The sequence below is a fragment of the Schistocerca nitens genome, chromosome 10 (assembly GCF_023898315.1).
Source record: "Schistocerca nitens isolate TAMUIC-IGC-003100 chromosome 10, iqSchNite1.1, whole genome shotgun sequence".
NCBI lineage: Eukaryota > Metazoa > Arthropoda > Insecta > Orthoptera > Acrididae > Schistocerca > Schistocerca nitens.
The window spans coordinates 32,162,882-32,274,777 of NC_064623.1; the positions used below are offsets into that span (position 1 = coordinate 32,162,882).

The window sequence follows — 111,896 nt, forward strand, 5'->3', positions numbered from 1 at the left end:
ATCGTCAGCGTAATGGCCGACCAAATGCTGCTAGGGAAAAAGAGCTCCCCGCATCTCGAACTTCTGAAAAAAAACTTTGTTAATTTTAATTAATGATTACTATCATGAGAGGTGCCCACTAAGTCAATAATACACACTTTCTAATAACAATTTCTATTATATTTTGCAAAAGTACAGAAAAACTTACATTAATTATTATCCAGGACTACAATGGCGGTCTACCTCTGACGAAACAAAAAAGGAGAGAGTTCAGTCAAAGCATTGTCTCTGATCTTCATGGCCTATGTTACACAGAGATTATACAAAAAACTGTGTTTTGTTAATTATATCGATATTTGTGTTTTGATAGTTATAACTTACGTTCTCTACTGTTGATATACATCGCGCAGACGTACTTAGTCTTTAGACAATTTATGGTTCACATGTCACATAGCAAAAACTTCTTTTCCCTTCTCCAAATGTCCATTTATGTGACGCACCGTCACAACTGCCGGAAGAGTCTTTGCTCTCTAAGGGGATTCATGAGTTTTTGAAAATTACAGTGTGCCTCTTATCCGATGGTGTCCCACTAAACAGAAAGGCACCTCAGTGGCAGCTTCCAGCTGCTGGCACCTCCTGGAGACAGTACAATGGAAGTATATCCTCCAGCACCGTCCTACCAGGCCAAAACAGCCCCATCAGATACCACTTGTAGAAGATCGTCTGTCAGTTCATCCTGAAGACAATCAAAGTGGGCTGTCCTCTCGTGTCTAGCCGTTCTGCTAGGCTGAAGTGACCTCACCAGAGGCCACCTCCAGCTGGTTGGGCTCCGGTTCCTCTTCCAGGTGGTCAAATGGGGCCGCATCCGTGCAGTACAGCCTATTGGCCCACAAGCTGAGCGCCACCAGTTCCAGTAGGGTCAGCACGTTCACTCCCACTGTGGACAAAAGGGCAAAAATCCCACACTGACACAAGCTCGTATCACAAATGGCTCAACAGGCTGGAATTTAAATGCACCACAGATGCTTGCCACTAGAAGTGAGATGTATAAAAGATCGAAACACTATCATGAGATTTGTTCAAGCCAGGGAAAGCACTGAGCAATGTCATTTGTGCAAAGTATTTGACATCTGCACAAAGATGAGTGTACATTGTAGAGTGAGAAGGTTAATATGCAATACATCCAAGAATTCGTAATGAGTCATTACAGGATGGGGATGGAATGTTACGAAACTCATTGACTTATTGAAGGCTGTAAGGCGGAAATGTGTAAATTTAAAAAAAAAAATCGATATTGCTTGATAATTAATAATTAACTAAGTAGTACCGTATTTTGTAACATGCAAGTTACTTGAAAAGCTCAAATTTTTGCTCTGTTTGCCACATCTACTCAGAAAAAGTACAATAAAGAATGTGCACTGCCTGAACAAAAGTAATTAAGCAGCCAGAACACGTGTTGGGATGTCAATCCAACTTCACATAGGTACATACCATCGATATGTGTGTAAATGATAAGAATTTCAATTCTCTGTGCCATGTAGAATGGCCTCCAGAGTGTCATAATGTTGAAACTTCCTGGCAGATTAAAACTGTGTGCCCGACCGAGCCTCGAACTCGGGACCTTTGCCTTTCGCAGGCAAGTGCTCTACCATCTCAGCTACCGAAGCACGACTCACGCCCGGTCCTCACAGCTTTACTTCTGCCAGTATCTCGTCTCCTACCTTCCAAACTTTACAGAAGCTCTCCTGTGAACCTTGCAGAACTAGCACTCCGGAAAGAAAGGATACTGCAGAGACATGGTTTAGCCACAGCCTGGGGGATGTTTCCAGAATGAGATTTTCACTCTGCAGCGGAGTCGTGAGTCGTGCTACGGTAGATGGTAGAGCATTTGCCCGCGAAAGGCAAAGGTCCCGAGTTCGAGTCTCGGTCGGGCACGAAGTTGTAATCTGCCAGGAAGTTTCATATCAGCGCTCACTCCGCTGCAGAGTGAAAATCTCATTCTGGTGTCATAATGTTGTTCATGTTTGGTGTTGTGACCAGGCCTGGAGGGTATGTAAGGGGCGTGAACAACGTCAGATGCTGAATGACCACTGTGGAGGACACTTGCAAAAAATGATTCAAATGGTTCTGAGCACTATGGGACTTAACATCTGTGGTCATCAGTCCCCTAGAACTTAGAACTACTTAAACCTAACTAACCTAAGGACATCACACACATCCATGCCCGAGGCAGGATTCGAACCTGCAACCGTAGCAGTCGCGCGGTTCCAGACTGCGCGCCTAGAACCGCTAGACCACCGCGGCCGGCAGGACACATGTAAATACTCTTGTGAGACAGCATTGTCAGCACCCGATACAGTTTGAAAGGGACCTCATTCTGGGTCTCCATTTGGTCGGGTGGTCGAATCAAGCAATATTCAGATTTAATTTTATCCATATTTTGCAGCTCCAAACGTGATTGTACTCAATACACTCGAGGTAGGAATTAAAAAAATTTTTCGTTTTTTATTCAGTACACGATGCATTTCGGACCCTGTGGATCCATATTCAGGTGTAACTCGTCTTAATACGTGCTTTATTTGTTCTTTTGAATGAGATGAAATGCTTATTCCTGTCACGAAAAGGTTTGATGTTAGCTTATGAATTTCGTAAGTCAGACGCAGAAAGTATGTGAGAAATAGTGGAAAAGATGAATAGTGTAAACTTATAAAATAATTCAAGAAAAGCGTTTTTAACGTTTCAGCAACAGCAATACTTTTTTTTCCTCCATCGTTTTGAAACATATCACTTCATTCAAGAGAGACATTCGCATGCCCCAGTTGTCCTGCCTGTTAGACATTGCACAACATATGTTGGAAACGAAACATGTCATCAACACTCTAGAGGACAATTTGGAAGTATAACATAATGAAGCCAATGGTAGGACACTAAATCTATAGAACAACTGGAGATATACCTCCACAAATCAAAATACCAGACTCGATGTTAAATGAACAAACAGATTTCGCAAGCCACAGCTATTTCAGTAATTTTAAAGATCTGTTCTAAAGTTATTTCCTGCATATGTCAATTGTTTCTTGAATATGTCAATTGTTCAATAATTATATCATTAGTACTATGAAAAATTCATCTTTGACTATACTATGTACAAAACTTGTGTGAAATGTTTACAAACATGTGTTTGCGAATGTGCCACTTGAATGAAGTGATATGTTTGAAAACGGCGGAGGAAAAAAAATTATGCTGCTGCTAAAACGTTAAAACGCTTTTCTTGGATTATTTGGTAAGTTTACGCTTTTCATCTTTTCCACTATTTCGCACATATTTTCCTTGTCTGACTTACGAAATTCGTAACCTAACATCAAACCTTTTCGTGACAGGAATAAGCATTTCATCTCATTCAAGAGAACACGTATGTCCCATACATCCTCCAAAACCACTGGACCAATTTCAACCAAACTTACCGTCTAGAAAGGATCGCTGTGTGGGTAAGATCAAGCTACCTCTCAAAGGTGTGGGAGTGGAGGAGAAAAATCAGTGTAGCCCACGATGAGTGAACTCCCATATTTTAGTATTGGCGAATCAGAGCCCTTAGTGAAATGCAACAATCTTTACACGTAATTTCAAAGGTTATGGAAACTTTTTCTCTCTGGCAACCCCCATAAAATGTTGAAAGATGAGAAGTTTATCTATTACTACAATTTAGCTGTTCATGCAGCAAAACTGGTGCATGAAGCATGACGTTTTAATTTATTAGACCCTACATTTTTACTACTTGTTGTTTTCGCAACACATTTGGCAGACAATATTTACATATACTACTGAAAGTACCAGCAAAATTAAATCGTTGTAAGACAGATCGCTCAGGAGATATCCGCCATGAACACTGAGATGCATGAGAAACTACCGCATCATGCAAGACTTTTAATTTATTACATTTATACAAATAACTACATCCACAAAACATTCCGCAGACGGTAGTCACAAATACCACTGGATGTACGTGCAATTGTACCATTCTACATCATATAGTCAGGAAATACGACGTCATAAACATGGAGCTGCCTGAAAATGAAACTACACTGTGAAACATTAAAATTGCTACACCACGAAGATGACGTGCTGCAGACGCGAAATTTAAACGATAGGAAGAAGATGCTGTGATATGCAAATGATTAGCTTTTCAGAGCATTCACACAAGGTTGACGCCAGTGGCGACACCTACAAGGTGCTGACATGGGGAAAGTCCAACCGATTTCTCATACACAAACAGCAGTTGACCGGCGTTGGCTGGTGAAACGTTGTTGTGATGCCTCGTGTAAGGAGGAGAAATGCGTACCATGACGTTTCCGACTTGGATAAAGGTCGGATTGTAGCCTATCGCGATTGCGGTTTATCGAATCGCGACATTACTGCTCGCGTTCGTCGAGATCCAATGACTGTTAGCAGAATATGGAATCGGTGGGTTCAGGAGGGTAATACGGAACGCCGTGCTGGATCCCAATGGCCTCGTATCACTAGCAGTCGAGATGGTAGGCATCTTATCCGCATGGCTGTAACGCATCGCGCAGCCGCGTCTCGATCCCTGAGTCAACGGGGACGTTTGCAAGACAACAACCATCTGCACGAAGAGTTCGACGACGTTTGCACCAGCATGGACTATCAGCTCGCAGACCACGGCTGCGGTTACCCATGACGCTGCATCACAGACAGGAGCGCCTGCGATGGTCTACTCGACGACGAACATGGGTGCACGAATGGCAAAACGTCGTTTTTTTTTCTAATGAATCCAGGTTCCTTTTATAGCATCATGATGGTAGCATCCGTGTTTGCCGATATCGCGGTGAACGCACATTGGAAGCGTTTATTCGTCATCGCCATACTGGCGTATCACCCTGCGTGATGGTATGGGGTGCCATTTGTTACACGTCTCGGTCACCTCTTGTTCGCACTGACGGCACTTTGAACAGTGGACGTTACATTTCAGATGTGTTACGACCCGTTGCTCTACCCTTCATTCGATCCCTGTGAAACCCTACATTTCAGTAGGATAATGCACGACCGCATGTTGCAGGTCCAGCACGGGCCTTTCTGGATACTGAAAATGTTCGACTGCTGCCCTGACCAGCACGTTATCCAGATGTCTCACCAACTGAAAACGTCTGGTCAATGGTGGCCGAGCAACTGTCTCGTCACAATACGCCAGTCACTACTCTTGATGAACAGTGGTATAGTGTTGAAGCTGCATGGGCAGCTGTACCTGTACACACCACCCAAACTCTGTTTGACTCAATGGCCAGGCGAATCAAGGCCTCTATTACGGCCAGAGGTGGTTGTTCTGGGTACTGATTTCTCAGGATCTATGCACCCAAATTGTATGAAAATGTAATCACATGTCAGTTCTAGTATAATATACACTCCTGGAAATGGAAAAAAGAACACATTGACACCGGTGTGTCAGACGCACCATACTTGCTCCGGACACTGCGAGAGGGCTGTACAAGCAATGATCACACGCACGGCACAGCGGACACACCAGGAACCGCGGTGTTGGCCGTCGAATGGCGCTAGCTGCGCAGCATTTGTGCACCGCCGCCGTCAGTGTCAGCCAGTTGCCGTGGCATACGGAGCTCCATCGCAGTCTTTAACACTGGTAGCATGCCGCGACAGCGTGGACGTGAACCGTATGTGCAGTTGACGGACTTTGAGCGAGGGCGTATAGTGGGCATGCGGGAGGCCGGGTGGACGTACCGCCGAATTGCTCAACACGTGGGGCGTGAGGTCTCCACAGTACATCGATGTTGTCGCCAGTGGTCGGCGGAAGGTGCACGTGCCCGTCGACCTGGGACCGGACCGCAGCGACGCACGGATGCACGCCAAGACCGTAGGATCCTACGCACCGCCACTTCCCAGCAAATTAGGGACACTGTTGCTCCTGGGGTATCGGCGAGGACCATTCGCAACCGTCTCCATGAAGCTGGGCTACGGTCCCGCACACCGTTAGGCCGTCTTCCGCTCACGCCCCAACATCGTGCAGCCCGCCTCCAGTGGTGTCGCGACAGGCGTGAATGGAGGGACGAATGGAGACGTGTCGTCTTCAGCGATGAGAGTCGCTTCTGCCTTGGTGCCAATGATGGTCGTATGCGTGTTTGGCGCCGTGCAGGTGAGCGCCACAATCAGGACTGCATACGACCGAGGCACACAGGGCCAACACCCGGCATCATGGTGTGGGGAGCGATCTCCTACACTGGCTGTACACCACTGGTGATCGTCGAGGGGACACTGAATAGTGCACGGTACATCCAAACCGTCATCGAACCCATCGTTCTACCATTCCTAGACCGGCAAGGGAACTTGCTGTTCCAACAGGACAATGCACGTCCACATGTATCCCGTGCCACCCAACGTGCTCTAGAAGGTGTAAGTCAACTACCCTGGCCAGCAAGATCTCCGGATCTGTCCCCCATTGAGCATGTTTGGGACTGGATGAAGCGTCGTCTCACGCGGTCTGCACGTCCAGCACGAACGCTGGTCCAACTGAGGCGCCAGGTGGAAATGGCATGGCAAGCCGTTCCACAGGACTACATCCAGCATCTCTACGATCGTCTCCATGGGAGAATAGCAAGCAGCCTGCATTGCTGCGAAAGGTGGATATACACTGTACTAGTGCCGACATTGTGCATGCTCTGTTGCCTGTGTCTATGTGCCTGTGGTTCTGTCAGTGTGATCATGTGATGTATCTGACCCCAGGAATGTGTCAATAAAGTTTCCTCTTCCTGGACAATGAATTCACGGTGTTCTTATTTCAATTTCCAGGAGTGTATTTGCCCAATGAATACCCGTTTATCATCTGCACTTCCTCTTGGTGTAGCAATTTTAATGGCCAGTAGTGTACCTAGGGGGTAAGAACCACCAGCCTGCTATTGGGGTCAGTGTCATAACATGTAGAGAGAAGCACTGTGGAGAGATGGACAGGCAGCGAGGGGGGAAGAAGGGATGCCCACAGATGGGGAGGGGAGGAGGGGATGGACTGAGGGAGGGGGAGGAAGAGATAGGCAGAGAGAGGGCGGAGGGCGAGGAGGAGATGAACAGTGAGGAGGAAATGGACATAGAAGGGAGAAAGGGTCAGGTGGGCAGAGATAGGTGAGAGGGGGAGATGAACAGAAAGGGGCGTGGAGAAGGTGAATAAAGGGAGGAGTTGGAGGAGATTGACAGAGAGGGGATGAAGAGGAGATGAACAGAGGAAGGGGGAAGGAGGAAGTGGACTAATAGAAAATTGGAATAAATATATACTCGAACAGCTAATAAGAATACAGAGGAAGGTATTTCTGACAAGGAAGAGCGACAAGAGACGCATTTCATATGGTCTCCATGAAAATTTTATCTCCAGCACTGACAGCAGAGCATCAGTGGACAATGTGGAGTAGTATGGTACAATATGCCTTAGACCGGTATCTGCTGAGCAAAATTGATAGGGATGGAAAAGATCCACTATGGTTCCACTACTGCCACGGAAGAAAAGAGAGCTTCGCTGCACATTTAAATGTAGCCAAAGTCTCACAAAGACAGAACGAAGCAAAAGTTAGTGCAAAGAGAGCCATGCGTGAAACGTTCAATAAATTCGAAAGTAAAATTCTGTCTACCTATCTGATAGAAAAATTCTAAGAAGTTTTGACGTTATTTTAAGTCAGTGAATGGATCGAAGCCATCCTTTCAGACACCCTGTGACTACAATGGCATCGACACGTAGGGTGACGGAGAGAGGTGTGAAATACTAAACGGCTTTTTGCAAATCTTTTTCACTGAGGAATATTGTACTGCTGTTCCTCATTTACTTCGTCGCACGAACTTCAAAATGACACAAGTGAAAATAAGTGATCAAGGGATAGAAGAGCAAATGAAATCACTCAACAGCAGAAAGCCACGCGGGGCAGCCGCTCGGTCTAGGGCGCCTTGCCACGGTTCGCGCGGCTGCCCCCGGGGAGTTTCGAGTCCTCCCTCGGGCATGTGTGTGTGTGTGTGTGTGTGTGTGTGTGTGTGTGTGTGTGTGTGTGTGTGTGTGTGTGTGTGTTGTCCTTAGCGTAATTTAGTTTAAGTTAGATTAAGTAGTGTGTAAGCCTTGGGACAGATGACGTCCTCAGCAGTTTGGTCCCACTAGAAGGAACTAACACACTTTTAGCAGCAGTGTACCTTAGGTCTTTGGAGGAGCGAAGTGTTCCTGATGACTAAAAAACACAGGTCGTTCCCGTTTTCAAGAAGGGCCCTAGAACATACGACAAAGCTAAAGGTCCATATCTCTCACGTTGGTCTGTTGTACAGTTCTGGAACATGTTTTATGCTTGGATATTATGACATTCTGGGAGACCGAAAATCTTCTCTGTTGGGTTCAATTAGGATGCCGTAACAACGATCGTGTGGAACACAGCTTGCTCTGTTCGTCCACGAGAACCTGAAAGCAGTAGGTACGGGAAGCCAAGTAGGTGCCATGCTCCCTGGATGCGGTCAGTACAGTTCCACACTGCCGTCTAATAAATAAAATACTAGCCTATCGAATATCAGACCAGCTGTATGATTGGATTGAAGAGTTTCTAGCAAACAGAACACACAGTACCATAACGGCGTGTTACATGACCTCTACTTTTCACAATAACTGTAGCGAAATGCAGACAACGTGCAGAGCATCGACACTTGGTGCAGGGAGTATCAGTTGACCCTCGACATAGATAAATGTAGCAAACTGAACATAAATATGCAGAAAGAGCCATTATTTTATGAGCATATGGTTGCAGAACAATCATCTGAAGCAGTCAAATCCACAAATTATCATGAGTGTGAATACGGAGCAATGTGAAGTGGAACGACCTCATAATACAGGGTGATTCAAAAAGAATACCACAACTTTAGGAATTTAAAACTCTGCAACGACAAAAGGCAGAGCTAAGCACTATCTGTCAGCGAATTAAGGGAGCTATAAAGTTTCATTTAGTTGTACATTTGTTCGCTTGAGGCGCTGTTGACTAGCCGTCAGCGTCAGTTGATGCTAAGATGGCGACCGCTCAACAGAAAGCTTTTTGTGTTATTGAGTACGGCAGAAGTGAATCGACGACAGTTGTTCAGCGTGCATTTCGAACGAAGTATGGTGTTAAACCTCCTGATAGGTGGTGTATTAAACGTTGGTATAAACAGTTTACAGAGAATGGGTGTTTGTTCAAAGGGAAAAGTTCTGGACGGCCGAGAACGAGTGATGAAAATGTAGCACGTATCCAGCAAGCATTTGTTCGCAGCCCAGGAAAATCGACTCGCAGAGCTAGCAGAGAGCTGCAAATTCCACAATCAACTGTATGGAGAGTCCTACGAAAAAGGTTAGTTATGAAACCTTATCGTATGAAATTGGTTCAAGCACTGTCTGCAGCTGATAAGATTAAAAGAATCGATTTCTGTGATTTTATCCTTGCTCAAATGGAAACAGATGAATCTTTCGTTTCAAAGATTGTGTTTAGTGATGAAGCAACTTTCCACACTAACGGGAAAGTCAACCGTCACAATGTCTGTATATGGGGCACTGAGAATCCGCGGGAAACAGTATGAACGTGACTCGCCTAAGGTGAACGTTTTCTGTGCCATTTCAGCAAATAAAGTTCTTGGTCCCTTTTTCTTCGAAGGTGCTACTGTAACTGGACTACAGTATCTGGAGATGTTAGAGAATTGGCTGTTCCCTCAGCTCGAACAAGAAGCACAACAATTCATATTTCAGCAGGATGGAGCGCCACCACATTGGCACTTATCTGTCTGTAACTACCTGAACGTCAACTACCCGAGGCGATGGATCGGCCGCCAGGCAGCCCGTGACAGAGCACTTCATCACTGGCCTCCAAGAAGCCCTGATCTTACCCCCTGCGATTTTTTCTTATGGGGGTATGTTAAGGATATGGTGTTTCGGCCACCTCTCCCAGCCACCATTGATGATTTGAAACGAGAAATAACAGCAGCTATCCAAACTGTTACGCCTGATATGCCACAGAGAGTGTGGAACGAGTTGGAGTATCGGATTGATATTGCTCGAGTGTCTGGAGGGGGCCATATTGAACATCTCTGAACTTGTTTTTGAGTGAAAAAAAACCTTTTTAAATACTCTTTGTAATGATGTATAACAGAAGGTTATATTATGTTTCTTTCATTAAATACACATTTTTAAAGTTGTATTCTTTTTGAATCACCCTGTACTAATCGCACTTGCACCACACTGAAATCCATTGTACGAATCTTCAGGAAATGTAGTGCACTCACAAAGGAAGTAGCTTACAAGACCTCGTTCGATTAATACTTGAATATTGCTTATAATTACAGGATCCGTGACAGGTGGGACTGATAGAGGAAACAGAGAAGATCCAAAGAAGAGCAGCACGTTTCGTTACAAGTTCTTTTAGTAAGTGCGTAAACGTCACAGAGATTCTCAGCCAACTCCATTGGCGGACGCTGCAAGAGGGCTGTTCTATATCACGTTATGGTCTGTTAAAACCGTGAGAGCATACATTCCTAGAAGGGTCAAGCAATATAATGCTTCCTGCTATGCACATCTCACGAAAAGACCGTGAGGGAAAAATTAGATATGTGAGAGCTCACACAGCTTTCGAAATATACACACATCAAAAAAAAGTTTTGGATCACCTCGGTTCCGAGAGTTCCGAACGCATTACAGAAAACTGGAATAGAGATCAACATAAACATCATTTCCGGCCTTTTTATTGCTCATGAAAACTAGACATTGCAAGTTGTGCCACCATACAGTGAGACCTTCAGAGGTGTTGGTCCAGATAGCTGTACACGCCGGTACCTCTAATACCCAGTTGCATTGATGCACGCCTGCATTCGACGTGGCATACCATTCACAAGTTCATCAAGGCACTGTTGGTCCAGATTGTCACACAGACAACGGCGATTAGGCGTACATCCCTCAGATCGGTTGGTGGGCCACGTCGTCCATAAAGAGCCCTTTTCAATCTATCTCAACATTTTCGATAGGGTACATGTCTGGAGATCATGCTGGTCATTCTAGTCGAGCGATGTCGTTAGCCTGAAGGGAGTCATTCACAAGATGTGCACGATGGGGGTGTGAATTGTCGTCCATGAAGACGAATACCTCGCAATATGCTGCCGATATGGTTGCACTATCGTTCGGAGGATGGCATTGACGTGTTATACAGCCGTTACGGCGCCTTCCACGAACATCAGCGACGTACGCGGCCCCACATAATGCCACCCCAAAACAGCAGGGGCCTCCACCTTGCTCCACTCGCTGGACAGTGTGTCTAAGGCGTTCAGTCTGACCAGTTTGCCTCCAAACACGTCTCCGACGATTGTCTGGTTGAAGGTATATCCGACACACATCGGTGAAGAGAACATGATGGCAATCCTGAGCGGCCCATTCGGCATGTTGTTGGGCCCATTCCTACCATGCTGCACGGTGCCGTGGTTTCAAAGATGGACCTCGCCATGGACGTTTGGAGTACAGTTGCCCATCATGCAGCCTATTGTGCACAGTTTGAGTCGTAACATGACGTCCTGTGGCTGCACGAAAAGCATTATTCAATATGGTGGCGTTGCTGTCAGTGTTCCTCCGAGCCAGAATCCGTAGGTAACGGTCATCCACTGTAGTAGTAGCCCTTGGGCGGCCTGAGCGAGTCATGTCATCGACACTTTCTCTCTCTCTCTGTATTTTCTCCATGTCCGAACAACATCGCTTTGGTTCACTCCGAGACGCCTGGACACTTCCCTTGTTGAGAGTCCTTCCTGGCAAAAAGTAACAATGCCGACGCGATCGAACCGCGGTACTGACCGTCTAGGCATGATTAAACTACAGAAAACACGAGCTGTGTACCTCCTTCCTGGCGGAATGACTGGAAATGGTCGGCTTTCGTACCCCGTCCTTCTAATAGGCCCTGCTCATGCAAGGTTGTTTACCTCTTTGGGCTGGTTTAGTGACATCTCTGAACAGTCAAAGGGACTGTGTCTGTGATACAGTATCAACAGTCAACGTCTATCTTCAGGAGTTCTGGAGAACTTTTCTTTTGATGTGTGTAGATCCGAACATGTGTTAAGACAGCAAGGAATGACTTCAGTCTTACCTGAGGGAATGGTAGGAGAAGACAGAGATTGGAATACGTCCGAGCTATTGTTGAGAAGATCGTGGGTAAACACACATCTGACAAATCTTGGACATGAGGCTAGTATTTTGGGAGACATTCCAGCCAAACAATGCAATATACGCGAACTATAATGTTATAGAGTATCTGATGTACTCAACTGGGTGACACGCAATGCGTCCTGACCACATGCTGGGTGCCCGATGGAGCACGTGAAACAACTATGATACACGTTTTCTCTTCTCGCATTGGTTGTCCAATGCTCACCCTTATAAAGAAGCTCTGCCTTTCAGTGCCGCCAAGACTCAGCACAATCAGGAGCACCTGCGAAGATGTCAAACGTAGCTTTGGACGAAACGTCAGGGATAGAAGGGTTCCATGGACCACGGCCATACAATGCGGAAGAATTCTCGGCAGCTGAAACATCCGGTCGTGAAAGGATTCATTGTATGTTCCTTAACAGTTGTAAAGTAGTGTACACTGAGGCAGTATGGAGTACACAAGAATATAAAAGGGCAGCGCGTTAGCGGAGTCGTCATACGTACTCAGGAGATCCATTGGAAAATGTTTGTGATGTGATTACGGCCGCACGACGGAAGTAACAGACTTTCAATGCGGAATGGTAACTGGAGCTAGGCGCATGGGACATTCCATTAGGGTTCAAAAAATGGCTCTGAGCACTATGGGACTCAACTGCTGTGGTCATCAGTCCCCTAGAACTTAGAAGTACTTAAACCTAACTAACCTAAGGACATCACACACATCCATGCCCGAGGCAGGATTCGAACCTGCGACCGTAGCGGTCGCACGGTTCCGGACTGCGCGCCTAGAACCGCGAGACCACCACGGCCGGCTTCCATTAGGGAATTCAGTATTTTGCGATCCACATTGCCTAGGGTATGCCGAGAATACCAGATTTCGGGCAATACCTCTTTCCACGGACAATGCAGTGGCGACGGCCTTCACTTAATGACCGAGTGCAACGGCATTTGAGTAGAGTTGTCAGTGCTAACATACAAGCAACAATGCGTGACGTAACTGCAGAAATGAGGGACGTACGTCGATCGTATCCGTTAGGACAGTGCAGCGGAATTTGGCGTTAATGGGCTGTGGCAGCAGACGACCGAAGTGAGTGCCTTTTTTTCTAGCAGCACTACTTCGCCTATAGCGTCTTTCCTGTGCTCGTGGCCGTATTGGTTGGATCGTAGACGACTGGAAAATTGTGGCCTGGTCAGATGAATCCCGATTTCATGATGGTAGGGTTCGAGAAGGCAGAAACTCTATGGAGCCGTGGACCCCAGTTGTTAAGAAGGCTCTGTGTAAGCTGGTGGTGGGTACATAATGATGGGGGCTGTGTTTACATTGCCAAACTGAACCGATAACTGGCTGGCTAATTGGAGAGCCGGGTCTGTGGCCGATCGGTTCTACGCGCTTCAGTCCGGAACCGCGCTGCTGCTACGATCGTAGGTTCGAATCCTGCCTTGGGCATGGATGTGTGTAATGTCCTTAGGTTAGTTAGCCTTAAGTAGTTCTATGTCCGGGGTACTGATGACCTCAGATGTTAAGTCCTATAGTGCTTAGAGCCATTTGAACCATTTGAGCTACTTGGAGGCCATTTGCAGCCATTCATGAACTTCATGTTCCCAGACAACAATGGAAATGTAACTGGGCCACAATTGTTCACGATTGGTTTGAAGAACATCCTGGATGATACAGGTGAATGATTTGGCCACCCAACGTGAATCCTAACGAACATTTACACGACAATCGAGAAGTCAGTTTCTGCACAAAATCCTGCACTGACAGCTCTGTCGCAGTTATGGACGGCTTTGGAGGCAGCATGGCTCTGTTTCTGCAGGTGACTTCCAACGCTATTTGAGTCCATGCCACATCGAGTTGCTGTGCTGTTGTTGTTGTTGTTGTTGTGGTCTTCAGTCCTGAGACTGGTTTGATGCAGCTCTCCATGCTACTCTATCCTGCGCAAGATTCTTCATCTCCCAGTACCTACTGCAACCTACATCCTTCTGAATCTGATTAGTGTTTCGATCTCTTGGTCTCCCTCTACGATTTGTAGTCTCTGCGCTGCCCTCCAATACTAAATTTGTGATCCCTTGATGCCTCAGAACATGTCCTACCAACCGGTCCCTTCTTCTAGTCACGTTGTGCCACAAATTTCTCTTCTCCCCAATTCTAGTCAATACCTCCTCATTACTTATGTGATCTACCCATCTAATCTTCAGCATTCTTCTGTAGCACCACATTTCGAAAACTTCTATTCTCTTCTTGTCCAAACTAGTTATCGTCCACGTTTCACTTCCATACATGGCTACACTCCATACAAATACTTTCAGAAACGACTTCCTAACACTTAAATCTATACTCTACGTTAACAAATTTCTATTCTTCAGAAACGCTTTCCTTGCCATTGCTACTCTACATTTGATATCCTCTCTACTTCGACCATCATCAGTTATTTTGCTCCCCAAATAGCAAAACTCTCATTTCCTGATCTAATTCCCGCAGCATCACCCGACTTAATTCGACTACATTAAATTATCCTCGTTTTGCTTTTGTTGATGTTCATCTTATACCCTCCTTTCAATACACTATCCATTCCGTTCAACTGCTTTTCCAAGTCCTTTGCTGTCTCTGACAGAATTACAATGTCATCGGCGAACCTCAAAGTTTTTATTTCTTCTCCATGGATTTTAATACATACACCGAATTTTTCTTTTGTTTCCCTCACTGCTTGCTCAATATACAGATTAAATAACATCGGGGAGAGACTACAACCCTGTCTCACTCCGTTCCCAACCACTGCTTCCCTTTCATGTCCCTAGACTCTTATAACTGCCATCTGGTTTCTGTACAAATTGTAAATAGCCTTTCGGTCCCTGTATTTTACCCCTGCCACCTTCAGAATTTGAAAGAGAGTATTCCAGTCAACATTGTCAAAAGCTTTCTCTAAGTCTACAAATGCTAGAAACGTAGGTTTCCCTTTCGTTAATCTGGCATCTAAGATAAGTCGTAGGATCAGTATTGCCTCACGTGTTCCAGTATTCCTACGGAATACAAACTGATCTTCCCCGTGGTCGGCTTCTACTAGTTTTTCCATTCGTCTGTAAAGAATTCGCGTTAGTATTTTGCAGCTGTGACTTATTAAACTGATAGTTCGGTAATTTTCACAATTGGCAACACCTGCTTTCTTTGGGATTGACTTTCGTATCTTTGGGAAACTAAAAGACTCTCTTCGAGGAAGAAGGTTTGAAGATGATGAGTCCCTTGTGCACGCTGCCAAACAGAGGCTCCAACAGGTTCGTCCAGAATTTGACCGTGCGGGTGTATAGGCGCTGGTTCCAAGATGGCGTAAGGCAGTTGATAGGGATGGAAATTATGTGGAGAAATGAAAATATTGTTCCTAAAGGATGTATCTACACAATGTAAAAGTTTCAAACATGTATAATAAAAGATGAATTAAAAAAAAATAGTCTGCATTTCTTTTGGAGTGACCCTCGTATGTCATCAAATTGAGGTCCGAAACGATACTTGGAGGTACAATCTCAGTTAATTATGACCTTTTTTGAATCTGATTTATAGTTTTCCAGATATTTCAAAAACAATTTAAAATGCTCAACCATGTGTACAGGGAACCCCATGCGCTTTTTTACAGTCGCGATAGCTGGCCGGTGTGGCCGAGCAGTCCTAGGCGCTTCAGTCTGGAACCGCGCGACCACTACGGTCGCAGGTTCGAATCCTACCTCGGACTTGGATTTGTGTGATGTCCTTAGGTTAGTTAGGTTTAAGTAATTCTAAGTTCTACGGTGTCCGCTGCTCGTGGTCTCGCGGTAGCGTTCACGCTTCCCGAACACGGGTTCCCGGGTTCGATTCCCGGAGGGGTCAGGGATTTTTCCTGCCTCGAGATGACTGGGTGTTGTTGTGTCGTCTTCATCATCATCATTCATCCCCATCACGGTCGGAGGAAGGCAATGGCAAACCACCTCCACTAGGACCTTGCCTAGTAAAGCGGTGCGGGTCTCCTGCACCGTTCCCCTACGCTCTGGAAAGAAGCATGGGACTTCATTTCCATTTTTTTCCAAGTTCTAGGGGACTGATGACCTCAGATGTTAAGTCCCATAGTGCCCAGAGCCATTTCAACCATTTGAACCACTCGCGATAACTGAACGGTCCCATTCCATGGCCTCCCCCTCCCAGAAGAAAGAGAAGGCGTTAGTGGGTACTGACTGCGGCTCCAGAAGGAGGGCGAGAAGGCTCCAGAGCAGGGGAAGAGCGCCGCGACGCTGTCCGCTGCAGCACCCTGCAGCTCAGTCGCCAGCGTGGTGAGCTCGAGGGCGAGGAACTTGTGCGAGGCGTTGCCTCCGCCAGGCAGCTGCAGGCGCTCCAGCAGCTGCACCACCATCTGCGTGCCCCAGCCCGCCACCAGCACAGACCCCACCTGCACGGGCTCCATGTACGGCCACACCCTGTCCAGCAGCCTCTGCAACACACCGTGCACCGTGGGCTGTCGGATGGATTGTTTGGGGCAGGCGACCTGGGAGCGAGGTCATCGGTCTCATCGGATTAGGGAAGGACAGGGAAGGAAGTCGGCCGTGCCCTTTAAAAGGAACCATCCCGGCATTTGAACAATACCTGAAGAAAACAAAAACAGTCTGGAAATCTTAAGGAAAGTTGACGGTTGTAAAAGGAATTGGAAAAGATAGAAAATTTGTTGGACATGTCATCATGTACAATACTTTCATCATTAACATTCTTGAAGTGCTGGGAAAGGAGAGGACGTTCTAGGATGAAGCATTTGGAAGACATCGAGAAGAGGATAGGATGTGACAGTTACACAGAAATGAAACAAACAGTCGATGACAGAAGAGAGTAGTTGCATAGACAAGGCATTAGCCTCTAGAATATGTAGTACACAATGTTGGAAGCTCCGAGAGACAGTCTGCAGACTATACAAGCTATCCACGAATGGGCTTACAAGGAGCCTATTCTTGAGTAGTTTTCATCAATCTGGGATCCGTAAGAGGTGAGACTTACGAGAGAAGTAGAGAAAATCCAACGGAGAGCGGCGCGTTTCGTCACGAGGTGCCGGCCGCTGTGGCCGTGCGATTCTAGGCGCTTCAGTCTGGAACCGCGTGACCGCTACGGTCGCAGGTACGAATCCTGCCTCGGGCATGGATGTGTGTGTGATGTCCTTAGGTTAGTTAGGTTTAAGTAGTTCTAAGTTCTAGGGGACTGATGACCGCAGTCCCGTAGTGCTCAGAGCCATGTGAACCATTTTTTCGTCACGAGGTAGTTTCGTCGACGCGAAAGTGTTACAGAGATGCTCAATAAACTCCAGTGGGAGATGATACAAGAGAGCATCACGGAGAGGTTTACTCTTGAAATTTAGAGACAATATTTTCTGGGAAGAGTCCGATGACCTGTTACCTCTTCTCGCAAAATGACCACGATGAGAAAATTCGAGAAGGTAGATGTACGAGGGGGAGTTGGAAAGTAAGTATCCCCTCTCGACTGTGGGCAGAGTTGTGTTGGGTTGGGCTGTTTTGGGGGAAGAGACCAAACTGCCAGGTCATCGGTGTCATCGGTTGAGGGAAGGACAGGATAGGAAGTCGGCCGTGCCCTTTCAAAGCAACCATCCCGCCATTTGCCTGGAGCGATTTAGGGAAATCACGGAAAACCTAAATCAGGATGGTCGGATGCGGGATTGAGCCGTCGTCCTCCCGATTGCGAGTCCAGTGTGCCAGCCACTGCGCCACCTCGCTCGGTCCCATGGGCTGTGAAAATCTTGTATAGTAGGTGTTCTGCAGTATGTAAGTACACTGGTGGACAAAATTAAAAGGTGGGTAACATTTACTCTAATGATGTGGGGAAATACTGGAGAGAAATAAATGAAAATAGGTATGGATGTGGTTTATTGTATTACAGTCATTTGTACAAAACAGCAGTTCAAACGCTAGTGGTTAGCATGAGTAACGGTTAAGAGTGCAGTGCGGTCCAGACCACAGGTTGCAAAATACACTACTGAACATTAAAATTGCTACACCAAGCAGAAATGCAGATGATAAACGGGTATTCATTGGACGAATACATTACCCTAGAACTGACATGTGATTACATTTTCACGCAATTTGGGTGCACGGATCCTGAGAAATCAGTACCCATAACAACCACCTCTGGCCATAATAACGGCCTTGATACGCGTGGGCATTGAGTCAAACAGAGCTTGGATGGTGTACACACGTACAGCTGCCCATGCAGCTTCAACACGATACCACAGTTCATCACGAGTAGTGACTGGCGTATTGTGACGAGCCAGTTGCTCGGCCACCATTGACGAGACCAGTTGGTGAGAGATCTGGAGAATGTGCTGGCCAGGGCAGCAGTCGAACATTTTATCTATCCACAAAGGCCCGTACAGGACCTGCAACATGCGGTCGTGCATTATCCTGCTGAAATGTAGGGTTTCGCAGGGATCGAATGAAGGGCAGAGCCACGGGTCGTAACACATCTGAAATGTAACGTCCACTGTTCAAAGTGCCGTCAATTCGAACAAGAGGTGACCGAGACGTGTAACCAATGGCACCCCATGTCATCACGCAGGGTGATACGCCAGTATGGTGATGACGAATACACGCTTCCAAGGTGCGTTCACCTCGATGTCTCCAAACACGGATGCGACCATCATGATGCTGTAAACAGAACCTGGATTCATCCGAGAAAATGAGGTTTTGCTATTTGTGCATCCAGGTTCGTCCTTCAGTACAGCATCGCAGGCGCTCCTGTCTGTGATGCAGCGTCAAGGGTAACCGCAGCCATGGTCTCCGAGCTGATAGTCCATGCTGCTGCAAACGTCGTCGAACTGTTCGTGCAGATGGTTGTTCTCTTGCAAACGTCCCCATCTGTTGACTTAGGGATCGAGACGTGGCTGCACGTTCCGTTACAGCCATGCGGATAAGATGCCTGTCATCTCGACTGCTAGTGATACGAGGCCGTCGGGATTCAGCACGACCAGCGCTAGCGGCAATGTCGCGATACGATAAACCACAATCGCATTTCTCCTCCTTATACGAGGCATCACGACAAAGTTTCACAAGGCGTGTATGAGAAATCGGTTGGAAACGTTCCTCAAGTCAGCACGTTGTAGGAGTCGCCACCGGCGCCAACCTTGTGTGACTGCTCTGAAAAGCTAATCATTTGCATATCACAGCATCTTCTTCCTGTCGGTTAAATTTCGTGTCTGCAGCACGTCATCCTCGTGGTGTAGCAATTTTAATGGCCAGTAGTGTACTTTCTTTATGTTAGTGGATACTTATGTGCGTGTGGTGGGAAGAGGAAGATTCATCAATTATTTATTCCACACACACACAATATTCCACTCAAATAAGGAATAACACATCCACACAGTAAGAAAAAAAGCAATCTCACAAAGAATGACATATTCACGCACAACAAAATACATACACACACTAACACACACACATAACAAATGAGAAATATCAAACCACACATGCTACACAAACAAAAGACGAGAGATAAACACACAGCGACAGCAGACAACACTGTAAATACTAACATGAAAAGTGCAACTGATGCGCTGTAATAAATGTGGAGGAAAAACGCCAGAAATCGGCCAGCTGGAATATGGATACCAAATGAATACATCTCCATGACCGCACACACGGACTAGCAACATTGGAAATCGTAACCCTAAACGATAATTTAACCTCCCGAAACTTGTGCTACAAAAGTTGTTTCTAATATGAAAAACAGGAGAAAATCATGAGAAAATCTAAAGTAGTAACATGTTTGTAACCACTACACAATGCATTTATTATATGTATAAAAACAAACATGCATTACAAACCACTGAAGATACTTCATAAATCAAGGAAGTGAAGATCAAATGGCAAAAAAAACTGCCTTTCATTTAGTTGCGAACACGGAACATACCTCCATGAATTTTGAAGCAACTAAGGAACTACGGAAAACGGGAAAAAATGACAAAAGTGTGATTACAAAAGTGAACCAGTTCCTTGATAGTTCCGACTACAAGTATCTACAAAAAGATCCGATTGTAGCTTTCAATGATCAAAGAAAAATCACCATCAAATCATGTAAAACTATTATATCTGAAACCAACAGTCGTATGCTGGATTATATGGCATATCCAAATTACATGAAGATAGTGTTCCAATACGCCCAGTAGTGTCATTCTTCTCTATTTTATGTTACCTACTAGGGAAAGAGATTAAAAGGAAAACCAGTTCTAAACCTATGGCTTTCCTTGACAAAACCCCAGCCAGTTCTAAACCAGTATCGTTCCATGTCACTAATTTGTTTACAGATGTTGCTACTGATGACTCTATAAACACATTAACATATCTTTTACACAAATCCAAAGTTAAACATGCAGAATTACATGACATAGTGGATGGTACTCAAATGTGTGTAAAACAGAATTGCTGCTAGTTTCAAATCAAATATTATAATGAGAGTGATGTCCTAGCTGTGGGTTTAGCTGTTAGTCCTATACTATCTTAAATTCTCATGGGCAGTTTTGAACAATTTTCCTACTGAAAATGCCAGTGAATTGGGAAATTATGCACTGGTTCATATATGTCGATGATGTGCTTTGTTTGTGGACCGGTACTACTACGATTTGATACATTACTACAGCATTTAAAATTGCAACATAAGAAAATTCGGTTTACAATGGAGCTGGGAGGCTGTTGTACGAATATCTTTGGCCTTAATATAGATATTAGTATAAGAAAATACATATTCAGCCCTTACAGAAAAAAGATAGCTACTGATATGGTAATCCCTGCGGGCTTCCAGCATCTACACAGCCACAAACATGCAGCCTTCCATTCAATGCTATGTCGTCTCATATCTGTTTCATTATCCAAACAAGCCTTTGAAATAGAACTACAAACCATCAAATAAATCGCTTCTGGCAATGGCTATAGCTCTGCATTGATTGATAACGTTCTAAGAAAATAGAAAATTGATAAAATTACACCAACAGCCCTCTGTAGTTACAAAGCCTGTTTCAAAATTCCATATATTGGGAACATTTCAGACAATCTTGGAAAAAAGGTGTAAAGTACAGACCTGCACTTTATTATACCGATAACCTATCAAAATTTTTGTTCAATAGTAAAGACAAATTGCAGCTCTTCACATAGAGTATTGTATATAAAATTACTTGCAAGCCTTGTGATATAAAGTGTTTGTTGGCCAGCTAGGCAGAGCTGTGGCAATTAGGCTACATGAACATCAGAGACCCTAGCGGTTAAGGAAGAAGAATTCGACCTTTGCTGATCATCTTTCAGCAGCAAACCATTTGCATGATGTAGAATGGTAAATTCTATATTCTGTCAAGAAAAGGAGATTGATGACACTACAGAAAACACTGGAAATCAACAAACTCGTGGCACAGAGCGCCAACCTCTGTTTCTTAAATTAATTTTTCGTTACTGGATTCAAACTGTAAATTCGCCTTATTTCTCATGATTTGTTCAATGTATCTCCACATAAAAGCTTTATTTGCCCCTTTTTTAGCAAATGTAATTTTGTAATGTTTTCCTGTGTAAACACACTCTTATTTTCATATTTTCTGTACAAATAATATCTGTGTTTCTGACATTCAATTGTCACCTGAATGTCACCTGAATATGACCTGAGAAGTCGAAAGCCGGTTCCTGATCAAATAAATATAATTTTTCAGAACATTAGCGAGTGTTTTTCTTTATGGTGCTCTGCAGCTTTCAAATGTTTATTAAGGACATTTTCTATACAGCATGAACAGCACTAGAAAAGTTTTATTTGTGAGTTGCACTAGAAATGTTTTATTTGCGAAGGTTTCCAGGTTTATAACCCATCACCAGTGGCATCTGATGTAGAGGAACAAACAACTCTATGTCGATTTTTCTACAAAATGATAACTGTAGATAAAGTAACAGTAATATTAGTCTTTTTACATTGTGTACCTCTATAGCAATGACATGCATGCCATTTAATACACCAGAATCTGAACTCTATCGTGCAACATAGTACACAAGTTGTCACACATGTTACTACTGTCAAATAATAGGCGGTGGCAATTCTTGATAACGTGTGACATAACTGTTACATAGTGTAAAGATGGAAGCGACATGACAAAGAGTCTAAAGTACCTGTATTTTGTTATTTTTAAGGTGATATTTATATTTTTTAATTTTTTTTCTTGGTGTTTGGTAAGTATTACCATACAGCCCACTCATATTACATTTCTGAAACATGGTAAAATAACAAACTAATATGTTTTTTAATATTCCTTTCCTGAGCGTCTAAGTATGATTGATTTAACCTCTAGTGTAATTTAAACTGATGTCGCAAATTTAAATATTGTCTTATATATATAAATATGGGGTTGCCGTGAAGGATACTTGGAAAGCCACAAGTCAGCGGGACGTGCGTTATGTTTAAGTCTTCTGTAACCACCTACATATGCATACTGTATTTTGGACAACTGTCACAGTCACAATAAGGAAAATTCGAGATACCTATTTTTGAAGATGGACTAGAAAATATCGATGACTTAACTGCATCCGAATTGCACTAGTTATTAATTTCCTTGAAAACTTTTTGTCTGGGAACCAAGGTTTACGTGGGAGAGACGCTTCCATCGATGCATACCGTTTACCCATACTATAAAATTCCTGCTGTAACTGTTGGCTTTGCAAGCTGATCTGCCCTTCATTCTACAGCATATGATGCCTGAGTGAAAGGAAATCCAAATGAAAAAAGAAACGTTTTCTTTGTCATTTCTTTGCGTCACCATGTGAAGAATTTCAGCTATATATATGTTTGTATCGTAGTTATATTTTTGGTTTTCAATAGATTGAATAACTGAAATAACTGCAATGTTGCGATGTGCTATTTTTTGACAATTCGTATATGAAGATAGAATATAAAAATGGTGTAAAATTGCGAAATAATGCAACGTATCGCGCTATACTGGACAATTTTACATGTGCTACATAGACTAGAAACCAAAATTATTCGATTAAAACACTGTTGAAATTTAGTACGTACATCTTATCCTTGTTCGTCAAATTGTTGTCCAGTTGTTTTGTCATATGATGTATATTTCAGTTTCTTCTAGAATATTTAATAATCTACCTTTCTCTGCTTTATGAAAAATGATGACGCTTTTGTTACTGTCGTCAGCAGAATGCTTGTATTCTTTTAAATGAGTAGTGAATCCTGAGGCATTGGCTTCACTAACATTAATATGTTCTCTATATCTCGTTTTGAATTTTCTCCCCGTTAGCCCAACATACAATTTATCACATTCGCTATATACTTCATACACATCTGACGTGATATATGTTTGGTTAATTTCTATATTGTGTAGAAGACATGGTGTTACATTGTTCTCTGTCATGAAGCTAATTTGCACTCTGTTTCCTCGAAACAAACGGGTTACTTTGTCGGAAGTGTGACTGCAGTATGGTAAGGCTGTAAACTTTTTTTTTTTTTTTTTTTTTTTTTTTTTGTAATTGCTCGCTCTTTTCTAATATGACTGACTTCTAATCTCACTATGCATTTCTGCTTTTTGTGTATAATTTCATAACCAGTTACGCATCTAACGCAGTGGCATGCACCAGGACCTCGCTACACCGTTTCTATGGAAGAAAATATTAAGTAAAACAAAACGCTAAGTACCTCATCCTCCGCCCACAGGACATAGCAGACTGTGTACATAATCCACATCGCTATGGGCAGCTGTAGCACCAGGATCCGTAGCTTCAAGAGTGTCTTCCTGAAACAGAGAGAGATCATTTAGGATAACACTTTCTCTGCTCTTTCCTCTTCATTCTATTATTCATATAGTTAGTGCTCAATTTGTTAGGCACACACTTCCAGGAACGTAATTTATGTGTTTATGGTTATTATATCCAGCTTGAATAACTAATTCACATTAACTTCATTTATTAAATATAAACAATGAGTAACAGATTATCGTTCTAGGTGTGACACCTGCAGGACTGAAAACAGGACAAGCCTAAACTGATGGGCAAAAACAGTGAAGCACTCAGCAGACAGGGTCGGATGTCAATGTGACTTCGTACGCCTACACGGTATCGGCGAGCATGTAAACGACTAGACTTGATTTTTTATTACAGTAAGAAGGGCCACCAGAGTACAGGGTGATTCAAAAAGAATACCACAACTTTAGGAATTTAAAACTCTGCAACGACAAAAGGCAGAGCTAAGCACTATCTGTCGGCGAATTAAGGGAGCTATAAAGTTTCATTTAGTTGTACATTTGTTCGCTTGAGGCGCTGTTGACTAGGCGTCAGCGTCAGTTGATGCTAAGATGGCGACCGCTCAACAGAAAGCTTTTTGTGTTATTGAGTACGGCAGAAGTGAATCGACGACAGTTGTTCAGCGTGCATTTCGAACGAAGTATGGTGTTAAACCTCCTGATAGGTGGTGTATTAAACGTTGGTATAAACAGTTTACAGAGAATGGGTGTTTGTGCAAAGGGAAAAGTTCTGGACGGCCGAGAACGAGTGATGAAAATGTAGCACACATCCAGCAAGCATTTGTTTTTTCTTATGGGGGTATGTTAAGGATATGGTGTTTCGGCCACCTCTCCCAGCCACCATTGATGATTTGAAACGAGAAATAACAGCAGCTATCCAAACTGTTACGCCTGATATGCTACAGAGAGTGTGAAACGAGTTGGAGTATCGGGTTGATATTGCTCGTGTGTCTGGAGGGGGCCATATTGAACATCTCTGAACTTGTTTTTGAGTGAAAAAAAACCTTTTTAAATACTCTTCGTAATGATGTATAACAGAAGGTTGTATTATGTTTCTTTCATTAAATACACATTTTTAAAGTTGTGGTATTCTTTTTGAATCACCCTGTATATTAGTGTTGTTACCAGGCCTGGTGCGTTATATAAAGGGCATGAACAATGTCAGATGTGAAAGTTATGGAGATCCGGTGTACTAGTGGAGACAGATTTATCAGCAGCTGAAGAGTCTGAAATGGCCTCACTGTCGGTCTCTATGTAGCCTGCTGGTTGGGGCATTCGGGCGTGGCCATCACGCATGGGAATATGGGGGCAGGTATACTCGCCGTCAAGGTTCTGGTCGACCTCAAGGGAGGATCGCAGTAATGTGTACCGAGCACATTGTGTCCCTTTCACATCTGCTCCTGCTATGCCAGAACAAGTAATGGACACCCGACAACATTATGTTCCGTCTCACACCATTGGTTTGAGACTAGCCAGCTGCCAGACTGGGGAGTCACTGTCCCATATGTAGGCTGCCATTACACCATGATGTACACGGCTGTGCCATGACCAGGAAGCATGGACTCGTGTCGTATTGTGTTCAGCGATGGATCATTCTTCCACATACCCCTGGATGACTGTTGCTATCGACTATGGTGACGACTTGGAGAGAGGTTCAATGTTTTGGAGAGGCTTGGTGGCCTTTTTCAAGGGGTCAAACAACAAAGAACGTGCACAAGAGCAGCCTGGATGTGTGTAGTGTAATCCAAAAGTCACAATTTTGCCTTTATTCAAACGATGTGGAGTGCCGAGTGCACTGGCAGCCAGATGAGCTATTGAACCTGCAGTGTGTGGAAGGCCTAGGTCAAGATGGATATGACAATGTGATATACGAATTGTTGCCTTTCTTCCTGCATCTTCATGATGAATATACTGTGAAGAATCTCAAGAGGACAACAACTGTGTTCATAGAGCTGGAAGTATACATTTGTGGTGTGACAAACACCATGACTCCCTGTCACACTTTAATTGATCACCTAAATCAACTTCAAATGGTTGAAATGGCTCTAAGCACTATGGGACTTAACATCTGAGGTCATCAGCCCCCTAGACTTAGAACTAGTTAAACCTAACTAACCTAAGGACAACACACACATCCATGCCCGAGGCAGGATTCGAACCTGCGACTATAGCAGCAGCGCCGTTCCGGACTGAAGCGCTTAGAACCACTCGGCCACAGCGGCCGGCGGTCACCTAACTGACGCAACCATACTCCCATAGAAAATGTCTGGTACTATTTTGAACAGCAGCTGGAACAGGCAGCATTTTTGTAATTTGGTAGCTCTATGGGATCTAATCATCGATTAGTGACTTCAGCTTGGTATGGGTTACCTGAAGATTGGGGTCTCCCTTTATTGCTGAGCTGAATCTGTCTGAAGGCCGGAGGTTGTGTTACACAGTATTAGCGAGATGTCTTCTCACTGTCACCAATTTTGTGTCTCATGTGCTTATCTGATGCATGATCTTTGAATGGTCGCCTTTCCCAGTGTATCAAATGGACGAGACATACCGGGTTAGTGGCACAGGTCTGCAGAGCCAGTGACATCCGGGTAGGCAGCAGAGGGGCCCCGTGTTGAGCTGGATCATGGCCCTGTGTAGCTGATCTGTGGAGCCCTCCTGCTCGCAGTAGGCGACCAGCAGGCAGAACATCTGATACAGGCATGTGGCGTACAGGTCCTGGATGCCAACGTCGACCAGGAAGGATGCGCGTGGGATCATCACTGACAGGTAGGCCAGTACTGCAGCTACCTGCCAGCACATATTCCTGTAGTCTAGGCAGCTGAGTTGGACAACAGCCTGACATAGAGAAATTAATGGTACATCATCAAAACATGCATAAATTGTCAGTATGTGGTGTGGTGATTACACAGTCCTGTCAACACTTACAAACAAGATGAAACCATTGTTCTGTACAATATTTATGTATGGGAGAACCCATTATGTTTCCATCAGTTATCCGTTTAACTTGCTCTTCAGACCCATGAGTGCTGTATAAACTATCCAGCAGGACAACAAACGCTCTTTATAAGAATGTATCTGGAAGAACAGATAACACTTGGAATCTGCAGCTGTGATACCTATGTAAATTAAAGGTGGAGAGGTGAGGAAGGAAAGTAAATGCAAGGAACTATTGATGTCAGTTCCGTTGGAACTTTACACAGAATCAGGGGCGATTAATGAAAATGTGTGCTGGGCCCGAATGCAGGAACTTCTGTTTACTAGGCAACTGTATTAATCACTGCACTATCTGGACACAGAATTTATTGCAAATGTTCGGACTATCTAGGCATGCTCCCCAGCCGATTCACACACCTATCTGCAGGCGCATCGACCTCCAGTGGGACTCTGTGATTAGTGAGCATGAAGGACATGCACAGCCACTGTGGATAGATGGTGCTACGGGGGAATGTGGGTCAGCTGGGGAGTGTACCAAGTTAGTCTGTGCATTTGCATTAAACGCTTTGTCCAGATTGTGCAGTGGTTAACACAATTGCTTACAAGGGAACCTCCCCATCGCACCCCCTCAGATTTAGTTATAAGTTGGCACAGTGGATAGGTCTTGAAAAACTGAACACAGATCAATCGAGAAAACAGGAAGAAGTTGTGTGGAACTATGAAAAAAATAAACAAAATATACAAACTGCGTAGTCCATGTGCAAGACAGGCAACAACAAGGAGCATGTAAGCTCAGGAGCGCCGTGGTCCCGTGGTTAGCCTGAGCAGCTGCGGATCGAGAGGTCCTTAGTTCAAGTCTTCCCTCGAGTGAAAAGTTTACTTTTTTATTTTCGCAAAGTTATGGCCTGTCCGTTCGTTCATTGCAGTCTCTGTTCACTGTAATAAGTTTAGTGTCTGTGTTTTGCGACCGCACCGCAAAACCGTGCGATTGTTATTGAAGTCGCGAGCTATATTTGCTGGATTCATATTGCCCACGGAATACATCTCACGTATTTAATGCACTCTCGTCCAAAGTAGCGAACAGTCAACTGCCAGCCAGGGAGCCTCGTTAGCAGGAATAGTCTCTCCTCCGTGCGCTGTAGTCGACTGACGTCGTGTGTTTCGATGTTTGTTTAGGTGCAGCGTCCCCATAATACAGCGCAGTTACCTCGCATCGGACGGACAGATAATAATTGTCTAAAAATAAAAAAAAATTAAACTTTTCACTCGAGGGAAGACTTGAACCAACGACCTCTCATTCCGCAGCTGGTCACGCTAAGCACGGGACCACGGCGCTCCTGAGCTCCCACTCTCCTTGATGTTGCCTATCTTGCGCATTGACTACTCAGTTTGTATATTTTGCTTATTTTTTTCATAGTTCCATACAACTTCTTCCTGTTTTCTCGATTGATTTGTGTTCAGTTTTTCAAGGCCTATCTACTGTGCCAACTTATAACTAAATCTGAGGGGGGTGCGATGGGGAGGTTCCCTTGTTAGTAAGTAGGAGATCCTGGGCTCGAATCCCAATCCAGCACACATTTTTACTCATATAAAGTCCCAATATAGCTGACATTAATAGTTCCTTCCTTTCCTTTCTCCCCCCTCCACCTTCAATTTACACAAACTCTCTTTACTTTTTTATTTTATCTTCCATCTTTCAATTTTTTTTATTTGCATTGCTTCCTGTCTTACATTTTCAGGATGTGTCGTTTTATTTTGTTTTCTTCTTTTCTTTTTTCCTACTCCTCAAAAGATACACTGGTATTTGCGATTCCTTCTGCCCCACATGTTCTTTTATTTGATATTTATTCTCACCTCTTTTTCCTCACCTTGATGCTTCATTAACTCTTATCTCCCTTTACCTTCACCTCACATTCACCTTCACACTCAGTTTTGTTCTACCTTCACCTTTGTCTCCTCTCTTCTATCTCCACTCTCATCTCTCATCCCTTCACCTAAATTTCTTCTTCAGCCTCTCCTCTCTTCTACCCTTGCTTTCTTCCACACTCATCCTCACTTTTCACCTTCACCTTCACCTCTCTTCTACCTTCAACCTTACCTCCAAACTGCGTTCTCCTTCACCTTTCTCTCTTCCACCTTCATCGTCAAAGCCCTTCCACCATGTCTCAGCTCTCTTCTACCATTACCTTCACATCTCTTCTGCATTCACTCTCACCTGTCTTCAATATTAATCTTTTCATATTCTCTCTCACCTTTCTCTTACCTTTATCCTCATCACTCACTTTCACCTCTCTTCCACCTTTATCATTACCTCCCCTTTACCTCTCTTCGAGCCTCACCTCTCTTCCACTTTCTCTTTCTCCTTCACTTGCCTTCTTAAATACTTTCAATTTCACTTGCAGCACTTTGCCAACCTTCCGCCTTCGCCTCTACCTCTTTTCTCCCTATATCTGTCACTTCCTATATTCCTTCTCTTTGCAACTCACTATTATTTCTCCACTCTCTTTTCACATCTCTCACGAAGTCACTCTCTCTCTATACATCTAAATCTACATCTCTATTTCTTTACAGCTACCTCCATATGTCTACTTCCACACTTCCACCTCCACACCTCCACATCTCCACAACTTCACGCTACCATACTTCCACACCTCCATCTCCACCTTCACCTCTACCTGCATCACTCCCTCTCCTTCTCCCTGTCCTCCTATTTATCCCTGTCCCCCTTCCTCTCTCTCTCTTCCATCTCTCTTTCTCTCTCTATTCCTCCCCTCCTGCCTCCCTCTCTCCCCTTCCCCCACTCTCTGTCTCCACCCTTACTCTCAGTCCCATTCTTTTCCTCTCTTTCCCTTTCCTTCTCTCTCTCTCTCTATTGGTTTTGAAGAACAACTTAACTTCTACTGGTGTACCACATTCCAATAATCTATCACAATGCTTTCTTTAACAAGCTTATTTTTAACAGTTTTTCCAGTCTTCGATAGGTTATCTGATTCTGTTGTGGGGATGCACGATCAGAGCTGTGGTAGACAAGAAGAGAGTATGACTGACCGGGTGGATGGTGAGTACCCAGGCAGTGTGGCTTCGTAACTGTGGGGCAGTCCTGTTCAGCACGTGCCTCAGGCTGAGCGTGTACGTCACACACACGGACACCACAGCCACTGTGGAGACTGCTATGGCCACGCTGAGCAGCGGTGTCAGGTCTGAAAGCAGATGCAACACACCATGCATTAAGAAAGATAATACTTTGTGTCAGATATCTACGTAGCTACTGGGTATTTCAAGACGAATTTTGGAATTTTATGACAATGTACGTGTATTACATACACTGTTGTTCTCATCGACTGTACTGGTGATCATGCCCAGTTTTTTTTATTGATTGATTGCACTTCCGTCTCCATTGTTAATCAAAGCTTTAGAATGAGTACAGCAGATAACGTAAGTTCTTGTTCTGTTTCGAATGAGTGAAATGATCTGATGGTGTCTGTATTATGTAAGGACTACACGCGTTAAACAGGGGCTGTACATTACAGAGAACCTCGCTCTCAAAATTCTGAGAGTCGAGGTTTCAGACAGCTATTCTAAACTGCTCGAAAAAAATTTTTGTACCCCTTGGATACCTACGATCGTTTCTGGGTTTAGTCTGGAAGTAAAAATGAAATGTAACAGCTAATTTTATGAAATTGAGAAGAAAAAACTTTAATATTAAATGAAAACACAACAATATGCAGAATAAGGGCAGTCTGTTTGAAAGTATAAATTTTTACACATCTGTGAAATTACTGTACTCTGTTAGGCAAGTTTCAATATCATTTTGCTCCACTCTGTGCGCTGTAACAAGCTAGGGTCCTGGTCGGCACGCTGTCCACAAGCTGGTCGACTTGTGGCTGTGCACGCCATTCCAGTCTTCGACGGCGACACTCTGTGAGTCATCCAAAGTGTGAGACGGATTTCCACACAGATGCGCTGCAAGTTTCAGCTGGCCTGAAGCATGCTTAATCGGGTTCACGTCAGCAAGTACCGTAAGCCGCTCCATTTGGTTCATTCCAGCCATCTACAACAATGTGCTCACGAAGTGAGTGCCATGTGGTCGTGCATTATCTTCTTGAAAGACGAACCCATCAGCATAACGTTCACCGTACACCACTAGAGGCTGCCCACAAGGAGGAGTTTTGTCCCCTCTATTGTGGAATCTAGTGGTGAACGAACTCATTGAGGAATAAAATTCCAGACAATCCTTCCACCAAGGATGAGTTTGTCATAGTAATACTTGGCAAATTTACTGACACAGTTAGAAATATGGCACAAGGAAGTTTGGAAATTGTGCAAAATTGGTGCATCAAACAGGATCCGAGGTTTAATCTTAAGAAGACTGTGGTGGTGTCATTTATGAAGAGACATATTCAACACTCAAGTTGTATTCTAAAGCTCTTCGATGAAACTCTACCTGTGAAGGGGATGATGACATATCTAGGGGTGAGAAGCTAACATGGACCCCTCACACTAAGAGTATCTGCTCCAAGGCAAAAAGTACTCTAGTGAGTACTAGAAGGGCTTATGGCAAAAACTGGGGCCTAAGCCCCAGAGGTATGCACTGGATATACACCACAGTGGTCACACCTAGGATTTCCTACAGGGGTGTAGTGTGGTGGAAGAAGTTAGAACAGCGGGTCCCAGCTAAGGAGCTTGCTAAGGTGCAGAGATTGGCCTGCTCAGCCATAACAGGCGGAATTAACAGCACAACAATCGCTGGAATGGAAGCCATGCTGGACATGCCTCCACTACACCTTTGGGTCAAGATGGAGGTAGCAGCTAGGGCACACAGATTTAAAAATGGCAAAAACTGGGTCTCATTCAAATATCGAGAATCACACATTAACATAGTGAGTGAGGTAAATATAAGAATGGCTGGGGAAAGGCCTGCCGACTATATAACTCCCAACTGCTTCGACAAGCCTTACAATATAATAATTGGGAGCAGGGAGCAGTGGGAAAAAAACAATTCGACATCGACGGAGGACACTGTTTGGTTCACTGATGGGTCGAAAACAGACCAACGCGTTGGGGCAGGGGTGTACGGGGTTCAGCCAAGATTGGAGGACATCATCTCTCTAGGAAAACTGGCCTCTGTATTCCAAGCTGAAATTACTGTAATCAGGGCATGTGTGGAGGAGAATGTGCGTAGGTGCTACAAGGACCGTAGCATCTACATCTATTCAGACTGTTAGGCAGTCCAGAAATCATTGGCAGCTCCTGAAACTAGATCTAAGATTGTTGCAGAATGCCACAGGGCTCTGGTGGAGGTAGGGGGAAGCAATAGGGTAAACCTAGTGTGGGTCCCTGGCTACTCAGGGATCTGTGGCAATAAACAAGTCCACAGATTGTCTAGGATGGGGGCAACAACTCTATTTATTGGACCGGAACCTGTCCTGACAAAGGCTATGATCAAATTAGAACTACGGAGCTGGCTTAGGAAACAGCATGTAGGATATTGGACCGAGGTCCATAAACAAAACCATGGTAAGGTAATGATGCCCAAGCCATGTTTTAAAAGAAGCTCTGTAATCCTGGGATTGAACAGGAAAGAGATCAGACTCGTGAGTAGACTGATGACCACCCATGGTAATTTCAGAAAACACCTACACACATTGGGTGTAACGGAAGAGGACCCTAAATGTGGAATCTGTGATGAGGGTGAAGAAACTGCATCACACCTAATCTTCGAATGCACGGCATTGGAGAGTAAAAGATACAGAATCTTCGGGACAACTAGACCTGAAGATTTGCGTCTAGCAAAAAACTGGTAGAGAGACCCCTTGCACTATTTAAGGGCATTGGTTGGCTTTACTACATATGCAGGGAGTGATACCGCACAATGAACAGTTTCGGTGCGGGCAGTGATGGGTTAGACCTAAGCTGTTTTAGCTTCCCTGTTCAAATCAAATCAACGTTTGCCGTATGGCTGCACAATAGGTTAATGATTCTGAACCAATACTTAACAGCCCTTAAATTAATCTCAATATCTATGACACATCCATTCATGATTCTGGCACGAAACATGACTGACCATCCTTTGTACTCAACCCGTGGGAATCCGTGATCAAAACGTGAATTGAGAACAGCCGCCTCCACATGATTCTGTGACGAATATCAGGCATGAGACAAATCCTGCACTCGTTGGTGAAGAGAACACGACGTCATTCGTCCAGGTTCCCTGCCATTTGTTCCCTAGCTCACCTCCTTCGCGCTCCACGGTGGTGAGTCTGAGCTGTTGCTCGTAATGGGCGCCAGGGGGTGAGCCTGGTGGGGGCAGTTTGTAGCGTCTCGGTCGACACAGTGACAGTCCTCCTAGCTGCCTGTAAAAATGCAACGAGTAGTTCCGCAGCACTCTCATCGGCCATAACACACTCTCTTAGCGAAAGTATCCAGACACTACTATGTAATGCAGAATTGACAACTAGATGTCCCGACAGGTGGGCTCGCCACTATAAAAGGAGGCGGGAAGGACTGTGTTGTCAGTACAGAAGCAGTAACAGCTGAATGGGTCAGTTAGGAGAGCTTAGTCAGTTCGACTGTGGAATAGTGACTGGATGTCACCTAAGTAACAGATCCATCAGGTAAATGGTTCAAATGGCTCTGAGCATTATGGGACTCAACATCTGAGGTCATCAGTTCCCTAGAACTTAGAACTACGTAAACCTAACTAACCTAACGACATCACACACATCCATACGTAAGCTGCCGTCCTTTTAAAGCTGCCCAGGTCGACTGTTGCTAATATGATTCCGAAGTAGGAACACGGAGGAACAGCCAAAACTACCGCAAGACCAGGCGACCTTACGTACTGATGAACAGGGATTGTGGAGCATGGCGGTAGGTGGATGCAAAACATCGCGTCAAATTAGCAGACGGAATCACTCGTGACTGCCACAGTTCAAATGGTTCAAATGGCTCTGAGCACTATGGGACTTAACATCTATGGTCATCAGTCCCCTAGAACTTAGAACTACTTAAACCTAACTAACCTAAGGACATCACACACATCCATACCCGAGGCAGGATTCTAACCTGTGACTGCAGCGGTCGCGCGGTTCCAGACTGTAGCGCCTAGTACTTCTCGGCCACCCAGGCCGGCTCCATCACGTAAGCTGCCGTCCTTTTAAAGCTGCCCAGCTGTTGCTAATATGATTCCGAAGTAGAAACACGGAGGAACAGCCAAAACTACCGCAAGACCAGGCGAACTTACGTACTGATGAACAGGGATTGTCGAGCATGGCGGTAGGTGGATCTAAAACATCGCATCAGATTAGCAGACGGAATCACTCGTGACTGCCACAGTCCTACCAGCAGTCCAGCTGGCACACCGACTGTGCACATGGCGTTGAAAACAATGTGGTGCAATGTGTGAGCAGCTCCTCATAAGTTACACATTTCCATAGTCGAGTGCACCCCGCACTCTGGAGAGGCGGATGCACCTCTCGTCCTTCGCCACTTACTAGCCCGGACCCATTCCAACTCAGGTGGTGGGTCAGTCACCCAGTCGTTCAGCAGTCTGGACCCAGCTAACCCGGCCCAGGCGATCTCACCATCTCCTGGGTCTGGCGGAACACGCCCCAGTTATCCACGGGCGCGGCGAAGCGCACTTGCCGACTCGCGCCGCGATCCCACGCCAACAGACGAGGCAGCCAGAATGCAGAGCACTTGCTGGTCTGTGCAGAGAGAGGGAGAGTAGCAGCAGCCGCCCAGCGCAGAGGGGTCGCACAGAGTGAGCAACACCCCCGCAGCCCAGCAGCCCCGCTGCTCACCCCTCCCCCCACTGAGGGACAGATCTTTGGTCCCTGGACGCCGCTCCCCCCTGTACCACACACCCTTCGCTTTCGCATTGGGTTGGGTACCAGCTCTCCCTTCTGACGCAAGGAAACATCCGGGCAGGCCCGAGAAATGCCGAGCTTAAGCCGTCGGCACACGGACCGTGCTGTCGAACGTTAACGTTGAGCGTGCCAAGTTCAACGTGCTGCTGAACGCTCAGGAACGATGCGACTTGTGCATATGGTACGTGGGCCCCAACGTCGTATACGCGATCGCAACGCACTCCAGCGGCAGTTTGAGGGATGTTTCTAGTTCGTAAATCACACTGTTTACTCAACGGGCGCGCATAAAATTCCCACGTTAGGTCTAGTAAAACGCACATATCCTCCATCGTACACGAAAAGGAAAGTACCATGTTCAATCAATAAGGACACAGGCTTACAAAAGTTCAATTACAAACCGTGCGGGACAAATTTGGAATACTTCTCCGCATGAGATAAACATTATTTCATCATTCCCACATTTTAGTAAAACCCCAAGGTCAGTCTTACTTGATCACTGTTCCTACCCAGTAGCAGAATCTTTGCAACATGTGAATTACGAAGCGTAAAAGAAAAACGAGCAAAACATCTTTATACAAGTAGCGCAAGCTGTCCTGTAATTAAGCAAATCGAACAAAGTCACCCTTCAAAAAAAAAGGTGGAAATTATAGGATATACTTATATTAAACTAATAATAAAGTATCAGAACTAAATAAATACGCGAATGTTAGGAAAAGAAATTTGGGAGTGTAAAGACGCGGATCACCGACTCAGCATAGACTCTTTACCGGACAGAAACGCTACCCATTACGCTTTTTTTTTCTTTTAAATCTCATTTTTGTTCGCTTTTGTTCGTTGCATCTGCTCGGGGCGAACGTCTTAAGACATCCGTTTAAGTTTGTTGTTGATCGATTAACTCAGTTTTTTTTTTTTTTTATTAAAGAGGGCTGCTAACCCTCTGACCGAACACCCTGAGCTACCGTGCCGGCATGCTAAACCAACAATAGACTGCTGTCCCTTAAAAATATTGTGTTATCCTTTGCTAAAAACGTTAATCGTAGATAATTATGTTATTAATTGAAATTTAATTATAACAAATTGTACGATGAACAATGCGTTTGGGTGGATCTTTAGTGTATCGCTGCCTTCAAACAGCCTACTCTCATAATACGCTCCTTACAATAATTCTTTTGCCATGAATATCATGTTTCTCATTATTTTATTGGAAACGAAGCACACAACTAACAACGTGTTTTCGAGTGATTCTCAATTTGCTGGTGCTCAGAAACGGCATATATACATGTAGGCTTGAAATGAATGCCAATATGGCGCCTCACAACTCTGTACTGAAGGGAGACGACATGCGTGTGACGTACGTGGCGTTGTGCCATCTCATTGGTCAACGCTCTGACGCACGCTCAGAATATCTGACATGCCAGATATGCTCTGCACGTTCGGAAAGACTCCCGAGCGTGCTATTCCACGCTATGACGTCAGAAACTCGGCACACTCAACGCTCAACGTTCGGATGCACGGTCTGTGTGCCGACGGCTTTAGTGTCTGGCACCACGGGAAGGCGGAAAGAGCCACTTGGGAAGAGGAGGCTATGTAGGACGGACCAGTTCGCCATGTGAGGCCTGTCGCGGGCACGCCTGACCAGAAGCGATATGCCCTGTTGCGAGATTCCGTGCCTCACGGAGCGCTGGCAAGTGCACCGTCAAGCGACCGAGGAACTGCAGGCTTGCACGCTCGCTCAACTCATATGACCTCACGCCGGCGGTCGAGAGGGTATAGAGAGCGATGCCACTGTAAAGTGGATAACTGGAAAAGATTTGGAGTAATGAATCACGCTATACCTTGTAGCAATCCCGTCTTGTGTACTAACGGTGAAGTACAGAGGACGTTTTGTTACCATTGAAAGGGTCCTGTAGCCACCTTTCATTAGTCCGGTAGCCCATTTTCATTGCCATTTCTCTTTCTTTTCCTTGTTTCTCTTTTCTCTTTACTCTCATAGTGGCGTGATTGAAAGAATGTGGTTGTGTGTCACGTTGCTAGACGGTGGCGTAGTCTGCGGCAGAAAGTCTGCGATGGTCGTACAGATTCAGCAGCAGTTGTACAGAATAGCCAACTCGCGTAGTGGTCAAGTAGCCAAAGAGGTTTTCGCTACTTGTGAGAAACCCACGTGCGTTAGGTTGGTGGCGGAAATCGCATCTTTGGGTTTTCCGGGCCACGCGGAGCGTGGAAGAGGCTCGAGAAGAAAAAGGGAGGCAGTCTGCCGCCGGTACGGGAAGCGTCCACAGCTGTGCTCCAGTCGAAGAAGGGTGAGTTAGACTGACCGCGTGGCGCGCTGTTACTTGGCGAGGGGAGAGCTGTTAGCTTTTGGTCTCGCTTTTCAACTCTGAAAGGTTGCTTTGCCCTGTCGCAGCAAGGAATGCAAAACTTTGGCAGATGTTTCACTTAGTAAATTTCTATAGCAGACTTGGATCCACCGGAAGAACGCCACACAAAGGTGACGATAAGAAGTGAGCACTCGCTTCTGTATGAATGTCTGTTTGCCTTCAGCTGTGCCTGTATAAGCTTTCATTTTTCTAAATATTAATAGCTTTGCCTTCTCGTAAATTTTCCTTGCTAAATGTATCTTTCGTCCGTGGGGAGCCGACCACGTGGATGAACATTAAAGTTTTGTTGGGCTACCGTCATCACTAACTCTCTGGTCTCATGCTTGTTTTAAAGAACTTTAACCGCTCATGATTGTGTGATGTGATATTGTTGCAACTTGGACACGATACCTACGAAGTGCGTCTCCACAAACCACGTGGGAACGCGGGTGTACCGCGAAACGTGTACCGCTTTACGAGTTATTGCGATCAGGCAACAGGAGTGGTATGAATGATTCACACCAATGATTTTAGGAGTAGATTATAACGGTGAATGTATCGATGCTTTTCTTTAATGTCTTAGGAATAAATGATTTTATCCACAATTTTCTCTTGTGTTCCGAGGTTACGTTTCTGCACCTAAGCCACTCACCTCGTAGCTTTCCCGTTAGCACATCCAACGCGTTTCCTTACGCACAGGTCCAGTGATTAGTTTCCTTTTTTATTTTAGAACAAGTGCTTTAGATTAAGTCTTATTTTCAGGTGTGTTCTGGGAGCTGATCTTATGCAGTGTTCATGCATTTTCTGTTTTATTTTAAATGTTTGACTGTCGTGAACAGTGAGCGGGCAATACTATTAATTACACTGTATCCGCTATGAGCGACCTCACAACGTATGCATTTTTGTGAGTTTTTGGTCTGTGATCAAATTAATTTATTTTCCGACTCGACCAAACCTTCGATTAGTTGTATGGTTAGAGTCGGTGGCGACCCTAATCTTCTCACGTTAACTTCCCAAGCAATAAGTATTTACATTCCCAATAATAACGTAATAACCCGTAGAAACAGGTTGGTTACACCATGTAGAGGTGTCTGTCGTGACTCGAATGTGATAACCTTACTGTGCTCAAGAAAACCCTGAATGTGGAAGGATATGAGCACATTTTTCAGGATTGTGTATTGTGTATAGTAAAGGAACAGTCGCGAGATGAGAACTGTGAAGCATGACAATGCATCCTGTCATGAAGCCGCTCTTGTGAGGCGACTGTTTGTGGACAACAACATTCTATGGCGAACAGGCCTTTAAGAGTCCTGACCTGAACCATAAAACATTTGGTATGAGTTTGAACATCAGCTTCGCTTTAGATCTTGGCGTCCAACGCCTCTACGTCCTCTGGTTTCAGCTCTTGAGAAAGATTGAGCTGCGTCTCCTCCACAGACATTCAGACGCCTCACTGAGTCCACAGCAGGGCTCAATCCGTCATAAAGGTGAAGTGTGATCACAGCTCGTATTAATGTCCATTATCAGGTGTCCGAATGCTATTGATCAGCTAGTGTATGTACACTATGTTATCAAAAGTATCCAGACCCCCCCCCCCCAAAAAAAAAAAAAATACGGTTTTCATATTACGTGCATTTTGCTGCCACCTACTGCCAGGTACTCCATATCAAAGACATCAGTAGTCATTAGACATCGCGAGACAGCAGGGTGCCCCACGGTACTCACGGATTTCAAACGTGGTCAGGTGATTGGGTGCCGCTTGTGTCACACGTCTGTACGCGAGGTTTCCATACTCCTAAACATCCCTAGGTGCACTGTTTCCGGTGTGAAGCGGAAACGTGAAGGGGCACGTACAGCACAAAAGCGTACAGGCCGACCTCGTCTGTTGACTGACAGACCGCCGACAGTTGAAGACGGTCGTAATGTGTAATAGGCAGACATCTATCCAGACCATCACACAGGAATTCCAAACTGCATCACGATCTATTGCAAGTACTATGACAGGCGGGAGGTGAGAAAACTTGCATTTCATGGTCGAGCGGCTGCTCAAAAGACACACACATCACGTCGGTAAATGCCAAACGATGACTCGCTTGGTGTAAGGAGCGTAAACATTGGACGATTGAACAGCGGAAAAAGGTTGTGTGGAGTGACGATTCACGGTACACAATGTGGCGATCCGATAGCAGGGTGTTGGTATGGCGAATGCCCGGTTAACGTCATCTGCCAGCGTGTGTAGTGCCAACAGTAAGCCGGCCGGGGTGGCGAGCGGCTCTAGGCGCTACAGTCTGGAACTGCGCGACCACTACGGTCGCAGGTTCGAATCCCACCTCGGGCATGGACGTGTGTGATGTCCTTAGGTTAGTTAGGTTTAAGTAGTTCTAAGTTCTAGGGGACCGATGACCTCAGAAGTTAAGTCCCATAGTGCTCAGAGCCATTTGAACAATTTTTGAACCATCAGTAAAATTCGGAGGCGATGGTGTTATGGTGTGCTCGTATTTTTCATGGAGGGGGCTTGCACCCCTTGTTGTTTTGCGTGGCACTATCACAGCACAAGCCTACATTGGTGTTTTAAGGACTTTCTTGCTTCCCACTGTTGAAGAGCAATTCGGGGATGGCGATTGAATCTTTCAACACGATCGAGCACCTCTTCATAATGCACGACCTGTGGCGGAGTGGTTACATGACAACAACATCACTGTAATGGACTGGCCGGCACAGAGTCCTGGCCCAAATCCTATAAAACACCTCTGAGATGTTTTGGAACACCGACTTCGTGCCAGGCCTCACCGACCGACATCGATACCTCTCCTCAGTGCAGCACTCCGTGAAGAATGGGCTGCCATTCCCCAAGAAACCTTCCAGCACCTGATTGCGAGAGTGGAAGCTGTCATCAAGGACAACAGTGGGCCAACACCATATTGAACTCCAGCATTACCGATGGAGGGCGCCACGAACTTGTAAGTAATTTCCAGCCAGGTGTCCGGATACTTTTGATCAGATAGTGTACATACCATTCATTAGCTACTGTTCTTGGCAGCAGACGACCAGTATGACGCAAGTCTTCCATGTCGTATGTCTCATGTCAGCAGCTGAATGTTGGAATGACATCCCAATGGTGGGCAACTTCCTCTAGAGACAACGCTTAGAAAGCTGTGTGTTAAACGACGCTTTCACTATTTTAATAGTTTTGGTTTCAGTAACTTGTGAACTGGACTTCCCCAACATTCTGTAAAGACGTCCTGTAATCGGTATCGTCATTCAGTGTAGGTTCTTTCAACTGCCTATCTCTAAGGTGTAGCAAAAATGGAGTCACCTCTAGTCATTTCAGTGCACTCCCAACCAATCGAATCGTTGGCAGTTAGATCGGCATGCTTGCGAATAATTACGGTACATTAATAATTTTTACTTATGGACCGTCTGACAGCAACTGAATAAAACACAATTTTAGTGCCATACGCGTTTCGCCTTTATTTTCTGCAAGGCATCATCAGTGGCCTGGAATATGTACATATGTTAGCTATTTTATTTACATTTTTGTCATTGTGCCTATAGGTTATAAACAGTTCTGGTGGTTGGTATTTCCTATTAAGTAGTAATGTTTTGAACTGTACTTACAGGTTGCGTGGACAATTTCCTACATATTACGCTCCTGTTGCATTTTTGGTGTTGTTCTTCTTCTTATGAACGCCAATTTGCGGTTTTTTTCCCCATTCCACAACACTATGCACTGAACGCTTGTTTTAAAGCAATGTTTTGGTTTCTGTTACCGACTGTCAAATGTTTTTGCCAAAGATCGAATGTTATTGCCAAACTTATGAGTGTAACTATTGAAGTATCTGTGGTCTGTTCGTGTATGCATTTGTGTGTGCGTTTTTGTATCTGTGTGAGTGTTTTTTGGTGTGATATATATATATATATATATATATATATATATATATATATATATATATATATATATATTGCTGTGTGAGTGTGTGTGTGTGTGTGTGTGTGTGTGTGTGTGTCTCCAGATGATGTGGGGAAGAGTTTTCTTTTTTTTTTGTTTTATGTTATCATTTCCTTTAGTAAGTGTAGTAGGGAGCCTGTGCTGATGTGTGTTTGTTCATTTATCACATGTTTGTTTTCTGCTATGGCTTTCTGGATGTGGAAGTTTTCTTGCATTTGTATAAGATGTTTGTCATGGTTGTTTATTCTCATTATTTTCATTTCTTGTTCCATGTTTGTAGGATGATGGTTGTAGTGTTTTAAATGCTCTGAAAATGTGGAATGGAAATCCATTTGTTCCGGAAGCAGCGGCATAAGCAGTTAGGCCGATGTGGTGAGAGCCTTCCGTTTATTCAAAGTGTTTTTTCGCATGCGTGGTGTTGCAGCCAGTACTTCCCTGTGGTATTCGTATCGCACAGGCTATCTGTCTACAGTTTCGCGTGTTAAACTTGTAATGAATTGGAAGGCGAGCTGATATTTAGGCGTGAGGTGTAACAATAAGAGATGGGAGCTGATAACCAGATTATACCATGGTCGTTTAATCTGAAGCACTGCGCATTCACTTCCGTTACTCTGTCCTGCAGTTCACGTCTTCCTAATGTAATGGTCCAGAGCCACAGCCCAGTACCAGCTCTGCGACATTCACAGCTCCTCTGCCTGCTGGAGTCGCTGACCCGCTGATGGAGCAGCAGTGAGGTGCTCCCACGCCGCCAAGCTACTGCGAGTCAGCAGTCTGGAACGTTGACCGACCTTCAGGAAGTTTCTGCTGTTCGACACACAGCTGTGAGACAACAGCTGGGTCTCGGTCACTGGTCCCTGTTCCAAACACTTCACTGTGCCTCAGAACCGCGGCCTTTTCCACACGGTCAATGCCGGACAGTGGTATTTAAACCCCTCGGAAACATCCTATTTTCATTGAACAGTGGGCGGTGGTACGACGTCCAGTCTGTGCTGGTCAATGCCATACCGAAGATACTGACCTCACTGCCGTTACCATACCTCGGATCTCTGTTTCTCCACAACCGAGGCACTTAGGTACCTCAGTACCCTACCGCCTTCACGGGACTACCATGTGAATTTCGAGTTGGGAGAGTTAGACGACCAACGCGTTTGTATTTAATTTTGCGTGAAGCTCAAGAAAACCTTTACAGACACACACGAAATGATGCAGGAAGCCTATCGCGATGGTCGTAATCGGTGTTACGAATGAATCACATGGTTTAAAAATGGCCGGACGGAAATGAAAGATGAGCCTCGTCCAGGACGCCCTTCGACCTCTACCGTCGACACTCGTCTCAGGAATGTCAACGAAACTGTGCGCGTGACTATCCGAGAGATTGCAGAAGAATGTAACATTTCAGCTGTATTGTGTCATGAAATCCCGACACAGAATCTTGGAATGCACTACGTTGCCGCCATATTTGTCCCACGGCTCACAAGTTAAGTAAGACAAGAAATCTGAGAAGAGCTTTTGGATCGCGCAAATGAGAACCAGATGCTCCTTAAGAGAATCCTAACTGGCGATGAGACATCAGTCTACGGTTATGATGTTGAGACCAAGCTTCAGTCTTCACAATGGGTCGGGAAAGATTCTCCAAGACGGAAAGATGCTCGTCAGGTCAGGTCAAATGTCAAAGCCATGCTGATAGTTTTCTTTGACTTTGAAGGATTAATTCATTATGAATTCGTGCTACAGTGACAAATTGTTGTTCGATGGTACTAGCGGGACGTGTTAAGACGGCTGCGAGAAAATGTGAGAGGGCCTGGAATGAGGCGAGACGATGCTTCATCCTCCATACTCTCAAGACCTGTCCCCTGCGGACGTTTCTTTTATTTCCAAAGTTGAAAACCCCGTTGAAAGTATGAAGATCTGCAACGATGGACGAAATAAAAGAAAATTCGCAGACGGCGCTTCTCGCGATCCAGCAAGATGCGTACCAAGACTGATTGCGGAAGTGGAAACGGCGTTGGGAGCTGTGTATCAGTTGTGGAGGACAGTATTTCAAAGAGACGACGCGCAAGAAGTAAAAGGCAAGTGTAGAACATTTTTGTGGACAAAGTTCCGGAATTTATTGAGCAGACCTCGCATAACCTAAAGCGTTGGTGGCTGCGCGGTTAGAGGCGCCATGTCACGGATTGCGTGGCCCCTCCCGCCGGAGATTCGAGTCCTCCTTCAGGCATGGGTGTGTGTGTTGTTCTTAGCACTTTTTTTTTTTTTTGTCATCAGTCTACTGACTGGTTTGATGCGGCCCGCCACGAATTCCTTTCCTGTGCTAACCTCTTCATCTCAGAGTAGCACTTGCAACCTACGTCCTCAACTATTTGCTTGACGTATTCTAATCTCTGTCTTCCTCTACACTTTTTGCCCTCTACAGCTCCCTCTAGTACCATGGAAGTCATTCCCTCATGTCTTAGCAGATGTCCTATCATCCTGTCCCTTCTCCTTATCAGTGTTTTCCACATATTCCTTTCCTCTCCGATTCTGCATAGAACCTCCTCATTCCTTACCTTATCAGTCCACCTAATTTTCAACATTCGTCTATAGCACCACATCTCAAATGCTTCGATTCTCTTCTGTTCCGGTTTTCCCACAGTCCATGTTTCACTACTATACAATGCTGTACTCCAGACGTACATCCGCAGAAATTTCTTCCTCAAATTAAGGCCGGTATTTGATATTAGTAGACTTCTCTTGGCCAGAAATGCCTTTTTTGCCATAGCGAGTCTGCTTTTGATGTCCTCCTTGCTCCGTCCGCCATTGGTTATTTTACTGCCTAGGTAGCAGAATTCCTTAACTTCATTGACTTCGTGACCATCAATCCATATGTTAAGTTTCCCGCTCTTCTCAATTCTACTACTTCTCATTACCTTCGTCTTTCTCCGATTTACTCTCAAACCATACTGTGTACTCATTAGACTGTTCATTCCGTTCAGCAGATCATTTAATTCTTCTTCACTTTCACTCAGGATAGCAATGTCATCAGCGAATCGTATCATTGATATCCTTTCACCTTGCATTTTAATTCCACTCCTGAACCTTTCTTTTATTTCCATCATTGCTTCCTCGATGTACAGATTGAAGAGTAGGGGCGAAAGGCTACAGCCTTGTCTTACACCCTTCTTAATACGAGAACTTCGTTCTTGATCGTCCACTCTTATTATTCTCTCTTGGTTGTTGTACATATTGTATATGACCCGTCTCTCCCTATAGCTTACCCCTACTTTTTTCAGAATCTCGAACAGCTTGCACCATTTTATATTGTCGAACGCTTTTTCCAGGTCGACAAATCCTATGAAAGTGTCTTGATTTTTCTTTATCCTTGCTTCCATTATTAGCCGTAACGTCAGAATTGCCTCTCTCGTCTCTTTACTTTTCCTAAAGCCAAACTGATCGTCACCTAGCGCATTCTCAATTTTCTTTTCCATTCTTCTGTGTATTATTCTTGTAAGCAGCATCGATGCATGAGCTGTTAAGCTGATTGTGCGAAAATTCTCGCACTTGTCAGCTCTTGCCGTCTTCGGAATTGTGTGGATGATGCTTTTCCGAAAGTCAGATGGTAAGTTGCCAGACTCATATATTCTACACACCAACGTGAATAGTCGTTTTGTTGCCACTTCCCCCCAATGATTTTAGAAATTCTGATGGAATGTTATCTATCCCTTCTGCCTTAGTTGACCGTAAGTCCTCCAAAGCTCTTTTAAATTCCGATTCTAATACTGGATCCCCTATCTCGTCTAAATCGATTCCTTTTTCTTCTTCTATCACATCAGACAAATCTTCACCCTCATAGAGGCTTTCAATGTATTCTTTCCACCTATCTGCTCTCTCCTCTGCAATTAACAGTGGAATTCCCGTTGCACTCTTAATGTTACCACCGTTGCTTTTAATGTCACCAAAGGTTGTTTTTGACTTTCCTGTATGCTGAGTCTGTCCTTCCGACAATCATATCTTTTTCGATGTCTTCACATTTTTCCTGCAGCCATTTCGTCTTAGCTTCCCTGCACTTCCTATTTATTTCATTCCTCAGCGACTTGTATTTCTGTATTCCTGATTTTCCCGGAACATGTTTGTACCTCCTCCTTTCATCAATCAACTGAAGTATTTCTTCTGTTACCCATGGTTTCTTCGCAGCTACGTTCTTTGTACCTATGTTTTCCTTCCCAACTTCTGTGATGGCCCTTTTTAGAGATGTCCATTCCTCTTCAACTGTACTGCCTACTGCGCTATTCCTTATTGCTGTATCTATAGCGTTAGAGAACTTCAAACGTATCTCGTCATTCCTTAGTACTTCCGTATCCCACTTCTTTGCGTATTGATTCTTCCTAACTAATGTCTTGAACTTCAGCCTACTCTTCATCACAACTACATTGTGATCTGAGTCTATATCTGCTCCTGGGTACGCCTTACAGTCCAGTATCTGATTTCGGAATCTCTGTCTGACCATGATGTAATCTAATTGTAATCTTCCCGTATCTCCCGGCCTTTTCCAAGTATACCTCCTCCTCTTGTGATTCTTGAACAGGGTATTCGCTATTACTAGCTGAAAGTTGTTACAGAACTCAATTAGTCTTTCTCCTCTTTCATTCCTTGTCCCAAGCCCATATTCTCCTGTAACCTTTTCTTCTACTCCTTCCCCTACATCTGCATTCCAGTCGCCCATGACTATTAGATTTTCGTCCCCCTTTACATACTGCATTACCCTTTCAGTATCCTCATACACTTTCTCTATCTGTTCATCTTCAGCTTGCGACGTCGGCATGTATACCTGAACTATCGTTGTCGGTGTTGGTCTGCTGTCGATTCTGATTAGAACAACCTGGTCACTGAACTGTTCACAGTAACACACCTTCTGCCCTACCTTCCTATTCATAACGAATCCTACACCTGTTATACCATTTTCTGCTGCTGTTGATATTACCCGATACTCATCTGACCAGAAATCCTTGTCTTCCTTTCACTTCACTTCACTGACCCCTCCTATATCTAGATTGAGCCTTTGCATTTCCCTTTTCAGATTTTCTAGTTTCCCTACCACGTTCAAGTTTCTGACATTCCACGCCCCGACTCGTAGAACGTTATCCTTTCGTTGATTATTCAATCTTTTTCTCATGGTAACCTCCCCCTTGGCAGTCCCCTCCCGGAGATCCGAATGGGGGACTGTTCCGGAATCTTTTGCCAATGGAGAGATCATCATGACACTTCTTCAATTACAGGCCACATGCCCTGTGGATACACGTTACGAGTCTTTAATGCAGTGGCTTCCATTGCCTTCTTCATCCTCATGTCGTTGATCATTGCTGATTCTTCCGCCTTTAGGGGCAATTTCCCACCCCTAGGACAAGAGAGTGGCTGGTTAAAATGGCTCTGAGCACTATGGGACTCAACTTCTGAGGTCATTAGTCCCCTAGAACTTAGAACTAGTTAAACCTAACTAACCTAAGGACATCACAAACATCCATGCCCGAGGTAGGATTCGAACCTGCGACCGTAGGGGTCCTGCGGTTCCAGACTGCAACGCCTTTAACCGCACGGCCACTTCGGCCGGCAACAAGAGAGTGCCCTGAACCTCTATCCGCTCCTCCGCCCTCTTTGACAACGCCGTTGGCAGAATGAGGCTGGCTTCTTATGCCGGAAGTCTTCGGCCGCCAATGCTGATTATTTATCAAAATTTAGGCAGTGGCGGGGATCGAACCCGGGACCGAAGACGTTTTGATTATGAATCAAAAACGCTACCCCTAGACCACGGGTACTTAGCGTAAGCTAGTTTAAATACTGTGGAAGTCTAGGGATCGATGACCTTAGCAGTTTGGTCCCGTAAGAATACACACAGTTGAACAGTTGAAACGTAGGTGTTTACTGCCAAGAACATGCTATTTAGCAGGTAAGTTTCAAACTCTGAATCTTATCTGCTACTTAACATGTTCTTCTCTATAAGCACTATATTTCCCGAACAACGGCTACCATGCACCGAAGAGGGCGAGGTGGCATCCCTCAGAGGAAACGCCCAGTACAGCTGTAAAGAGCAGAGTAGCCCAGAATCCTGGTTCACGACCCTCAACTGTCTAACTTTGAAAATACCACATGCAAGGGATGATCCATTGCTGTTGCCGATATGATGGACAATAATATGGCATATTCAATGAAAAAAAAGAAGGGATCACAGCAAAATCTTCCCACTCTTGGCGTACAAGACACGCATTACCAAATTCACGGTTGGTATTGAGTTGTAACAATGTCTTCACGATGGATCATCCCCTTCGCATCAAGCAAAGTGTTGGGTTGACTCAGTTCGATTGGGTGACCAAAACTTTGGAGTGAGAACAAACGCTTTGCTCACGCTTGCAGGGCAAGACAGTGGTGTCTCGAACTTTCATGTTCGTGCGGAATAAGTGGTTACGTGCTTGCCTACCATGCAGCGGGCGCGGGTTCGACCCCGGCCGCGTTGGGGATTTTTCTCCACTCAGAGAGTGGGTGTTGTGCTGTCCTCATCATCTCATCATCACTGAAGCGCAAGTCGCCCAATGTGGCGTCACCTGAAGTCAGACTTGCACACGGCGACCGAACTCCACTGAATGGGGCCTCCCAGCCAACAACGCCACACGATCATCTCATTTTTTTTTTTCTTTTTGCAGAAAAGGCAGAAATGTCGAACTCAGTTTTTGTCTGCGGACGGCAGTCACGGCATCCACTGCTCGGGCACCGGCTACTCTCACAACAGCCTGAATGAGGCCGCAGCTTCACTTCCGTGAGAACTGCCCGCCTCCCTGGAGACTCTCACCTCTCCTAATGAGAGTCACGGACTGCCTTCTGCCGCCAACAGGACCCAGAGGCTACACGGGAAGTGTGTCTTCCCAGTGCGAAAAACGCAACACCTCCCTCCCAAGCCCACATATCTTGTACCCTCACTTAAAAATAACCACCAAATAGTGGCAGAAAATGTAACAATATTGTCTAATAATACGTAAAAGCAATGCCACAACACTTACAATAAGCTGCACAACCGCTGAGTGGCATGCATAGCTTGTGTAATTGAACAGCTAACACGTAAGGTCCTATAAGAATTACAGTAGTGTAGCAGTGACCAACTTATAAATGAACACTGTGCGACTGGACACATGCCCCTTGTTGCAACCGCAGCACTTCGATATGAAAATGGCTAACTAAAATAATATTGCTCCAAAGTATTTGAAAGGTGATGCAGTGCGAACGAACTGAATATGCATGAACTATTACAGAATGCTGAACATGTAAATAAATTCTCTGTGTAAGTTATTTATTGGAACACAAAAGCACACACTGTATAAAATCTGCCACAGCAATTCTGCAGTCAGTCGCCAACAACAAAACTTCCCTTCAAACCTGAAAATTTCGGTGTACAGAATGGGGTATTTATCACTTTTAATGCGAAGAAGCTACTTGAGAACTGATTTATTTATTTATCTGTACTACTTAGAGTCATTAGACAAAATGATAGCTCGTCCGCAGCTCGTGGTCGTACGGTAGCGTTCTCGCTTCCCGCGCCCGGGTTCCCGGGTTCGATTCCCGGCGGGGTTAGGGATTTTCTCTGCCTCGTGATGACTGGGTGTTGTCTGCTGTCCTTAGGTTATTTAGGTTTAAGTAGTTCTAAGTTCTAGGGGACTGATGACCATAGATGTTAAGTCCCATAGTGCTCAGAGCCATTTGAACAAAATGATAGCTGACCGGAGTGGCCGTGCGGTTCTAGGCGCTACAGTCTGGAGCCAAGCGACCACTACGGTCGCAGTTTCGAACCCTGCTCGCGCATGGATGTGTGTAATGTCCTTAGGTTAGTTTAATTAGTTCTAAGTTCTAGGCGACTGATGACCTCAGAAGTTAAGTCGCATAGTGCTCAGAGCCATTTGAACCATTTTTTGAACAAAATGATATACATCACGAAATTAGTGTACAAAGAGGGCAACAGAAATATACATAAATATTTAATAAATGACTGAGGAAGTAGATTGGAGTGCAAAACCTGCACGTGATCTGCCATTGTGGAGTGATATAGCACGATGAATCTTGGACCACACAAACGAAGAACTCTTGCAGTATATTACTGGAGGTAAATGAAAGAAATATGCAACGAGACCAACAGAAATGACCCTTTCATTCAGAAACAATAATTGTATTGAAGTCGTCCCGTGGACATTACAAGAGGCGAGACGTGGTTTTTAACAGGATGTATTATTACTAAGCACTTCGTCTTCAGGCCACAAGTGGCCCATCGAAACCATCCGACCGCCGTGTCATCCTATCGGAGGATGTGGATAGGAGGGGCGTGTGGCCAGCACACCGCTCTCCCGATCCTTACAATGGTTTTCTTTGACCGGAGCCGCTACTATTCGGTCGAGTAGCTCCTCAATTGGCATCACGAGACTGAGTTCACCCCGAAAAATGGCAACAGCGCGTGGTGGCCCGGATGGTCACCCATGCAAGTGCAGGCCACGCCCGACAGCGGGTAACTTCGCTGAAATGACGGGAAGCGGTGTATCCACTACGGCAAGGCCGTTGTCATATCAGTACTAAGGACGGCAGAGAAAGCTCTGTAACGCGCTCCCATGCTGGTCACAAGGTTGGTAAGGAGTTGTTGTGGTGAGGTGTTCCATCCCTCCACCAGAGTGTATGACAACTGCTGGATGGTCGTCGGTAGAGGTGGATACGCTGCAATGCGTCTGCACAATGCGCTCCACACGCGCTCAATGGGAGTTCAGTACGAGGAACAGGCAGGCCGTTTCATCTGCCGAATATCCTCTAGTTCCAGGAGCTCCTTCATCTACGTATTTAATTGTCATGCATTGCCATCCATAAAAATGAAGTCAGAGCCGAATTCAGCCTGGAAAGAACTCAGGGAAAAAAAGCATAAACTCACAATAAGACTGACCAGTGAGTGTATTGTGTTCAAAGATATGGTGGTCAGCATGCCCATGCAACATTATGTCTCCCCATACCATAACGCCTGGACCACCATTACGAAAGTGCTTGACAATGTCCTTTGGTGCATAACATGTTTCCACCTGCCGCCTTATGGAGGTACATCCAGCATTGTCAAACACAATCGTTTTTGTGGTCGAGGTGTCACACTATACTGCTTCCCCAAGTGCATCTTTTAAAGAGTGTATTCGGCCTTCACTTCGTTTTGATAGATGAAAGTGCGCAGCAGCATCAGACGGTACAGGTGAAGGAACACCTGGAACAAAAGGATGTTCGGTGAATGGGCTGGCCTGCCCATTCTCATGGAGCGCGTGTGGGATGCGTTGGAGAGCTGTATTGCAGCATGTCCGCATGCTCCAGCGACCATCCAACAGTTGTCAGCCGCTACACGCTACTAACTGGAGTGTCTTTTTTGTTTCACTGTATAATGGGGTATCCAGGATGGCTTGTTGTCGGCGGTGATTCTCTGCCAGAAATGCATGTGGGGACAGTGGAAGAAGCAGCTTGTAGTCACAAGAAATTCTTTATCACAGGCTATTCACATCTGTCAGTAATACACCGACAGGGCATATATTGGCGTGTGAGCACCTACTGTGGTCCCTGCTGCTACGTTAGATGACATCTCGTGTTTCCAGCCGTAGCATGCTGGTTGTGGTGTAGGCTGCTGTCCGGGAAAATGGGAATATGGGAGACTGTGTCTCGCCCCCAGTGAGTCAGGTTGAAGGAATCCCCCATTAGGACCTCGGGAGATGGAAAAGTGGCTGGACCCACAGCATGGTAGTCCCGTGAAGGCGGTAGGGTACTGAGCTGGACCCACAGCATGGTAGTCCCGTGAAGGCGGTAGGGTACTGAGCTGGACCCACAGCATGGTAGTCCCGTGAAGGCGGTAGGGTACTGAGCTGGACTCACAGCATGGTAGTCCCGTGAAGGCGGTAGGGTACTGAGCTGGACCCACAGCATGGTAGTCCCGTGAAGGCGGTAGGGTACTGAGCTGGACCCACAGCATGGTAGTCCCGTGAAGGTGGTAGGGTACTGAGCTGGACCCACAGCATGGTAGTCCCGTGAAGGTGGTAGGGTACTGAGCTGGACCCACAGCATGGTAGTCCCGTGAAGACGGTAGGGTACTGAGCTGGACCCACAGCATGGTAGTCCTGTGAAGGCGGTAGGGTACTGAGCTGGACCCACAGCATGGTAGTCCCGTGAAGACGGTAGGGTACTGAGCTGGACCCACAGCATGGTAGTCCTGTGAAGGCGGTAGGGTACTGAGCTGGACCCACAGCATGGTAGTCCCGTGAAGGCGGTAGGGTACTGAGCTGGACCAACAGCATGGTAGTCCCGTGAAGGCGGTAGGGTACTGAGCTGGACCAACAGCATGGTAGTCCCGTGAAGGCGGTAGGGTACTGAGCTGGACCCACAGCATGGTAGTCCCGTGAAGGCGGTAGGGTACTGAGCTACCTAAGTGCCTGGGTTGTGCAGATCTTTTTGTGCTTTATGTAGTCTTCCATATTTTTTGGTGCCTCCCAACAGTGTTAGCTTGATTTTATTTTTAGAGAACTTCGTTATTTGGTAATTTTATTGTTATTTATATCAGTCATTAGAGCAAATAAACATATGTTGAACTCTGTCCTGCGTTAGATTTCATGATCGTTTAAAGTGTCCTACAGCTTTTCCATGGCTTGGCAACCCACTGATAATAAATATAGCTACGTGCACACCTAAGCTTGTTGTTCTCAATACAACGAGGCGTTATCGTCGTGTACAGTGGCAAAACTCAACGACCATTCTCTTATTATTGATTGAAGTAACTGGCGTTGCAGTCGCTTGTCCTGTTTGATTGTAAATCTGTTTGTTGACTAGGGATTTCCCCTAGAATTATAAGTTTCCTGGGTGTTGTTTTATGACTGTTAACTGACATCTTGCAGTGTTCATACGTAGTAAACAACAACACTGCTTACAAACGTCGATCAAAAAGAAACTTTCTTTGTCAGATACTTAGTTAATTTTTTATTCAGTTTCTGTCAGATAATGTTAAAAATGATTATTGGTTCATGACTGTGCCTATGACAATGTGCTGTTTTACTACATCAGGGTCTAGTACGAGTATTACCATGGAAATGTTACTACTTGCTTTAGTAGTCAGATTTCTAATAGAGTAGCGACATTGTAGCGTCTCGCCGTAAAGTGATAGTGGGGGATGACCTTGAAATGATCCTCAGAGGCACATTGGTAGACGGAAGAACGTACACAAACTACATTGTGCGTTGGCGTTTGGCAACACCGCTGGACTAGACAGAAGGTACGTTTACATTCCAGTAACCAAAAAAAAGTCGAGAAAGATGATTTTCGACTTAAAAACAGCAAGCAGACTATGCAGTTAATGACGATGGAGCACAACGTTGTCTGAACACTGCACCTTGCCCAGCGAGCACGTAGTTAAACTGAGGGACACTTACTGGAGTAGAACTCTTCGACTGTCGGCAGCTGACTGTGAGCGCATCCTTCTCCAGCCTCCAGACGGTCCCCCTGTTTGCTGGAGAAAACACTAAACACCGACGAGAACTCCGTGACCATGCTGGAGCGGTTCGGATCTTCTTTGGTAGCGGTGACAACCGCTCATCCGAAACACTCGTCCCCCGCCTTTAAGTTCTCTCGCCCGCTTTCGAAACCTGCAGAAAAATGGGCGAGAACTGATCAAGGACACATTCTGAGGCAGCAAACAATACTTAACTTGATAATGTGAAAAACCCTGTGACGATGAATTTCCCTGAACCCTCCAAAACTGCATTTTTAAGAACTGGTCCCTAAATGGTTGTGCATGAAGTTAAATGGATATTATGAAAATTATGGCCATAGATATAGCTAAAATGGGGAATTTGCGAAACAAATATCTCATTCTAACGCTACCTGGTTGGAGTATTGTATCGATGATTATTTTAAGATGATTGCAGATATCTTACAGTATATACAGGATGATTATAACTAAAATTAAACTTTCAGACCGCTGCAAAAATAACACCACTGGTCAGAATGACGTCAAATTGCAACGGAATATTATCGGAGAAGCGGGAAAACGTTTGACAGAAGAAAAATAAATAGTTGCAAAATGTAGCAACAGATGGCGCTGTAAGCATCAAAATTTAATAGTGGTCGACTACAAATGACAAACGAATCATACAACAATGCCTAAGGTGTACGTTTGACGTTAAACAAACTGTACTACTCAGTGTGCATGGGTGTACAGGTGTGATGCTGTTAGTTACGTAAGCCCATCCACCATGGCAAGGCCATATCACATCGGATGGGAAAGATCGGTTTTTAATTGTCCTGAGGCCAAAAACAGTATAAAAAGCATCAACCAAAATTAAATCGTATTGTTAATTTCCGTGTGACTGGCGCAAAACATGTTCAGTACGCTGTCCATCGTTTTCTGCAACAAGATGAAATCGAGAAACAGCATGTTCCACAACTGATCGAAGTGTTTCCGGGGTCACCTTCAGAATATGTTGCGCAATGCTTGCCTTCAGTGCAGCTAACTTTGCAATCGGAGCACTGAACACATCTTTCTGATAGCACCACAGCCAGAAGTCACGAGGATTAAGATCACATGGATCAAGATCAGGTGATCGGGACGGCCAGGCTGTAGGGGCATGGCGGCTGATAATTCCAGCGTTTCCGAAATGGCGTTTCAGCAGCTGCTTAACTAGACTTGCAGTGGTGTCACCGCCAGACACCACACTTGCTAGGTGGTAGCCTTTAAATCGGCGACGGTCCATTAGTATACGTCGGACCCGCGTGTCGCCACTGTCAGTGATTGCAGACCGAGCGCCACCACACGGCAGGTGTAGAGAGACTTCCTAGCACTCGCCCCAGTTGTACAGCCGACGTTCATAGGAATGCTTCACTGACAAATTACGCTCTCATTTGCCGAGACGATAGTTAGCATAGCCTTCAGCTACGTCATTTGCTACGACCTAGCAAGGCGCCATTGCCAGTTATATTGAGCTTATTATAAAACCTGTACCGTCAAGAGCAATGTACACCAATTATGGATTAAAGTTAAGTATTACATCATCTACGTACTTTATTTGCAATTCTCAAGACCTTGTCCTGTTCCAGACCTCACGCCAGTCAGCGTGTAATTAAACGCGTGCATTTCGGCTTCCTCTAGCAACACGATGTTGGCTCTTCTGCCAACACTTCACTTGCCATATGCGAAGGTGCGCCATCTTGCAATATATATATATATATACCTGTCTGTTCGAAAAAAATATGGCCCTATGATAAATGAAGCTGTAAACCCGCACCACACAGTCACCTTTTCAGGATGGTAGTGGTTGATTTGCGTGTGGATTTTCCGTTGCCCATATTCGACAATTCTATGTATTGACATGTCCTGTCAGATGAAAGTAGGCTTCGTCTGTCCGCAACTCGTGCACATGGGTAATTTTGAATGGATAGCAAAGAAGGATGTTCCGTAGGATTTTACGCACCGTGCTCACAGGTATGTCCAATGTTCGGGCAATTCTCCGTGCACTACACGTTTGCACACCACCACTCGTCTCCTCCTGCATTGCTGCGGCCGTTACTTCCACAGACGTCGAATCAATTCGTTTCCTCCCTCTGCCAGGCTGCACACCAAACGAACCCGTCTTTTCGAATTTCCGAGTCATTTTCTCCCTACCCACGGCAGTCATCGGACCAACGCCTTTTTTCAAATCCTTCAGTGTCCGGTATTTCTGCAGAGCGACGTGTGCACAGTCATCATTCTAGTAATACAGCTTTACAAACAGAGCCCGATTCTGCATTGAGATAACCATGGTGAACGTCGCAGACGCAAATGGAGGAAAAGCCGTGTACCTGGCGTGTTTATACCAACTTGAATGAGTCGTGTGCATGACAGGTGTTTCCATTTACGTACTCTGACACATACAGCGTCATCTGTCAATCAATTTTTACACTTTTTTTTTTCTTCTACCATACGTTTTCCCCCTTCTCCGATAATATTCCGTTGCAATTTGACGTCATTCCGACCAGTGGTGTTATTTCCACAGCGTTTTGAATGTTCAACTTTAATTATAATCACGCTGTAGATCAGAAGCCTACAGCTCGATGTACGTGAAGAAGTCGAACAGTAACACACATTAAACTCACATTCACATTTATTCATAAACACATTTATGAAATTAACATATGAGTGAATAACCAAAACCTGTAATAATTAGCTCTATCATAATTTATACACGGTGGTCCATTGCTAGTGACCGGGCAAAATATCTCACGAAATAAGCATCAAACGAAAAAACTACAAAGAACGAAACTCGTCTAGCTTGAAGGGGGAAACCAGATGGCGCTATGGTTGGCCCGCTAGATGGCGCTGCCATAGGTCAAACGGACATCAACTGCGTTTTTTTAAAAATAGGAACCCCTATTTTTATTACATATTCGTGTAGTACGTAAAGAAATATGAATGTTTTAGTTGGACCATGTTTTTCGCTTTGTGATAGATAGCGCTGTAATAGTCACAAACGTATAAGTACGTGGTATCACGTAACATTCCGCCAGTGCGGACGGTATTTGCTTCGTGATACATTACCCGTGTTAAAACGGACCGTTTATAAATTGCGGAAAAGGTCAATATCGCGTTGATGTATAGCTATTGGGATCAAAATCCCCAACGGGCGTGTGCTATGCTGCTTGGTATCCTGGACGACATCATCCAAGTGTCCGGACCGTTCGCTGGATTGTTACGTTATTTAAGGAAACAGGAAGTATTCAGCCACATGTGAAACGTCAACCACGACCTCTAACAAATGAGGATGCCCAAGTAGGTGTTTTAGCTGCTGTCGCGGCTAATCCGCACATCAGTAGCAGACAAATTGCGCGAGAATCGGGAATCTCAAAAACGTCGGTGCTGAGAATGCTACATCAACATCGATTGCACTCGTACCATATTTCTATGCACCAGCAATTGCATGGCGACGACTTTGAACGTCGTTTGCAGTTCTGCCACTGGGCACAAGAGAAATTACGGGACGATGACAGATTTTTTGCACGCGTTCTATTTAGCAAATAATGGTTCAAATGGCTCTGAGCACTATGGGACTCAACATCTTAGGTCATAAGTCCCCTAGAACTTAGAACTACTTAAACCTAACTAACCTAAGGACATCACACACACCCATGCCCGAGGCAGGATTCGAACCTGCGACCGTAGCGGTCTCGCGGTTCCGGACTGCAGCGCCAGAACCGCACGGCCACCGCGGCCGGCTTCTATTTAGCAACGAAGCGTCATTCACCAACAGCGGCAACGTAAACCGGCATAATATGCACCACTGGGCGACTGAAAATCCAGGATGGCTGCGACAAGTGGAACATCAGCGACCTTGGCGGGTTAATGTATGGTGCGGTATAATGGGAGGAAGGATAATTGGCCCCTATTTTATCGATGGCAATCTAAATGGTGCAATGTATGCTGATATCCTACGTAATGTTCTACCGATGTTACTACAAGATGTTTCACCGCATGACAGAATGGCGATTTACTTCCAACATGATGGATGTCCGGCACATAGCTCGCGTGCGGTTGAAGCGGTATTGAATAGCATGTTTCATGACAGGTGGATTGGTCGCCGAAGCACCATACCATGGCCCGCACGTTCACCGCATCTGACGTCCCAGGAATTCTTTCTGTGGGGAAAGTTGAAGGATATTTGCTATCGTGATCCACCGACAACGCCTGACAATTTGCGTCAGCGCATTGTCAATGCATGTGCGAACATTACGGAAGGCGAACTACTCGCTGTTGAGAGGAATGTCGTTACACGTATTGCCAAATGCATTGAGGTTGACGGACATCATTTTGAGCATTTATTGCATTAATGTGGTATTTACAGGTAATCACGCTGTAACAGCATGCATTCTCAGAAATGATAAGTTCACAATGGTACATGTATCACATTGGAACAACTGAAATAAAATGTTCAAACGTACCTACGTTCTGTATTTTAATTTAAAAAACTTACCTGTTACCAACTGTTCGTCTAAAATTGTGAGCCATATGTTTGTGACTATTACAGCGACATCTGTCACAAAGCGAAAAAAGTGGTCCAACTAAAACGTTCATATTTCTTTACGTACTACACGAATATGTAATAAAAAATGGGGGTTCCTGTTTTTAAAAAACGCAGTTGATATCCGTTTTACTTATGGCAGCGCCATCTAGTGGGCGAACCATAGCGCTATCTGGTTTTCCCCTTCAAGCTAGGCAGGTTTCGTTCTTTGCAGTTTTTTCGTTTGACGCTTATTTCGTGAGATATTTAGCCCGGTCAAGATCAATGGACGACCCTGCATAACGATTTAATGGAAAGCTATGTCACTTCCCTATCAGTTATTACTTCTTGCTCTTTTAAGAATTTACTCTCTCCCGATGTTCGGTGCTAACTCACAAATTTTAAATTCCATAATGCTTGATTAGAACAGTCCCTTCCCCCACCTTCTCCTTTTCCTTGAACACATCCGCACACTATATATTGTCCGTCGCCTTGATCCCCCTCACCCCCTGGTGTCTCCCTTCCTCTCCACTCCCAACCAGTTGCCGCGCCTTTACCGTTGTGTCCCTCCCTCTCTCCATCTCCACACCCTCCATCTCCTTTCCCAACACAACTTCCACCGTCTACCACTCCCGGATGATGAGCTTCGCCCTGACATCTACCCTTCCTACCAACTCTAACCCCCTCTTCCTGCCTCCTCCTCAGGGCTCCCTCTCCTCCCCCTACCTCCTTCTGAGCGGATTTCCCCTCCTACTCCCCCTCCATCTCTTGTGCCTTCTTTCAGTGTCTCTGCGCTCCCTCCTGCCCTGTCTTCCCTTTTCCTCTCCCGCCCCATGTGTCTCCTGCCTCTTCGTGAACCCACGGTTGCCCCTCCTCTCTTCATCCCGCCGCTTCCCCAGCTGCCCCATGCTCTCCCCTCCTTTTCCATCCTCTCTGACCTTTCCCTCGGCAGGTCCCACCTGGTAGTTTTCTTCTTCGTCGTGTGTGCTCCAAGTGGGTTTTAAGTGTGTTGTTTCGGAGTGTTTTTAATACTGTGGCCGACTTTTATCCTGTGCCTGCGCATCCAGTGACTTCTCTGTGTTTTACGAATCGCCAACTGTGTTTTTTCACTTTCTGGTGTGTTTTTTTAACTGTCCCCAATGAACGTCTACATATCAGTGTATTTTTACCTCCATTTTCCCGCCTTACTCTGTTTTATGTTCCCCCTTTTTTACCTCCTTATGTATGTATTATTTTATTCTTGTTTTAATTGTCATGTCACTCGGCTGAAGAGCGGCGGATTGTGCTGCTGACAGCCCTCCCCTGCCCATATGGGGCAGGGGAATGAAATCACAATAAAGAAAAAAAAATTAGAACAGCGACTAGAATGTGGTGGCTAAAATCTAGAAGATCAGACATTCATTACTAGTGCAAAGTAGATGAGACAGGCGATCGTCCTGGGTTCCACAAATGTGAAACCAGTTGAAGCATTCCACTGGTGCTTACAATTACACACGCTCAGTATAAGACTGGGATGCGCCGAGCTACACGGTGACGAATCGTCTGCACCTGAGCAGGACACCCAAGATGCGGCACCCTCTACCGCGATGCTACGCCAGGTACATTGGGACAGTCTCGCCTCCCACCTGCAAGTGCTTCTCCCATGCGCACACCTTCGTCTCCTCCCAGCCAGTGTCTATCATGCGGCGCGCACTTCCGCCCTGTGTATTCCTTGCCACTGAAACGCTGCCAATCGTCAAACGGTAAATTACGAACCACTGTGGCTCAATGACGTGAATTCTCTCCAACAAAAATTGCCTCCGAACATAGCGCACGCGTCTTCTCCAACCTCCAACGACAACATGAAACTCTTCCCTGCTACCAAAATACACTGAAGAACCAAAGAATACACCTTCCTAATATCGTGTATATCCTCAGATGGAAACCCAGTTCTAAGCAAAGAAAGGAAAGCAGAAAGGTGCAAGGAGTATATAGAGGGCGATGTTCTTGAGGACAATATTATGGAAATGGAAGAGGAGGTAGATGAAGCTGAAATGGGAGATATGATACTGCGTGAAGAGTTTGACAGCACTGAAAGACCTAAGTCGAAACAAGGCCCCAGGAGTAGACAATATACCATTCGAACTACTGACAGCCGTGGGAGAGCCAGTCCTGACAAAACTATACCATCTGGTGAGCAAGATGTATGAGACAGGCGAAATTCCCTCAGATTTCAAGAAGAATATAATAATTCCAATCCCAACGATAGCAGGTGGTGACAGATGTGAAAATTACCGAACTATCAGTTTTATAAGTCACAGCTGCAAAATACTAACGCGAATTCTTTACAGACAAATGGAAAAACTGGTAGAAGCCGACCTCGGGGAAGATCAGTTTGGATTCCGTAGAAATGTTGGAACGCTTGCGGCAATACTGACCCGACGACTTATCTTAGAAGAAAGATTAAGGAAAGACAAACCTACGTTTCTAGCACTTGTAGACTTAGAGATAGCTTTTGACAATGTTGACTGGAATGCTCTCTTTCAAATTCTGAAGGTGGCAGGGGAAAAATACAGGGAGCGAAAGGCTATTTCCAATTTGTACAGAAACCAGATGGCAGTTATAAGAGTCGAGGGGCATGAAAGGGAAGCAGTGGTTGGGAAGGGAGTGAGACAGGGTTGTAGCCTCTCCCCGATGCTATTCAATCTGTATATTGAGCAAGCAGTAAAGGCAACAAAAGAAAAGTTCGGAGTAGGTATTAAAATCCACGGAGAAGAAATAAAAACTTTGAGGTTTGCCGATGACACTGTAATTCTGTTAGAGACAGCAAAGGACTTGGAAGAGCAGTTGAACGGAAAGGATAGTGTCCTTAAAGGAGGATATAAGATGAACATCAACAAAAGCAAAACGAGGATAATGGAATGTAGTCGAATTAAATCGGGTGATGCTGAGGGAATTAGATTAGGAAATGAGACACTTAAAGTAGTAAAGGACTTTTGCTATTTGGGGAGCAAAATAACTGATGATGGTCGAACTAGAGAGGATATAAAATGTAGACTGTCAATGGCAAGGAAAGCGTTTCTGAAGAAGAGAAATTTGTTAACATCGAGTATAGATTTAAGTGTCAGGAAGTCGTTTCTGAAAGTATTTGTATGGAGTGTAGCCCTGTATGGAAGTGAAACGTGGACGATAAATAGTTTAGACAAGAAGAGAATAGAAGCTTTCGAAATGTGGTGCTACAGAAAAATGCTGAAGATTAGATGGGTAGATCACATAACTAATGAGGAGGTATTGAACAGACTTGCGGGTAAGACGAGTTTGTGGCACAACTTGACTAGAAGAAGGGATCGGTTGGTAGGACATGTTCTGAGGCATCAAGGGATCACCAATTTAGTACAGGGGGGCAGTGTGGAGGGTAAAAATCGTAGAGGGAGACCAAGAGATGAATACACTAAACAGATTCAGAAGGATGTAGGTTGCAGTAGGTACTGGGAGGTGAAGAAGCTTGCACAGGATAGAGTAGCATGGAGAGCTGCATCAAACCAGCCTCAGGACTGAAGACCACAACAACAACAATATCGTGTAGGGACATTGCGAGACGTAAAAGTGCCGCAACACGACGTGGCATGCACTCGATTAACGTCTGAAGTAGTGACAGGAATTGACACCGTGAATCTTGCAGGGATGTCCATAAGTCCGTCAGAGTACGAGGGGGTGGATACCTCTTCTGAACAGCACGTTGCAAGGCATCCCAGATGTGCTCAATGATGTTCATGTCTGGGGGCTTTGGAGCCCATCGGAAGTGTTTAAACTCAGAAGAGCGTTCCTGGAGCCAGTCTGTCGTAATTCTGGACGCGTTGGGTGTCTCACTGTCTTGCTGGAACAGTCCACAGGCACTGCTGCCCGAAGGACAGGGGGTGTTCGACTACGGTCAATTGCAGCAGCAGATGACCGCCACATTGTGCAACAGGCAGGAAAGGACACACGTCAGGGTGCGGCTACGACTACGACCACATTGAACAAACTGCAAGACACTCCGCTGTGGCACGGAGAATCCTTGAAGGTGGTCTCCATGCCCGACGGCCAATCGGTAGTGTTGCATTGGCAACCTCACATCGGCGGTACTGTTCACGATGGTGCCAACAACATAGGAACTGGACCAACGAGGAATCGACTCACGTACTCTCCTTGGATCAGAACAGAGTCAGTCTGAGTAGTGATTCTCGTCGTACCGTCACATGGCACGATGCGGGAATAAGTAATGCACCCGGGAATGTTGTCGAACCTGATCATTTTGGTAGTCCAAAGTGTTACAGTATGAGGGGGCATTAAGTTGTGTGGGCGTACTCACCCCCAAATCTTCGGACACGGGACACCACCGGTCAACGTTATTGTGGTGCAATTGTAGTATTACCCTTCCTCTGTCATTTTTTTTCTCTTTTAGCGCAAGTATTTATGCGTAACCACGCGAGTGATATATGGCTCAAAGACTCAGTCCCACTGCGATAGACAAAGAGATTATCTCTGACTCATAATATAAAAAGTCTGTGGATAGCATGTGGGATATTACGCGTACCATGGACGTACCTACTTCTGATTTAGGATTGCGGAGAGTAGGACCACAGCAGAACTGTGATTAGCGGCATTGTTGTAAGCTCCCATTTTGAATACTGGATGTAATTTGTTCAAAGAGATTTTGGGATTGTAGCCGGTCGTCGTAAACTTCATTCCACGATATTTCGGCTGGACAACTGCCAGCCATCTTCAAGTGAGCCAAACGAGGACTAACGAAGAGGTTTTTTTCTTTCTTTTATTGTGATTTCATGCCTCAGCTGAGGCAGGCTGGCAGCGACATACATACACCGCTCTTCGGCCAAAAGGCACAACATAAATACACGGAAGGCATAGAAAAAATGAAAAACGCAAGATGAACACTGCACTAGAAATCAGAAGTCGTTCGACTGAAGACACTGTAATGAAGAGTGGCACCAGTTGAAAACAGATGAAGACGTCCATGTGGAGACACGAACGTAGTAGAAAACACTGACGAAGACACTACACGAACGGAGAGACACTGACGCACGGAAAACACTGGCGACGACCATCGGCGAAGCACTCGCACTTACGAAGGGGGGGGGGGGGCTGCCTCCAGGACAAAGGGAGAGCTAGGAGGGCGAGAAGGGGGGGCTGGAGCCAGTGGGAGAAAGAAGGGAAAGCAGGGGGGAGAAGAGAGGGGTCAAGGTGGGAGACGTGGGAGAGAGAGAGAGGAGGGGGAAAAGGAAGGTGAGTAGGGAGACAGGGAGCCCTGGGGGAGAAAGGGGGGAAGGGGAGGGGAGAGTCAGAGCTAGTAGGAGGGGCAGATGGACGGAACAAAGGACATCATCAGGGAGGGGGAGTTAGCGGAAGCCACCTTGGGAAAGGGTATGGAGGGTGTGAAGATGGAGGAGGTGGGGATGGGCGAGGATGGGAAGACGAAGAGGTTCTCTGCTCCAGCTTATATAGTGCTCTGATGGTACTGCTGCACATGCATTGCAGTCACGGAGACAGAAGGACCACACCGCCCAGTGGGAGTGCCCTCGCTGTTGGAACTGCTAGACTCAGCTGCCGTCGGTATTGTCTCTGGCCGCAGCTATCGTAGTCTTCTGGCTTCTTCGTCTTGAGCAACTTTCGGAGATGACGGCATTTCACACTTTATTCAATTGGCAACCACTGTCACGGTTCATCAGATTTCCTGCGATGCGTATTTCAACAGATTCTTTGATCATGGAGTCCCAAAAGGCTGTTGCTGTGGCCAAAATCGAAGTTTTGTCATACTCCATTGAATGTCCGTTGGAAATACAATGTTCCGCAACTGTAGACTTTCTGGGCTGAATTAGACAACTCTGATGTTCCGTAGAACGCTCTTCCACTGTACGCATTGTCTGTCCTATATAGGCCACACCACATTGACACCGTATTTTATAAATTCCCGCCTTCCGCAGTAACAAATCATCCTTCACTGATCCCAGCAGATCAGAAATGTTAGAAGATGGACGAAGAACCACTTTCACACGAAAATTATTAAGAATCCTCGCCATTTTAAAAGGAGATATTTCCAACGAAGGGAAGACAACCTAGGGATTTGGTTGGCGCATTCTCCTCTTTATCCACTTCCCGGTTCCTGGCTCTAGTGGAGAGGGTCCTGTTAATTTGCCGGGTCTAGTATCCATTGTCTCTGAACACCGTCCTTATATGTGCAAGTTCCTTAGGCAAATGGTTACATTTCATCTCATACCTGGTGTTCAGGAAGTAACTAAGCAGTGCCATGTTGTGGTGTGCTAAGTAATGACTGCTGTGATTGTCAATTAATAATACAACATTTTCCATTGTTTAACATATTTCAACCTTACCTGAACCATATTTGACCAGGTATTTGTATTTGTTTGCAGGTACGGTATGATTGAAGACCAACGTCATGTGTGACACCATTGTGATCCATGTCACCATGCTGATGATTGAGCAAAGAGTGTTCCGCAATGGAGAGAAGTTTATCACAGCAGTAGAAGCTGCATTCGCAGCAAAGTTCCCAGGAGTGAAGATGACCAACCTCAATGCTGTATGGAACCTCATCACCAAGTTTCGGAAAAACGGAAACGTTCATAATGCTCCAAAATCAGGCACGCCACCAACATCCACATCCGTAGAGAAGGTGGCGGACGTGCAAGACATGATGGTGCAAAGTCCAAAGTAATCGGTTAGTCAACTAGCTCAGCAGACTCACGTGCCCGTGTGTTCCACTCACGATTCTCTGGGCGTCACTGTCCTTGTATCAGTAAAAATGTCAGCCGTGCATGGACTGAGACACACCGATCGCACGGCGCCTGTGAACTTTCGCAACTGGTTTCAGTCCTTCCTGCGGGACAATGATGAGGGGAGTCTTGACACAACGTTTTTCAAGGATGAAGCATGGCTTCACCTCTTCAGTTACGTGAATAGCCAGAATAGATGTGAGTGGACTACGGAGAATTCGCACGAATTTAGGGTGTCCCCACTACACGGTATTTGGTGTGCCCTAACTCGTAAACGCATCACTGGGCCGATCTTCTTTCAGGATATAATAAATGCAAAATGGTACTGCACTTGCATTCTGGAGCCCTTCCTAGGTGAACTGAATGAGGACGAAACTGAGAATACCTGGTTCCGACAGGATGTGGCGACTGCACATACCGCCCACAAGGCGATGAACTTTTTAAAGGACATCTTCGGTGACCGCATGATCTCTCGAGGACTCTGGCCTCCACGTTCACCCGTCTTGGCTCCAGCGGATTACTTTTCATGGGGTACGTTGAATGGAAAGGCCTATGAAGGCAATCTGCACACAACACAAGAACTCCAAGCTGCACTGACACGTCACATTCGGAACATCACTCCCGATGTTCTGCACAAAGTCTTCAAGAACACACAGAAACGTATGCAACTGTGTTCAAGGAGATCACTTCCAGCATCTGTTATACGAGGGTTGGAACTTAAATAGTGGAAACTATTTATTCACAATCTATACAAAAGAGTTACATGTTTTCACCTGTTACTGTCCTTCAAAGTAGTCCCCAGCGTTGTGTAGAACCCGTTGCCAGCGATGTGGAAAGCGTAGTATACCGTTAGCAGAGCCTGTTCTGTTGATGGCGTGAATGGAGCGGTCTACTGGCTGTCGAATCTCTGGAACAGTTCTGAAGCGAATGCCACGAAGTGCTTGCTTCTTCTTCGGAAAGGACTTAAGTCCGGGGAGTATGGTGGATGGTACAGTACTTCCCAGTCCCATCGACCGAACAGAGCAGTCACAGCCTGCGCTGTATGTGCCCGCGCATTGTCGTGCAAAATGATGGGTGGGTTCCGTAGAAAGTTTCGCCGCTTCTTTCGCAAAGCAGGTCGCAGGTGATGCTCAAAAAGCGAACAGTGGCACTGTGCATTGACGGTCTGCCGTGGAGGAACGTCATGCGTTAGGGTAACACCATCACAGTCGTACACGAGAATCACCAAACCTTTAGACCATTCCATTCGCACCATCAACAGAACAGGCTCTGCTAACGGTATACTACGCCTTCCACATCGCTGGCATCGGGTTCTACACAACGCTGGTGACTACTTTGAAGGACAGTAACAAGTGCAAACGTGTAACTCTTTCGTATCGGTTGTGAATAATTAGTTGCCACTATTTAAGTTCCAACCCTCGTAACTTCCACGGCTTTAATACGGAAAGTTACAAACTGCGTAGCTACTTATTGAACACCATGTACATGAGGATGATGTACCCTGAAAGGTAGCTATGAAGATCATTTATGCAAAAAATACAATTTTATGAATGTAGAAGGTTATTTTCACTTTTCTCTTGTCTGTGGCTCGGGACATTGATTTGGCGTCGTAACTCGTAGAGAACTTCGTATCCTGAGAAATCGGTAAAGCCTGAACCAGGGTCGTTACGCACTGCTTTGAGAGATTAATTTCTGGACTTTTATCGAAATTAATGCACAACGTGGAAACTGATTGTCATGCTGCAGAGTGAGTACGTCATAGTACCCAAGACGGCTTCCTCCCTGGCGTGCCTCTGACTACTTTAACAATTTTTAGAGTCGACGATCGCTGGAATTCTGAAGAGTCACAGAAATTTTATTCCGGGCTTTGACTTCGACATCGCGAGGCCGAAAAAGTACGATTGTGAACTGTAACTGCATAATCATTTTGTTTTATACGCTTGACAATTGAAAGAGTAATTAAATTTATAACTGCGAGTGTGCGAGATATTTGTGTTAAAATTTTGGGGAAACGATTTCTCTCGCCCAAAAGTTTCCATTCAGGTAACCAGATATTATTCAGTCATAATAATTTAACTTCAATTTAACGGGGAGAGAAGTTAAACAGTACTCCAGCCCATGTGCGTCTTTCAAGAGGTGCATACCCCTCTGATGACAACGTGCGGCAGCATCGAACACTGCAGGTGGAGCAGCTCTTAGAACGAGAGGATGTTCTGCGAATGCACTCGTCTGCCCGTTCATCTTGTCTGTGTTGTGTATTGAACCGGGGCCCTAGAAACGACGGAGAGGCTTCGTCCTGCTGTAGCCCTCAGTGATTCACAACCCCCACAACAGGCCACAGCAGTCCACCCACCCCACTTCCGCCCACATCGAACCCTGTAGGGTTATTGTGCGGTTTGGCCCTCAGTGGATCCCCCCACCCCATCCCTCTGGGAACGTCTCATACCAGACGAGTGTAACCCCAAATGTTTGCATAGTAGGGTAATTATGGTGTACACTCACATGGTGGGTGTTTGCGCAGCAATCACTGAGATAGTTAACTGAGGCAGAATAAGGGAACCAACTCGCATTCGCCGAGGCAGATGGAAAACCGCCTTAAAAACCATCCACAGGCTGGCAGGCTCACCGGACCTCGACACTAACCGCTGGGCGAATTCGTGCCGTGGACCCCCGCTCGGGAAGCAGCGCGTTAGACCACGCGGCTAGCCGGGCGAGCTGCCCGTTCGCCTGACTTGAGTCCTATCGAACTCTTGTGGAATGTGTCGGAGAGACGGATTGCAGCACGTCCAGGTGCAGCAACGAGCATCCAGTTATTGTCAGCCACACTGGTGGAGGGATGGAGAGCACAGGCCTACTACCACAGGAATTCATTACCAACCTTGTGTCCAGAGCGGGGGAACATTGAAGAGCAGGCAGTGCCAACCCTGTTGAGAACACGTCCTGCCGTTTGTAGTATTCCAGGGACCATCATAAATCACGATGTCGTCAAAGTAATTATTGACTTCGAATAAAGATGTCATTTCTGTTGGTTTCATTCCGTGTTTCTCTCAGTTACCCTACCGAGCGAGGTGGCGCAGTAGTTAGACACTGGACTCGCATTCGGGAGGACAACGGTTCAATCCCGCGTCCGGCCATCCTGATTTAGGCTCTCCGTGATTTCCCTAAATCACTCCAGGCAAATGCCGGCCGACTTCCTTCCCCATCCTTCCCTAATCCGATGAGACCGATGACCACGCTGTCTGGTCTCCTTCCCCAAAACCAACCAACCAACCAACCATCTCAGTTACCTTCTGTATTATACTGTATCAGTTCTTTCTACGTGTGATCCATGTTTCATCGAGCTGTGTTACGTTGCAGTGAGATTATGGGAAAGTTACTTTCCCTAAGTTTTGCTCTCCGTTTGTAGGTAACTTTCACTAATTAAGTTGCAGATAATCCGAAAATTAAGCACCTGTTGAAAAAGCTAATGTTACCACGAAAAGTTGGTGAAATTTTGGTGCTAACTCATGCAGTGAGGTACAACATTTATGGTAGTGATAAGCTTCATGTAATTTTTCGTTACAAAGTTCACCCGAAACCAATGGAAAACGTTATGTTAGATTTACTAACTAAAAACACAAACAAGCTTGCATTTTTAAGATCTCAAACGAATCAGCGCACCTTCACTAGTGACGTAAAGTGGTTAGAGGGGCAGTTTTATAATAAAACGTGCAGTATGTACTGTTTTGTGTTTTTGCAATGAATGATGGAGGCCGTGTAAGTGCAACAACATAGCAAAATACACACATCAAACAAGTTTTGCATCACCCCAGTGCCTAGAACTCCTACAGACAGACGTTGACTGTGGAGTGAGCCAAAGCGATGTTGTTAGGACATGGAGGAGATACAGAGAGGCGGGAACTGTCGATGACATGCCTCGCTCAGGCCGCCCAAGGGCTGCTACTGCAGTGGATGACCGCTACCTACGGATTATGGCTCGCAGAAACCCTGACAGCAACGCCACCATGTTGAATAATGCTTTTGGTGTTGCCAAGGACGTCGTGTTACGACTCAAACTGTGCGCAATAGGGTGCTTGATGCGCAGCTTCACTCCCGACGTCCATGCAAAGTCCATCTTTGAAACCACGACATCACGCAGCGCGGTACAGATGGGCCCAACAACATGCCACATGGACCGCTCAGAAATGGCACTACGTTCTCTTCACCAGTGAGTGTCGCATATGCCTTGAATCAGACAATCGTTGGAGACGTGTTTGGAGGGAACCCGGTCAGACTGAACGCCTTAGACACACTGTCCAGCGAGTGCAGCAAGGTGGAGGTTACCTGCTGGTTTGGGGTGGCATTATGTGGGGCCAACGTATGCCGCTGATGGTCGAGGAAGGCGCCCTAACGGCTGTACGATACGTGAACGCCATCCTCCGACCGATAGTGCAACATCGGCAGTATATTGGCGAGGCATTCGTCTTCATGGACGACAATCCGCGCCCCCATCGTGCACATCTTGTGAATGACTTCCTTCAGGATAACGACATAGTCGACTAGAGTGGCCAGCATGTTCTGCAGACATGAGCCCTATCGAACATGTCTGGGATAGATTGAAAAGGGCTGTTTATGGACCACGTGACCCACCAACCATTCTGAGGGATCTCCGCCGAATCGCCGTTGAGGAGTGGGACAATCTGGACCAGCAGTCTGTTGATGAACTTGTGGATAGCGTGCCACGACGAATACAAGCATACAACAATGCAAGAGGACGTGCTACTGGGTATTAGAGGTACCGGCGTGTACAGCAGTCTGGACCACCACCTCTAAAGGTCTCGATGTATGGTGGTACAAGCTGCAACGGGTGGTTTTCATGAGCAATAAAAAGAGCGGAAATAATGTTTATGTTGATATCTATTCCAGTTTTGTGTACAGGTTCTGGGTCTCTGGGAACCGAGGTGATGCAAAACTATTTTTTATGTGTGTATATTTGCATTTAATACTAGACTTTCCTTCAACAGCAGGAAAAGTCAGAAATTACAAGCGAATGATGACACTGAAATATTGTCATTAGTTTTAAAATACAGCTCAGCGGGCACAGTCAAGACTGTAAAGAAAGTCTACTGCGAAGACGACGGAATAGTAGAGAAAGTATTTCCAACCAACGCTGTTATTGCCGAAAACCTAAGAAATTTGTCATCGCATCAATATTATACCCAAAAAATGAAGACTTCACTGAAAGAAATTGTGAGGAACATTGCGGAAAGACTTAAAAGATTTACTACACTTGTGACTCCGTAGAGTACGACGAGGGTGCTGATAGTCAATTGTATCCTGTAGAACTGTCACATTCATTACAGCCGACCGGATTACTGCCACATAAACGTATACCACGAACAAACGCTATTGTCATATTGATAAGAAACGTCAACGATCGACATGACTGTCAATGGAGTACACAAGGTTGTAACAAAAGTCAACGAATTTACAATTAATGCTCAGCTGATTGACACCGGGAAAACTGTTGTAAAACCACGAATAAACTTAACACCAGCCGATCCAAGCGTGTCTTTTCAGTTGAGGATGAGGGGGTTAGTGTTTAACGTCCCGTTCACTACGATGTCATTAGAGACGCAGCACAAACTCGGATTACGGAAGGATGGGGAAGGAAACCGGCAGTGCCTTTTCAAAAGACCGATCCCGGATTTGCCTGAAGTGACTTAGAGAAATCACGGGAAACCTAAATCAGGATGTCCGGGCGCAGGTTTGAACCATCGTCCTCCTGAAAGCGAGTCCACTGTGCTATCCACTGCCGGCCTGGGTGGCCGAGCGGTTCTAGGCGCGACCGCTACGTTCGCAGGTTCGAATCCTACCTCGGGCATGGATGTGTGTGCTTATGTTAGTTTGGTTTAAGTAGTTCTAAGTTCTAGTGGACTGATGACCTCACAAGTTAAGTCCCATGGTGCTCAGAGACATTTGAATCATTTTTTTGCCAACCACTGCGCCATCTCGTTCCGTGTATTTTCAACTGACAAGAAGACAGTTGGCTATTACAACTGCATTTGCGACCACTATAAACAAGTCGTAGGGACATACGCTTCAAAGAGCAGGATTGTATTTACCAAATCCCGTCCTTACTCTGGCACAATTATATATAACCTTTTCAGGGATAACTAAACCAACTAACATTTTTGTATCTCTTAAAGAATACGACAAAAACAAAAAGTATACGAAGATTACTTTATTCTTACGTCAAATAACGTATTGCAATGCTCTGTATGTACAAGGATGTATCATAAATTCATCATACCCTTATCCCAACAACTACAGTTGTTCCAAATATTGCCGGCCGCGTGGGGCAGCCGCGCGGTCTAGGCGTCTTGCATGGTCCGTTCGGCTCCCCACGTCGGAGGTTCAAGTCCTCCCTCGGGCATGGGTGTTTGTGTTGTCTACAGCGTAAGTTAGGTTAAGTTAGATTAAGTAGTGTGTAAGCCTAGGGACCGATGACCTCAGCAGTTTGGTCCCATAAGAAAAACATATCTATATAACGGGTATTCATTGGAAAAATATATGTGATTACATTTTCACGCAATTTGGGTGCATAGATCCTGAGAAATCAGTACCCAGAACAACCACCTCTGGCAGTAATAACGGCCTTGATACGCCTGGGCATTGAGTCAAACAGAGCTTGGATGGCATGTACAGGTACAGCTGCCCATGCAGCTTCAACACGATACCACAGTTCATCAAGAGTAGTGACTGGCGTATTGTGACGAGCCAGTTGCTCGGCCACCATTGACCAGACCTCTTCTGTTGGTGAGAGATCTGGATAACGTGCTGGTCACGGCAGCAGTCGAACATTTTCAGTATCCAGAAAGGCCCGTGCTGGACCTGCAACATGCGGTCGTGCATTATCCTACTGAAATGTAGGGTTTAACAGGGATCGAATGAAGGGTAGAGCAACGGGTCGTAACACATCTGAAATGTAACGTCCACTGTTCAAAGTGCCGTCAGTGCGAACAACAGGTGACCGAGACGTGTAACAAATGGCACCCCATACCATCACGCAGGGTGATACGCCAGTATGGCGATGACGAATAAACGCGATATCGCCAAACACGGATGCGACCATCATGATGCTATAAACAGAACCTGGATTCATTAGAAAAAAAACGACGTTTTGCCATTCGTGCACCCATGTTCGTCGTCGAGTAGACCATCGCAGGCGCTCCTGTCTGTGATGCAGCGTCATGGGTAACCGCAGCCGTGGTCTCCGAGCTGATAGTCCATGCTGGTGCAAACGTCGTCGAACTGTTCGTGCAGATGGTTGTCTTGCAAACGTCCCCGTTGACTCAGGGATCGAGACGTGGCTGCACGATGCGTTACAGCCATGCGGATAAGATGCCTACCATCTCGACTGCTAGTGATACGAGGCCATTGGGATCCAGCACGGAGTTCCGTATTACCCTCCTGAACCCACCGATTCCATATTCTGCTAACAGTCATTGGATCTCGACCAACGCGAGCAGAAATGTCGCGATACGACAAACCGAAATCCCGATGGGCTACAATCCGACCTTTATCAAAGTCGGAAACGTGATGGTACACATTTCTCCTTTTTACACGAGGCATCACAACAACGTTTCACCAGGCAACGCTGGTCAACTGCTGTTTGTGTATGAGAAATCGGTTGGAAGCTTCCCTCATGTCAGCACGTTGTAGGTGTCGCCACCGGCGCCAACCTTGTGTCAATGCTCTGAAAAGCTAATCATTTGCATATCACAGCATCTTCTTCCTGTCGGTTAAATTTCGCGTTTGTAGCACGTCATCTTCGTGGTGTAGCAATTTTAATGGCCAGTAGTGTATAAAAGTGTGAAAGTTTCGCTCAGGTCCCTTGGTCTTCTGCAAATCTCGAGGAGCGAAGGCCTTGCCACATGGCACTTGGAACTCCAGAAGGAAACACTCCTTCGCACATCCACCATACGCCATTCAGTAACGAACGTTTGAAACATTTTCTCGAAGTTTTAGGACTTCGTAAATAATTCGAGAGATGTGTGACAAATGCCGAGAACACAACAGCACCGCCGACCAGTGTGACCGAGCCGTTCTAGGCGCTTCTGTCTGTAACCACGCGACCGCTACGGTCGCAGGTTCGAGTCCGGCCTCGGGCACGGATGTGTGTGATGACCTTAGGTTAGTTAGGTTTAAGTAGTTCTAAGTTCTAGGGGACTGATGATCTCAGATGTTCCCATAGTGCTCAGAGCCATTTACACAACAGTACCGACAACGCATTTTGTGAAAAAAAATTTCTCTTAGAACGTTTGAAACTTCCACTCTTCATTCAATCATTTCGCCTGCCCTATTATTGCCCGCAATTTAACCTACTTATACGAAGTTAACAGAACAGTAGTAGGGCAACGCGACAGTTGTGTGGCCGTGCCCTTGAGTCCTACGGAGCCAGCTTCATTAACCCGTTTTACAAATAAAGAGTCTGAGTTAGTACATCGCAATGGCATCGTTTCCCGAAGGCGTCGCCAAGCGAGGGCACTGGCCGATATATGCCTAGGCGATTCCGTCGTCACCCCCCTGGCATTGGCGGACGGATGCTCCCCATCTGTTGTCTTCTTCGGCGGGAGTTGCACTGGACGGCAACCAGCAGGACATTGCGCTTGTGCTGGGGCGACCGACACTGACCCATTCTGCGGTGCGGACTTCCGTGTGTCGGCGATGCGGTTTATTTATTTATTTATTGTTCCGTGGGACCAAATTAAGGAGAAGTCTCCACGGTCATGGAACGAGTCAATACATGAAATTATAACACGATATTAGAAGGTGACAAGTCGTAAGTTTAAATAAAGAAAATCAACACTGTAACACTGGAATTTGCTTAATTTTTTATCTCTTCCAGGGGCTCCTCGACAGAAGAGAAGGAGTGAGCCATGAGCAATCTCTTCAGTTTACACTTGAAAGCGTTTGGGCTACTGCTACGATTTTTGAGTTCTTGCGGTAGCTTATTGAAAATGGATGCAGCAGAATAGTGCACTCCTTTCTGCACAAGAGTCAAGGGAGTGTAAGCCACATGCAGATTTGATTTCTGCTTACAAGGGAACCTCCCCATCGCACCCCCTTCAGATTTAGTTATAAGTTGGCACAGTGGATAGGCCTTGAAAAACTGAACACAGATCAATCGAGAAAACAGGAAGAAGTGGTGTGGAACTATGAAAAAATAAGCAAAATATACAAACTGAGTAGTCCATGTGGAAGATCTGCAACATCAAGGACAATATCAGCTCAGCAGTGCCGTGGTCCCGTGGTTAGCGTGAGTAGCTGCGGAGCGAGAGGTCCTTGGTTCAAGGCTTCTCTCGAGTGAAAAATTTATTTTTTTTATTTTCAGTTTATGTGACTAACTCTTATGTTTTCATCACTTTTTTTGGAATGCTTATCACAAGAAAACCTAAATAGGGCAAGGTAGAAGAATCTCTTTACCCATTTGCCAAGTGTACAAGTTAGGTGGGTCGACAACATATTCCTGTCATGTCACGCACATGCCGTCACCAGTGTCGTATAAAATATATCAGACATGTTTTCCTGTGGAGGAATCGGTTGACCTATGACCTTGCGATCAAATGTTTTCGGTTCCCATTGGAGAGCCACGTCCTTTCGTCTACTAATCGCACGGTTTTGCGGTGCGGTCGCAAAACACAGACACTAAACTTATTACAGTGAACAGAGACGTCAATGAACAAACTGACTGATCATAACTTTGCGAAAATAAAGAAAAAAAATTTTTCACTCGAGGGGAGACGTGAACTATGGACCTCCCGCTGCGCAGCTGCTCACGCTAACCACGGAACCACGACGCTCGTGTGCTCAATGTCTCCTTGATGTTACCTATGTTGCGCATGGACTACTCAGGTAGTATATTTTGCTTATTTTTCCATAGTTCCACACAACTTCTTCCTGTTTTCTCGATTGATCTGTGTTCAGATTTTGAAGCCCTATCCACTGTGCCAACTTATAACTAAATCTGAGGGGGGTGCGATGGGGAGGTTCCCTTGTTAGTATTAACTGAGTGAAAGCTGCTAACTCTTGGGAATAGGCTAATATTGCTAACAACAAACGACATTAAAGAAAATATATACTGTGGGAGCAATGTCAGAATTTCAAGACTATTGAATAGGGGTCGACAAGAGGTTCTCGAACTTACACCACATATATAATGTCACAGAATGTTGCCGGTTTCTTCCCGTCGCACTTACTTATATTTCGGATCGGTTGCTGTTTGAAGTAATCGGTTTCGAAGATACCTGACTGATTACGTAAAGGGGAGATTGTACGCCCTGTGCTGCCAATGTTAACACTCTGCCGTCGCTTGGCGCCGGCAGCGCTAATTCGGATTACTCGGCTTGTCGCCGGCCGCTTGTCACCTTTCCGTTGATGACAAGCTTCAAACACATTGACTTTTGCGCGCTTTAATTTTTCCAGAAATCCTCTATTTTGCCGTATAGTTCCACAAACTCGAATTTTCTTTTCAAGTAACTTCTGTGCAAGTTCTACACTGTCATAATAATTATCCATGTAGAGGTGATGCTACTTTCCATAAGAAGGTGTCAATGGTTCCGTCACTGTTTTTGCTAAAGGCTGTCCAGCGCCGGAATATTTCTTGAATGAGGAAATGTATCCCGTACTCGAATCACATAGCGTCCGAATGAGTATGCCATATTTCGTAATTTTCGACGGTTTGTAAACTTTAAAGTTCAACTGTCCACGCTACGGTATCATTCCTTCATCAATTGAAATGTTTCGACTTAGATTAAACGTTTCTTTGAACTTTTTGGACAAATAATCAATTACGAATTGCACTTTGAAAAGCCGGTAGGCATTATCCGGTTTATTGTTGTAGTCGGAAAAATGTAAAAATGATAATTTGTCTGAATCGGTTGCGGGACATCGTTTTGCGAAATATCGGTGTGTCTATCAACGGATTCGTTGACCAGTAGTCATCGATCCTTACTGTTTTTTAGAATTCCCGAAAGGATAGCAAGACAAAACCATTTTCAAAGCTCGCGTCCCGTAACGTCGCCAAATTTGGCATTTTTTTCATCCAGTTTCCTTCTATTGCAATTTTGACTGAAATACTTGTTGGTTTCGTTGCTAATATACGGAAATAGATAGTTCCCAATATATAATTCTACGATATCCACGACGCTCTGTGTATCTTTGGAAAATATGTGAGGACCCGGAGATCCTTCAAATTTACTACTGGTCCTCAGTAGATCATAGTCTGATTCATCCGAATTAGTTGGCAACCGTAGCGTTCGCCGAATTCTTCTTGCATGTATTCCACTGTCTTCCGACGATTCTGCTTCACTTTTTTTTATATCCTTTATCTTCTTCCCAATCGGCCAAGTCGTCCGGAACGTCAGACAAGACGTCCGGGCATTCATCGTAAATAATCGCATCGTCTCTTTCGTCTCCCGTGATGAAAGTGCACAAGTACTTATAAAAACAAAAAAAAAAAAAACAAAAACTTGTTCACGTGTGTAATTTATTGTTACCTAAACAAAATACCAACAGAATGAAAAAGATACTTAAGTGCTGTCACCGGTCACTGGGCGATACTATGCACAGGAAATGGTTCAAATGCCTCTAAGCACTATGGGACTTAACATCGGAAGTCATCAGTCCCCTAGAGACTTAGAACTGCTTAAACCTAACTAACCTAAGGACATCACACACATCCATTGCATGGGGGCTTAATTAAAAAGAATGCTAATAATTTAAATTTTTAGTCGCTGTTTGTCCGGTTACGAAGTGTCGTAACCGGTTAGCCCTGACTAGTATTAGTACGCAATCTGACTGCATAGAATAACAAGGAATGAAAGGAAACTTCCGTTAACACAATTAATTAATTAAGTCCCCAGCAACTATAAAAGCTACGAAACAAAAACTACGAAACAACAAAGCACAAGTGTAACTGTTCTGTGTGTGGAAGTGTGATTCAACGTAGACATCTGGCACGGTTTCTGTCTCATTTCGACAAGATGCTTTAAACGCCATTCACTGAAGTAATAAAAAAAACAGAATTACTATAATTGCACATAGAAACCAGAATTACACTCTAATACATGAACACAAGCCAGATGCTTTGTTGACTGAACCTGTGACCAAGAGGCATTAATGTTTAAGACATTTGAAATAAAAAAATCTTCTTTACCTTCATATATATTGACGAAAAGTACACTCTGATCATTACAACATCCCCAATCCAACAACACCTGGTGTCTAGCCCATCAAAACAACTGCACACAACATGGCCTCAAATAGTACAGCTATCATCATCCTCTCAGCGAGGCACTAACTACCACAACTTCTGAACAAGCACTGCCCATGGGAACTTCTCAACAAGCACTGCCAATGGAGACGGCGGAATAAAACTCTTTGGCGCAATCTCTGGCGCTGTGACTCAGTGTAGCCACCTTTCACCATCCCCGAGGCAGGATTCGAACCTGCGACAGTAGCAGCCGCGTGGTTCCGCAGTGAAGCGTCTAGAGCAGCTCGACCACAGCGGCCGGGTTATACGCACGCCACCACTGTGGTGTCGCCGGACGGCAAAGTTAAATAATCAGACTTCATGACCCATCATCTCGGAAGGTTTTTAAGACAGCGACTTCCAATTTTCCAAATTGATGAATGTAGCTTTGTAGACTACTGAACTAGAATTAATGTAAACATTGTTTTACGAGAGCTGTTGTGATTTTTTCGCAACCTCTTAATTTTTTTGGCAGAATTATGGAGATATATGAACGTAATGAATGCCAAACAAAGGATATTTTTATTTTTCTAGTTCCATATGTGTTGAATCTTATTCCTGTCACGCTGTGAAAATTTCATGTTTCTACCTTCAGTAATTTTTTGAGACAGTGGGTCATTTATAAGAAAAAAGTAGTTCTGAGACACTAAGATTGAAAGCTCTTTTAATTACAAAATTTTATACAAGCTTAGAGTTCTGATTCTTTCATGGACTACAATTGTCCTGGGTTATCGTTTGTGTCCTTTTCAGTGCCACAATCGCTAAATGGTTGCCTTATTCGGGTCTCTCTCAATTCTTTTGTTATTTACTGAGCAACAAACTCTGCTTGGACTACACGAAGCACATCCAGTTCTCACAGACGTCTAGCTGTATCCTGCTTTAATCTCACCGCCAGCGGCCTATCTACGATGCTCTTCGGCCACAGAGAATATGAAACAACAGGCAACACACACAATGATAATAACGAAGACGTTCGAAATGAAGACACTGAATTGCACAAGCGAGTGCAAACGTACACAAAGGTACAATGAGTACACTGTTGAATGGTGGAGGTCACTGAAGAGACACAATTGCACTGGAATGGAGAAACACTGCAGAGAAAACACTGACGATGAACTTCAACGCATTGCACACACTATTGCACGAAATAGGTGGGTTGGGGAGGGGGGGGGGGCTGGGACCTGCCATAAGGAATAGCGGTGGGTAGGGGGGAGGTGGGGAGGACACCAGTTTGAGGAAGTGAGGGGGAGGGGAGAGTGTAGGGTTGGGTGTGTAAGAGCAGGGGGGGGGGGCGAGGAGAGGGAGAGAGGAGGGGAGGGAAGTTAGGAGGGATAGAAGGAAAATAGGAGCCCTGGAGGAAAAGCTCAGGAGGAGGAAGGGGAGGGTCAAATTTGGTAGGAGAGGTAGATGGAGGGGATGAGGCCATCATCTGGGAGAGGGAGTTGGTGGAAGTCACCTTGGGCAAGGGTATGGAGGGTGGAAGATGGAGAGTGGGTGGGTTCCAGAAGTACAGGCGTGGCAGCAGATTGTGGAGGGAAAGGACGGGAGAGAGAAGTGGGTGAGGGGGGTCAAGTTTACAGGAGGTGTAAAGGATCTGTATCTGTTCAAGAAAGAGGACATGGTGTGGGAAAGGAATTAATTCATAGAGGAGCCACGTGGGGGCTGGGAGGTGGATGCGATAGGCGAGGTGGAGTCGTGGCGTTCCAGGGTTTGAAGGGACTTGTAGTAGGTAGGAGGGGCGGAAATCCAGGAAGGATAGGCATAACAGAGGATGGGGAAGGATTTATAAGTGTGGAGGACAGTGGAGGGGTCCAAACCACATGTGTGGTCAGAGAGGAGTTTGAGGAGGCGGAGTCGGGAGGGCGTGCCTTGGCTTGGATCGTACGGAGATGGGGGATCCAGGAGAGAAGGTCAAGGGAGACGCCAAAGTACTTGAGGGTGGGGCTTGAGGTTGATAGGATGGCCATAGATAGATATAAAAATCAAGGAGACGGAAGGAAGGGATGGTTTTGCCTACAATGATTGCCTGTGGCTTTTCTGGAACCTTCAGTCTTTTATAGTTGCCATCGTCGAAAGTTATTACATGACTTTATAGAGTCATGAAGCCGACAACAACATTTTAGGCACATTGCACCACACATCATTACTGAAGGATTCATTCACATTATGGGCCTTCTCTTACAAATATTTCTTTAATACCTTTGTATTAACCAAATTTTTTAATATAGGTTTGACTGCCACCATTACTGCCAAAGATTACTAGAAAATAGTACTTGCACCAGGCACTAGAGGGCGTGGTCACTCCAGACACATTACTGTCTTCACTGTTTGCAAGTGTTTTCTAGACCTTCAGACGCAAATTCGGATTTCACACATCTGTTACCCCCAAATTTGTGTTTATTAAAAATACTTTTACACTTAGTCATTTTATATATGTGTAAGAGAGCAGTATGTGGAAGTACAGAAAACGCTGGCTAGCACATTATTTTCATGTAGGCCTTATATAGTCTTATATAGCCAACCACAAAGAAAAGCTTTTTTTATTTGTAGTGCTAGCCTCTGAGGACAGTGGCATCCACAAACAAGGTAATTTACAGCCTTTGTATAATTGCTAAGATATGACTGTTCAACTCCGGCACTGATAGGAGCTGCCAAAAATTGTCTGCCACATGTGAAATTTTAAATTAATATTTGAAGGTCTTAAAATTATCTGTTTTTAGCGTATGTTACACCAAAATGCTCAGTAGAGTTTAAAGCACATTATTGAACAGAAAACAGAAAACGTCAAATTTCATCTGATTTGACATACAATCTCCCCTTAATTCCGTTATTATCAGTCACAAACCGAAAGTAGCGGTTTCGTTTTAGTACTCTCCTCGAGAAATCTTGTTCATGTCCTTGCTGATATTTTTTAATAGCATCTGTAACTAAACTGGTACCCCGCCCGACTGGCTAGCCAAGCGGTTTAAAGCGCTGCTTCCCGAGCGGGAAGGCGTGCCGGTCCCCGACACGAATCCGCCCGGCGAAATAGTGTCGAGGTCCGGTGTGCCGGCCAGCCTGTGGATGGTTTTTAAGGCGGTTTTCCATCTGCCTAGACGAATGCGAGCTGATTCCCCCTATTCCGCCTCAGTTACACAATATCGGCGATTGCTGTGCAAACACTATCTCCACGTGCACATATGCCATAATTACTCTACCACACAAACATTTGGGGTTACACTTGTATGAGACGTTACCAGGGACGGGGGGTTTGTCCGCTGGGAGCCCAACCGCACAATAACCCTGGGTTCAGTGTGGGGTGGCGGTGGGGTGGGTGGACTGATGTGGCCTGTTGTAGGGCTGTGAACCATTGAGGGCTATGGCGGGACGAAGCCTTCGTTGTTTCTAGGTCCCTGGTTTCATACACAATACACACACACGAACTGTTACCCTTGCTAGTCTCGTGCATAACGTTATTTTGGAGTCATGAAACATTTTTTATAATGTTCAATAAAATTCTTCAGGGTATCAGACCGCATCGTCATAATTTAAAATGCGCCAACGTTTCGGCCAGCGTTGCAGCTACCCTTCATCAGGGCCTTACGTTAACTGCTAAATGAACACACTTGGTTCCTTAAATAGCTGCACGAGGAAACCGTGTCGTTACTTGATTGGCTGTAAAAGGAGGAGGAGGAGGGGTGAAAGGTATGCTTTATTGGTGTTTCCTTTATTATCTGTCATTGGCTGAAGACAGAACTTGAACGCCTCAGGTCCATCTTCGGAACTAATGGCTATGGGAAGCAGATGATAGACAGCACCATGTCGACAAGGGAGAAGACTAATAGGGAAGAGGAGAAGGAGGCACAGAGTATTGCTGTGTTACCATATGTACAAGGGGTCACCGAACGTATTGGCAAAATTCTACGAAAAGCCGACATCAAACCAATTTTCCGAAGCAGAAACAAAATATCAGACATGCTCGGTTCTACCAAGGATGCAGCTGACAAACTACACACAGCTGGCGTGTATGAAATTGGTTGTGCGTGTGGATTAGTCTACATAGGTGAGACGGGACGTCCGATTAGCACAAGGCTCTCGGAACATGAAAGATATATCCGCCTGAAACAACACACTAAGTCAGCAGTGGCGGAACACAGAGACGAGTGCGGGAAACCAATATTTTTTCAAGAAGCCCGCGTCCTGGCGAAACAGCCTCTCACTTTCAAAAGAAAGATTAGAGAGGCGATAGAAATAGCCAAAAGACCCGCCAACATGAATAGAGAGGACGGGTACAAGCTTCCGAGGTCTTGGCTGCCTGCAATAGCAGGGCTATGGAGCGGTGGCAGAGCCGTGGCGGCCCATGCAGACACGCGGAGAGCCGCAGTAGTGGTCGCGAGCACACAAAGTAATGGCACGCCGCAGCCGGCTTCTGGACAGCATGGAAACAGTGTGACGTCACAGCCATCACCTGTTCGCTATTCGTCCGTCTCCTCCAATGGGGTGGATTAATACAAAGACCAATAGAAAACAGCTATTTCAGCCAATGACAGATAATAAAGGAAACACCAATAAAGCATACCTTTCACCCCTCCTCCTCCTCCTTTTACAGCCAATCAAGTAACGACACGGTTTTCTCGTGCAGCTATTTAAGGAACCAAGTGTGTTCATTTAGCAGTTAACGTAAGGCCCTGATGAAGGCTAGCTGCAACGCTGGCCGAAACGTTGGCGCATTTTAAATTATGACGATGCGGTCTGATACCCTGAAGAATTTTATTGAAGAAGACAACGGCCGCGGAAGCCTACGCTTACATTTTTTATAATGGGTTACATACACTAGAACACCCTGAAGTGTAGGGGGAAACGAAATGAAACTTCACTGGTTGACAGGGTATGTGGTGTTATTTTATTGATAACAATATCGAGTCAAATGTACAAAACAGTGTGGTTGTACCCACTGTAGCCTGAATGCAGGCACTGAGTCACTTGGGGAGGGCGCCATAGAGCCATTGCATCCTCTCCTGGGGCATGCTCGTCCACAGCTGCTGTAACTGGTTCTTGATATCGTACATACTGACACTGGGGTGGATCTGACGTCCAAGTTGATCGCAGAGGTACCTCACCATCACACAGGCAGTTCGCGGAGATACCTGCCATTGTGGTCGAGCATTATCCTGTTCCCGGGTTCGATTCCCGGCGGGGTCAGGGATTTTCTCTGCCTCGTGATGACTGGGTGTTGTGTGATGTCTTTAGGTTAGTTAGGTTTAAGTAGTTCTAAGTTCTAGGGGACTGATGACCATAGATGTTAAGTCCCATAGTGCTCAGAGCCATTATCCTGTTGAAAAATGACGCCATGATACTCTCGCTTGAGAGGTAACACTTCAGGACGCAGGATATCTGTAACGTACCAATATAACGTCAGAGCTTCCTCAATCACTACCAGCTATGAGTCATGGGCAGTGACTCCCCACACCATAACGTCAGCAGTAACACCGCTGTGCCCCTCCAAAACTCTGGAAGAATGGTACCTCTCTCCATGTCAGAGCCATACTCGCTGATGATCATCCAGAGCATCACAGTGCAGTGCCATTCATCAGTAATCCGTTCTTCCCAGACAAGGCATCGACAGCAACAGCTGTTATGTGAATACATTGTATCCGTTCTTTCGGACATGTCCGAAAGAACAGACACCATACATCCACACAACTGAATCGCCTCAATGGGCATGTCCGAAAGAACAGACACCATGCATTCACACAACTGAATCGCCTCAATGGGCAATGAACCCACCACCTTCAGTGCAGATCCATAATTACGTCCGAAGTCTGCAGGAATCTCAAAGTAGCCAGCATGGAGGACATGCACGGGGACTGCCGATAGGTGGAGCCAGGTGGGAGGTTGGGTGGCCAGATAGTCCACGGATTTGCGATAAACGCAGTGTGTGGGTGGCGCAGTGGTTAATGCAACTGCCGAGTAAGCAGAAGGTCCTGGGATCGAATCCCAGGCTGGCACATATTTTCACTCGTCGCCGCATATTCCGCATAATGTCCCGACGCAGCTGACATCAATATTCACTTCTCTTTCCTTTCCTTTCTCTCCCATCCACCTTCAATCTACACAGCTATCTTGTGGCGTTAATGGCAGTCTAGGTAATTCCATACTCCAGTTGCTGTTGGTCTCAGAGCAGTGGTGCAGGATGATGCAGTGAATCCATTACTGGTTCTCGGATGACAGATGGAGACGTAAAGGGATGATGATGCTCTTGGCGCGCAGTGCAGTGATCCTCCCTCGTGGTGCTCAGTTAAGGTCAACTGGAACCTTGACGATGGCTATGCCACGCCTCACGTTCTCATGCGGTCCAATATTGGGCCACTATAACCTCTAGATTCCCCATAAATCTGGATATTGCTCGACCTCACCAACCAAACGGAGACCCGCAATGAGGCCCTTTTTAAACTCTGTTAGGTGCTGATAACGCTGTCTCACACCAGTACGTGGCATCTCTGTCCTCCACATGATCACTCAACGTCTGCTGCTGTACGTGTCCCTTATGTACGCTACTACGCCAGGCAGCAACATTAAACACCTGCTCTAATACATTGTGGTGGTCATTTTAACTGTCACACAAAAATGCAGCTGTAATTATTTATATACCCACTGATGATGTGTACGTGTAAAAATTTACACTGACATTAGACCATGTCTTACGGGTGCCTTAGTTTTTTTTTTGTTTTTTTTGTTTTTCAGGCAGAGTATTTTGATTTGTTTCAGTGTTGTTGTTGTTGTTGCTGTTCTTGTTATTCGAAGACTGGTTTGATGCAGCTCTCCATGCTACTCGATCCTGTGTAAGCCTCTTCATCTCTGGATAACCTCTGCAACCAACATCCCTTTGAACCTGCTTATGTTTTCGTTTCTTGGACTCTCTCTATGATTTTCACTCCCCAAACTTCCTCCAATACTAAATTAGTGATCCCTTGATGTCTCAAAATGTGTCCTGTCAACCGATCCCTCGTTTTAGTCAAGTTGTGCCACAAATTTCCTGCCTCCCCAATTCTGTTCAGTAATTCCTCATTAGTTACGTAGTATACCAACCTCATGTGTAGCATTTTTCTGTAGCATCACATTTGAAAAACTTCTATCGTCTTCTTGTCTAATCGTCCATGTTTCTCGTCCATGTTTCTCTTCCATACATGGCTACAATCCAGACAAATGCCTCCCGAAAAGACTCCCTAACACTTAAGTCTATGCCGGCCGCGGTGGTCGAGCGGTTCTAGGCGCTTCAGTCCGCAACCGCGCTGCTGCTACGGTCGCAGGTTCTACTCCTGCCTCGGGCATGGATGTGTGTGATGTCCTTAGGTTTAAGTAGTTCTAAGTCTAGGGGACGGATGACCTCAGATGTTGAGTCCCATAGTGCTCAGAGCCTTGAACCTTAAGTCTATATTAGATGTTAACAACCTTCCCTTCAACACAAAGCTTTTCTTGCCACTGCCAGAGTAAATTGTATATCATCTGTACTTCGGCCATCATCAATTATTTTGCTTCTCAAATAGCAAAACTCATCTACTCTGTGTGTCTAGTTTTCTAACCTAACCCTCTCACCATCAGCTGATTTATTTCGACTACATTGCAGTCTTCTTGTTTTGCTTTTGTTGATGTTCATCTTACATCCCTCTCTCAAGATATTGTGCATCCCGTTCAACTGCTCTTCCAAGTCCTTTGCTGCACCTGACATAATTACATTGTCACCAGCAAACCACAAAGTTTTTATTTCTTCTGCCTGAACTATAATTCCTACACCAAATTTTTCTTTACTGTCTTATGCTGCGTGCACAATGTACAGCTTGAGTAACGTCGGGGATAGGCTATAACCCTGTCTCACTCCCTTCGCAACCACTGCTTCCTTTTCATGCCCCTCGACTCGTAACTGCGATCTGGTTTACGTACAAGATGTAAACAGCCTTTCGCCCCCTGCCTTTCCCCTTGCTGCCTTCAGAATTTCAAAGAAACCATTCGAGTCAATATTGCCGAAAGCTTTCTCTAAGTCTGCAAATGCTATAATTGTAGGTTTGCTTTTTCTTAAAGTATCTTCTAAGTGACGTCATAGCGTCAGTATTGCTCACGTGTTTGTCCATTTCTCCGGAATCCAAACTGACCTTCCCCGACGGCGGCTTCTACCAGTTTTCCATTCTTATTAAATACACTACTGGCCATTAAAATTGCTACACCGCGAAGATGACGTGCTACAGTCGCAAATGAACAGGAAGAAGATGCTGTGATATGCAAATGATTAGCTTTTCAGAGCATTCACAAAAGGTTAGCACCGGTGGCGACACCTACAACGTGCTGCCATAAGGAAAGTTTCCAACCGATTTCTGATACACAAACAGCAGTTGACCAGCGTTGCCAGGTGAAACGTTTTTGTGATGCCTCGTGTAAGGAGTAGAAATGCGTACCACCACGTTTCCGACTTTGATAAAGGTCGGATTCTAGCCTGTCGCGATTGTGGTTTATCGTATCGCGACATTGCTGCTCGCGTTGGTCGAGATGTAATGACTGTTAGCAGAATATGGAATCGGTGGGTTCAGGAGGGCAATACGGAACGCCGTGCTGGATTCCAACGGCCTCGTATCACTAGCAGTGGAGATGACAGGCATCTTATCCGCATGGCTGTAACGGATCGTGCTGCCACGTCTCGATCCCTTAGTCAACAGATGGGGACGTTTGCAAGACAACAACCATCTGCTCGAACAGTTCATCATGGACTATCAGCTCGGAGACCATGGCTGCAGTGACCCTTGGCGCCGCACCACAGAGAGGAGCGCTTGCGATGGTGTACTCAACGTCTAACCTGGGTGCACGAATGGCAAAACGTCATTTTTTCGGATGAATCCAGATTCTGTTTACAGCATCATGATGGTCGCATACGTATTTAGCGACATAGCGGTGAACGCACATTGGAAGCGTGTATTCGTCATCGCCATACTGGCGTATCACCCGGCGTGATGGTATGGGCTGCCATTGGTTAGACGTCTCGGTCACCTCTTGTTCGCATTGACGCCACTTTGAACAGTGGACGTTGCATTGCAGATGTGTTACGACCCGTGGCTCTACCTTTCATTCGATCCCTGCGAAACCCTACATTTTAGCAGGATAATGCACGACCGCATGTTGCAGGTTCTGTACGGGCCTTTCTGGACACAGAAAATGTTCGACTGCTGCCCTGGCCAGCACACTCTCCAGATCTCTCACCAATTGAAAACGTCTGGTCAATGGTGGCCGAGCAACTGGCTCGTCACAATACACCAGTCACTACTATTGATGAACTGTGGTATCGTGTTGAAGCTGCATGGGCAGTTGTACCTGTACACGCCATCCAAGCTCTGTTTGACTCAAAGCCCAGACTTATCAAGGCCGTTATTATGGCCAGAGGTGGTTGTTCTGGGTACTGATTTCTCTGGATCTATGCACCCAAAATGCGTGAAATTGTAATCACATGTCAGTTCCAGTATAATATATGTGTCCAATGAATACCCGTTTATCATCTGCATTTCTTCTTGGTGTAGCAATTTTAATGGCCATTTGTGTAATTTGTGTTAGTATTTTGCAACCATGACTTATTAAACTAATAGTTCGGTAATATTTACACCTGTCAGAAATTTTTCATTATTGAATTCTTAGTCTGGGGCGAATAAGGCAGGCCTGCGTAAATGTTTCAATTATCTTCAGTAATGTTTACTAAACCTGACGTGAATTATCGTAAAATATAATACGCGCTATCAGCACAGTTCTGCCACTCGCATTTTGGCCGGTATCAGAAATATTCGAAGCCTTTCCGAATAATAAGAAACACGGCGTCAATCTTAGCACCACTGCCCTTTGACTTCTGGATCTCATGAACGAGCAGAACAGACTGTGTTTCGCACAATCTGGGCTTGCAAGACGTGAGGAAAAATTCCAGCACTGACGAGACGTTAAGACAGAGAGAGCTAGCAGTGCTGTAACCCACCTTTAGGACTCCGGGAGCGCGTCGAAGCAGCAGACATGCGAGTTGGAGTTGCTTCACGTCGAACTTCACCGTGCGTAGACGCACTCAGAAGCACGTGGCTTCGGGGACGCCATGATAGGCGTGCGTCGGCATACTGCCGCCTTTTGCGCTACGTTATCATTATCAGCTGACTTCTGACGCGATAATCCTCCAGAACAGATAGTTGCGCGAACGATCCACGGCCGCTGGTAGAGATTTCGAGAAACGCTGTTTGCATCGACACTCCCTTCCGATCGCTATGTTCTTTTATTGTCACATTTCTGTCTGTTGGTCACAAATTTTGCGATTGATTTTAAAATAGCTTCCCGGTGAACTAGAGATGTGAAACCGTCAACATAGCTCAGAACTGGATGACAATGCAACATTAGCTCGCTTTGTTGCCTGGTGTGTGGCGGAGAATTGTTTGCACTATTATTTTCCGATGAGCTAGGGGTTTGAAACTTAGAACATACTCGTAGCTCAGAACTGAATGGCAATGCAATATTAACCCGCTCTCGTGTCTGGTATGTGGCGCAGCGTACTTTGTTTATCATTATCATTTCATGATGAGTTAGAGACTTGAAAGTTTCAGAAAAGCTCAGAACTCGATTACCTGAAGTATTAAACCTCTTTCGTCTGGTGTGTGGCGGAGAGTACTTTTCATACCACTCCCACTCCCTTTCCTCCTGTTCCACTTGCGAACGTTTCGCGATAAGAACGGTTGCTGATTAGTACCGTGTGAGCTCGACTCTCTAATTTTTACCTTACATGTCTTTTGCGGGATAATAACAGGAGGAAGCAATGGTTCAAATGGTTCAAATGGCTCTGAGCACTATGGGACTCAACATGTGTGGTCATAAGTCCCCTAGAACTTAGAACTACTTAAACCTAACTAACCTAAGGACATCACACACATCCATGCCCGAGGCAGGATTCGAACCTGCGACCGTAGTGGTCGCGCGGTTCCTGACTGAGCGCCTAGAACAGCTAGACCACCGCGGCCGGCCTAGGAAGCAATGTACTGGTTGACTCAGGTGAAGAGAAACTGAAATAATTCTGAAATTTATGACATGTCTCTGTTACAATCTCATCAAAAAATTTAAAATCGACTAAAAAATTTGACACACACAAGATTAAAAAGCAGAAAATAATTATTGTAATAAAAAACTTTTTAATATAACATGTTTTCAAAACTGAACACATAGAATAAAATAATTTATCCTAGCCCTATACAGATTTCTAAACCCATGCAGATAGTACTGAAAATGTGAGCTTCGCAATTTTTAATAGCTATGAAAATACGTAGAAGTCAAAAAGAAAAAAAGTGGAGTACAATAAATAACTGATGCATCAATGTTTTACCTACTTACTTATAGTTGTTACATGTCCTCCACGTTTTTTGTTTTAAATTCTACAAATATTTTCATAGCTATTAAAAATTCACAGGCACACATGTCCAGGAACATGTATGCCGCGTTAGCAATGTGTATGTCGCTAGGATGAACTATTTTATACTTTTTAGTCTATTTTAAAAAGTGTTATATTAAAAACGTTTTTTATTTAAATAATTATTTCGAGATTCAAATCAAATGGTTCAGACGGCTCTAAGCACTATGGGACTTAACATCTGAGGTCATCAGTCCCCTAGACTGAGAACTACTTAAACCTAACTAACCTAAGGACGTCACACACATCCATGCTCGAGGCAGCATTCGAACCTGCGACAGTAGCAGCAGCGCGGTTCCGGACTAAAGCGCCTAGAACCGCTCGGCTACAGCGGCCGGGATTTCGTGATTCAATACTTGGGGCTGTCTATGGTGTGTAATAGTAGCGATCATTCTCAACTCTTTGAGGAACAAGGGTATCTGATGTGTACGCCTACATCTGTATTCATTACGCGCAAACCACCTTGAAGTGCATGGCCTAGGGGACGTCCCATTGTACCAGTTATCAGGGATTCTTCCCGTTCCAGTCATGTATGGAGCACGGGAAGAATGACTGATAAAAAACCTCTGTGCGAACTGTGATTAATCTAGTCTTATCCTCACGATATCTATAGGAACGAATGGATTGTAGTATATTCCTAGATTCGCCATGTAGAGCTGGTTTTTGGAACTTTGTAAGTCGCCTTTTTCGGGATAGTCCGCATCTTCAAGAGCCTGCCACTTTAGTTCTCCAGAATCCCCGTGACACACGTCCACTGGTCAAATAAACCTGTGACAATTCGTGCTGACCTTCTTTGTATACGTTCAATATCCCCTGTTAGTCCTACTTGGAAAGGACCCCACACACTTGAGAAATATTCTAAGATGGGAGGCACGAGCATTTTGCAAACAGTCTCCGTTGTAGACCAATTGCATTTTCCAATAATTCTGCCAATGACCCGAAGTTTGGCACCGGCTTTAACGATTAATGAGCCAATGTGATCGCTCCATTTCACATTTCTACAAATTGTTTCACCTAGGTGTTTGTATGAGCTGACCAGTTCCAACTGTGACTCATCGATACTGTCGTCATAGTGTAGTACATTTTTCGTTTTGTGAAGCACACAGTTTTACATAAATGAGCATCAAACCCAAGTTTCCAATCTCTACATATCTTCCAATTCTTTCAAGATCCAAATGAATATTTGTGCAGCTTTTCCTCTGCCTTTAGGGAAAACCATTAATTGTCTGAAACTCTACACAGCATCTTTCGTTTTATTTTTATTGTTATGTAATCATCTTGATTTCTATAATAATTCCCTTTTTGCAAAGTTAACTTTTTTGGGCAGGCTTGGCCTGTATATTGGGAACACACAAAAACTGGCCTAATTTATGTTTGCAGTAGCACTAGTACTGGGGACTAGATGGTGAAAGGAAGATATTGATATTCTACTCACTAGTAGTGTTCTACGACTTGTATCGTACTCGCGAAAGTAATTAAAGAAAACCTTGGGCGAAGGGGATAACCAGGCGTCTAAAAACATTTGGCAGAAGGTACAGTGTAACAAAGCAAGAATGGCTAAACGATAAATGCGGAACTGTAGAATCAGGAATGAATTCAGGAAAAGTAGATGCCATACACAGCAACAGGAAAGAAATGTTTGGAGAAAAGAGAAGCAATTGTGTGAATATCAAGAGCTGCGACGTGAAACCAGCACTAAGCGAAGATGGAACGGATGAGAGGTGGAAAGAGTATCTACAAGGTCTATAAAAAAGGAAAGAAACCTGAAGGCAGTATTATAGAAAGTAACGAGGCTAATGAGATTGGGAATGTGACACTGCGAGATTAATTTGACAGAGTACTAAAAGACCTAAACCGAAACGAGGCATCTGGAAAAGCCGCAATTACCTCAGATTTATTAATATTTGAAAGAACTAACCGAGACAAAATTATTTCGTGTCGGATGCAAGATATATGAGACAAGTTTAGTTGTAAAGATCCTGGTAGGAACGCGAAAGGCATTGTTGCCCCTGTGGCGTATTTTAGAAGGTTGGTTAAGGAAAGGAAAAGGGTTTCTAGAATTTGCAGATTTAGGGGAAGTTTTTGACAGCATTGACAGGCATACACTCTTGGAGATTCTGGAGGTAGCAGGGATAAAATACGGAGAAGCGAAGGCTGTCTAAAACTTGGGTAGAAAACAGACCGAAGGTATCAGAATCGAAGTACCTGAAAGGGAAGTAGTAATCGAGGTGAAAGTGTGACAGGGTGGTAGTTTCTACCCGATGTTATTCAATCAGTAAAGTGGCCAGGTAGTAAAGGAAACCAAGGAGAAATCTGGAATGTGGATTGATGTTTTGGGAGAAGAATTAAAGAATTTGAGGTATTCTGATGGCTCTATGATGGAATGGATACTGTCTGGAAAAAACCGACTAAAGTAAAAGCAGTGTAATAGGATATAGCGAAATAAATCAGGCGATGCTGAGATACTTAGTATAGTTGAAAAGTTTTGTTTTTTGAGCAGCAAAACAACTATTGAGGTCGGAAGTAAAGAAGATACACTCTCCAGTCACGTTAACTTGACAATCGGTCAAAAGCCTGAAAAACTGCCTTTTGCAGGGAGAACCGCTGAGAGACGTCCAACAAGAGAGAGTCAGTGAGGTTCTGGGATGTACCGACAGAGATATGAACACGTGCAGTGGTCAACTGCATTGCGTTTCTCGATTGAGGATCCATGGTGCGAATGGCCTGATCGAGATAATACCACGGATTCTCGACTGCTTCCATAGCTGGGGAGTTTGGCGGTCAGGGTTGTGACGGGTGCACTTGTACGTGGAGCCCGATTTTGTAATATATTTCATGAAAAAGACATGAAATGGTTATCACATGATATTGTTGTTGTTGTGGTCTTCAGTCCTGAGACTGCTACCCTATCCTGTGCAAGTTTCTTCATCTCCCAGTACCTACTGCAACCTACATCCTTCTGAATCTGCTTAGTGTATTCATCTCTTAGTGTCCCTCTACGATTTTTACCCTCCACGCTGCCCTCCAATGCTAAATTTGTGATCCCTTGATGCCTCAGAACATGTCCTACCAACCGGTCTCTTCTTCTCGTCAAGTTGTGCCACAGACTCCTCTTCTCCCCAATTCTATTCAATACCTCCTCATTAGTTATGTGGTCTACCCATCTAATCTTCAGCATTCTTCTGTAGCACCACATTTCAAAAGCTTCTATTCTCTTCCTGTCCAAACTATTTATCGTCCATCTTTCACTAACATACATGGCTACACTCCACACAAATACTTTCAGAAACGACTTCCTGACACTTAAAACTATACTCGATGTTAACAAATTTCTCTTCTTCAGAAACGCTTTCCTTGCCATTGCCAGTCTACATTTTATATCTTCTCTACTTCGACCACCATCAGTTATTTTGCTCCCCAAATAGCAAAACTCCTTTACTACTGTAAGTGTCTCATTTCTTAATCTAATACCCTCAGCATCACCTGACTTAATTCGACTACATTCCATTATCCTCGTTTTGCTTTTGTTGACATTCATCTTATATCCTCCTTTCAAGACACTGTCCATTCCTTTCAACTGCTCTCCCAGTTCCTTTGCTGTCTCTGACAGTATTACAATGTCATCGGCGAACCTCAAAGTTTTTATTTCTTCTCCATGGATTTTAATACCTACTCCGAATTTTTCTTTTGTTTCCTTTACTGCTTGCTCAATATACAGATTGAATAACATTGGGGAGAGGCTACAACCCTGTCTCACTCCCTTCCCAACCACTGCTTCCCTTTCATGCCCCTCGACTCTTATAACTGCCATCTGGTTTCTGTACAAATTGTAAATAGCGTTTCGCTCCCTGTATTTTACCCCTGCCACCTTTAGAATTTGAAAGAGAGTGTTCCAGTCAACATTGTCAAAAGCTTTCACTAAGTCTACAAATGCTAGAAACGTAGGTTTGCCTTTCCTTAATCTTTCTTCTAAGATAAGTCGTAAGGTCAGTATTGCCTCACGTGTTCCAATATTTCTACGGAATCCAAACTGATCTTCCCCGATATCTCATGATAACAGATTGTATGTTTGACACCACTGAACCAAAGATGTTGCCTGAGTGGCAGAATCGATTGTAGGTAGCCGCGCTCGGAGTGCAGTAGTAGTTGCCGTTGCAGTCCGTTAAAGCTAGGATGTAAGACTCGAAGCTAGTGGCTCGCTGTGACAGTTTAGTTGTTGGTCTATGGACGCAGCATAATACAGTTTTGTAAGGTAATGAAATTTTGTATATTTCGTTTTAAGAATGCAGCAACGCAAGGTGGATCTTGCTAATTTTATAGTACTGACCCTGCAATGTAGGACCAAGTATTTGCCATCACCTTTAATGTATACGTTGATTAGGTATACCCGATTTGTAATATTTTGTGTGTTTTGTAATGCTGATACAGAAAAGTTAAATTTTGTAATCTATTTTGTTAAACGGTGTTAGACTTTTTGTCATGCAACTATTCAAGTGTGTTTAATTACGTCAGTAAGTGAGAATTGTAGAACAGTTGAGAAGTTCACTGCTTTTGAATTTAACGTACAATCTTTCATATCAGATTTTTTAAAGGGGAAACTTTATTTCCAATCCAATTTTTGAACTAGAGGATTCGGTCTTAGCATATCCCCTTATCAGTACCTCATCCACTTCCATGTCGTGTTCGTTTAAATCCAATGAGTATTTTTTAAAAGAATTACTTTTGAATACATTACGGGAACAGCAGTGATCAATGTCTTATAAATAATTACTATTAAAAACAGTCTTGATCACGATTTATTTAACAAGGTGACCGGTTTCGCCCACTACTGTGGTCATCTTCAGACCATTGAGTAGGAACCTCTTTCTGTTTCTCCAACAGAAAGAGGTTCCTACTCAATGGTCTGAAGATGACCACAGTAGTGGTCGAAACCGGTCACCTTGTTAAATAAATCGTGATCAAGACCGTTTTTAATAGTAATTTTTCAAAAGAAATGATTTTAATCAGAGTCAAAAAAATTGAATGTGCCAGATCAGAAAAGTATTAATGTTTGTAAGAGATGGTGATGATGATGATGATGATGATGATGATGTTTGGATTGTGGGGTGCTCAACTACGCGGTCATCAGCACCCGTACAAAATCCCAATTTTTACACAGTCCAACTTTTTACACAGTCCAATCCAACCACTGTCAAGGATGATGATGAAATGATGCGGACAATACCTACACCCAGTCCCCGAGCAGAGAAAATCCCCAACCCGGCCGGGAATCGAACCCGAGACTACGTGATCCAGAGGTAGCAACGGTAGTCACTGGACCACGGGCTGTGGACGTGTTTGTAACAGCTTTAATGCGGGCAGCACTACACATCGCTGAGCCAATATCCAAAATTATCACTGAGCATTTGCAAGGTTATTCATTTATCAACTAGTCTACTGACATTATTTGTATGAAGCTATTTTACGGCCGGCATTGCTCTTCGCTGAACCAAGATTGAATATTTTGTATGCCAGCTGTGGAGAGAATAGAATACCAAGATTACATCCGTTGCGACTCAAGAGCTAAGAAAAATGTATTTCATTGTTTATTTGCATAGGGATTTTTATCAGCTTATTGCACAGCGCCATGGAACTCGGCGCTCACGATACTGAGTAAATTTCAGAGGGATTGATTTCATTATAGGCATTACATACTGGTTTTCCAGATGAAGTTGTTTAATTTTTCTTTGGATTACAGTAAAACTGATTAAGCACACCATTTGCACAACAACACAACCCATAGTAAATTTGAATGCTACAAAATATATTTTTTAAAGAACGTTACAGGGTATAACACTATCTCTGTATATGGCTCATCTATTTTTTGGTAATTTTTTTGCTTTAAAATTTTCGCATATTGGTACTATATTTTCTGTACATGTAAAGTGTACTATACTGGAGGGTGAAGTTCTTTGCATTGTTTGTGAGTAATGTATGTAAAATACTATGTAAATTGTTTATTACGTTAAATAATTTTCTGATGACATTTAGTTCAAATGGTTCAAATGGCTCTGAGCACTATGGGACTCAACTGCTGAGGTCATTAGTCCCCTAGAACTTAGAACTAGTTAAACCTAACTAACCTAAGGACATCACAAACATCCATGCCCGAGGCAGGATTCGAACCTGCGACCGTAGCGGTCCTGCGGTTCCAGACTGCAGCGCCTTTAACCGCACGGCCACTTCGGCCGGCTGACATTTAGTATTTAAAAATATTTTCGTGTATAAACTGTTCATGTTGATGTAAATTTGACAATTGTAAGAAATGGTAACGCTTAGGAACAATGTAAGAAATAGGTGTTATGTAAAAGCCAGTGTGCTTTTGTTTGAAACGAAAGAGGCTGTGGGGATTGGAAAAGGTGACAAGGGCGAACCGGCGCGCTACATAGAGCAAGCGCGGGAAGTTAAGTCACACAGTCTGTAGCAGCAGTGATTGAGGCAACACCCTTGTGGAGCAAGACAAGCTTTGCCTGAAGATTTGCACAAAATTGCCTCGGATGAAGACTGCAAACGACTTACGGGTTCCTGCACGTTGTTGGGCTACTGTATGTAAAATTGAATGACACCAAGAAGAGAAATTGAGCTCATACTGCAAGATACTTGCAGGCCATACTGTGGGTAGTGTAGCCGTCATAATTGTTCGCTACACCCGAGCTTACAACCACAAGATAAGATTTTTTTTGTATTTTACGTTTTTGCAGCGTGAACCATTAATTTAAACTGTGTTTTATTACTGAATAATCATTCTTGAACTTTAAAGAAACTGGTTCACCCTGTTATTTCATCCTAATCATACACCTATATAGTGTTCTTTCCTGGTGTTTGATTAATCCGAGTATCCTGTTTTACAGACTTATGAAGTGCCAAGTTAATATAAAGAGGCAGCATTTAAATTGTTTTTGTGTAAATAATGCGATATATGTGTGAGGGACTAAATCCTGTAGTAATGAAATTACGTCTCAGTAGTGGAAGAGTGTAAACTGAATAGGGCGAATTTAAATGTAAATTTTGCATCATAAAGTTAAAGAGTTCATAAATATTTTCATCTTGAGCAACAGTTAAAGAAAAGTTGTCTTAGTTGTTTCACTGAAAGGCGTAATGAAAATTTTAATTAGAGTAATAACACATCCATTACTGTTCTTGTATTAAAAGTTTTCTTAACTATTGCAAAGCATTATCGTAAAAGTTTGCTTATGTATAATTCAGTCAGAGCGAACCAAAGTCAATAGATTCTATTAAATGACTATACAGAGTTAGTTCAAAGAGTAATAGCTTCTGAAAGTAAGTTCCAGTAAGAAAGAGATTTTCTTGAAAGGAAATGTTCAGTATAAAAACTGTGTGATTTAGTATCTAAGTATTTTAGTATTTAAGTTTGTTGGTTATCAAAAGTGATTTTCTAAAGGTCCGCCCTCGCCAATTTTTTTTAGCTTCCTACTGGGCTTTTTTTCTTTTAAAAACGTAATGTATAAGGGCGTAGTAGTCAAATAATTCCATTGTCCCGCACCAACGTAGTTTACGTGGAGTAATTTTTATTTGAAGAAGCAACTTAAACAGTAGCAAAAAAGTAGGCAAAATTCATACTTATGCTTTCCCAATACTTCACTGTTTCGTTGCCTGGATAGGTTGGCGACCCTTAGTACATATTTTACACCACTAAATGAACTTGGAACTGAGTTGTCCTAGCTTCAATTTCATACTATTCATACTGCGTTTCTTTCTGACCGTTGGATAAGATCTTAGGAAAAGAACAGTCAGATTTACGTATCCATTAGGCACAACACACGGTCAAATCCTGATTAGATTACATTAGATACTCTGAAAAAAGAGTAACTCTATTGATCAGATTTTCCTATTAATAGTGTTATCCTCTCATAGTGTACTTTATTTAAAGTCAGTAAGAAAGTTATACGTGGCAACATATGGTTCAAATGGCTCTGAGCACTATGGGACTCAACTGCTGAGGTCATTAGTCCCCTAGAACTTAGAACTAGTTAAACCTAACTAACCTAAGGACATCACAAACATCCATGCCCGAGGCAGGATTCGAACCTGCGACCGTAGCGGTCTTGCGGTTCCAGACTGCAGCGCCTTTAACCGCACGGCCACTTCGGCCGGCTGTGGCAACATAGAGACAGGATTTTCTGTTATTAGGTAAAAGCATACTAGATTACAGTAGTAGTGGTCGGGTTATAAGGGGTGTACGTTAAACTCATCCTGGCGCTCTTGGAACAACACACTTACACTGCGAGCTGTGTGACGCATTGTCCTGCTGGAAGGTACCATTGGGCTGAGGAGAAATACACTGCATATAGGTGTGGACATGGTTCTCAACGATAGGTACATAGCTGTGTTGATCCAATGTGCCTTACAGAACAAGGACGTCACCCACGGAATGCCACAAAAACATTTCCCAGACCATGACGCTCCCTCCTCTGGTTTTCGGCCTTCCGACGATTATTGCAGGGTGTTTAGACGTTTCACGCCGTACTCGCCAACGAATGTCTGTCCAATGGAGAATAAAACGTAATTTGTTGTGTCCTGCCTACTCGTCGAATATTGAGGGCCTAGGAAACTTTCTTTCTCTGATCGAACAATTCAAGCAAATCGTATTAATGATTTTTTAATTACAGTAAGATAAAAGACAATACATTTGAGAATATACAATGATGTGTCGCAACCAATGGGCGACAGACAAAATAAGAAATCTCATCAGTATAGACAATGCCTAGTACACACATCAAAAAAAGTTTTGCATCACCTCAGTTCTGAGAGTTCCACGACCTCTACAGAAAATTGGAATAGAGATCAACATAAATATCATTTCTGCCCTTTTTATTGCTCACGAAAACCACACATTCCATGTTGTACCACCATACAGCGAGACCTTCAGAGGTGGTGGTCCACATTACTGTACACACCGGTACCTCTAACACCCAGTAGCACGTCCTCTTGCATTGATGGGTACCTGTATTCGTCGTGGCAAACTATCTACAAGTTCATCAAGGCACCCCAGTCCAGATTGTCCCACTCCTCAACGACGATTCGGCGTAGATCCCTCAGAGTGGTTGGTGAGTGACGTCGCCCATAAACAGACCTTTTCAATCTGTCCCAGGCATGTTTGATAGGGTTCGTGTCTGGAGAACATGCTGGCCACTCTAGTCGAGCGATGTCGTTATCCTGAAGGAAGTCATTCACAAGACGTGCACGATGGAGGCGCCAATATGCTCCCGATATGGTTGCACTGTCGGTCGGAGGATGGCATTCACGTATCGTACAGCCGTTACGGCGCCTTCCATGACCAACAGCGGCGTACGTTGGCCCTACATAATGCCACTCCAAAACAGCAGGGAGCCTCCACCTTGCTGCACTCGCTGGACAGTGTGTCTAAGGCGTTCAGACTAACTGGGCTGCCTCCAAACACGTCTCCGACGATTGTCTGGTTGAAGGCATATGCGACACTCATCGGCGAAGAGAACGTGATGCCAATCCAGAGGGTTCCATTGCGCATGTTATTGGGCCCATGTGTACCGCGCTGCATGTGGTAGCGCGTGGTAGCAAAGAAGGATCTCGCCATGGACGTCGGTAGTGAAGTTGCACGTCATGCAGGCTATTACGCACAGTCTGAGTCATAACACGACGTCCTGTGGCTGCACGAAAAGCATTATTCAACATGGTGGCGGTGCTGACAGGGTTCCTCCGACCCATAATGCCAAGGTAGCGGTCACCACTTCAGTAGTATCCCTAGGGCAGCGTGAGTGAGGCATGCCATCGACAGTCCCTGTCTCTCTGTATCTCCTCCATGTCCGAACAAGACACTGAGACGCCTGGACACTTCCCTTGTTGAGAGGCCTTCCTGACAAAAAAAAAAAAAAAAAAAAGTGTGTGTGAAATCTTATGGGACTTAACTGCTAAGGTCATCAGTCCCTAAGCTTACACACTACTTAACCTAAACTATACCAATGACAAACACACACACGCATGCCCGAGGGAGGACTCGAACCTCCGCCGGGACCAGCCACACAGTCCATGACTACAGCGCCTTAGACCGCTCGGCTAATCCCGCGCGGCACTGAATAACAATGCGGTCGCGATCGAACTGCGGTATTGACTAGGCATGCTTGAACTTAAGAGAGCAGGAGCTGTACACCTCCTTCCTGGTGGAATGACTGGAACTGATCGGCTGTCGGAACGCCCTCCGTCTAATAGGCTCCATGCATAGTTGTTTACGTCTTTTGGAGGGTTTAGTGACATCTCTGAACAGTCAAAGGGGCTGTGGCTGTGATACAATATCCACGGTCAACCTCTAGCTTCAGGAGTTCTGGGAACTGAGATGATACAAAAATTTTTTTGTTATGTCATCGTCATCATCATGATCATTTAAGACATTATGCCTTTCAGCGTTCAGTCTGGTGCATAGTCCCTATTATAAAATTCCTCCATGATCCCTTATTCAGTGCTAACATTGGTGCCTCTTCTGATGTTAAGCATATTACTTCAAAACCATTCTTAACCGAATCCAGGTACCTTCTCCTTGGTCTGCCCCGACTCCTCCTACCCTCTACTGCTGAACCCACGAGTCTCTTGGGTAACCTTGCTTCTTCCATGCGTGTAACATGACCCCACCATCTAAGCCTGTTCGCCATGAGTGCTACATCTATAGAGTTCATTCCCAGTTTTCCTTTGATTTCCTCATTGTGCACACCCTACTGCCATTGTCCCCATTTACTAGTACCTGCAATCATCCTAGCTACTTTCATATCCGTAACCTCAACCTTATTGATAAGGTAACCTGAATCCACCCAGCTTTCGCCCCCATACAAAAAAGTTGGTCGAAAGATTGAACGGTGCACAGATAACTTGGTACTGACTTCCTTCTTGCAGAAGAGAGTAGATCGTAGCTGAGCGCTCACTGCATCAGCTTTGCTACACCTCGCTTCCAGTTCTTTCGCTATGTTGCCATCCTGTGAGAATATGCATCCTAAGTACTTGAAACCGTCGCCCTGTTCTAACTTTGTTCCTCCTATTTGGCACTAAATCCGTTTACATCTCTTTCCCACTGACATTACTTTCGTTTTGGAGAGGCTAATCTTCATACCATATAGTCCTTACATTTCTGATCTAGCTCTGAAATATTACTTTGCAAACTTTCAAGTAAGTCATCCACCTGTGCGAGACTGCTTATTTTGTGTTCACATATCTTAATCTCACCCAGCCAGTCTATAGTTTTCAACATATGATCCATAAATAATATGAACAACAGTGGGGGAGACAGGTTACAGCCTTGTCTTACCCCTGAAACTACTCTGAACCATGAACTCAATTTACCGTCAACTCTAACTGCTGCCTGACTATCTATGTAAAGACCTTTAATTGCTTGCAAAAGTGTGTACAAGTAAAATTATAAAATTCCTATATCGCTGCTGTATAGCTCGTAGAAGGGTTAGTCTTCAACTGGGTAGTGATGGGGAGCTCGTGAATGAGTCATTTAAATGAACGCTTCACTCCAGTGAAGTGTGAACTAACCACTCAATTTCAATGAACTGGTACTTCAAACTCTCCACAGATAGTACACTCCACACTTTTTTTCTAGTTCGTTCACTCACTCTCTTCCCCTCTCCCTCACCCACTACATTGGCGCTACGTCACTCATTCTCTCTTCACTTCAATCCTCCCTGTACTGCCTATCGACGAATCGCGCGGTGAAATACACTTAGAACAACAGTTGCACTTTGCTTTCACATAACCTAAATCGGCGAAGAAACCCCAAATTTCACTACTTTTACGCGATCGCGTGTTGCTAGCCATTGTATAACCGTGAACAGACACAAAAACTGCTTTCGAATAAAATAAAGAGGGATTTTACCTGAAATCGTACCAATGACTACAGGTGACAGTTTACGTTTTCAATTTAGAGGGTTATTATTCTCAATAAAAATAAAATCTCCAGGAAAACTTCTGAATAATTACTTAACGTAGGTATATAGACTTTGTGACAGTGGTAAACACACTCATTCTATTTTGGATTAAATTTTAAAAGGGACATAAACTTGGACTGCATTTCGTTGGTAGCCCTAGTTTTCAGTCCATAAATACAACAAATAAGGTTTCACTTGGCAGATGAAGACTCTTTTTGGCGCTTCATGAGAAAATTTCGAGCAAGATTAAACGTAATACCTTCTTTATATGTGACAGGCTTCTCTGTTTATCTTTCCTTTGTCCCCTTCGACCATCCTGTATTTAAGTTAACTCAGACGCTGTAAGACGCAAAACGTTGCGTGCACGTTACTGCATAGTTCGGCCATCTGTTGGTAAAAATATGAAGTATTACGAAGCTTTATTGTTCGAGCGAGGCGAAGCGAGCGTAGCCGCGGCTGAACGGCGAACTGGGCAACTTCGCCAGGCTTCCGTACTTCAAGAATGAACTACTTCATTTGAACGCTTCACGGCAAAGAGTGAAATGAATGAAGTACTTCACGGAAATGAACGAGTTCGACCCATCTCTACAACTGGGCTTCGTCCAGGCGGCGCGGCGCTTATGTTGTCTTCGCCTAGAGGCCGCTGCTGTCTCGTCGTCGTCCTGGAGGGGGGTCGGTCTGCGTACTATTGGCCGGCGTCTCCTTAGAGCCCTCTCTGCTGTAATGTTGCTGGCCGGCGTGCTGGGCTCTGACTTCACGCCGCAGCATGAGTCATCTTTAACGGCCACCTGTGCCAGTCAGTGGATGTCCACTTGCGGTTCTGGTGTGCAAAATCCAGCCTTCGTAGCTGATGAACAGCAGTCATAATGGGTGCACGAACCACGCGTCTATGCAGAGGTCCATATGCGGCAACGTTCGCTGAATGGTCGATGACAAGATACTGTAGGTAGCGCATTGGTTAATCTGGACGCTCAGTTGGTCAACACTCAACAGTTGCACGTGTGTTTGCTCGTACACGCCTCCACTGCCATCTTTCACCCCTGTCATCTATGGGCCGTAGTGCACCGCAATTGCCTAGGTGTTGGTTTTTAATAGCACTATTTTGCCATGCAAGGCATACTTTAACCACAGCGTCACGCAAACCCTTTGCAAACATAGCCGTTTCGGAAATGGTTCCACCATTGGCCCGAAAGCCAATGATCATTCCGGATGTCTGGTAAATCGCTCTCTTTCTGCATTGCGACAATGACTCCATTGTTTCTGTGTTAGTACTGCCAATTGCCGTGCGTGAGTAGTAATTGCACACGGACGTGGAACATAGTCGGTAGTCACGTTAATGTCACTGGGCCGTGTGTAACATGCAGACTGACAGTAGCAAGTAAAGCTCTTCTAAAAAAGAAACGTATATTAACATGGTTTCCAGTCTCCAGAATGAGATTTTCCCTCTGCAGCGGAGTATGCGCTGATATGAAACTTCCTGGCAGGTTAAAACTGTGTGCCCGACCGAGACTCGAACTCGGGACCTTTGCCTTTCGCGGGCAAGTGCTGAGCAGAATTCTGGAAACATCCCCCAGGCTGTGGCTAAGCCATGTCTCCACAATATCATTTCTTTCAGGAGTGCTAGTTGTGCAAGTTTCGCAGGAGAGCTTGTGTAAAGTTTGAAAGGTAGGAAACGAGATACTGGCAGAAGTAAAGCTGTGAGGACCGGGCGTGAGTCGTGCTTCGGTAGCTCAGATGGTAGAGCAAAGGTCCGAGTTCGAGTCTCGGTCGGGCGCACAGTTTTAATCTGCCAGGAAGTTTCATGGCTTCCAGTCTTTGTAACTGAAAGTCTAAGAAGCCAACCTTCTGTTGGGTATTGGACGGGTCACAGATGGCGGATATGGTTGACAGCTGCGAATACATAATAAGCGGTCCTGTACCAAGGCAAAACAAACTAAAACCAAATCCACTTTGCGTCTGTCTTGTAGCAAGTGGCAAAATGGTCAGTTTCTGTTCACCAGTGGTGTGGCTGAAATTCATATTCTGGAACCAACCCATCCAGTCTTAACATTCTGAGTTCACTCAGTGAGTCTACACAACCCCACCCGATTCCACGTACAATCATATACTGGCGCAACTGGTCTCTCGGACTCTGGGGCGGCCAGGTTAAAGTGCGATGTGATTTAGCAGAGGAAGTCGGAGTCCTCTGGCCAACTTAAAACCAAAACAAATACATTTTTTCCAACACTTAACGCACAAAGACTTTTGCAACCAGGTAAACTTCATAAGTTGGGAGTGACATTAAAAGCAGGTTCTAATTTTGGCACTTCAAGAAACATGAATGACGGACAATAACACCATGAATTTCGGCAGTTATCGTCTTTTTAAAAGTAAAACTGATAAAAAAAATACTTAATAATTCACCACACATGGGAGTTGCTTTTGCAGTCTCCAAAAATATTTTAAACTCAATAACGGAGGACATAGTGCAAGGCTTCATGATGGCCAAATAGTATCGTACAATGCTGGTTGCAGGCCACGTTCACCTGTTCATGGTAATCGTGTTTCCCAACGCAGTGGCATTTCTCAACAAGGTGATGCGCCATGTTACAAGGCCATGAGTGTGATGGAGTGGTTCGAGGAACACAATGGCGAGTTCCAATTTATGTGCTGGGCCCCCATCTCGCCAGATCTGAACCCAAGCAAACACATCGGGGATGTGACTGAATTAGGCGTCAGAGCTCATCGCCCGTCCCCCTCCCCCTTCCCAGGAATTCACAGGAGTTGGGTGACTTGTGTGTGCCAAGTCCCTCCAGTGACCTACGAAGGCCTCACTGCTCCCATGCTACGGCGCGTCGCCGCTGTTATCCGTGCCAAAGGTGGACATACCGTCCAATAGGTAGGTAGTCATAATGTTGTGGCTGATCAGTGTATATCGTTAACGAAAATACGAGGGAATGCAGAATACTAAAGCCTCTGAATTTTTTATGTGAACACAATGAAAGCTTCATTAATAAAAAAAGCTTTGTTAACATTCTACATTCTTATTTCATACCTACAAATTTATTCCTCAACAGAGTCACCCTGGCGACAAACACATTTCTCCCAAAGAGAGTCCAGATTGTTGATACGATCACTGTAGAACGTTCGACTTTGTTGACGGAGCCATAACGTCACCTCCGCTTGCTCCTCTTCAAAGTGAAATCCTCAAAGGTGTTCTTCAGGTATTGGAAATCCAGTCGCGACTGTATGGAGGAATGATCGATGACAGTGAACCCAAGGCGTGGGATTGTTGCAGATGTCGCAGCGTGCGTCTGTGGTCTGCTGTTGTCGTGATGAAGGAGAGGGTGTAATATCGGGTAGAGCACGTTCTTTCTCAGACACCGCAACACCATATTACATGCTACAATTCGGAACCCTCTAGCGGCAGACGGCTGCAGCTAACGACGGCGAAACAAGAAAGTCGACCGAGTAATACGCATGACCTGTAATACCTCGAACGACATTGAGAAAAAATAGAAAATTCGGTGGTATTACTTTTCAGCACACTCTCTTACGTTAAGGACTTTACAAATATGCTTCCGGAAAATGTAATACACCAGAAAAATCGTGGCAATGAGACAAGCTCATTACAATCTCAAGTTACTCTAGTATTACTGTTATAATAGATGCTACAGTTTTAATCATTTTAGATTATTAAATTAATAACACATAAACCTGTAGAGCCACCTGATCATATGAAAGCTCACAACACCAGTAAACAGCACAACCCACTACTTTTAAAATCATGCACACTTATATTGAATTAAAGACCAGTTTACCGAAAGCTGGTATACAAATTTGTCAATACTATGAAACCTCAAGACTCACACGTAGTATGAATACAGAATGAGTTTCTCATCTCCTTACGTAATATTCCAAGACGACGAGTAATCTCTATTTATTTTTTCATAATTATTTTACTCGTCCCCATCGGAGAAAGTACCCCAGATACGGATGGCATCGGGAAATGCAACTTGGAGGGCGCCTGTACTCCGGAGGAGCTACCAGCCAAATGCTTCTGTATTTCACGCTAGGGGCAGCCTTGAAAATCAGATCGCCAATCCGTTCTCAAGCAAGCGTGGTCATTATGGTTCTCACCTTTCAAGCCTGATGTGCGACAATAAGGTAAAATGTTCCGGAATTAAATTAGCCTCACAATCGGATCTCTGGGTGAGAGCCACTTTAGTGTCACAAAATCCTAAGTCTACAAAACGAGGGAAGCCATGCTCTCAAATATGCGCATATAACAGTCGTTCGCTAATGGGAGACGACAGATTGACGGAAATGGAGGAAGAATAGCATTGTTGACTTAAGTACATCGTAAAGGTCAAAGCTGCTTTCTACTGAATTCGGGAAATCTCTTCTGTTACTGTACTGAACCAAATGGAAACCTGAATGGAGTCTAGTTCTTAGTAAACAAGACAAGATAGCAGTATTAGCAGGAACAAGATAGCAAGTGTGGTGTCCCCGCCAGACACCACACTTGCTAGGTGGTAGCCTTTAAATCGGCCGCGGTCCGCTAGTATACGTCGGACCTGCGTGTCGCCACTATCAGTGATTGCAGACCGAGCGCCGCCACAAGGCAGGTCTAGAGACACTTCCTAGCACTCGCCACAGTTGTACAGCCGACTTTGCTAGCGATGGTTCACTGGCAAAATACGCTCTCATTTGCCGAGACGATAGTTAGCACAGCCTTCAGCTACGTCATTTGCTACGACCTAGCAAGGCGCCATTACCAGTTACTATTGATGCTGTAAAACATGTACCTTCAAGAGCGATGTTCACCATTTATGGATTAAAGTTCAGTATTCCACAGCTACGTCCTTTTTTGCTAGTCTAATTTCCTCGACCTGTTCCAGACCTCACGCCAGCCTGCGTGAGCTAAAACGCGTGCCTTTCGGCTTCCTCTCATACCGGGTTGGCTCTCTTGCCAACCCACAACAGCAAGTACACAAGATAGCAGTATTAGGAGCACCTTCAAGGAGAATTCCACGTTTGGTTCTCAAACTATGACAAAGGCATAAAATCCTAAAGGATCAGGCACATGCAACGACTTGTAGTCAATTGGATGAGGAGGTAGAATCCTCTACGAATGCCTAAAGGAAACTTGAAAAACGGAGAGATCGGCTTTATAAATTTATAACTGGCGACCTTAATGCCAGAGTTGGAACGTACCAGGAATGTGATTCAGTCATCGGCAAACATGGAACAAATGAAACAAATGACAGAGGTGAGAGACTGCTTCAATTTGCAGAATGCAAGAAAACGTTGTGAATACGTTCTTCAAGACCCATACCAGTCACAAACTGCAGTACGACAAGAATATCAAACACACGCAAAGTCGTGAAGTAGAAAATTATGTTTTACTCAGAACTCATCACAAATCTTCTCAGCTCAAACGAGAAAACAGAAAATGGGCCTTACTTTATGAAGGACCATATACAATGAAGAGCCGAAGAAACTGGTACAGCGGTTCTAGGCGCTTCAGTCTGCAACCGTGCGACTGCTACGGTCGCAGGTTCGAATCCTGCCTCGGGCAGAGATGTGTGTGATGTCCTTGGGTTAGTTAGGTTTAAGTAGTTCTAAGTTCTAGGGGACTGATGACGTCAGATGTTGGGTCCCATAGTGCTCAGAGCCATTTGAACCAAACTGGTACACCTGCCTAATATCGTATACGGCCCCGCCAACACGCAGAAGTGCCGTAACACGACCGGCATGAACTCGACAAATGTCTGAAGTAATGCTGGATAAAATTGACACCATGAATCCTGTTGGGCTGTCTGTAAATACGTAAGAGTACGAAGAGATGGAGATCTCTTCCGAACAGCTCATTGCAAGGCATCCCAGATATGCTCAATAATGTTCATTATGTAACGTCCCCATATAAAAATTTATGAATGATTGTGCTGATAAACTTCTTACATTATTTGATTTTCAAACAGCTGAGCTTTTCATACAGAGCGCTATGTGGCGTTACCAATATAAAAACCTAAACAGCCAGCCTACTTACATCATGTCTGGGGAGTTTAGTGGCCAGCGGAAGTGTTTAAACTCAGACGAGTGTTCCTGGAGCCACTCTGTAGCAATTCTGGTGACTTGGGGTTTCGCATTGTCCTGCTGGAATTGCCCAAGTCCGTCGGAGTGCACAATGGACATGATTAGAAAGGATGCTTAGGTACGTGCCACCTGACAGAGTTATATCTAGACGTATCAGGGGTCCCATATCACTCAAACTGCACAACCCCCACACCATTACAGAGCCTCCACCAGCTTTAAAATTCCCCTGCTGACATGCAGGGTCTGTGGATTCAGGAGATTGTCTCCGTAACTGTACACGTCCATCCGCTCGATACGATTTCAAACGAGAATCGTCCGACCAGGCAACATGTTTCTAGTTATCATCAGTCCAGTTTTGGTGTTGACGGGCCCAGACGAAGCGTAGAGCTTTGTGTCTTGCAGTCATCAAGGATACACAAGCGGATCTTCAGCTCCGAAAGCCCATATCGATGATGTTTCGTTGAATGGTTCGCACGCTGACACTTGCTGGTGGCCCAGGATTGAAATGTGCAGCAATTTGCGGAAGGGTTGTACCTCTGTCACGGTGAAAGATTCTCTTCAGTCGTCGTCGGTCCCGTTCTTACAGGATATTATTCCGGCCGCAGCGATGTCGGAGATTTGATGTTTTACCGGATTCCTGATATTCACGGCACACTGGTGAGAGGATCGTACGGGAAAATCCCCCTTTCATCTCTACCTCGTTAATGCTGTGTCCCATAGCTCGTGCGCCGATTATAACACCTCGTTCAAACTCACTTAAATGTTGATGACCTGCCACTGTGGCAGCAGTAATCGACCTAAGAGCTGCGCCACACACTTGCTGTCTCATATAGGCGTTGCAGACCGCAGCGCCGTATTCTGCCTGTATACATATTTCTATATTTGAATACGTATTCCTATACCAGTACGCAGACAAAAATCTGAAGAAGTTTCAACATACACAAAACCAGCAAAGGAATGTTATGGAAGGTAGGTGCAAGTATCTCACATCCTAGCTTGGGTTTGGAATGAGCACTATATTTGTAACATGCACATGTATTAGTGAAACAGAAGCTACAATAGGTGAAACTGTATTTATCCATTTGCATATGTACAAACGTATGAATTTGTAGAAAATGTGCTATAGTACCAACTCGCTTTTCTCTAAGGGTTTTCTAAATTTCTTATCATGCTAAGGATTTTCACCTGCATAGGTACAAAGTTGTGTTCTCTGAGTGCACAGGTACATCACAGATTTACGTATCGTTGAATGCTCATTATTCTTAACGCATTGTAATACTATGCTATTTGTTTTGTGAAGAGAGCAGAAGATGTACTAGCCTATTAACAAAGTAAACATCAGTAGTATACTCAGACAAAACAGTACCAAGCAACATGGGTGGAAGTATTGCTAATGCGAATCTTGTAACTACAGATTTTTCATCTGCTTCCTTTGGGTGAGCATTTATCCGTTTTGTGCTTGCATCGTTTCTAGTAGTAGGTACTGTGCTATTTTGCACCTACATACTTTAGGTAGTGCAATGTTGTAATGATTTTTCTCTGACCTGACTTTTGTGTGTATATAGATAAATACAATATTAAGGTTCATAATGTATGAATGCTACACCGAGATACTAAGGTTTACTTCAAAGTTCTTTAATAGGCTAAGTAAAATTTGTAACAATATGTGACTGGTTAACAAAAAAATTAGTAGATAAAATAACTCTGACAGAGGATCTGCAAGGACGAATGCCCATAGAAAATATGAAACATTGTACAAACGTACCTAAACTTTTGCTATCGTGATTTCACAGGTAAACTGAAATCGCTTCCTCCAAAAGGGTATGCTACCAAAGGGATATTGATGTATTCCACTGCATAGGAGCTCAAAACGCGTCTCCAGCATCAATATTCTCTGGGAAAACTTCACATCACATAAACACGTTGTGGCACATCCAGTGATTATGTCTGCAGGCGCGGCTGCAGTATATCATGCTTGTCGCCGAATGGTTGTATGAAACATATGGTTGAACATTCAAATGTGCACATTGAAACACGTGTAAGTTAACAAAACATGGACATCATAACGTTCATGTGAATTTACTAACGTTTGGCTTTCGCACATAAGCAGTATTTTGTCACTATAAAAAAAAGAACATTCAGCTTCATCTAGATTGAAACTGTATTCATGCACGGGGAAATGTCGAATTTCCTAGGTGCATGACCATGTTGTACCTTGGAAAATGTTTTACATTTGGAGAATATCTTAATTATATGGACTAATTTTTGTAATCTCAGAAAAGTGATGCCATCTTCTAGAAATTGGCCAGGTGCAAGTGGCACTGATACATTGAGGGTTCAGTGTAAACCTAATTACGTATGCAGATAGTTCATTTATTCTGGAAATGGAGAATCTTGACCATTTTTGCCTTTTATAGACACTGATACTGGCAAGATAACAGTACTCAGGATTTCAAGAGTTGTAGGGCTAGGCCAAAGCCATTGCATTATGTTAGTGTGGGTTGCCTACATAAGGGGCAGGTATGCACCCAATGGCAAACCTATTGTTCTCCTTTGAATGACAGGTCAACCTATTGTTCTGCCAAAAGGATTTCCCCATTTGATTGACAGGTTCTTAACCTGTTGTTCCCCTGCCCCCTCCCCATCCCTCAAAATCTCCAACCCACCCACACCCCCTCGCTGATGCAAGTACACTTTCAGGTCTGAGTTATTCAAATAGACCCCTCTCACTCTTATCAATTTGATTGACTACATAATTAAATTGATCAATTAAATAACCCCTCCCCTCTGACCACACCCCCTCTCCTGCCCCCCTCCCCTCCACTACCTGGAAACTGGTGGTTCTGTTGTGGAGAGGAAGAAGGATCCTTTTAGCAGAACAATAGGTTGATGACCTGTCAGTCAAAGGAGAACAATACGTTCGCCCCTGAGTGCATACCTGCCCCTGATGTGGGCAACCTGTGCTAACAAAATGCACTGGCTCCAGCCTGGCCCTACTGCTTGCAAGATTTTCGAGATTGTTTTAATTTCTGTAATATAAATGTGACATACGAGGTGTGGCTAGAAAAAAACCGGACTAGTACTGGTGAAACAATAAAACGAATGCAATAAGGCTGAAAGTCGCGTGGCCTGTCACGTGACTCTCGCTCCGCCTACTGCTCGAGTTTCATCTGCCTCCTGCACTCAGTCTGCCCGTGGCGTCTGTTTTAAGTAGTTGACGTTTTGTCTGTGCATCGGAAAATGTTGAGTGTACAGAAAGAACAGCGTGTTAACATCAAATTTTGTTTCAAACTAGGAAAATCTGCAAGTGAAACGTTTGTAATGTTACAACAAGTGTACGGCGATGATTGTTTATCGCGAACACAAGTGTTGGAGTGGTTTAAACGATTTAAAGATGGCCGCGACGACACCAGTGATGACACTCGCACTGGCAGACCATTGTCAGCAAAAACGGATGCAAACATTGAAAAAATCGGTAAACTTGTTCGACAAGATCGCCGTTTAACAATCAGAGCAGTGTCTGAGTTAACAGGAGTTGACAAGGAAAGTGTTAGGCAGATTCTTCATGAAAGTTTCAACATGAACAAAGTGTGTTCAAAAATGGTTCCAAAGTGTCTCACAATTGAACAGAAGGAACGCCGAAGAATGATTTGTTCTGACATCCTGGAAAACATTGAAAGTGATCCCACCTTCTTACAAAATGTTATTACTTGCGATGAATCGTGGTTTTTTACTTACGATCCCGAAACTAAACGCCAATCGATGCATTGGAAAACTCCTGGTTCTCCACGACAAAAAAAAGCACGAATGTCAAAATCGAAATTCAAGGCAATGATGATTGTTTTTTTTTACATCAAAGGGATTGTGCACATTGATTGGGTACCAGAGGGACAAACAGTGAATCAGCATTACTACATTAGCGTCCTGGCTACCCTACGTGAGCGAGTACGGAGAAAACGGAACGATTTGTGGAGAAAAAAGTCATGGATCCTTCACCAAGACAATGCCCCAGCTCACAGTGCGTTGTCAGTGAAGACGTTTTTGGCAAAACACAACATTCCCATCTTAAATCATCCACCCTACTCACCTGATTTGGCCCCCTGTGGCTTTTTTCTTTTCCCTAAAGTCAAGTCAGCTTTGAAAGGAACTAGATTTGAGACTGTTGAAGCAGTAAAAGAAAAAGCGACGGAAGTAATGTATGGACTTACCGAAAATGATCTGCAGCATTGCTATGAACAGTGGAAAATTCGTATGGAGCGGTGTAGAGATCGAGGAGGAGAGTACATTGAAGGAGATAACATGAAATTGTAAATAATTGTAAATAAATGTTTTTTCCAGCATCAGTCCGGTTTTTTTCTAGCCGCACCTCGTATAATCATGCAGGAGGCAGGGAAGGTTCTGCATTCTGACTGACTGGGTTAGCACTGTACGGTCAGTGTGAATGCAGAATTACTGATTGTTTTAATTTCAATTTTGATGTTGAATAACAAATGACAAATTTTTTCATGTGATGTAATTACAATTTCGGATTTTTTCCTTTACTTGTGCAGTGAAACCTTGCTTTTTGCCAAATTTCCTTATTCTAGGTCAATGGAAAGTACCCTGTAGGTTTTAATGAGTGAGATTGTTGGTATCAAACTATATGACCTAAATGGATGTAGCTTTTGGTTTCACTGACGTAGAAGGTTACATTAACTACCTTGATACGTGACATAAATTTCAATTGATACATCTGTCCATTTCTGTAAAAAGGGTCTTACCAGGCACATGAACAGTCAGGTAAGAAACGACAAAAAAATTTTTTTTGCGTGTTGTAATTAAAAATTTACAGCTTCTGGATTTTTTCCTTTGGTTGTACTATGGAGCCTTCGTTTTTGCCAAATTTCATTGTTGTAGATCAATGAGAAGTACCATATAGGTTTTGATGAGTGAGTTTGTGAGTATCTACATCTACATCTACATGGATACTCTGCAAATCACACTTAAGTGCCTGGCAGAGGGTTCATTGAACCACCTTCTCAATAATTCTCTATTATTGAAAATCTCACACACAGCGCCGAAAAAACGAACATCTGCATCTTTCTGTGTGAGCTCTGATTTCCGTTACTTTATTATGATGATCGTTTCCCCCTATGTAGGTCGCCGTCAACAAAATATTTTCGCATTCAGACAAGAAAATTGGTGATTGAAATTTCGTGAGAAGATTACGCCGCAACGAAAAACGCTTTTTTTTAATGATGTCCACCCCAAATCCTAAATCATTTCAGTGACACCTCCCCTATTTCGCGGTAATACAAAACGTGCTTTGTCGATGTGCTCTGTCAATCCATCTGGTAAGGATCCCACACTGCACACCAGTATTACAAAAGGAGACCGACAAGCGTAGCATAGGTAGTCCCTTTAGTAGATCTGTTTTCTAAGTGTCCTGCCATTAAACAGTCTTTGGTTAGCCTTCCCCAAACATTTTCTATGTGTTCCTTCCAGTGTAATTTGTTCATAATTGTAATTCCTAGGTATTTAGTTGAACTTACAGCCTTTAGATTCGACTGATTTATCGTACAACCGAAGTTACAAGGATTTCTTTTAGCACTCATGTGGATGAACTAACACTTTTCGTTATTTAGGGTCAATTGCCAAATTTTGCACCACACAGACATCTTTTCCAAGTTGTTTTGCAGTCTGTTTGTCACACTAACCAGGGAGGAATTTTTAGCATATTGCAGCCCCATCAGCAACTATGATAGACTAATATTTTGAAGAATCAGCCTCAGTTGCGCAAATTTTCTGGTCTTTACCAGGTTTTGGCTAAATTAATCTATCCTTCTTCAGAAGCATAAAATTACTATAACATGCCAGAGTAGGGCACAGTCAACATTAAAATTGAAACCTTTAGTACCGCAGTACCATGTCGAATTAAAATTACTTAACTGAAGTCCAGCCCCGGCATCTATTCACCACGCAGTCGGTGCTAAAAATTCTTCAAAATATTAACTGGGGAGCCCTTATGTGCAGCCTCCTGGGAAGTCTTTCGGCGCCTGCCACGCCCCGAGGCAACCTCCCACTCCATCATGGGTGTGGGGTCAATCCCAGAGCGAGCAGTAACTGAACTGGCCACCAGTGAGGACCGATCGGAGGACGTGCACGTGCCGGACGTCCATTGGATGCCCACGGCGAGCCCACAACAGTGATGCCCGTCCACTGCAGCCTCCAGCTGCGTAACCGAAGCCATCGCAGCCTGGAGCTGAGAGTGAAGTGTCAG

The 111,896-nt window shown here is 44.7% G+C and overlaps 1 protein-coding gene across 3 annotated transcripts; it reads right to left on the reverse strand.

The window, feature by feature from the left end:
- Positions 1–204: 204 nt before the first annotated feature.
- LOC126210372 (organic solute transporter subunit alpha-like) lies at positions 205–86,276 on the reverse strand. 3 transcript variants are annotated; one of them, XM_049939601.1, is made up of 7 exons: positions 86,142–86,276; positions 52,502–52,714; positions 29,935–30,086; positions 26,501–26,739; positions 23,850–23,946; positions 16,365–16,617; positions 205–916 (listed from the first exon to the last, which is right to left on the reverse strand). In XM_049939601.1, exons 2-7 carry the CDS (start codon positions 52,617–52,619, stop codon positions 762–764), a joined length of 1,014 nt encoding a protein of 337 aa, XP_049795558.1. In that variant the 5' UTR covers positions 52,620–52,714; positions 86,142–86,276; the 3' UTR covers positions 205–761. The 3 variants fall into 3 exon arrangements, with proteins under 3 accessions (XP_049795558.1, XP_049795557.1, XP_049795559.1); XM_049939600.1 differs by having other exon boundaries at positions 26,501–26,787; XM_049939602.1 differs by lacking the exon at positions 86,142–86,276 and having other exon boundaries at positions 26,501–26,735; positions 52,502–52,671.
- Between the last annotated feature and the right edge of the window lie 25,620 nt (positions 86,277–111,896).

Bases quoted from the DNA above. Each gene is read 5' to 3' on its own strand.
- LOC126210372 (XM_049939600.1), bottom strand. From the start codon at position 52,619: ATGGTCACGGAGTTCTCGTCGGTGTTTAGTGTTTTCTCCAGCAAACAG. The intron at 23,947-26,500 runs GTATGTCTCGTC...TCTCTGTTTCAG, and splicing joins AGACCTGTGCCACTAACCCG to GAAGACACTCTTGAAGCTAC. The intron at 917-16,364 runs GTCAGTACCCAC...TTTTGTCCACAG, and splicing joins GCCCTCCTTCTGGAGCCGCA to TGGGAGTGAACGTGCTGACC.